This window comes from Heptranchias perlo, chromosome 33, assembly GCF_035084215.1.
Source record: "Heptranchias perlo isolate sHepPer1 chromosome 33, sHepPer1.hap1, whole genome shotgun sequence".
Lineage (NCBI taxonomy): Eukaryota > Metazoa > Chordata > Chondrichthyes > Hexanchiformes > Hexanchidae > Heptranchias > Heptranchias perlo.
Window position 1 is genome coordinate 11,812,779 of NC_090357.1, and position 121,896 is coordinate 11,934,674.

Genomic DNA, 121,896 nt, shown 5'->3' on the forward strand with positions numbered 1-121,896 from the left:
ATTCTAAAAAGAGTGAAAATTCACAATATAAGAGGCATAGATAGAGTGACAGCTTTCTAAGCTAGAAGATACTGAATGATTCAGGACAATCTGCTCCTGCAAATGATCCTAAAAAAATGTTCTCTTTATTCCTTTTCCTATGCTTTACGTTAGAGCAATATTGCTGCTAATAACAGGAGTTGCCTCTCTTCAGTTTTCCAACACTATCTTGGCACCAATCCCCACCTGAATAAACAGATCTATGAGTTGTTAAATGACCCTGTTTCGTGTGTATTTTAACATCCCTCTTCAACAAAAGGCAATAAAATACAAGTAGTTATTGAGTTTGCCCTTTCTCCATTATTAACCCTAAACAGAAAGGACCTTTATAGCTTTCAACATTAGAATGATAAAACAGCAGCTGAACTAAATATTTTCTGTCAATTCCTGATACAGTATTAGCAAAAGTACATAACAATAAATAATTTCCTAATAGGCATCATTTTGAAATCTACCGAAACAAAATAATATTCATTTCTGATATGAGAGTAGTTTTTCAAGGGTCATTTTCAGAATTAGATAATGTGCAATCACATCTTTACCCATTATTGTTTCCAATAGAAAGCTGCATTTTGAAATGAAACTGAGGATAGCTTCATGTAAAAATAACCCTAGGAATGGCGAGTAAACAGATCCAGATGCCAATGACTAATATCAACAAAGGCTGGGAGAAACTCTGCAAGATCAAAAGGAGCCTTTCCAAAAATGTCACAAATTACAAGTGAATGATGATGGACAATGATGTGTACAGTACCAGGGAATTGAAAATTGACGGAGAACTTGCTTGATGGTCCTGTCCTTCAGTCAACCCCCTACCTGCAATTCCCCAATCCAATCATTATTGCTTAAAAATGTTATTCCAGTTCACATACTTTGAGCAATTATGGAATGAAAAATGGAACTTGCACTTAACATCCCATTTAAAGATTATGATGAGTGCACAATGAAATATGAACCCTCAACACAATGCATAAGCAATTTATTCTCTGTTCCCATTGGGTGATGTGCATAATGGTTATTTTTTTCCTGTGCTCTCTCAAACACAACTTGTGACAGTAATTAATAATTTTAAGTTGCAAGTAATTGCTGTTTGGATGCTTTGCATCAGCCCCTTGGAGAGTTGACAGATTTGCTGTTATGTTGGCAATCGAAGCATTTCATTAGAATGGGAATCATTTATTCTAATAATGCTAATTGATGCTATGATTAGCAGCACTTGGGATTTGGAGAAACACATAAAAAAGCATGAATACATTTTAAAACATGACCATAAAATTGAATTAAAGTTATAGTATCTTTTTATAGTTATGTTATGGAAGGTAGATTAGTCCCCTGACTGAAATTCTATGCTTATTTTGTTCTAAAATGTTCTTCATTTAAAAAATGATTTAGTTCACATTGCAATAATCCATTTATAAATGTTTCCAATTACCAACTCAGCTGAGGGGACAGAAATTACTTGATCGATGAATTGTAATATATAAAATTGACATAAAAACAACACTATATTACTGGTGAAAAGAACACTGAAGGAAAGCATTTGGAAGGTATTTTCTCAAACTGAATATCTATTCAGTAGCATTCTGTTAAATAATGTATGTTCTGTACAAAGTAGTAAACCGCAATTGCAATAACGGGGACATGTTGCAGTATTAACGGGGGCATCAAGCATTGAAGCACTCTTAGATGGGGATCCTTACTGTAGTCCAATGAGCTTTGGCTGTCTCAGGGTGCCCCTGGACAGCGACAATACCATTACAGAACACGCAGTCTCTCACTCAAAGCAAGAACCTTATAACATTTTTCTCCCAATCACATGATCAAGAACATTATGTTACTTCACAAGAACTCAAGGCAGCTCAACTAAAACAGACCAGACTTTGAGATTTTACTGAATAGACACACCAGTTTAATCTCCAGGGAGTTGAAGAGGGATATAAACATTTTACTATTGTTGAAAATCAGGTTAAGCGGGTGGGCTGAGGAAGGTCCCCTGCATTCTTTGCAAAGTGTCAGGGCAAGGGGACAATTTTACTTTTCTAGAAATCAGCTGAAACGATAGTCAGCAAGGTCTGAATGGTCATCTTTATGGAGGGAATGACAATTGATTGATGAGTTGTAACCAAGGCACTGTAGCATCCCACACATACTCCTGGGAACACCATTAAAATATCAATTACTCTGCAGTGTCTGATCCCTTACTTTGAATATCATTGTCACTAGAAATTTGTGGTGCCAAGAATACAAAATTTAAAAATCCACATATTATTAAAACTGGTAAATAGTTAGGGGGTTGGTCAAGGTGACAACACAGTCTAGTGGTTAACAGCTCCGTCAATTTATTTTTGCCATCCTAGGCTATTCCTGAGATCTGGGCCCAGTGAAGTTTCCATCTTACATCGGTAAAGACTCTTCCTCCTGGGTTGTTACTGCATGTAACGTAGATCTTATCGATTGTCACTTTACATTTGGCTCTTTCTAGAATAGTGTCTTTGGGAGATTGGCAAAACATGGTGTCATAAAGAGGATATATTATATGGTTTCTTGATTAGTGTAGTCAAAAAGAATTTATATCTGAGTTTGTGGATGTTGAGTCCAAATAAATACATTTTTGATCCAAGCATAAAATTCCATAGTCAAAATTCCATTATGACTATTGCACAAAATTACAAATCCAAGTGTAACTTTGCACCTGAAATGTTATATTGTTTATTTTGTTGTTATGAGTAGTCGGAGGTGGTTGAATCTGTTTTTACTTATGTGCAGCTGAACACTAAATTAAGCACAGCAGAAAGAGGATTATCTTAAAAGAAAGGAAATCCTGAAGGAAGCAGTCGTTATTTCAGTATGGAGAGGAACTTTGGACAAAAAGTCTTGAAGTTAAGCATGTTACATAAATAGGAGATCTTTGGTAACACCAAGCACTGCTGCAGAAATGTTTGGTGAAGAAGGAATGATGCAAATTAATTTAATCTTTTTGTTTCACTATAAAAAACACTGTCTCATCAAATGAAACAGTACGATTATTTAACTAAAGGTTATCTCCCTTTCCGCTAAGTTGTAAAATGCATTATAATTAGTATTAATTTTATACCTCTAGCCTTGCCATAAATGACTATAAAAGTTTATTTAATATCTGTAACTTTTGGTTTTCTGGGGAATCGTCTAATTTGTAACAGTCTGCTTATTCAATATCAGCAGTGTTTGTCTGACCTCACTCAAAACACTTCCGTGATGAGTGAAAGTTGTTTTTAACTACAATCAGCTAATTCACATATCTGATAAAAAGAGATACTTTTGACATCCAGCAGCAGTACTGTGGAGCTCTATCATCAGGGGGAAGCCCCAGGGTCATAAAACACTGAGATAGAGAGAGGTCGGGAGAGATAAAGATAGAGAGACCAGTGTACTATAAAAGGTAATAACATAGCTGAAAAAGCGCGATGAGCTTATTGCATGGCAACAGCCGGTGGCACAGAGAAAAACAAAAGTGCCTTCTCCCTTTCCGTGACACAAGCAGACCATTCAAGAATAACATTTCCTCCAATTACCCAGTTATTAATGGGCCGGACTCTAATTATACTCAATCCACAGCCGAATTTCACCTTATGTCAACTATACATTTTAAGCCCAATCACAGTTATGCAAAATGCATACTTATCTGTCTTGCTGTTTTTGTTCAAATTCAATTATTGAATGGGTAATTAAATGGTATACATTGAAAAATATATTTTCATCCGCGGCATAAATTTTCCCATCACGTTATGTGTTTACAGGATCTGATGTGTACCAGAGGACATTACAACGTGTGTTACCGTGTGTGCATCGTACACTGAGATTGGAATAACCAGAGCTGTTAGTAAGGTCACCTGACGAAGGAGAAAGCCTCCGAAAGCTTGTGATTTTCAAATAAAACTGTTGGACTATAACCTGGTGTTGTAAGATTCCGTACATTTGTTGGTAAGAGGGACAGACCAGCTCTGAATCTGCTTGCCTCAGGGATTTCGCAGGTGTTTGCTGAGATGTAAAAACATGTTTTATTTATCGGTGTTTAATGAAAATAAAGTGTTAAGTGTTACAAATGCTTCTCTTCTGAAGAAAAACTTCTGAATAAAACTGGAAAAGGCAAACTTCAAGAGTTTTTACAAAAACATGTTTAGTGGTAAAATGCTTTGGAATAACGGAGAGGTTGATCTCAGGGAAGCCACATATGTTGTTGATCACTGCCCAGGATTATTTTTTTATTATTATTTGCTTTTTTTTTTAAGAAAATCCTACGTGGATTATCTATTCATCGAGGAAAGAAATAGCAGCATGGAGGAATAGAACATTAACAGCACCAATCTGTACAGGACAGAAATAAAAACAACATTAACACATATTAGCATACAGCTGCAAAATAAAGCTTTCCCTACCAAGCCCCATCACTATGTCTTAACCCCCAACCTCAGAAGAATACCACTTAGCACACCACTGTGGCAATGACATTTCCATTCCGACAGTACCTCCCTCCCGTGACCTCTACCACCAAAAAGCAGCAAGACCATGGGGATACCATCACCTCCATGTCCCCATCCAAGTCACACACTATTTTGACTTGGACATGTGTCAGCGTTCCTTCATCATTGCTGGGTCAATATCCTGGAATTCCCTACTTAACGCCACTGTGGTAGCACCATCACCACAAAGTGTGCAACGGATCAAGGACAAGGCCCACCACCGCCTTTTTTTTTTATTCGTTCATGGGATGTGGGCGTCGCTGGTGAGGCCGGCATTTATTGTCCATCCCTAATTGCCCTTGAGAAGGTGGTGGTGAGCCGCCTTCTTGAACCGTTGCAGTCCGTGTGGTGACGGTTCTCCCACAGTGCTGTTAGGAAGGGAGTTCCAGGATTTTGACCCAGCGACGATGAAGGAACGGCGATATATTTCCAAGTCGAGATGGTGTGTGACTTGGGTGGTGTGTGCCTTCTCACAGCAACTAGGGATGGGCAATAAATGCAGCCTCGCCAGCATAACCCTGAGAACAAATACGTAAAAAAAAAATTATTGTGTGAAACTGCCAATTCAATGCCAAATTAGAAGCAATTATTTTCTGTAGGTCCATGCGTCTCAGTAATTGGATTGAGACTACCCAGTCCTGTAGAACCCTTATAGCATGCACAGGAAGAAACCCTTATCCCATCAGCGTGGTTTGAATTTGAACCTACATTTAATTTGAATATCATGCTGACCTGCTGTTCCAGCCAGCTGAGTGGGGGGTTATGATGGTGAGGGGAGGATCTTTCATTGCACTAAGACTCCTTAATATCTCTGTAAATATCTTTCTTTCCTGCTTGCTAAATGGGATCAATTTAAGGGTTGCACTGCAAGTAATGTGGATTTTTCTAACATTTACTCTAAATTCAAAATAGTGATTTTTGAAGTGAGTCAATAAAATAATCCGTAATTACAGCTTGTTGACACATGTTGACATACCACAGTCACCATTTCTTTCTAGATGGCAGACCTGATGCACAAATAATAGTTGTAATTGTTGTCTCAGTCTGTCAACAGTGGCTGAGCAATTATCATGGGAATGAAATCTGTGGGAGAAACATACAAGTCTGTGGATGTGAGCATTTGCATTAAAATGTGAGGATCTCACTCACATTGTGATTGTTCCCTTGCATCAAACTACCCACTTAAGGATGCTAGATATTTCATCAATTCCCAGAACTTAGGCCTTAACAGTTAATGTTTCTATTCGCAGGAGTGAGAGTGAAGTTAAAGGAATAAAGGATGGTATGCCTTTTACTTTCTTGGACTATTTTCCTTATGACGCTATTAGATCTCTGAATGTAATCACAGTATGATGGTATCCATAACGTGTTGATACCAATAAAGGTAATGGATCTAAACCACACTGAACAGAATGGGGTAGATTTTCATCTTTTCCACCTGGGTGGTACTCTGACAGATGGCAGTGCCCACCCAATATAGAAGCCATCTCATTTTCATTGAAATCAATGGAATGAAAAATCGAGCAGCTTCTAGAACAGGCAGACTCCACCAGATTACCACCCAGGCAAAGAAGACAAAAATCTACATTGACAATGGTGGCGGGCTGGCAGCCGGGGGGGTAAAGGTGCACGTGGCAAACTCGCATGAACAAAACTTAGCATTTCCGACACGATCGCACGTTGATTGATAGTGATTAACGTCCTCTCCGGGTTTCGCGCCCGGCAGCCAGCCTGATTGACAGGCTGGCTGTTGTCAGGAGCTGCAACGCCGGGGGTGGGGGGTGGGGGCAGAGAGAGAGAGAGTGAGACGTCATCCAGCGCCGGAATGGAAGACCGGGGATGGGGGGGTGTCTGGGAGAGTGGAAGATCCAGCGGAGTGGAAGATGAGGGCGGGGTGGGGGGGGAGGGCGAGGAGGGGAAGATTGGAGGGGGAGAGAGGAAGAACGGGAGGACATCGGGGGAAGATCGGGGAGGTGAAGAGGGGGACATCAGAAAGGGAGACATCGGACATCAGAGCAGGCTCATTTAGTGTTTTGACTTCCTTCCATGATTCACCAGGCGTGAATCAGAAGCAGTGGGCAAGCCGCCCAGGTAAGTTAAAAATCTTTCTAAGTATGTAATCTGTCACAGGTAAAGTGCGTTAAATACTTCAATGAGGTACATTTGGCACTTTAACTGTCAGCGGGACTTCTGTTTTCGGGTCGCCCACGCGTAAACAGGTGGGTCCCTGGGAAACTCAGAAGTTGGCAGGTTGGAGCCAGCTTCCGAACCCAAACGGGATTTCTGGAGCCCCCGCCCCCAAAATTGCCTCCTAAAATCATGTCTCAATATAACTTGTAATAAGTGACCTAATCTCAACCGGGACAAAAATTCAGGCAAACGATAAAATAAAAGTAAGCCAGAGTTTCTACTGTAGGCTGTTATCCAGTACCCCCTAATGGAAAGTATGCATTGTTTGTGGACATGAGGCAAAAAAAAAATCGGGGTGGGGGGGGTGAAAAGGTAAATGGATGTGGCAGCAGGGTGCAGGTTGGCCACCTTGCCCAACTTTGGCCATGTTGGCATATGCAGATGCAGTTAAAAAAAATTAATCGGCAGTTAATTTACAACAAATTAACTGCTAGCTTTCAGCCAACACATTACTGTAACTGTTATGGTAATAAAATTATAATGATGTCAAATTCACCACTTTAAAAATCCAAAGGAAAAGGGGCTACAAGAGAAAACAATGGATCTGCCATATCTATTCAGGGTTATTTTATTCTTGATTTTGCAATACTTTATACAGAACACACCATGCACGTAAACAAACTAACTGCACGCAGTGTGAAGCTAAATTGTTGCTGGGTGCTCCGTTTCATGAAGTCATTATAATTTTACAAAGTAAAAGTTGTAAAATTTTGAACCATATAATGAAGTCTTCCTAATGACACACTATTCAAAAAAAGTCTTGCAAGAGCCGTCACTGGGTTTCAGAACTCCTACAATGCGGAAAGACACCAGCTGTTCAGTCGAGCAGTTGACAAAAGCTGACAGACAGGGAATCAGGTGGAGGGATGTGCTCTTAAGTCTGGATTTATGAGGGTCACCGAGCATGCACCTGTACCTCACATCAAGTTACAACACACAATAGATTTATTGGGAGCACTTCGTCACCACAGCTTCTGACAGTTTATTAACTAATGGAGCTCATTCTGCCCTGACGTGCCAATGAGCTAACAGACCCTGTTGCCCTCTATAAACAGTCCTTTCTTAGTGTGGGTGTCTGAATGGACGCTGGTGCATTAAGCTCAAACCAACATAACCTTTTATCTTAATTAGAGAATTACTGACGAGCCGATCACACACAAAAAATCTAATTATTATGTGAAGTCTAATTGCTGTCCCCTCCATAAATAATGTGGACTGTTGCCTTATTACATTTGCTGTGAAAGCCGGGTTTAATCACTCGCTGACAGAAGTGAAAAGCATTTGGCAAATAAGGGGGTGCTGCTCAATTAACTGAACATTGTGATAGATCAATATGTTCGAATCTGGAAGTGTATTGTGCATCATATTAAAAAATATGAGGTTTGGCTAATTACAATTTGAAAAGAAGCAAGAATTAATCTCTTTGTAGATGAACTAGAATAGCGGGTACTTGAAGCATTGAGATGGATTTATTCAACTTCTTTCTTTTCAGTAAAAATAATTGACACGTCTTAACCCTTTCACTAGCATTAACCTCGATTTGAACTATTCCACAGATGACATTCACCTTTTTTTGAGGGGGTGGTGAATACTTTTTTTTTAAATGCTATTTTCTTCCTTTCAACTTCCTTGGTTACCCCATTCTGCACATAACTGCAACCAAGCAGGTGAGTTGGCAATCCTGCTCCCAGGCTTCTGCCAACATCACTGCAAAACCAGCCACCAGGAGTTACATGAGAGCAGCTTGCATGACTGTCTCTCTCAATTTCTCTTCCCACTCTCCCTCTCTATGGGCTAGCAGGGAGACCCCAAGTTACCCTACTGGCTCCTGCATTTATCATCTCAAATTGATGCTTTTAAACCAGGAGTTTAATGATTGGTATAACATCATAAGTCACGTAAAATCATTTCAACCTTTCCACCTTTTCAGCTTGCAATTTCAATTACGTTTCATTAGATAGTCCCACTTTTAACTGTTTTGGTTAGGACAGAATTAATAAAAGTGGTATCTTAAAAGGTGTGTGAGTGACAGACTATTTATACCACGAGTTGGCAGAAAGCCTGAAATCAATGGTTTTTTACACAGTTAATAGAATGAATGAGTTGCAATTGCAGGAAGCAGAGGAGCAAAAAGTACCTCAGCCATAGTTGGTGGCTCAAATCAGCAGATAAAATATACTTGTGCCATGAACTAGAAGACAATGCAGTTCATGGAGTTACATAACAAATGTTATAAAAATGAATAATGTTCAAACATTTTTTAATTAAACCAGAATCCGACTAGATCAGGTTTGCCTGTAAAGGCTAAATTAGCGGTCACTGTAATATTTTAGTTTAATGGAAACACTGATCATGAGCAGAAACACTGGAGAGACTCTGACTCTCGAGAAAATCAAAAACCATTGTCCTCCACCCCCATTCTGCATTTCATTGCTGTTCCCAACAGCAGGGCTTAGAGGGTTAAATTATGAGAACAGGTTGCATTAACTTGGCTTGTATTCCCTTGAGTATAGAAGGTTGAGGAGTGATCTGACTGAGGTGTTTAAAATGTTAAAAGGATTCGATAGGGTAGATGCAGAGAAATTATTACCTCTGGTGGGGGAATCAAGAACGAGGGGACATAATCTTAAAATTAGAGTTAGGCCATTCAGGAGCGAAATCAGGAAGTACTTTTACACATGAAGTGTCGTAGAAATCTGGAATTCTCTTCCCCCAAAAGGCTGTGGATGCTGGGACAATTGGAGCTTTCAGGACTGAGATCGATAGATTTTTGTTAGGTTAAGCTATCATGGGATGTGGAGCAAAGGCGGGTAAATGGAGTTAAGGTACAGATCAGCCATGATCTAATTGAATGGAGGAGCAAGCTCGAGGGGCTGAATGGCCTACTCCTGTTCCTGTGTTCCGTCTCTGCTGCTGCTTTGTTTGGGGAACAAGCTTAAGCACCATGACTGTGTACAAGCACAGTGTCATAGCCAGGATCTCTGGCAAACAATTTTGAATTTAAAAACCATTTAACAGTTAGCTTTAGCAACATAGAGTACCCATACATATTCCCAGTAACCTGTAATTTCTCGACTAGAAATGAGGAAAATCCCTGTAGATTTTCCAGATGATGGTGAGCAAATCTTGGGAGGGCCGATGTTAACTCCTTCCATCGGATGTAAACAGGGCAATAATGGCCTGAAAATAATGTGGGGTCCTTTTCCGCCCTGTTTACGCTGCTGATACGGCCACTGCCATCTTGGGTAGGGTCCAGGATGCTGCTTGTAAGATGCTCACCATGCCCAACCCCCACCCATCCATTCTCCGCCTGTAGTTAAAATTGGCCCTGGAGTGTAATTATTCTTTCACATTCGAATCACTCTGAAATGTTTCAGGTTCATAATATAGTAAAATTACGTGTACATGTGGATGCCTCAGTCTGGCAAGTTTTATCAATTCTCAATGACTAAAGCTAAAGTCAAGTTGTGGTGAGACATATCATTTCAAGGCAGGGGTTGTGGAGATGGGGACAACTGCCATTTCCCATCTTGCCCTGCTCGAGTCACGCGACCAAGTGTATTCATGACAGACATCAAAACCTCAGCTTGCCCCACCCTCCCAGATGGACAAGGATGAGCAATGACCTAGAGGCCCTTGAAAAGGGAAGGGAAAACATGGGTGAAATTATGAATTGTGTGCCTTTTTTTCCCCCCCAAAATAAAAAAAAAGAGAAATATATAAAAATGTAATGACACAGTAACAGTCAGCATATCTAAATGGTTAATTCAGAAATACTGTAACCATTTTTTTTCATTGGGGTAATTTTAACCATCCTTAGCCACTTCCATACAAGTGCTCTGCAACATCTGGAATGTATTGCAGTACCATAATTCATCACCGTCAGTTCATTCATCATCATTTGAAGGAGCAATTTCTGCATCACAGGATTGGCCCCTGTGAGAGGATGACAACAATGAGCTCTCAATGCAGGCCTGCCGATTCAGTATTCTTCAGTATCTGCTGTTTTCCTGCAAAATTCGTACTTTGTTATGGTATCCAAAGGCTGACTAAGTTAAATGTTGCGTTACACGAATACATTGACCAGACTTTCCAACTGGGAAAATTATGAACAGCAGCACAAAGCAAACCTTTGGGTGGAGGGAGGGGGGAAAATATCACATTTCTTCCCCCCGCCCCACCCCCCCCCCCCCAATAATTTTTGCCTGAAGGCATCAACTCTTGCTGGGGTGAGGTTCCACAGGCACCGACAGCCTGCCGGTACCTTGCTATTAAACTGAGAAAGATTGTAATTCATGGAGTCAATGTAGGTCATTGAGTTATGTAACATAAAAATCATAGAAGTAAACATTCTTTTTAATTTAAGTGGATTTTGATTTGTACATAAAGGATAAGTGAAGTGTACTGTTTCTCTTTAGTGACCATTCTTCACGTGTCAGCCTGGTCAGCGAGTGTTAGCAGCCTAGTCAGCTGAGGTGGACATGAGCAAAACATGATTCTGTTCTCCCCTAAAGTTCACACACACTCATTCCAGCAGGGGTCACAAGATTAAAAATAGGGGGTAGATTTTGATCTGGGCCTGTTTGCGGCCAGCATGTGCCCGAACTGAGGATCAGTGGAAATTGTTCCTCAGGCCTCATCAGCATAGTTGGCTACCTGCACTGGTTGTGCCTCCACAGGCAGCTTGCTCGAGCAATGAGATCAATATCAGGCCGATGGCCTCGCCAGCAGTGGCCCTCAGGTAAGTCCCGGGAGGACTTATATCTGGAATGTGTTGCGGTACCATTATTCATCACTGTCAGTTCATTCATCATCATCATCCGAAGGAGCAATTTTTGCATCACAGGAGAGGGTGACAACAATGAGTGCTCCAAGCAGACCGGCCTATTTAGTATTCACCTTCACCTCCTGGCTCCAAAGGAAAGTTTCTTTAAAAAATAATTTTACGTACCTTTTATTGACGTCTGCGGGGGCCACTGAAGAATCCTGAGTGGGATAGGCCCGACACCTGCTCTGCTTATCGCCAACAAATTACTTGATGGGGTCCTTCAAAAAGTGTTAGGCCCCTAATTTACATATTTAAGGGGCCTAACACCTGTTTTAGGCATCCACCTGGGATACCTAAAAAAAAGGGCCCCACGAATTTAGCAATGGGACCAATGCCTGTGTAGATTGGGCGCAGCCATCCCACTGCTAAATTGGTATGCTTTGTGCTCATTTTACGTAAAATGGGTGCATTACATATCAATTTCTACCCCAGGGAATTCTGGCTTATTTTTCCACTCCCTAGCCCAGGGCTGCTTAAGTTGGTCAAGGCCCTTTTATTGCAATTTCAGACACCTAGAAATGCTAATCCTAAAATCGCAATGGTTCACTTTTACTTGAAGGCAAATCATGGCTAATTGCACACATGAGAGTCGGCACATTTTTACACAGCAGATGGCTCACCCTTTGTAATATCTCGAATGTCACTGAAGCGAGGCAAATGAAATGAGTGGTGCATAAAACACCAAATGCCACTAATAATTACCAACCGGATGCAAATAGTGGCTACCTATTTACGTCACCTGTGGTTCATCTTTCAATTTATACACAGTTAAATGCACTGCCTCAACCTCCTTATAGTGCGGAATTGCAGGAATCAGGCATTAACATTGGATAATTAATTGTTAGATTGCTCTCGTCATTCTTCTCATTAATGTTACTGTTTAAATGTTCTGTGGCTCTCAGTTCTCCTCGTCCCTATAAATTTTATAAATGCACACCCGAGCACCCCCATTAATTTTACAAAACAGAACAGAACATCATATGGCAGGGGGGAGGGGAGGAAGTCCTGCACATAAATTCCATGATATTTGCTCCCAATGAGGCTCCACATCAAGAGCACACGTTCATAGAAAATTTACCCATTTTTGTAAGCTTAAAGTGCCAACATCTTTTTTTATAACCTTAGGATACAGTTCAACTGTAACCACTGATTTCAGACTGGTAGCTATGGTATCCACTTTCACCCAGCAATGCCTTGGTTATAAAATTGACTACAATTTGGAACATCTAATCCAGGTGAGAGCTCTGCCCCTATGTGCTGACATACATATACTAGCCTCCACTTCAGGCCAGTGAATTTTAAAAGTATTTTAAGGTTCTGGGTTTTAGCTCATGCCAATACTCAAACTTTTCAATAATTTTTCTTCTTCAAAAATGCATTCCTACCAATTTTCTCCTCTTTCAAAAAGAGGCACATCTCTGCAAAAGAGTCATCAATTAATTTAAGTGATTAATTGAAGGCAGAATAAGAGATAAAGGTCAGTCTCTTTCTTTACTTAATTGCTTGAGTAAATCAAACTGGTCTAAAGCTCCAACAGAGATTAACCCTTGAATTTTTGTTCATCAAAGTAAAGTCAATGATTTTGATATAAGGCCAAATGGGCTCAATACAAATCAATCCGCAGAGTAATTAGGGAGTAGATTTTTTAGGCATATTATCAAGGAGACACTGGAAACTGCAAACTGTTGAAGTACCATTAGATTGGAAATAGGCTAATATAGTGCCCATATTCAAAAGAAAGGGTGACAAAATTGATGCAGGTAACCCATTAGTTTTGCTTCCATTCTTGTGCAAAACAACAAAATCAATTATTAGGAGTAAACTTGAGAATTATCTGAATAATAATAATAATCTAGTAAACAGCAGTCAACATGAATTCAGTGGAGAAAGGTCCTGTCTGACTAACTTCCTTGAATTCTTTGAGGAAGTGGTAACCCAATTGGACTGTAGTAAGCCCTCTGACTTAGTATACCTAGCCTTAAAAAGGCATTGGATAAACTTTCACATGAAAGGCTATTAGTTAAGCTCAAAGCTGCAGGATTCAAGGTAAACTCTGGGAATGGGTAAGAAATTGGCTGAAGGTAAAAATAAACACACATACTAGTGAGAGGAATTATGTCATTAAAGGTGGGGGGGAGTGCAGAGTGGAGTTCCTCTGAGCTTGGTATTAGACCACTATTGTCTTTAACTTGCATAAATGACTTGAATTTAGAAACTCAATGCAAAGTGGTCAAATTTGGAGATGATACTAAATTAGATGGAACAATGGAATTGGAGAAGAAAACATAGAAATTACAAAATGAGCTTGATAAAATATGCAAAGTAGTTCCAAAATTTACTGAAATTTCATTATGATGTGCAATATAATCACTGCAAACTTGAACCTTAAGCCACTGTTCAACCCTGAAATCTGTATCAGTATATAAAATTTTACAACTATTGGGTCTTTCACACTTGCACTGACTTTCTGAAAGAGATATCCTCTTTTGTCCTTTTCCCTTGTCCTTTTATCTTTTTCTTTTTCAAATATTTATCCATTTCCTTTTAAAAGTTACAATGTTGCAAATACACTTTTACAGGTTCAGAATAGATTTTCAGATTCAAAAACAGAATGAGCACAAGTTCTGAAACTGGGGCACTCTGTATAATCGAGGATCGAGCAAATGGGGATGGAGTATAAAAGCAGGGAAGTCATGCCAAAACTGTACAGGGTGCTGGTGAGACCACACCTGGAGTGCTGCATACAATTCTGGTGCCCTTATTTAAGGAAGGACATACTTGCATTGGAGGCAGTTCAGAGAAGGTTCACCAGGTTGATTCCGGGTATGGAAGGTTTGTCTTATGAGGAAAGATTGAACAGGTGGGGTCTATACTCATTGGAGTTTAGAAGAATGAGAGGAGATCTTATTGAAACATACAAGATTCTGAGGGGACTCGATGGGGTCGATGCTGAGAGGATGTTACCCCTCATGGGGGAATCTAAAACTAGGGGGCATAGTTTCAGAATAAGGGGTCGCCCTTACTTAAGATGGAAACGAGGAGGAATTTCTTCTCCCAGAAGGTCATGAATCTTTGAAATTCTTTACCCTAAAAAGCTGTGGAGGCTGAGTCATTGAATAAATTCAAGGCTGAGTTAAACAAATTTTTGATCAGCAAGGGAGTCAAAGGATATGGGGAAAGGGCGGGAAAGTGGAGTTGAGGTAAAAATCAGATCAGCCATGATCTCATTAAATGGCGGAGCAGGCTCGAAGGGCCGAATGGCCTACTCCTGCTCCTATCTCTTGTGGTCTTATGGTCAAGCAAGTTGCAGTGCTCTAATGAGTTATAATATAATATTGAGTAAAACACAAATGTATTCCTTCTAATAATACTGATTTTTGAGATATACATTTCGCTTCATTTGACCATGCAAAGAAAGCTGCATATCCATTGTCAGCCTCAAATTAATATCCACGCATTGATTTACATTTAAAACTAGAGAATAGCTGATGCTAATCAGACCAGACTGAAGTATCTTCCAATGGGAATGGTGTTATCAACATGTAAACACTAGAGGGCAAAAGAGATTGATTTTCAGATCTATTCAGAGAGCATAATTTTGAATACAACAGGGTAACCAAGGCTCTGGTAACTTTGCAGAATATACAGAGTCTGAAAATCTTGGAAGGTATTTTGCATCTGTCATCTTTGTCATTAGAAATGTCCTGATAGCCTCATTGGAGTGTTCCTTGTAATTGACATGAAAAATAGCTGATATATAAATATCGGACAGAAAACCTTATAATCATTTCTGCCAAAACATTAAACAATGACGCATTTATATTGCATCTTATTAATCTCTCAGAAATATCTTAAAGCACTTCACATATATTGTCACTGTTATGTAGGTAAATGTGGTGACCAAGATGTGCACAGCAAATTCCAACAAACATCAATGAGATAAGTGACAAGTTAACATCCACCTGAACCACTGGAACAGGCAGACAGGGCCTCATTTTAAATTTCATCCAAATAATGCAGCACTTACTGCACTGGAGCGTCAACTTAAATTATACGGTGAATTCAGTAACCCAGTCCTCCCAGTGGGGAGCCACACCCAAAGGAAGCACGAGTCACAGCTAAGGATCAAACACTGTAGCGCCATCTCCAACCCACAGTCTCTTTAATACAACTCCCCGCTGAGAGCTCAGTATTGCTGAATTTACGCTTACGTACTCAAGTCCCGAGATGCCTGTCTTCCTTCTTTTAGAAGTGTTTTAGAAGCTGTTTGATCTCTTGTTTGTTTTTGTTTCAAAAGCAAGTAATCAACCCAAAATGAGAGAGGGAAATACGGGAAAAATTATGTAATCTTCCCAGGATCTGAAAATTGTGTTGTATATTTAGTTTCTTTCATTTTATCTACCATTTGATTGTTCCCACATTATTTCTTGATCTGTTCGTATTTGTGCATATACACAGGAAGAGATTATCTGATTATGATTAGGTCAGTAATCCAGTATTTAAAGCAAATGTCACTTGGGCATTTTATATGAATCATTGAAATCAGCATTAACAGAACAAGTCAAGTTGAATAAAACATTAATTTATGATAATTACTAATATGAATATGCCAGGCTGGTGTTGTCCCACTTTTTTTTGGGTGCCAAAAATATGCTAAGTTTGATTGGAAATTGGGTTAAATACTATATTTAATAAGTATTGATCATTCCTCACATTCATCCCAAATTTAGTTTTTCTAGTGTGAAACCATCATTGTATCCCATGCTTGTTGAGGCTTGGTGAGCCTGGTATTTCCATTTGCATCCAGTTTCGCTTGTCCGTTTGCACGTGGCAAACTAATAGCGCACTGCTGATAACTATGGGCAAAACACAATTTGATGAAACTACAGTGAAATTGGAAGCTTTTTCTTCCTATTCAGGATGGAGAAACATGATGGGGAGGAATGTGATATGACTCTTGTGTAGGTGTATTAGCCCTGAACAAGTCAAGAACTGTTTGAAAATAGCCAAAATTCTTGACACATTTGGTTTTTGGGCCCACATGTTTTAAACTGATAGGTCTGCAAAAGAGTTATAATCCCATTTTGGCCACTCACCCACTGTTGCATTATGATGGACAATTGGCTGGGTCACTCAAAACCATGTGAATCCAGGTGCAGCCTTTCCACCGTGTGAAACCTGCTGTAGCCTCTTGTCCGTGTGAGCCCAGGTGCAGTAGTCTTTCCCAAGGATTTCTAACTGTCTCAGCACTGTTTTTCCAAGTCAGTTGTTTTGATAACTGAAGTTGTTTTGTTTTGAGAACCAAAGGCCTGTTCGAAGCTTCTGTACGTTGTTGCTTTCGTTCTTATCAGTTGTTGCTGAAAACTAAGGCTTCTTGAAGTTTCCCGCACATAGATGACTTTGCATTTTAAACTTACAATATCCAATGGGGCAAAGTTAACCCCTTCCTTCATCTTTTTCACAATTCCTTATCCTGAATACATCACAGCTAAGGACAAGTTTCCACTTTCACTGACGTTTAATGCAATATTATCGCTGTGTGTGTGTTTTACATACATTTAAGTCATGGGTTTATCAGTCTTCACAAAATGGGAATCGAGAATTGTGCTAGATATGCAAAGTCACTGCCCATATCCTTAAATTCCTTTGCTGTGTAGTGTAAAAAATACAATTTCTAGGCCAAATCATAGTCATCTATCCCATTCTGCAAAGTTTTAGGTGCTTGGCTAAAAAGCGAAATGCAGGCCTTGGGTCTGTGAGAATACAAAGGGTGCCAACATTCCACAGGAAATGAAATGCCCGACATTAGGCCATCAGGCAAAGTGGGAATATTGCAGAGACAATAGAGGTGTGAAACAGTAACATTGAAGACCAATTGTCAGAAACAGATAACAAAATGTCCCAAGGCATTATCAAAGACTCAGGAACTGGACACAGACTAATCCTGATATGTTAATTGCAGGAGCTTTGTTCATTAATTAGGTAACCTTCGTGATTGGCATATACAGGATGATGTGAGGATGCCGGTGATGGACTGGGGTTGACAATTGTAAACAATTTTACAACACCAAGTTATAGTCCAGCAATTTTATTTTAAATTCACAAGCTTTCGGAGGCTTCCTCCTTCCTCAGGTGAATGTTGTGGAAATGAAATCCTCGAAATGAAATCGCATTTATAAATCACAGAACAATGCTTGGTGATTACAGACAGTTTTTTCAACTGCCCGTTGCCAAGGCAATCAGTGTGCAGACAGACAGGTGTTACCTACAAGGTCTCCGAATATACAAATCACCAAAAAAAACCCACAGAGATAGAGAGGTAGAAACATAGAAAAGACAGCAACTGACCCGTTATATTAAAAACAGATAACATTTGTTCGCTGGTGGGGTAACGTGTAGCGTGACATGAACCCAAGATCCCGGTTGAGGTCGTCCTCATGGGTGCGGAATTTGGCTATCAATTTCTGCTCGACGATTTTGCGTTGTCGTGTATCTCGAAGGCCGCCTTGGAGTACGCTTACCCGAAGGTCGGTGGCTGAATGTCCTTGACTGCTGAAGTGTTCCCCGACTGGGAGGGAACCCTCCTGTTTGGTGATTGGTGCACGGTGTCCGTTCATCCGTTGTCGCAGTGTCTGCATGGTCTCGCCAATGTACCATGCTCTGGGGATCCTTTCCTGCAACGTATGAGGTAGACAACGTTGGCCGAGTCACAGGAGTATGAACCATGCACCTGGTGGGTGGTGTCCTCTCGTGTGATGGTGGTATCTGTGTCGATGATCTGGTATGTCTTGCAGAGGTTACCGTGGCAGGGTTGTGTGGTGTCGTGGACGCTGTTCTCCTGAAAGCTAGCTAATTTGCTGCGAACGATGGTCTGTTTGAGGTTGGGTGGCTGTTTAAAGGCGAGTAGTGGAGGTGTGGGGATGGCCATAGCGAGGTGTTCGTCGTCATTGATGACATGTTGAAGGCTGCGGAGAACATGGCGTAGTTTCTCCGCTCCGGGGAAGTACTGGACGACAAAGGGTACTCTGTTGGTTGCGTCCCGTGTTAGTCTCCTGAGGAGGTCTATGCGATTTTTTGCTGTGGCCCGTCGGAACTGTCGATCGATGAGTCGAGCGTCATATCCCGTTCTTACTAGGGCGTCTTTCAGCGTCTGTAGGTGTCCATCGCGTTCCTCCTCGTCTGAGCAGACCCTGTGTATTCGCAGGGCCTGTCCATAGGGGATGGCCTCTTTGACGTGGTTAGGATGGAAGCTGGAAAAGTGGAGCATCGTGAGGTTGTCCGTGGGCTTGCGGTAGAGTGAGGTGCTGAGGTGCCCGTCTTTGATGGAGATTCGTGTGTCCAAGAAAGAAACTGATTCTGAGGAGTAGTCCATGGTGAGCTTGATGGTGGGATGGAACTTGTTGATGTTATCGTGTAGTCTCTTTAGTGATTCCTCGCCGTGGGTCCATAGAAAGAAAATGTCGTCGATGTATCTGGTGTATAGCGTTGGTTGGAGGTCCTGTGCAGTGAAGAAGTCGTGCTCGAACTTGTGCATGAAAATGTTGGCGTATTGGGGTGCGAATTTGGTCCCCATGGCTGTTCCGTGTGTTTGGGTAAAGAACTGGTTATCGAAGGTGAAGTCATTGTGATCCAGGATGAAGCGGATGAGTTGTAGGATGGCGTCTGGAGATTGGCTGTTGTTGGTGTTGAGTACTGAGGCTGTTGCAGCGATGCCGTCATCGTGGGGGATACTGGTGTAGAGTGCCGAGACATCCATCGTGGTGAGAAGTGTTCCTGGTTCAACTGGTCTGTGGGTACTGAGTTTTTGTAGGAAGTCTGTAGTGTCGCGACAGAAGCTGGGGGTTCCCTGTACGATGGGTTTCAGGATGCCCTCGATGTATCCAGAGAGGTTCTCACACAGGGTTCCGTTGCCTGATATGATAGGACGTCCGGGTGTGTTGGCTTTGTGTATCTTTGGGAGGCAGTAGAAGTCTCCCACGCGGGGAGTACGTGGGATGAGAGTACGTAGGATGCTTTGAAGGTCTGGATCGAAGGTCTTGATCAGTTTGTTGAGCTGGTGGGTGTGTTCTTTGGTCGGATCTGCGGGTAACCGTCTGTAGTGTTCCTGGTTGTCCAGTTGTCGGTGTGCTTCTTTGCAATAGTCCGTTCTGTTCTGTATGACGATGGCTCCTCCTTTGTCTGCTGGTTTGATGACGATGTTGCAGTTGGTCTTGAGAGCGTTGATGGCGTTGCGTTGTGCTCGGGTGACATTCTGGACTGTCTTGTGAGTGCGGCTGATGAATCTGGCATTGACGCATTTCCTGACAGCTTGAGCATACATGTCAAGCTGAGGGCAGCGACCCTCCGGAGGAGTCCAGTGTGATTCTTTCCTCTTCGGTTGCTGTACCGCGGATCCCTCTGTCTGCTGTTCCGGATCGTTGATTGTCTCATTGGGTTCGCTGCTGAAATCTTGGGATTTGTGGAAGTATTCCCGGACCCTCATTCTCCTGATGAATTCCTCTGTGTCCGCCGCGAGACTAGTGGGGTCCATTTTGGTATTGGGGCAGAAATTGAGCCCTCGGCTGAGAACTTCGATTTTGTCTGGTTGAAGGGTGTGGTTGGACAAATTGACGATAGACTTCCCTGTGGTTGCAACCGTGGTACCAGGGGAAGCTTGGTCGATGCTGGTGGTGATGCCGAGTTTCTCAAGCTTCCTGCTCTTGGTTTTCATGTAGGCAGCGTAGTTCCGTTGCCTCGTCTGTCTGGCGGTATCTCGTAGCTGGTCATCGACACAGATACCACCATCACACGAGAGGACACCACCCACCAGGTGCATGGTTCATACTCCTGTGTCTCGGCCAACGTTGTCTACCTCATACGTTGCAGGAAAGGATGCCCCAGAGCATGGTACATTGGCGAGACCATGCAGACGCTGCGACAACGGATGAACGGACTCTGCGCAACAATCACCAAACAGGAGGGTTCCCTCCAAGTCGGGGAACACTTCAGCAGTCAAGAACATTCAGCCACCGACCTTCGGGTAAACGTACTCCAAGGCGGCCTTCGAGATACACGACAACGCAAAATCGTCGAGCAGAAATTGATCGCCAAGTTCCGCCCCCATGAGGACGGCCTCAACCGGGATCTTGGGTTCATGTCACGCTACACGTTACCCCACCAGCGAACAAATGTTATCTGTTTTTAATATGACGGGTCAGTTGCTGTCTTTTCTATGTTTCTACCTCTCTATCTCTGTGTTTTATTTTGGTGATTTGTATATTCGGAGACCTTGTAGGTAACACCTGTCTGTCTGCACACTGATTGCCTTGGCAACGGGCAGTTGAAAAAACTGTCTGTAATCACCAAGCATTGTTCTGTGATTTATAAATGCGATTTCATTTCGAGGATTTCATTTCCACAACATTCACCTGAGGAAGGAGGAAGCCTCCGAAAGCTTGTGAATTTAAAATAAAATTGCTGGACTATAACTTGGTGTTGTAAAATTGTTTACAATATACAGGATGAGACATCTTAAATGTCTGCATCCGAACAATCAAAACACACAGAAAGATAAGAGCATGTCCCTTCCCCATAAGATGGCTCGACATAAAGTTGTCTGGAACTATGGGCACCCTGCGGGGGGGGGATGGAGATGTCCAGGACAGATGACATCATCAGACTAATGTCGTCAAGCTTCCAGAAGCAAATATGCTTCAGAAGGATATATAAACTGAGGCACTGTCACTGTCCCACTACAGTTAGAAGCAGCTTCCCGGACGGTGGAGGTCCACACACCCTACGATACCAGGCCTGATCAGCTTGAAACGTCCTAGGGACAGATTGTATCATCCTTGTTTATTTGATATAACTGTATTAGAACGTTGTTATATCAATACTTGTTGTTTGGTATAACCACATTTGAACATTGCTCTTGTGTCTATAATAAAGCTTGCATGTTCGGTCACACTCGGGCCTGAATCATTGTGGAAGTTATTATTAAGAAGGATTAACAACCCTTGGTAGCATTAATAAGAGCATATTTCCAACATGAAGAAACCAGTGTTCTGTTAATTTCGATATGTACAAATGCACATTATCAAAACTGCTACAACACAAGTATTTGCATAATAGCAAATTTTCACTTGCAAGCAAAGACTGTGTAACACAAGACTCTAAGGCAAAATGCAACACCTGGACTACAATTATCATGATGACAGCAAAGAGCAAATTATACTCACAATATATATTTTCTCTCAAAACTATCTGCCTAAATGCAGGGAAATGTTTATTTTGTTGTCTACATTTAAATTGTAATCCAGAAAGCCATGTTTGGACCCCTAGAGAGTGGTAATTATATGTAAATATTGGCTGGTCTAGTAATGTATAAATTGAGACTGCCTGTCTTAACCCTTTATATTTTCAAACTTTGCATTGTTCACTGTGCATACCTTGTCTTTTGGTAAATGTATAGTTTGGCTAGCCTCAGGAAGTGGAGTGTCATTCCTATTCTAATGAGTTATCGTGTTGTGGTTTCCTGTTTGCAATCTGATGATTTAAAAGGCTTGTCATCTGATAAGCAATCTCTCACTCACCTCGAGCATCCAACTACTGGCACACACTTTTCCCACTCCCTGCATCCTCATTGAATTTCAGTCATGACTTAATTAATCGATCTCAAGGGGATCAATCATTTCAGAATACAGGCTCTGGTTTCTCTGTGGGGAAAGAAGAATGTTTTTGATTCCACTCTTTGGCCCATTAAGGACTGCTCACCCCAAATATTAAAACGCCCTCATGCAGGGGTTTGGAATGGGGATTGCGCCTTTCTCAACTCACTACACTTTCGTAAACAATTTTACAACACCAAGTTATAGTCCAACAAATTTATTTTTAATTCCACAAGCTTTCGGAGGCTTCCTCCTTCGTCAGGTGAACGGAATGGAATGAGATCCCCCCAAAATTAATATTTTTTGAAAATGACAAAATTAATATTTTGTGATACAAAGCTATTAACTTCTACACTTTCAGCATCTGAGCAAGATCTCAGCAATTTTGGCCCCTTGTTGTACAACCAAAAGTATCAGTGGCAAATTGGTGAATAATAATTGACTAAAATTTGGCCCATCTGTAGTGGGCCTAAAGGGACTTTCATGAGGGATGGAGCTATGAAAAGATTTTTAACTTTTTTTGGTACTAGCTTTTATATTAGTTTTTGTTGGCAATTTTATGAAAAATGTTCACCTAGTTTCTTTGTTAATTTTTTTGATAAATGTTGAACAAACAAGGAGACAATGACACAGGAGAGTCAATTTTAAGTAGGGGTGCATCAGGGCAGAAGGCGGGAGGAAAACCCCCATGGAGAGTTGAATGTGAGGCCGAGGCCATTTTAACTCCCAGGCCTCATTAGAATGTGGTACAGTGATTAGGAGGGGAACGTGAGGACACTGGGTACCCAAGGGAATGGTCTATGACATGAAGTTAATGCTGGGGGGTGGGGTTTGACAGGAGATGCTGCTTTTGAGATAGAGGCAAGGCTGGGGCTGGGGAGGCCCAAGGACTCTTTGCGGGCCCTGGGAAAGCACTCCTCAGAAAAGGTAAATAAAGGGAAATCATGGCCTCTTCCGGTCACTCAGCTGACTGCCGCCAGGACCTCCTGTCGGGTTTGGCCCCGTGCGGGCCTCCCAAATTTTTGAGTTAAAATGATGTCACAGAACCAATGACATCATCAGGCTGCGACTTTTGAACGTAAAGTAAGCCCTCGTCTGCCTGAGACGGGTGATCCTTCGTGCCTGCTTTGTGGTGAGTTAAGATTGGGAGGGGGGGGTGCGGGGCAGGAATGTGCCGGCAACATGGCATAAACCACCCTCCTCCTCCACCCCCCCCCCCACCGCCACTATTTTAACTATGTGTTTGCACCAGGTTGGCTGGGTTAAAATCTACTCCAGAGCATTAGAACACTGTCCCTTTTATCTCTATAACCTGGTTCGAGTCCAGTCCTAACTAATGGGATGGAAATCTACTTTCCTTGTAGGCTGTAAGAGTTTTAAGTGAAATGAATTGCTACTGGGCATTAATCCACCAATAGGTATGGATTGTATGAGAAATGGAACATTCATAGTGCAGAAGGAGGAACCTCTATAAGGTTGGGGGTCCTTTGCCTAGTGCAGTGTCTATCACCTTGGTGAGAAGTTAATAGCTTTGTATCACAAAATAATAATTTTGTCATTTTCAACAAATATTAATTTTGGGGGGGATCTCATTATGAATGAAGAATCACACATTCTGCTACATCAGCTATTTCCTTCAGCTAGATTCAGTTTTAGACTCCCTCCCCACATGCTCACACCACCTAATTATAACTTCTTCCTTATAGAAACTAAATATTGTCCAAGCGGGGATTTCCAAAGAAGCACTGAAAATCCTCAGAATTCAGTATAATAAAATTCCAGCTCTGACGGTTTAACATTAGAACTTAATGATTTTGATGTGGTACATCAGAACTTTCATAAGAGAGCGTGTGCAAGCCCAAAAGTGTGGTAAGAATGCTAGTTTCTCATTGTGTACAATCAACAACAACTTGCATTTATATAGCGCCTTTAATGTAGTAAAATGTCCCACAGTGTTATCAGATAAAATGTGACACCGAGCCATATAAGAAGATATTAGGACAGGTGACCAAAAACTTGGTCAAAGAGGTAGGTTTTAAGGGGCATCTTAAAGGAGGCGAGAGAGGTAGAGAAGTGGAGAGGTTTAAGGAGGGAATTCCAGAGCTTTGGGCCAAAACAGCTGAAGTCACAGCCACCAATGGCGGGGCGAAGGAAGTCACTTCCTCCTGCGCTTTCCTGTAACCGCTCCTCAGCGCTTACCTTGTTATCAGTGACTGTTCTTTTGGTGCCAACTGGCGGCCTCCAGCCACCCAAAATTCTACTCCCACCCACTGAGTAGCTGCGCCTCCCACCCATTTAGGCTGGCAGCTGAACGGCAGCGTGCAGATGAGGCCCAGGTGTTAAAATCGCCCGGGCCTCACATTGCCAAGGTCAGAGGGTTTGGCATTGACTTCGCCATCCCCCCCACTCCCGCTCCCCTGGTTAAAATCGGGCTCAAGTCTTTTAAAGTGTTGAAGACTTACTTCCTGATTAATAAAATGGAGTTAACTGCGGGGATCGCAGCCCCACTGCACCAGCCGACTGGAATTTAGTTCATAATTTGAAAAAAAACGCCTGGAGAGACTTTCCTTGTTAGCCCATCAAGCTGTAATGCAGAAGTATTTACACCTTTTACTGAAGAAGACATCTGGATGAGAATTTTAACTGCCCCCATTCAGCGGACACTGGCAGTTAAAACGGAGTGGGTGAAATATCCACTCAGTTCGTGCTTGGCTGCAATTTTAAATGGCTGATTTTTCAGGCGTATGAGGTGCCCATCTGAGACAGGCGGGAGTCACATACATTTATGCAAATGGGGTCAATAGGTCCCTGATGCAATCTTGGCCCAGAAGAAAGCAGAGTGTCCGCAGTGACAGCTCTGACAGCTGAAACCCTGGTCAGCCGACCAAAGAGGCCTTTCTAGGTAAGTTTTAAACTTTCCTTTGTATGCAGCTCAGCATAGAAATTCCCAACCTAAAAATTAAGACTAAAACAGTAACTGAAAGCAATACAGTTTTGGAGTAAAACTATTTATTTCACTTCAGAAATAGAAAAACCCATAAAAAATTTCATGCACTTTTACACATTATGCAAGTCAAATTGTGGATTTTTTTTTTAATTGCTCTGTCAGTACTTAGGACCATGGGTATCACAGCATGGAACAAGTCTATTCAGTTCACTGTGTCAGTGAAGATGCCCATTCTTCAACTGAAGCTACCTACTCTAATACTATTTCCATACCCTTTCCATGTATCCTTTCTTTTATACATCTTAATTTCCCTTTTAAATTATGTTATGGTCTCTGCCTCAATAGCCACTTGTGGTAAAGCATTCTATGTCCCAATAACTCTCGGTGAGAAAAAAACTGCTAACTTCCCCCCCTTCGTTCTTCTGGTGATAATCCTAAATCTATGCCTCTTGTTACTGATTTGCCAACCAGTGGAATCAATCTTTCACTATTTACCCTTTCAAAACCTTTCATTCTTTTGAAAACCTCTTTTAAAACTCTTCTTCACTTTCACTGTTCCAATGAAAAGCCAAATTTTTTGATTCTTTCTTCATAAGTATAACTTCTAATCGCTGGTATTCTAATTCTTAGTAAGAATTGCTTTTATGAATTAATGGTTTGTAATATTTGGAAAAGGAGCAGTGTAATTCATTGGCTCAGATTAAATCCTCAATTTGTTCTACAGGTGTAAATGATAATTTCCCTCTCTAGCACCCTGATAGTTAACTCTGCAGTTTATCAGTCACATTCCAGAATACTTTTCAAAATCAAAATCCATCCATTGGATAAAGAAACCAGTTAAATAATTTTTAAACACCACACATATACTTATTTCTCATTAGCTACATACTAATCTTTAAACTTCCCCTTTCTGTGTTTCTAATTGAATTCCACATCACAAGGCTGGTTTATTCCCCCAAAATATACATCCATGTCACATAAGGTTAACTTAACAGACTTTCCCCAACCCTACTGAGTTTTCCCAAGTTTACGCTGTTAGTGACACAACGTGACTGAAATTCTCAACAGTTGCACAGATACTATTCATTCTCACAATGATAGCTGCAGAGATTTTTTTTATTCTTAAGAGAGCTTTTGCTCTTCATTGAGTTATATTTTATCACCCATTAAGAACAGACTTGGGTTATTCTCTGTGGGTATTCAATGGAGGCCGTGAAAGTAACAGAGAAGAAACAGAATCCCTGTGTGACTACCTCAAAAAGATATAGGGATGTAGGGTAGAACAGTGGCAGGTATTCAAAAAAGAATTTAGCTTCATACAGGACCAGTATATACCCCTGAGGGGCAAGAGCTCTATTTACCAAATAAAACAGCCATGGTTGACAAAAAAGGTGAGAGATAACATAAAACTAAAGGAAAGAGCGTACAAAAATGCAAAGAATAGTGTCGATTCAAGGGACCGGGAGAGATATAAGGAACAGCCAAGGAAGATGCAAAAGATGGTAAGAGCTGCAAAAAGGGAATACGAAAAGAAACTTGCGAGGATATCAAGATTATCACAAAAAGTTTTTACAATTATATTAAGAGAAAAAGGGTGGTCAAGGGTAATGTGGGCCCTTTTAAAACAGAAGTGGGTAATGTTGTAAATGAAAATAAGGAAATGGCAGCCTTGTTGAATAATTACTTTGTTTCAGTCTTCATAGTAGAGGAAGAGGATAATATACCTGACATTCCAGGTACACTAATAATGAATCAAGAACTGGAACTCACTAAAGTTAATGTAAGCAAGAAAACAGTATTCGAAAAAATAATGGCACTCAAGATAAATCCCCAGGACCTGATGGTCCCCACCCTCGAGTTTTAAAGGAAGTAGGTGAGAAAATTGCAGATGCTTTAGCCATAATCTTCCAAAGCTGTCTCAATTCAGGAATTGTACCTTTAGATTGGAATTGATGACAAATTATTCAGTTGGTTAGGAGATTAGTTAGGCAATAAAAGACAGCAAGTAGGGATAATGGGTATGCACTCAAATAAAGGAAGTGGCTGGTGGTGTCCTGCAGGGATCTGTGCTGGGGCCTCAACTATTCACTATATTTATTAATGATTCAGATAACACAATAGAAAGCCATATACCCAAGTTCGCCGATAACACAAAGATTGGTGACATAGTAAGTAGTGTAGACGGGAGCATAAAACTGCAAAGAGACATTGATCGATTAAGTGAGTGGGCAAAACTGTAGCAGATGGATTTCAACACAGGTAAGTGTGAGGTCATCCATTCTGGGCCAAAAAAGGAAAAGATCTGAGTATTTTTTAAATGGTGAAAAGCCAGGAACAGTGGAGGTCCAAAGAGATTATGGGGTCCATGTTCACAGATCCCTAAAATGTAGTTGTCAGGTGCAAAAAATAATCAAAACAATCAAAACAGCTAGAAGAATGTTTCCTTTATATCTAGAGGGCTAGAATATAGAGGGGTAGAAGTTTTGCTACAGCTATACTAAGCCCTGGTTGAACCGTATCTGGAGTACTGTGTACAGTTCTGGGCACTGCACCGTGGAAAGGATATATTGGCTTTGGAAGGAGTGCAGTGCAGATTGACCAGAATGTTATCAGGGCTCCAAGAGTTAGATTATGAGGAGGGATTACATAAACTAGGCTTGTATTCCCTGGAATATAGGAGGTTAAGGGATGATTTGATTGAGGTTTTTAGGATTTTGAAAGGAATTGATAGGGTAGATAGGAAGAAACATTTTCCACTGGTGAGGGAGTCTCGGACGAGGGGACATAATCTTAAAATCAGAGCCAGGCCATTCAGGAGAGAAGTTAGGATACAAAGGGTGATAGAAGTGTGGAACTCTCTCCCACAAAAAGCAGCAGATGCTAGCTCAATTAATAATTTTCTAGCCAAGGGTATTAAGAGATATGGAACCAAGTTGAGTGGGTGGAGTTAGGATACAGATCAGCCATGATCTCGTTGAATGGTGGAACATGCTGGAGGGGCTGAATGGCCGACCACTGTTCCGATGTTCCGCTATTGCGACCAGTAGCCATTGGGAAGTTTTATTCCCAGAATGTATTTCCAGACCTGTGCTTGACCATTTACGTTACAAGTCTTGTACAGAGAACATGTGTGAGATTGGTAGTTTTCATTGAGTACAGTCCTGTTCAATTCTTAATGCCAAAATACTGTAAAGAAAGAAAGACATAACTATGACTCAAAATTAAGGTTGATACATTCAGGGCTGAATTTTATGTTTTTATAGCATTGGGACACTATAGGGTAGAAATTGTACCTCGACCCATTTTATGGGCATAAAATGGGCGCAACAAGGGCCACTTTCAGGGACCAATGCCTTGTGCCCCAATGCCCTGTGCCCGACATTGATTTTTATGAAATGGGCGAGCTGCCTTTGGAGGGGCGGCAGGATCCGGCAGCTCAGTCAAATAATGCTAATGAGGTTCAAGACCCAATTTCAGGCCAGCCGCGGACCTCCTGGTTGGGGTGCACGCTCTGTGCCCATTTCAGGCCTGAAAACAAGCCTAAGGAAACTTCCACACCTGTATCTCACCTCCCAAACCTCTTTTTTAACTAGAGGTTTTTCTAACTGTTCTTCCTGCAGTGTTTCTTTCTTTCCTTGGCTCTTTTCCCTACATCCTTTTTCCTGTTGCCTTTTCCTGGTGCATATCTTTATCTTTCCCTTTTCCTTCTGAATTATCTTGCTGTCTATGTACTGTTCATTGCCTCCTCTTTTAACTTTTCTTCTCCCTTTATGTTCTCTCTCTGTATCCCACTTCCTGTCCCTTAGCACTCCTTTCCCTTTTCCTTTTGTCTTTTCCACAGTCGCTGTACCTCATTTCTCCTTTCTTTTAATTTTTCCACTGTCCTTTTTTTTTAATGTCTTTTAATTTCTCCTGCTGGCTCATTGCTTTGTGTTGTGTATAATTTCCCTTGACGTCTCTTATCAGAGTTACCAGATTTTCATAGTAAACCTGTGAAAAATTAACATCTTAGTAATGACCAACCTGACAATTTTGAACAAAAACTCTGATTAAATGTGGACATAGAGAAAGATAAACAGCACAATCATGTCACATACAACGGATTAAAACATAGACAAAAGTTGCTTACAACCATGCTTAGATCAAACATTACTTACATCCAGTCAAAGCAAATACCATTATTTTTTGGAAAGTATTCATGATGCACATTTTTTTAAACAAAACAGGTAGATTTTATGCGGCATAATCAAACTGTAGAACAGGAAGCAATCTGCTATGGAGAGGTTACCCCCACTCGTGAGTAACCCTGTGGCTATTTATTTGTGTCTTTTTTCCTTGTGGGTTAGAAGATCTTACAGTGAGAAGCAGTGGGGGGGCGTGAAGCTTTCTTCCGCTCTTGATTTAAACTATAGCAACTCAACTCTGACTCCATTGCTTGTATGCACAGCGTAAGGTCACTGGTGGACATTGGTTCCCACCGCCAACACTTACATCAGTTTCAAAATCATTCTGCATGAGCTGTCGCCTTTTCTGTTTTTTCCAGACCACAGCCATGATCTAAGCACGTTGTGGGCATTTCACTTAAGTCCAGTTTCCATGTAACATATGGGAAATTCAGCAAACAGCAGATACGCATATTGAGTAGCCTCTAATTTTATTTAGCCCTAAAAGTTATATTCTTTCTTTCTTTCTTTTGAATACTGGAAGTCAAAACCTAATGCCGTTACACTAGCAGGATCCATTACATCACCAGTGAACCAAGCACATAGACTTGGAATGACATCCTTAGAAAGGAGACTACCATGGAGGCAGCTTGCTGATCGGGTGGGGCGGGAATTCCTGTGGCTCCTGCGCAGAGCCGGGGTTGAAGGAGGGGAGGCACTCTCCGAGGAGGGGAATGAAAGGACTGGCAGTGGGCCCGAAGATTTTTGCAGGGCTAGGAGGAGCATTCCTTTCCAGGCATTTGTGAGTGGCTTGCAGCAGTCCCTTTAAGGAGCGCTGGTTAGGCTGCTCTGCACCGAGTACCAATGGGTGGAACATGCGCGGTGCACCTTTCACCCACTGGTACCTGAAAATTGCATCAGGGTCCTATGTATGTCAGTAAAATGGCAGTAGGCGAATCAGGAACGGGCTGTAAATTCAGCAACGCGATTTTCAGAGCGTGACGAACTGCCTTGCTCCCACCCGGCATGGGCAGTAAAAATTGGCCTAGAGTTTCCTGTAATGTCGTAATCGGCAAGTGATGCCAAAATTTACGGCAACCTTGAGAATCTAATTAGCATACACCGGAACATAAAATCTGGCGTGCAAAAGATCCAGGAATGTTGGGCATTGCGTAAAAACAGGCGTAATTCACTTACGCCTGAATTTCCTCAATCTTTAAGCTGTTCCTTTATGCTTTACTTGTGCCATCCTTGCTCCAAAACAAGGAAATTTCTGGCCATTCTTTCTAACATTTTGGCAATAAAGATTGTTGCTCACTTTTGGAAACAAAATACGTTTGAAACAATGTAATGTTTACTCAGACTGATGTCTGCACTATTCATAGATTTAAAACTGGGTGGAAAGTCCAATACCACATATGGCTTTGTGACATCATGGTAACCCACGTCATTTCTAGTACTGGAGGTATTTTACTAAATACAGTAGTAGAGGAAGAGACCAGACAGTGTACGGTTTGTGAAAGGATACCATGGCTGTTGGTTCAGTGCTGTATTTTCTTGCCTTTTTAACGCTGCAAGGTAAATCAAAAGGCTTTACTTTACTTCTCGAAAAGTTAAACTGAAATAATTTTATTTTTAACTATGCTGGAAAACCACAGAATAATGCGTGCAATGAGGCTGAAGTGCAAAAGTACTTAGCTCGCATCCTGTTTGTAGAACTTTTACAATAAGCTTTTTGTAATGCAAACTAATATTTGATTTTGAATACAGAAAGAGGTTTCTGAGCTGGAGGAGCTTTTCTGTGAAAGTCCTATGTGGTTAATGTTGATATTTTATTAGTTGCATATTCATGTCAATTATATTTATTGATAGTAAGATTAAAAGTGTTGATTCACTGTGGTCAATTTTCATCAAACTATCTGTGCAACATCCTATGTTGAGAAAATCCTCCTCAGAGGAATAAGTATGAATTATTTATAAAATCTCACACAGACAGCACGATGAGTATATACAGTAACCCATATGCACCAGGAGTTCCCAAGTTCAATCTTTAAGTTGCACTGAGTTAGTTTATATCAGCTGGAGCAGCAGTAAGAGTGCTGTAATTGATGTATGTGCCCGAGCAAGGACAGAGAAAAATCAGCCAGGGTTCGAGTTCCCAATTGCTAGTGTATAAACCTTCCGGCAAGTGTGCATTGGTGAGGACAGGATCAGGCTCAGCTGTGATGCTCCCATGGGAAAATATCCCACTGACATTCACTGTCAGGGCTCACACATGAATAAGTGCTCCCTGAGTGAGGTTCTCAAACTGCGTCCCAGGCAGAATGAACGCCTTCAGGAAAGGACCAGAGAAACTTTTGAATGTAAAACCCTTATCCAGTGTTGGTGTGTTCCTACTTTTCTTTAACAAGCATGGAAGACCCTCAACCTGTGGGCATTGTTCTTAACTACATTGACAGTCTTTCCATCTGGTATTTTCAAAAAACAAATTTTGTTTGCCTTCAGCGATGAGAATTTACCTGCAATATGCACCGTGTGTGTTGTGGAAATATTTTTAACATTGCTTTTAGTACCAAACGTTTCAGAAAGCTGAAAGGGTTAGGGAGAATCATTGAGTACATTATGATTTTTTTTAAATTATGGTTGTGTTTCTTATTTCACTTCAATTATTTTAATTGCTGTGTTTTTAAAATTATAGTAAAAATAATCTATATTAAAAGTCTTGCATATAGCGGGCACTTCCTGCACGTGTCACACTTACTTCCTGTCGTACCTTTCTCATCGCACTTTCCCCAGCACGCTCTTCCAACTGTCCATGAGCAGGACTTCTGCCAGTATATTTAAAAAGTTGAAACAGGTGACTCTCATGATGCCTCAATGCGTTTCTCCAGTGCATAGTTGGGTTCCTGCTAATTGGGGAGATGGCACTGACTAGATGGGCCGAATGGCCTCCTTCTGTGCTGTAAATTTCTATGATTCTATGATTCTATGTCAGGTTCAGTCCCTTGTCTGCTAAATTAGCTTATCTCCGCTGTAGCAGTGTTTAGAGTACTATAATTGGCCTCAACACTCTTGGGTTGGTAAGAGGGAAATCAAATGGATTTCTTATTCTTGATTACTGTTCAGCAATGCCTAAAGAAAGTTTGCATGTATGAATGATGTTATATTTTCAGGCTGCATTTTACTGATGGTGTTCTATATGGCTAAAATGCTACGGGGGTGAAATTTAACTTCAACAGGGGAGCAAAACGGGTGGTAGCAGATGGGGGGAAAAAATTGGACGGGCTACATAATGGGCGTCCAATTCACCACCTCCTGTTTTGCACACTGTCGAAGTTGAATTTCACCCCTCAGTGCCTTTTATGGAAGTGACTAATATGGATCAGGTATTAACACATCTGCCGAAGATACATGAATTTATAAGAAGCAGGACTCTAAAATGCATAAAGAATAATTACAAAGTTGCAGTGTAATATTGGGTTTACTTGCACATTTTTTTTTAAATAGTGCAATTTATCGGAATAAATATTATTACAATCACTAAAGAAATGAACTGAAGATGCTATTGAATCAACCCTGGTTTCTTTAATTAAAACCACTCACCTGGACATAGAAACAAATCTGATTTTATTTAATATACTATGAAGCTGCACTAGATGAACTTGTATTGAAGTACATGTAAATATGATGTAAGTACTTCTTATTAGTGACATTATCACTCTGCCATTTCGAAATATGTTTAGTACAAAATTGTGTGTTTCAAATTGTAAAGGTAAATAAACAGAGAAGGCACCTAATATGGAGCAGTGGCATTGTCCAGTTTATTCTACTAACAAGAAAGTTGTCATTATTATGCATGAGTGACAAAGGTCTTCCTCACAAGGACTGCATTGTTTCTCATTATTTATATAATAGGCAGAAGACAATTCCATTCACATTAAAATAATTATGTAAAGTTTATTGATTTTTTTTGTTTAATTGTAAAATGGATTATCATGATAAAAAAATTGCTAAATTTGCTATGAACAAAAAAAAAGCTGCAAAATTAAAACTGTACAGGTTACAGGTTACAATTGCCATGCTGTTCACAGATGGCTCAGTTAATAGTGTCCAAAGTGAAACGGAGGTATAGACAGACTAAATGTCCCACCTTTGATCTTTGCCACCTAGATAGCTAATCTGGCTTGGCTGTGGAGCCCCCAAGGTCAAAAAAGCTTTTTAACACTTATTCTTTTTCCCTTTCAATTTACTTGGTAAAATATAGTTGGTATGTGTGAAATGAAATTGGAGATTCTGTCAAAACTACTATAGGCTGTAAATCAATAAGAGTTTTACTTCAGTTCAAAAACTGGCCAAGTTTTGCTGTCATCGTGTATGACATCATCACAGCTCCTCCACCCTTTAAATTCCTGCACAACCCCACATAACTACATTGGGGAAAGATTTCCTCTGTATGTTAGGTGTAATGAAATCATAAACCTGTCCTTTATAAACATGATTAGAATTTCACGATGTCTAGCAGAGGAAATCATCATAGACAAGCATGGGAAACAGGCACAGATACTTCCCAAAACTCTAACCTGCTGCATATCATCACTGAGGTTTCAGTTAGGTTTTACTTTTATCAGACGGGCCTTGTATAAATGTTTGGAACATTTAGATTGTGGTTAATTTTAAAGAAATCAATGTAACAAATTTTAGCTGCTTTAGAACTACATGTTCTTCATTATATTATCACATTTCAAACTTTTACTATAAATAATGGGCAGAGGAGTTAACATAATTTCACATCATTTTTGAATATTATTACATAGTTTATGCAGTAGTCCAGAATTATTCATAACACAACTTATGTATGAGAGATGGACGAGTTCAGATTTTTCTCTCCCCTACTCCTGTTTGGATTATATTTCTACTAAGGGTTCATCTTGTGGCCGGGACAGTAATTGACAAGAGTTCATCCTAATTGGGGCAGACATACATGAGTGACAAGTTATTCAAAAAATTCATCCAGCAGCCAATTAGAAATATTGGGATTATATTCCTTTAGTCACTGGTTAATGACATTGTAAATGTGTTAGTGAAGATTTCCTCTGTTTAGTATTTCCAGCAAAATCATGAACTTATTGTAAATGATCACACGTACAATCTCACTGGAAATACCTCAGGAAATCAGCATGAACACATTTTATGATATTGCTACAATATTGTAGCCCTATTTCCGATTCATGTGCCCTTCGCACATGGGAACGAAGGATTAGTGAATTTATCCTACTGGGATCTGAGGAACTCTTAAATTTGTATCATTAACACTGTTGCTAAATGCTATGGTTTTTAAATAAGAACAACTTATAACACAAATATTCACTACAGCACATTATTTCTATGCCAGTGGTTTACTGATTACAAATTAATTATAGTCATAGTGTGCCATGAACCTTTTAACATCATCAAAGAGTTTAGATGCTGACATCTACTGAAATAATAATTTATAAAGTCATTTAAATCCCAGGAATCTACTACAGCTTTGTACCAAACTGTGACAAATGATCTATTCTGAATTATAATAAAACACTGCATTCAAATTTGTTTTGTTGTAGGGGTTTCTCATGTTTTGATTTTGATTCATATCTTGTGATGATCCATGTCTTACTATGCCTGTTCACATTAATACAGCATTGCATGACAGGAAGAGAGGCTACAGCAGACAGTTATTTTTACTTCTATTCATGTAACAGGAAAAGAATGTCAACCTCACCCTTTAACTTGCTCACTTTCACCTATTCTACTATCAATCCTGCAAGATCCCCTTTATACTCTTACTAAACTTCCACATTGTAAGAATATTATAATAGCATTTGTCACCAAATTCAAATACTACTGTCAACATTTTAATCCAATCATTTATTAATGGCTGTAGGATCAAAGTAATCTTTGAGTATGGAATAAATCACTATTCAGGAAGCCCATATTAAGCTTGAGGGCAATCCAGTCAGATTCTGAGAAGACAACTTGGTTGGTTTTGTGATGATAAGGCTCGCATTTATATCGAGCCCTCTCACATCCCTCAGAAACGTTTCAAGCCTTTCCCAATTAATAAATTGTTTTGAAATGTAGTGTCTGTTAAGGCAACCATTTTGTACACAGCAAATTCCCACAAGCAGAAAGAGATGAATAACCAGTTAATCTGTTTTTGGTGGTGTTAGTTTTAAATCTGGTTTAAAAACATGTTAGAGTTATACCTTGTACAGTATCAAAATCAAGCAGTGTAAGATGGCCTTCCAGAGGGGGCCTCTTACCCATTTCCAGTGACACCAAAGTGGAAATATAACTACACATTGAAAATCAGTACAATTGCTTTTGACTAATAGAAAAATCCAACAGCTATAATTTTATTTGCATCAATTGTCCCAGTAAATGGACCTCAACTCTAACTTACAAATACCAAATTTGTAATGCAAAACAGGTATGTGCTATAGTTGGATAAAATTGTGCTGAGACAGGATTTACAATGAATTTATAACAGGTTTGGTATCCAAAAAGTCAAGCAAACAATTTGCCCCATTTAACAAATTTTGTTTTTTCCCTTCCCACATGTTGCCTATTATATATGTACATGAGGGACAAGGCTTTTGGCAATCTTCAGTTCCTCAGCAGAAAAGGCATCTGACTTCAATCCAAAACCATTTATGTCCTCTTCATAATTTCAAAGTCATGATAAATCTTAAATGCTTAACAGACATTTGAGTAAAAGTCTTGATTCTTTTTCTGTGCAGTTGAATCTTTGACCATGTCCAGAAAATGTGGGCAAATCTGACAACTCCTCCACAGACCCTCCAGCATGCGTCTGGTATGGAGGATTCGAGCAATGAAGCTGTGTCGAGAAGCGATATGTGATTTTGAACTAGTTGGTGGCAAGTAATTATTGCCTCCCATTTCTCATCTGTTGAGGCTGTTCTCAAGGTCATTTTTGTGATTAATTTAGGGATATCGGTTGAACCTCCGAAGGGACAACGGTCATGTCCTCTTCCAGTGATATTAACAGTCAGTTGTCTTATGCCACGTACTCTCTCTAAGGGCAAGTGGAGTATTTGAAGTCAGTGGTAAATGTTTCCACCTTCCAGATGGAATTGTATCAGGATTTCATAGGATCTAATTGTTCAATTTTCTGACATTTGAGGAAGCCAATAAAGGTTCTTATTTCACCAGCTGAGCAGGACACAATCCTCTCTGGCAGAACCATTGCTTGGGATGTCCCATATGGTTAACTGATATTACCACTAATGTATTTAAAAAGCAACAAATACAGCTTCAGTGGAATTTTTTGGAATTGGTAACTTGAGTATGAAAGATCTTTGCTCTTATCAAAGACTCCACAGGTTAGCTAAGTGAAGTTACAGTATAGCTTGTGGTTTAAACTGAGTCATTGACATATTCGTCTTGTTTTAGACGTTTAGCTGGGGTTGAATCATTGCAAAATGAAAGTAGTCTGCCCCCTAATGTGTTTAAAATAGAAATGTGAATAATACAAGGTTATAGCCTACATAGCTTTCACAAACATATAGACAAACACCTAAATAATTTTCCAGAGGGGGCTTTTCAAGAGTTAACAATGAATCATATCCTCTTGTAGTTGCCTTCGCACCAGAAAGACCACCGTGGTCACTGAGTCTGAAGTATGGGGAGGTGAGGTGGGGCAAGGGGAGGGAAGGTTACAATACAGCAACCTTTTTTAAAAATATATCAAATCATCAAACGTTGCAATCGTTGAATTATTTTCCCTTTCCTTCTCCTTTTCACATTTTGTCACAACGATTAGAATCTTACACACTAACATTCTTCTTAAATGCCTTTTTCTTTAGGTTCTGCAGACAAGATGACTGTTGGAAAGTCAGTTTGCACACTGTTATGTTACCAACTTTCCACACATGTGATCGCCCCTCAATGCTGTACTACCATAACCAGTCTGCTTTTTCTCTCACTTCCTCTCATCATGTTGCAGTTTGTATTTTAGTTGTCAAATTGGAATTTCTGTGATTTTTTCTAAATTTGCAGAACTTTGGTACTCCATATAAACTTGGGAAAGCACATTTTGGGAATTCCCATTTTACCCAAGAAGAGTCTTGATTCATATGGCTTATCTTAATGGTATCACAACCACATATCACTGCTAGAAATAGAAATAGATTGTATATAGATATATCTTATTTAAATTCATCAAGCATATTGATTTTTTTTGAAAATGTGCAACCAGTTTCTTTCCTGAGAACTGTGCAGATACAGCAGTCGTACTACTTTCCCAATGGTTCAATTGTTAATGTAATTGCTCAAGGTGGAACTGAGATACATATAGAGGAGGAAGGGTCCCAGGATTCAATTCCCTGTGTGTACTGAACTAATTGGTGAGGTTCAGCTATGAAACCCACAAGGTCAAATACCTGTTGACAGTCACTGTCTCGTGTCACACATGGCCAACTGGGGGACACGTGGCATCTGTGGAACTGTACCCAGCAGGAATCAGTGGGTTCAGGAGAAGAGAGGAAAACATTTTGGGGCATTTGCAAAGGTTGAAAAACCACAGTCATGCAAACGCAGTGTGTACATGTCATCCTGCATCCCCTCATGGCACAGGGTTACTGAAGAGCCTGTCTTGAAACCTTAACCTAAGGGGGAGCCCATTTCTGGACAGCCATAGTTACCCCGATTGCAAAGTGCCTCCATTTTTCACTTCCAGTAACACCAACAGTGAAACATGTCTATCAGGATCTCTTTGGTGATTGACTTTAAGGAGTCAAATGACTATAGGTGATTGACACTAGTAACTGGTAACTAACCAATATTAAGAACTACCTCAGATCTGCAAGGAATGAAATGGTGAATCCCTTTTACAATTCTTCATGATGCAACGAATTGCCGAATATTGATAGCAGTTGCCTTGGGGAGGAGGTTCAAGGAAAAAACATGTACATTTACCATCTTGTGTATGTATTATAAAATCAAAAATGTTCTGTTCTTTCACAATTGGGACTATTGTTAAAGGGAAATTACTATCAGGAACTTCTGATTTGTAAGCCAGAAATTCTTGGAATCATGATGACTTCAAACATAGTAGCTGAGTGAGTCTATGATTAGCACAGAGGAGGTCATTTTAACTTTTGACAGTAGTGTAAAACCCATGGTATTGAATCAGCCGCCCATTATACACCTCTTATGATTTTCATTTCTATTAACTTCAATGGGGGTACGGTAGCATAGTGGTTATGTTACTGGGCGAATAATCCAGAGACCTGGACTAAAATCCAGAGTCATGAGTTCAAATCCCGCCACGGCAGCTGGCGAATTTAAATTCAATTAATTAATTAAATTCAATTAATTAAATTAAAAAATCTGGAATTAAAATACTAGTATCAGTAATGATGGCCATGAAACTACCGGATTGTCATAAAAACCCATCATGTTATAGACAGAGCTAAGCGATTCCACAACCAACGGATCAGATCAAAGCTCTGCAGTCCTGCCACATCCAGTCGTGAATGGTGGTGGACAATTAAACAACTAACGGGAGGAGGAGGCTCTGCAAACATCCCCATTCTCAATGATGGCGGAGTCCAGCACGTGAGTGCAAAAGACAAGGCTGAAGCGTTTGCAACCATCTTCAGCCAGAAGTGCCGAGTGGATAATCCATCTCAGCCTCCTCCCGATATCCCCACCATCACGGAAGCCAGTCTTCGGCCAATTCGATTCACTTCATGTGATATCAAGAAACGGCTGAGTGCACTTGATACAGCAAAGGCTATGGGCCCTGACAACATCCCAGCTGTAGTGCTGAAGACTTGTGCTCCAGAACTAGCTGCGCCTCTAGCCAAGCTGTTCCAGTACAGCTACAACACTGGCATCCACCCGACAATGTGGAAAATTGCTCAGGTATGTCCTGTCCACAAAAAGCAGGACAAATCCAATCCGGCCAATTACCGCCCCATCAGTCTACTCTCAATCATCAGCAAAGTGATGGAAGGTGTCGTCGACAGTGCTATCAAGCGGCACTTACTCACCAATAACCTGCTCACCGATGCTCAGTTTGGGTTCCGCCAGGACCACTCAGCTCCAGACCTCATTACAGCCTTGGTCCAAACATGGACAAAAGAGCTGAATTCCAGAGGTGAGGTGAGAGTGACTGCCCTTGACATCAAGGCAGCATTTGACCGAGTGTGGCACCAAGGAGCCCTAGTAAAATTGAAGTCCATGGGAATCAGGGGGAAAACTCTCCAGTGGCTGGAGTCATACCTAGCACAAAGGAAGATGGTAGTGGTTGTTGGAGGCCAATCATCTCAGCCCCAGGGCATTGCTGCAGGAGTTCCTCAGGGCAGTGTCCTAGGCCCAACCATCTTCAGCTGCTTCATCAATGACCTTCCCTCCATCATAAGGTCAGAAATGGGGATGTTCGCTGATGACTGCACAGTGTTCAGTTCCATTCGCAACCCCTCAGATAATGAAGCAGTCCGAGCCTGCATGCAGCAAGACCTGGACAACATCCAGGCTTGGGCTCATAAGTGGCAAGTAACATTCGCGCCAGATAAGTGCCAGGCAATGACCATCTCCAACAAGAGAGAGTCTAACCACCTCCCCTTGACATTCAACGGCATTACCATCGCCGAATCCCCCACCATCAACATCCTGGGGGTCACCATTGACCAGAAACTTAACTGGACCAGCCATATAAATACTGTGGCTACGAGAGCAGGTCAGAGGCTGGGTATTCTGCGGCGAGTGACTCACCTCCTGACTCCCCAAAGCCTTTCCACCATCTACAAGGCACAAGTCAGGAGTGTGATGGAATACTCTCCACTTGCCTGGATGAGTGCAGCTCCAACAACACTCAAGAAGCTCGACACCATCCAAGATAAAGCAGCCCGCTTGATTGGCACCCCATCCACCACCCTAAACATTCACTCCCTTCACAACCGGCGCACTGTGGCTGCAGTGTGCACCATCCACAGGATGCACTGCAGCAACTCGCCAAGGCTTCTTCGACAGCACCTCCCAAACCCGCGACCTCTACCACCTAGAAGGACAAGGGCAGCAGGCGCATGGGAACAACACCACCTGCACGTTCCCCTCCAAGTCACACACCATCCCGACTTGGAAATATATCGCCGTTCCTTCATTGTCGCTGGGTCAAAATCCTGGAACTCCCTTCCTAACAGCACTGTGGGAGAACCGTCACCACACGGACTGCAGCGGTTCAAGAAGGCAGCTCACCACCACCTTCTCGAGGGCAATTAGGGATGGGCAATAAATGCCGGCCTTGCCAGCGACGCCCACATCCCGTGAACAAATAAAAAAAAATTTTTAAATGGAAAATTAGGAGGTATATAACAGGTGGCCGATTTGATATTGCCCATTTTACACTATTGCCAAAAGTTAAATTTACCCCCAATACTTTTGAAAAGCTTCAGAGAACAATGATCCAGGTTGTTTGCACACTGACAATTACAATCCTTTATGTTTAGCCCTTGAATAAATGTCTGGCTCACAAGCCTTTTTAATGGACCTTAGAATAATCATTTGAGTGTCTGATTTGTCAAAGAGATTGTTTCTTCAGACAGACTGTAGGTTTGTAAGGAGTCACAGTTCCTTTGAAATGCATGTAAACCAAGTGCTGGTTTGATAAAGATCTTCACATACCTTTTCTACTTTCAGCAAGCTCACACATCCTGCAGAGAGAGAACATCACGGTGCTCGAGGGGGAATCAGTAGTTCTCAATTGTATGATGGATATAAGTGAGAAGTCATTTATTGAGTGGACAAATCCACAGCGGCATGTTATATACTTCAACGATATCCAAGGTAAGCATCAGCATTATTGTTCACAGGAACAGGAGTAGGCTATTCAGCCCCTCAAGCCACTTCTGCTGTTCAATCATATCATGATGTGGAGATGCCGGTGATGGACTGGGGTTGACAATTGTAAACAATTTTACAACACCAAGTTATAGTCCAGCAATTTTATTTTAAATTCAAAATGAATTGTGAATTTAAAATAAAATTGCTGGACTATAACTTGGTGTTGTAAAATTGTTTACAATCATATCATAGCTGATCAGTACCTCAACTCCATTTACCCGCCTTTGATCCATATCCCTTGATACCCTTACCTAACAAAAATCTATTGATCTCAGTCTTGAAAATTTCAATGGATCCAACAACCATAGCCTTTTGGGGAGAAATTCCACAAGATTCTATCTTGCTGAGTAACCTCTCATGAGGTACCTTATCAAACTCTAACTCCAACGCAGTCCAGGTAGACAATCTCTACTGATTTATTCTCATCCACTTACCTAGTGAATTCTTCAAAACATTCGATCAAATTAATACGACAAAAACTTCTTTTCCAAAAGCCATGTTGAGTGGCCCTGATGACTCCTTCTTTGTCTCGGTGATCTAGGTTGCATCTCTTATGATCCCTTCAAGCAATTTAAATATTACTGAAGTCAAACTCGTGGGATTTACTAAGATTTACTAATATGACACTAGGAATGAGGTGCTTTATTTATGAGAAGAAACTAATGAAACTGGGGCTCTTTTCATTAGAACAGGGATTGAAGTGTTAAAAATTATTAGGGGTTTTGATGAGGTAAATAAGGAAAAATTATTTCCACCGGTCAGTGAGTTGGCAACTAGAGGACAAATTTAAAATCACCAACAAAACAATGAAGGGAGCAGTTAGGAGAATTTTCTTTCTCACAGAAGATTATTAGGACATGACTTTAACTTCCAGAAACAGTCTTGGGACTGAAATATATGGAGAGTAAGCAATTCGCAGGTTCAGTCCTCTGTCTGTGCTGAGATGATTAATGAGACCACCACAACAACAACTTGCATTTATATCATGCCTTGAACGCAGTGAAATGTCCCAAGGTACTTCACAGGCGCGTTTTCAAACAAAATTTGACACCAAGCCACATCAGGAGATATTAGCTTGGTCAAAGTTATGCGGAAATGTTTCTCAAGCTACATTAGATATTTTTTGTTGTAATGTTGTGGCCAGGGCTTTAGCTTGCAGACTTTATATGTGGATAGTGAATGCAGTGTCTGCATGTTTAAGCTCTTCCTGTCCTACAGCATGTGAAACCTATGTCGGCATTGTACAGACTTTGCTGTGGTCTGACACAACCTAGCTTGTTCTAGATATAGTTGCAAAATAATGATCTGCTTTATCTTTTACACCGTATTCAACATTTCTTCTCCATTTGTTATTAGTATCTTCTCCTCTTCTAATTCCTTTGGGCCACAGCAGACATACTAATAGCAAGAAAATGGTAGCAATGAAAGTTATGTTTAGCAAGAGACATAAATATAAGCCCGATATAAAGATATATTTATTTTTAAAAGTTCCACACATCAAAGTAAGTCATTTTTTAAATCAGCAAGAGTTTGAAAGTGATACACAGCTGTTCTGTTCACATACCATTTCAGGCATCCTGTTTGCAGGCCCGTATTCTGTAGCCAGCTGTACCTCGATCCACAAGACCCACACAGTTGTCTTGCTCTCTGAATTTCTTCTCTCTCCATGTGGCCAGGTTTCTTTGTCTATATCAATGATGATCCAGTGAAATAAAGCTCTCACTGTGTGGGGACTTGAGTTCACATTGCTACCCCACAAAAAAATTACCCCACTAATTCAGTTCTATTTAAAAGTCAGTTTCTTATTAATCTGACAGGTACTGTACAACCTGCTATAGAGGTTTATTCATGAAAGCACTTTATGGAAATGTATATCATACTTGATGGTGTTACTTCTATTTGAATGGCTTTTTCTTTGAAATGTTGCTCGATAATGTTTGAAGTGCGGACATTCTAAACCCATCTCCATATCGATTGCAACAAAAACAGAAAATGCTGGAAACACTCAACAGGTCAGACAACATCTGTGGAGAGAACAGACAAGTTTATATTTCACGTGTGGACCCTTCATCACTCTGATAGTCAAGATCTGAAATGTCACAACTTATCTTTTCTCTCCACAGATGCTGACTGACCTGCTCAGCGTTGCCAGTATTTTCTGTTTTTGTTTCAGATTTCCAGCATCTGCAGTATTTTGCTTTTTGTTTCCACGATGATTGCACTTCAACTACACAGGAACCAATCCGTAAAAAGAATATAATTTGCCTGTTTACCAATTCAACTTCATTTAATTCGTCACTTTTTTATATATATAATGTAAATAAAGCTCATTCTGAAGACCAATAGTATACAACTTATATCCTGCTATTTTTTTGCTGTTTCTCATGAGTTTGAAGGTAAACCCAAGTCTGGCACCAGTCATAAGTTAACCATAAGTTAAGACATAGCACGCTGGAATAACTTAGTAACATATCTGATCTTGAAGTGGGAGTAGACCACGGCGGGGGGGGGGTTGCAGCAATGCAATATAGCTACACTTCTACAAAAACAGACTACCGCCATATTCTTAATCTGGATCATGTTGCCATCACGTAAACCAGCCACCATTTTTCAACTCTCACTTTTCACTTCTATTGGTGCCCTCTTGTGGATAAAGGAGCTGGGATAAAGGATAAGAGGAACAAATATCAGACAAAATCAAGAAAATATTCTGTGGAAAAAAATTCCACTACTTTAGAATGTTCAAATCCATCTTTCAGTAGAGACATGTCATTCTTATTCTCACATATCTGTACGATTGTTTGGATATTAATAATAAAGATTATGATTAAGAAATTATTTTTTCAACAGGGCTAAAAGACAGAAGATACAAATTAGTGCACTACTCAAATTCAACGTTAATTGTCACCCTGCTCAAGACCACAGTGGAAGATGACGGCATGTATACCTGCTTATATTATGGCCACCAAATAATAACCAAGCAAGTGTACCTCACTGTTTTAGGTATGTATACTGGAAGGATAAGGAAGTGATAACAATATTTAATCATTTGATTGAAGGTAGTGAGAAGCAGTGTTGAGCGAAACACAAATTATTTTTTCAGGCCTTTATAATTTTATGACATTTAGTTTACACTGAAGCTTTACAAAGCAATTGTGCACTTTTTTCTTATCTCCCCAGCACCACCATCTCCTCCCGTGCTCAACGTCACCAAACATTTGCTGAAGGGAAGAGAGGAGACGGTGATCAGTTGTATCACCACTGGAAGCAAGCCAAAGCCCCAAATAACCTGGCTCCTGAACAACAGACTGGAGCTGCATGGTAAGGAACTTCTTAATGGCGACTGGGATTTGAATCCCTTTTATTATTTATTCTTTCCATGTTCTCCATTTTTTTCAATCCCATCATGTTTGCACACATCATCCTTCCATTAGCAGTGTGGTGGCAAACTCCATCACAGCTGTATGTTCCGTGTCTTACCCATAATGGGACTTTTTTTGCCAGTTATCCAAATTCCATGAACTAAGTAAAATAAAAACTGAAAATGCTGGAAATCTGAAATAAAAACAGAAAAAACTGGACATACACTTTGTCAACATCTGTACAGAGACTCACCCACAAGTGGAAACAGTTTCTCCACTTCCACCCTATCAAACCCCTTCATAATATGAAGACCTCAAACACGTCTCCTCTCAGTCTTCTCTTTTCCAGAGAAAAGAGCTCCAGCCTGCTTAATCTCTCCAGATAGTTGCAAGCTCCCAATTCTGGTAACATCCTTGTAAATCTTTTCTGCACTTATATGTCCTCAATCTTTTGCAAGCCAAGTAACCAAGAGATACTTTAGAGAATTAAAGACGACAGCAACATTTGAGTCAGAAGAAAGAGAAAGTACTTGCATTTATATAGCACCTTTCACGACATCCCAAAGCACTTTACAGCCAATGAAGTAATTTTGAAGTGTAATCACTGTTGTAATGTAGGGAAATGCGGCAGCCAATTTATGCAGAGCAAGGTCCCACAAGCAGCAATGTGATAATAACCAGATTTTTTTTCGTGATATTGGTTGAGGGGTAAATATTGGCCAGGACACTGGGATGACACCACAGCTCTTCTTCAAATAGTGCCATGAAATCTTTTACATCCACCTGAGAGGGCAGATGAGGCCTCGGTTTAGCGTCTCAGCCGAAATACGGCACCTCCAACAGTGTAGCACTCCCTCAGTATTGTACTGAAGTGCCAGCCTAGATTATGTGGAGTGGGGCTTGAACCCACCACCTTCTGACTCAGAGAAAAGAGTGCTGCCACTGAGCCAAGTCTGGCATCTCAACCTCAATTGTTAGAATAAAGATGTTTTTAAATAGTTTCCAAAGGTATCATCTTTGTGCAGGGACTTTTTTTGACTACTCAAAAACATGTGCACATACTTGAAAAGTTGCTGTTGATTTATATGCCTACTGGCAGCTTTCATTTTCCAACTGATGTAAGCCACAAATTCCTGTAAACAACATAAAGAATATAAAGAACATTACACTATTGTAAACAATTTTACAACACCAAGTTATAGTCCAGCAATTTTATTTTAAATTCACAAGCTTTCGGAGACTTCCTCCTTCCTCAGGTAAATGTTCAGGATCTCCTTGAAGCCTACGCATTTATACATATAGAACAATACGCATTTATACATATAGAACCATGTATTGTTCGATATGTATAAATGCGTAGGCTTCAAGGAGATCCTGAACATTTACCTGAGGAAGGAGGAAGTCTCCGAAAGCTTGTGAATTTAAAATAAAATTGCTGGACTATAACTTGGTGTTGTAAAATTGTTTACAATTGTCAACCCCAGTCCATCACCGGCATCTCCACAACATTACACTAGGGGGTGCTATAGGTCCAGCACAAGTGCTGCTGATGAATAGAGACAAAGTGCAGAATGTAATGGTTAACCACCATCTCAATATGGGAACTTCTCAGTAATCTGTACTTTCATGAAACCTCTTCCAAAAAATCCTTTTTTTTTAAACGCAGGACACACAGAACATAAACCTGAAAACAAAGCGGCAAAGTTTACAACAATCAGCATGTTGAAAATCAAAGCACATGACCAGGAATCCAGAGTTGACTGTTTGGTTCGACATGAAAGTCTAATGAACAAGACTCTTAGAGCAACCTTCAGATTTGATAACGACTGTGAGTAAAATCTTCATAATCATCATCGTATTAACAGTGCTCAGAGATTTATATTTATATACATAAAAATACAGGTAATTTTACCAATTGATGCAGAGTAATTGCAGCACTTAGTGAGGAACCAGATATACTTTGTGTGCTGTTTCAGGCCACACAATCATGTTGATATCTCACAGCAACAAATACGGCAACACCAGAACTGAGTACAATTATCAAAAGCACTGTGAGATTTCAGAAAATCTTTTCAAATGCCAATGAGACCAACACCAATGAAAACATCAGTTCTGTCACTTGTGGCTTAAGTATTTACCAAATATACAATAACATTTTTTATCAGGCATTTTTATCTCTACAGCCTGTATATAATCAATATTTTGTTTGTAGCAGACAGTCCCCTTGGACCAGCCGAATCGTACACTCAAACTGAAAATGGTGAGTTTATGTTTCAAGTTGAAAGATTAGCATACCAAGACTTTAACACGATGACTCTTTCCTTCCCCGTTAAGGTGACTGAGCTGTGCACATCCTCCTTCCCCTGTGGTAATGTGGGTGCAGGTTGAAGATGTATGACTGCACACCCTCTTTACAACATCTATGCCACTCTGGGCTCAGTTGCTCAGAGGTGCAGGCTGCAAGAGTGATGCAGGGGAAATGTCAAGTAAGACAATCCACTCCTATGAGGCAATCCTTGCAAAACCCCGCATAAACTTTACAAAGACTCCCCACATTCACTGAAGGGTGCAGAAGAAAATAAGGCTTGATTTTTTTTCAAATACTAGATGATCTCCTGTGGCATTCCATTCGGGAAGTTAAGACCAAGTGCAGTTCAACTCAAGCAGAGTTAGAAGATGGATACTAACTGGACTCAGATGGGGGAGAAGGAAAGAGATTGGAGGAGGAGGTATGGGGAGAGGGGAGAATGGAGAGGGAGAGAGGTGGGGAGTTCGAGAGGAAAGCAGAGAGAAGGGGGAGAGAGAGAGAAGAGCACGGGGAGATCAGGAGAGAGGGAAAAAAGGGGGATGGGGAGGTGGACGGGAGAGGTTTTTGATAAGGTAAATAGGGAAAAGCTACTTTCATTGATCAGTGAGTCAGTGGGCTCAATTTTAAAACCAAGCCGGGAAGGGGGCGGGAGGATCAAATTGAGGTCGAGAAACCCGTTAGGACGGGCTTCCCGGACGTCTTTACAATTTTGGCGTAAGGACGTCTTTTATTTTTTTTGTCAGTTTCCCGTCTCAGTCGGATGGGAGACCAGCAGACCAGCCAGGGAGTGTTCAGGTAAGTCTTTGCTGAAATGGATGGGGGGGCATGGGTGGGCACAGGAGCATGAGTGGGTACAGGGCATGGGTGAGCAGAGGCTGGAACAGGGGTCATGAGTCATGGGGGATGGGATCGGGAGTCAGTCACGGTGGGGGGAGGGGGGGTGTCGGGATCGGGGGTCATCGGGGGATTCTGTGATTGTTGAGGGGGAGGATCGGGGGTTGGAGGATCGTGGTCGGGGGGGGGAGGATCGAGGTCGGAGGATCGGAGTGGGGGGAGGATCGGGGCCGGGGGGATCCGCGACCGGGGGTCGGTTGCCTGCGATCATTGGGGGGTCGGTGAAGGTAGGCTTGTTAGGCCTTGGAGAAGCACCCCTGCTCCTCCAGGCCCACAAGCTGTGCCTTTCTAGGCACCTACCTGTTAGCCTCTTAGTTAGAGGTGCAAAACAGAAGGCCTGGGAATCCCAGGGCTGAATTCGGGAAGTCCAGAAAAATGGAGGCCCTAAGCCTCCTTGAAAGGTTTTAAGGCCTGACCCACCTCCTGGGAGGGGGTTGGTCGCCCCAGTGAAAACCGGAAATGGGCGGGTTGGGGGTAGGTCTGAAATGGTGGCAATTTTCAATGCTCCTCCGCCCCCCAACCCATCTGTTCTTCACTTTGAAAATTGAGCCCAGTAAGTAGAAAGCATAAATTTAAGACTATAAGCAAAACAACAAAAGGAGAGGTTAGGAGAATTTCTTGAATGCAGTACTGGCAGGGCAGGGAAGCAGAATCCATAATAGCTTTTAAAAAGAAGCTTTGATAACCATTTTGCAAAGCAAAAATTTAAAGCGGAACGAGGAAAGGAATCAAACTAAATAAGTAGCTCTTTCAGAGAATGATGGGCTGAATGGCCTCTTTTCCTGCTGTAAAATTCTGATTGTATAAACACCCACGAGGACAATTATAGATCTTACGGCAGAAATTCTGATCGCAAGGCAGACGGGCACAATTTGCAGCAAAACCAGGATTCTCCACATTTCCCCCCTCAGAATTTACGCCTCAAATTGCACTCCAGGGCATGTAGGCACTTCTTAAGCCCGTCCCCATTACATCGCACTGATAGCTCTAGGTTCTGGGGGATGTTCCCAGGCTATTCTAGAAATTACACGTAGCTTGCCCAGTTAGGCCCACCAGGACCTTTTTATCCAATTTGTTCTTGGGATGTGGACAGCACTGGCAAGGCAGCATTTATTGTCCATCCCTAGTCCCCCTTAGGGGATTGAGTCACCACATAATGTAAGGGAGTGTAGCAGTCCCGCCTCTGAGTCAGAAGCTTATGGGTTCAAGAACCATTCCAGACAGCGCAGTGAACGGAGATGAGAGTTCCGATCACTGAATACTGGGTTGACATCCAGTGGTGTACTCGCGTAAAATAGGAGAAGGGTGGCGACAACCCCCATCGCAGCTAGCTAGTTCTCTTGGTTAGGAAGTTATGAGTCAGGCTAACAACCTGTCCACACAACAAGGGACTTTGATAAGGAAATAACCTAAAGCACAATCTGTTAGATATAAAGCAACAAAAGGTTGCTCCATGTGCCACTAGGCGTGGAAGAGAAGAAGACGACGACGATGTAGTGTTGAACCAAAGTCACATGTAGGTCAGCCCAGTTAAGGATGGTGGTTTCTCTTTCCTGAAGGACATTAGTGAACCAGTGGGTTTTATGACAATCCAGCAGTCTTCATGGTCATTTTTCCTGGCGCCTGCCCCATAAGTTATTGAATTCAGTTTCATAATTTGCCGAGGTGGAACTTGAACTTGCAATCTATGGATTGCTAGTCCAGTACCATAATTTAGAAGAGAGCAGGTATAGGTCCTGTTGTGGGCTTTATGAATGAAGAAAATAAAGGTAATCAATCCCAAAGGATAGTTTATGTCGTGCCTCTCCATTTCCCGAGAGGTAATCACCTCTGCTGTCCTTCTACAGGCGTGGACACCCACCCTGAATATTTAAGTAATCCCATCCCATTGGATGGGGACAGCGGCAGGCCAAAGTCCCAACTTGCTGCACTTCAAAAGGTTCAACAGAATTTCTAGGTTCATGTCTTTCCAAACTTAGGTTGTGTCTGGAGAACTCATTTTGAGCTACCGAACACAGGGTGAAACAATGATGATTACAGAGCTGTCACTGGTGGTGACAGTGGCGGGAGCAATGTAAGATGACAACCTAAGACTATCACACAAGAGACATATGATTGACTTAAACATAATTGGTGCCAGTAAACTAGCAACAATGTACTATATTTAAAAACGCCCAAAGTGAACTGTGTTGGCCCCTAGGCAGCGATTATTTGTATAGTTAAAATAAACTTAAGCCAAATCTAAGCAAAATATATTTTCTGCTTGAATTTTAAAAAAATGTAATCACATAATCACTTGTTATTTGCACTTTCCTTGTTTACTGCATTTCCAGTGATGAAATTGCAATAAGTGTTGCCAAAATGTTTCATGAAGAATAGAATGTGTTCTATCATTCCAGCAGTTTAACAATTGTTTTTGAAACAGTTGAGTTATAGCATTGGGTTATTATGTTTGTGCGTTTTGCTTCCACAGGCATTATTTCCTGTTCTTACCTAATTTTAGTGTTGGGCAACTAAACATTAATTTCTTCTTCTCCCGTTGTTTTTTTATGATCAGAAATGAACACAACCTCCATTCCAGAATCAGCAACCGACAGTGAATTATCTGAATCAGTCACTCAGGAGAACAGCACACAAAATACTCCCACAGCCAACTGTAAGTTTACAGTCTTGTAAAAGCAAAATGAGTTTGGATAGTTTCACTTTGGTTCCTAGTGGATGTTGGGCCCGCAGCACAAACTACCCCTTATTTGGCATTAGCTGGCACTCAATTGGCAATCTTGCTCAGAGAGGTTTACTTCCATTTAACTTCGAGACCTGTCCTCAAAATGCTTGAAACTGATATAGCAATACCAAATGGAAAATGTCCCGTTCCCCAGTACTAACATCACTTAACTTTGAGCATAAAATTGACAAAAGTAGGAAAACAAAAAGAGGTGAAAGTGATTTTTTGTTTAAATGTCAATGGTAATTAATTCTGTTTCATTTGAAACTATTGGTAGTGAATGTACACTGACACTCTTCTCAGTACTATTCCAAAACAGAAAGTGTAGGTGCAGTAACTAGGAATCTGAAGCCCAGTTATCTGGAAATACAATTTAATCCATTCTCACCAAAGCAAATATCAGAAATAGTGCAGAAAACAATACATTATCTCGTTTTTCAAAAATGTTCCATAATGGCAGCAACCTGTTGATCATCCTTCCTTTAACTCAGATGATGGGAGAATGGGATGTGGAGTCTACTCTGATTTTTAGCACCCATAAGATTGCATGCTCAGCTGCTTTGGGCCATCATTGCTGCATTTTCATGAGTTGAGATATTCGTCTCAGATTCTCCACCTAATGGCTGAGGAAAGAGAAATTCTGTACCGATTGATGCTCAATAAAAGCTGCAGTGAGAGGTCAGATTCCATCTGTTTCAATATGTAATTTGATATTGTCACCTCTTCTCTCACAGCAGCAAATATTTCTACAACATCCCCAGAAATGATTGAGGTGGATGAAAACATCACCTCTGTCACTTGTGAGCTAAATATGTTTATCAAATATCATTAAAAAAATGTTGGCTCTGCGACCTGTATATAATGTTATGTTTGGTGCAAACAATTCCCTTGGATCAAATGAATTATGAAAATGACTTTTTTAAACACAACATTTTACAGTTCTGTCAAGATGGCTGAATTGCAATTATCCTCATCCACCTGTGTTAATGTGGGTGCAGACTTAATATACCTTGTACACCCACTTCTATAGCACTAGTCCTACTCTGGGCTGATTACTGGCTGCAAGGGTAACGCAAGCGAAATATCAAATGAGATGCTCCACTCCCATGGTCTACAAATTTTCCATGGGCGACAAGATTTTGTCCTCAGCCCATATGAGCTGCATGTACTGCAATTTCCTGAGCTGAGTCCATCGTTTCTCCGAAGATGCTCCACCTAGTGGCTGAAGATAGAGTTAATCAACCTCATCATGCTTGCAACAGGAAGGAACAACCTGCATTTTCTGCCCATTTTAACTAAACAAACTATAATTTCCAGGATTTATACTAATGTTTTCATTTTCTATAACAATTTTAGCCTATTTTGTGTCTTCCTTTACCATAAAACCTGGAGATCCTCCGATCATTTCTTGATAGAGAGCGACGATCTATGAAAGGCCTCTGCCTATCCTTGTTGGGAACTGCCTTCATTCCACTTGGCTCATCCCCCAAAATCAGACTGTGGAATTGCAGGAATCAAACTCCAGTCTATTTCTGCATGGCAGTGTACTCGTTCACTAACTCACTGCTGCAGCTTTTTAAACAACCTATGAATGATGTTGCTTTATCCTTGTTCAGATTTCCTCACCTTTGAATCCATTTTTTATGATTAGATATTGCCACAATCTTCATCCCAGAACCAACAGCTGTCACTGAGCAACCTGAAACAGTTACAGAGGAGGATAGCACCCAAGATACTCCTAAAACTAATTGTGAGTGTTTTTTTTTATAAAAAAAAGAAAGTTATACTGTCCCCACCACTTACGCCATCCACGCTTTGCATCATATAACACCTATATCGGGCAAATGCGCTAATCATTTTGCATTACCATAGGAGTCAATTACAAAGGTGCTGCTTCTAATGTGGGGGAGTCCAAAACTAGGGGCCACAAATATAAGATAGTCACTAATAAAACCAATAAAGAATTCAGGAGAAACTTCTTTACTCAGAGAGTGCTGAGAATGTAGAACTCGCCACCACATGGAGTGGCTGAGGCGAACAGCATAGATGCATTAAGGGGAGCGTGTACATGAGGGAGAAAGGAATAGAAGGATACATTGATAGGATGGGATGAAGTAAGGTGGGAGGAGGCAGGTGTGGAGCAAAAACACCGGCATAGACCTTTTGGGCCGAACGGCCTGTATCTGTGCTGTGTAATTCTATGTATTAAGCGCGCTGACTGGTTTCGACAGTTAAATAAGTACCTACCCTGTACTTACCAATTTAAAAAGCTCTTCTGATTTCAGGCAAAGTCAGATCTTCAAGCAGTTTCAATGAGCTGTTTGCACCTCATTAAAGTGTGATTACCTTAGTAATGAGATTCTGGATGCGCCTACTAACAATTAGGAGAGGCAGTTGCTAAATGGAGATTGTCTTTTTAAAAAATATGTTGGTCACTTCGCTTTTTGGTTTTACCGTCCATCGCGTATAGCGGGCAAATCGCGTTACCACCAACGCGCCCGCTATAAGCGGTGGGGACTGTATATATAAATAAAGAGGGCATTAGTGTATGTATATGTTCTGGTGTGCAGGAGAGTTCAAGAATTCTGGCCTCAATTCACAATATCAAATTTGGTCCACTATAAAGATTGACCCTTGTCACACTAGGGCTGCTAATGGTAGTAATACTGCAGACTTGGACAAGCCAAATTTATTGATGGCAATTAGTTGATGACAGAGTGATACTCAGAGCTGCTAGAATATCAGCAAGAATGTAATCCAAAGAGGAGACATCCATGAATAAATTTGAAAAATATATATTTCTGCAAACTGCTTGTAAAAAGAAATGTAATGTATGCAATGTGTCTAACTTGTAGGTTTTTCCTACTAAATTTCTATTTCTATTTAAATTTTGTAGGAAAAATTTGTAATTTATTCATTTTCCTTCTGATTTAACAGATGATTTCCTCACATCAACAGAAGATTCTACACTGCTTACAAATGGTAATTAATTTTGATTAAATTAAAGCAGTTGGCAGTAATTATGTATAGAGCAATTTTTAAAGGATTCCCATACAAGAAGTATCGAAGAAAATGACTTTCCACACTGAAGGGAAAGTTAACCCATTTAGCCTGAGATCCAAACCAGAAGAAACAGCACTGCAAAATGTCACTTGTCAGAAACCATCTGTATCCAAAGCAAAATACTGCAAATGCTGAAAGTCTGAAATAAATATATCCAATAAGGTTTCTAAAATCACTAGAAATTCCTTTCAATTTTTGGTGATCATTTACTCTTTCTGAATTTGGTATAATTTATACCGATTGACTTATAGTCTAAAGTGAGTATTTAGCCCAAAACATCTAATGTAATTAAACAAAAAGATCTGTACCAAAAATGGAGTTCATTTTTTTAAAAAAACATTTTTATTACATTGGTTTAATCCCATAAGTTCTGTAAAATAATTTTACGGTCTAATATCATAAAATAGGATTTGAATTGCTCCTGGAAAAATGGTACTTTGTTAAACCCCATTACTATAAAGGGATTTTTTTAAAGTCAGTTCATCTTGCAGACATTTGACTGCCTCTTTTCACTTTATTGCAGCTATATGAAAAACTGTTAAATGATTATATACAATAATTGCATTTATATAGAGCATCATCATGTCAAAATGACTCAAACTACTGCACAAAACTAATTACTTTTTGTAAGTACAGTGTAGTACAGTGACTGTTGCTATATTGGCAAACAAGGCAGCTATTCTGCACCTGCAATGTCCCACAAACAGACAATGAGATGAACGTCAGTTAATCTGGGGTTCTTTGGCAGTTTAGATTAAGGGAGGAATATTGGCTGGTTGAAATCCCTAATTGAGGGAGGAATGTTGGCTGGTTGAAATCCCTGCTATTCTTCAAACAGTGCAATGGGATATTTAGCATCCATTTGAACTAACGGGCAAGATCGTCACTTAATATTTCATTTGAAGATTAGCACCTCTAACAATGAAGCATTCTCTTAGTCCTGCACTGTAGTGTTAGGCTAGATTATGAGCTCCAATCTATAACTCTCAGATCCAGTAGCAAGAGTACTACCAAGCCAAGCCAAGCCAATAAATATATAAGTTTATACTCAACAGAAAGTGAGACAAAATCCAGTCCAAACTCAACGTCCAGAGCAGAATTACTTGCAACAAAGACAGGGCAGAGCACTTTCCAGAGTAAAGTAGAGTCATCCACCTGTAAGTTAAAATATTTTATTTAGAAAAAAATGTAATTGTCTTATTGTTCTGACATCTCCTTAACCTGATTTTTTATCTTTCAGCAGATAACAGCAAACTCCACAATTTGACTGAAGATACCAGAGAGTCAGATGGTATGTAATTGTTCTATTCTTCATGTTAACCAAATGTGTTTTCTCAATATTTATAAATGCAAAGAATTTTGTGAAAAAGCAGCCGAATAGTAAAGGAAATTATAAGTAACATGTTGTATAACTTAACACATGGGTGACAGTGAACTTAATTGTTTCTTTAATATCTACTTATTCACTCTCCTCCACTTAAATGTGTACCTGTTAGATGTATTATTTATAGAAGCCATCATAATGCTCACCCATTTCTATTGAGCTCCATTTTACTGCGTGTACTCATCTGAAACCATTACCTTTTTTCAAGCACTGCCGGGCTGACAGACCAAAAATTGTTTTTATTTTGCCTAATTGTTTCCTTCTTATCTGGAGAAAGTGACCTCCACGTGTTGCACTCTCCCTTTTATTTTGAAAAGATAGATTTTGGTTATGCTGGACTCTTCTGTGGAATGCAGGAACCCAGTTTCTGTATCAGTGGAGATGCAGGGGACCAGCAAGCTCAAACTGATGACACATCCGTAGACCCACGTGTCCATGGGCTGACAATACTGTCAGTTTACCAAATGTGGGGGGGGCCTCTATATTATGAAGTGCAACCTGCACATCTCCCATCAACTGCACTCCTTTAATATAAAAGTGCCTCTCACTGAACTACCAGGGAAAACCATGCTCTAATACTCCCTATGGAAACAATAAGACATGCGCGTTCATATGAAAGTGATCCTGCCCAGGGCAAGTTGTATTTTTTTCCACCTTCTCAATAGTAGGTGTTACTCAGTAGTAGTGGGTGTGGAGATATACCATTAATGTATTTGCATTAATGTGGAACACACATGCACATCTCATGCTGGCTTTGCGAAGCAGCTACTATGACAGTAATTTGAACTGTAAATAGCCTGCACCAAATACCCTATTAGTTTTCCATTTCCCGCTCCCCCACAATATGGAACATGCCAATTTTAATTGAACCAGTAGAGGTGGCACTGGAAACTTCATTGTCACTGGACAGAAATCAGTACTGCAAGTGCTCTTTTTAGGACAGCACCACCAAAAATAATCTAACTGACAGAACATGTGTTGGACGACAACTGTATTCAGTTTGAGGCCTGTTCTGCTGAAGGTAAAAGCTATTATTTCAACAGGATACAAGACAATGGTTAGATCCAAACTGAATTGACTCATTCCCGTAAATAATTCCTGTTTTCAGTCAAAGCTACAAGCAGCTGTACAGAGAACTTTACCCCAATATCCTGCTATCAGCTGGTCCAAAACTACTGATCAATGTTTAATTAAATATTTGCTTCTATATCCTGTAGCAGTATTTTTTATGAACAAAAAAACCCTATAATTTGATTATATATCATTCATAGCAAATCCATGAAAAGATTCCCAAAATAGTTATTTTGATTATGTCTTCAAAACATCTCCCAGGATCATCTTTATCATCAAACTCATTAATCCCTTGACAGTTGATGAAATGTGATACAGAAATCAGAAGTGTCAAGTATACAGAGTTAAAATAGAGTAGATGAAAGTTTCACAATCGATGTTACTTTAGAGTTTTAAAAAAATTATCAAATCATAGAATCAAAAAGCAGTCGGGGCCATTTGGCCCATCGTGTCTGTGCCAGCTCTTTGACAGAGCTATCCAATTAGTCCCATTCCCCTGTTCTTTCCACATACCCCTGCAAATTTCTCCTTTTCAAGTATATATCCAATTCCTTTTTGAAAGTTACTATTGAAGCTGCTTCCCCCACCCTTTCAGGCAATGCATTTCAGATTGTAACAACTCGCTGCGTAAAAAAAATTCTCCTAATTTCCCGCCTGGATTTTTTGCCAATTATCTTAAATCTGTGTCCTTTGGTTACCAACCCTCCTGCCAGTAGGAACAACTTATCCCTAACTACTCTATCAAAACCCCTCATAATTTTGAACACCACTATTAAATTTCCCCTTAACCTTCTCTGCTCTAAGGAGAACAATCCCAGTGTGTCTCGTCTCTCCACATAACTGAAGTTCCTCATCCCTGGTACCATTCTGGTAAATCTCCTCTGCAGAATTGAACACAATATTCTAGCTGTGGCCTAACCAGTGATTTATAAGATTTGGTGTAACTTCCTTGCTTTTGTACTCCATGCCTTTATTTATAAAGCCAAGGACCCTGTATGCTTTTTTAACAGCCTAATCAACTTGTTCTGCAACCTCCAAAGATTTGTGTATGTGAACCCCCAACCAGGTCTATGTTCCTGAACCCTCTTTAAATTTGTACCATTTAATTTATATTGCCTCTCCTCATTTTTCCCTTTCAAAATCACTTCACACTTCACTGCATTAATTTTCATCTGCCCTGTGTCTGCCCATTTCACCAGTCTGTCTACGTCCTCCTGAAGACTCCTTCTCACTGTTTACTACATTTCCCAGCTTTGTGTCCTCTACAAACTTTGAAATTATGCCCTGTATACCCAAGTCCAGATCATTAATATATATCAAAAAGAGCCTGTGGTCCTAATAACGACCCCTAGAGGACATCACTGTATACTTCCCTCCAGTCTGATAAACAACCGTTCACCACTACTCTCTACTTTCTGTCTCTTAGCTAATTTTATATCCATGCTGTCACTGTCCCTTTAATCCCACAGGCTTCAGTTATTTTGTATTTTTTTCTCCCATTCCTCGGTCTGTCTTAATGTGCCACCCGTCATTCGCTGGGTGTGACAGGCAACCTGTTCCCAGGCTTCTGTATACGTTACTCTGTAACTGGCCACCAGGTAGTGCATGAGACAACCCTGGTGGTTCACCCTCTGATTTTTCTTCCTCTTCCTGTGGAACAGTGACGGTTCTCCACACTGCACCTCCTTCCTGACAGCAAGCCACTTACCATGTGAAAAATAACAGGGATGACTCAATGGCACTGCAAAATAGAACTCCAATGCAATTTGCTATCTCACCATTTTAACCTTATGATAATTTTAAGACAAACAGTTCTGTTAATCTGAAATTGTATCCTCACCTCTCATTAATGATGAAGGATATGTGGATTGAATTATACTTACAGTGGAAAGTTCACTTAAAGTGATACTGCTATCAGATGATCCTGACTGGTTTATAAACTAAACTGAAACAAGAAAATGAGGGCATCAATCAAATAGACATCAGACATCCCAACTTTCCAAATACTACTGCAGTGAATATACCAGAGGTGTCATTCCATCCCGTGTGTAAAACAACGCAAACAAGCACAAGCTTTGTTTGTGTAGAGTATTTTTCATTCAGGTTGGCTTGAATCTGAAACAAAAATGTTTTTACATATAAATGTTTTCTTTTTAAATTATAGTTGGCTTCAGTCAGGAACAAACTCTACTCTAGGATGTAGAACAAATAAAGACATCTGAAATGCTGTTTTATAGAATACCGCATATAATTGTATATAGTTATCATGTTTTTGTTCATGTCTGAATGCAGCCTTCATATCTAAGCTGGAGTTCTCCTGAGCCGGAGGAGGAAAAAAAATCACATATGAATTAAAAATAGCTATTTTTGCATTATCTGCAACACTCATGTCAAGCAATGCTCAAATTACAATGACCTAAATATAAATATAAAATAAGGAGTGAAATTACTCTTTTAATGTAGAACAGCAGAATTCCTGTTTCTCGCTATAATTAATGGTCCAAAAAAGAAATTGCACTTTTTAAGAACATACATTCGTGCGATTATGTTAGGGGGCTGTTATTTACTGAGAAAAACAGGGATTCTCCTATTCTCTGTTTAAAAAAGAATCCTCCTATTTTTCACTAAAACATCAATTTACCTCCTCGGTAAATATTTTTGATTGAAGTTAGAAAAAGGTTGTGCAGTTGTTCAGTTCTTATGTGATCGTCCAATTTTGTGCTTAGTTGTAGCTGTAATGCAGTATTGTATTTAGATCTTCAATGTACTTTCTCTTCTGACTATCAGGGTAATGAAATATTGATGAAGTGTTGCAGTTAGCAGTATTAGAGCTGTAGCTGAAACCAGAGGAAAAACAGTTTCATAGTATTAAACAATAATACTTTCATTTCTGCACAAACATCTCAAAGCACTTCCCAAAAAGCACTTCTCAAAACCTTTTGAAATGCATTGACTATTGTTATGTAGGCATACAAGACAGCCATTCTGCATAAGGATGATTCATGAATATTAATGAGATATTCTCATTAATATTCTTAAAGCAGAATACCGTGGATGCTGGAAGTCTGAAATAAAAAGTTCTTTTGCTGGAATTGATTGAGGGATGAATCGGGGTGTATGCTGAAAAAACTCTGCTCCACCTTGAATAAGCCAAGGAGATCTTTAACACTCACCTGAACTTCCAGAACAGGCAGATATCCCATCCAAAGTATGACAGCTCTAACAGCACAGCAGTCCCATAGTATTGCATTAAAGTAGCAGCATAAATTATAGCAAGAAATGCTTGTATTTATATTGCACCTTACGCATCCAATGGACATCCCAAAGCACTTCACAGCCAACAAATTACTTTTTGAAATGTAGTTGCTGTTGTTTTGTAGACAAATAGGCAGCCAGTTTGTGCATAGCAAGGTCCCACAAGCAAAATGAAATGAATGACGAGTTAATCTGTTTTTAGTGGTGTTGGCTGAGGGATGAATGTTGGCTAGGACAGCAGGAGAACTCCCTACTCTTCTTCGAAAAAGTGCAATAGGACCTCTTGAGTCCACCTGAATGGGCAGCTGGGACTTCAGTTTAACATCTCATCTGAAAGAGGGCACATTTGACAATACAGTACTCCCTATGCACAACACTGAAGTGTGAGCCAAGATTATGAGCTAAAACCTGGTATTGGGCATGAACCCACAACCTTTAATCCCAGAACAAAAGTGCTACCAACTGAGCCAAACTAACATTTATATAAGCTTGTTACAAGTAGAAATTATTAGTTTAAAAGCAACATTTGCCACCTCTTTTTGGATTGACTTTTAAAAATGACATTTTTTCCCACCAGCAGTAAGTGAGACAACATCTAGCCTTAACTCCACGCCCAGCACAGAGTTACCCATCACAGAGATTCAACAAAGTACCTTCCAGAATAATGCAGACTCATCCACCTGTGAGTTAGCTGTTTGTAAAACAAAAATCTTTTCTTTTGAAAAGTATAATTTTTAACAGCCATGATATTTTTTAAACTGGATTTTCTCATTTTTCAGCAAGTAACAGCAATCCCATCAATTCCACTGAAAACAACACTGAGACAAATGGTATGCAATTGTTACATTCTTTGTTATTAAAATATGTTTCCTCCATATTTATAAATATGAATGATAAGTAACATGCTCTGTAATTTTCAACACATAGGTGACCGTAAAATTAATTGTTTCTTTAACATCTACTTATACGCTCTAATCCATAGGAGTAACCAGTGGGGCAGGGGGATGAGAACGATGTGTCTCCCTCCTAAATATTTTTTGTATGGACTACATCCCCCTCTTCAAATCTTAATATTGTCCCTGATGTCCCTCCACTTCTGCTCTTCTCCATTTAAATGTGTATCTGTAACATATATTGGCCCTGAAATTCAACGGCGTTCTCCCAATTTTCCTCCATAACTTCAATGGAAAATCGGTAGAAACTCTGGAGAAATGGCATAGACGGATATTTTTACCCATTGACACCATTTCTCCGGGGCTTCCGCCAATTTTCCACCAGTGAAACCCTCTAAAATTCCAAACAATTATTTATAGAAGACAATGGGGTAGAAATTGGATAGCGCTGGTCTGCCAGCACGAACTGGACACAGGGAACAATCCCTGCACTTAAACAGGTAGGCCCAAAGCCTGATTGAAATTGGGCCTTGGCCTCATTTAAGTTAGACCGGCGAGCTGCAGATCCCTGCTGCGCAGGCCCATACAGCTCACCGGTGAAGCAAACATCAATTTCAGGCTGCTACAACTCAGTTAGAGGCCCTCAGTAGGTTCCGGCCGGGGCTGGGGGTGGGGGAGAGGGGCAGGAGGCCAGCAACGGTCTTTGGGACTGCTATGGAGCCTGGAAAAGGATTACTCCTTGCTCCACGATCAGCTAATAATTTTTCGTAGTAAGCCACATGTAGACCTGGTTACCAGCCCAATTTCAGGAAAATGTGCTAAAACAGTTGTTAGCCCCTTAATTAACATATGCAAGAGACTTAATGCCCATTTTAGGAAGCTACCAGAGAGGCCTGAAAAATACCCCAACCCAATATGGGGCCAGATGTATTTCAGGAGTCTTTAGGGTGTGGGGCATAACCCTGCAAAATTGTCCCTTTTTGTGCCCATTTTCCACCTGGAACAAGGTCCGATTTCTGGGCCAACATATCCCTCAACCATCCTGCTGTACTAGAATGTTGTTATATTCATATCCTCCATCACAAAGACCACCTACTTCCACCTCTGTAATATCGCCCACCTCTGCCATATGCCACTAAAACCCTCATCCATGCCTTTGTCACCTCCAGACTCAATAATCCAATGCTTTCCTGGCAGACCTCCCATTCTCCACCCTCTAAACTTCAGCTCATTCAAAACTCTGCTGCCTGTATCTTATCCCAGTCCCATTCACTCATCACCCCTGTCCTTGCTGACCTACATTGGCTACCAGTCCCCAACATCTCAAATTTAAAATTCTCATTTTCATGTTTAGATCCCATCATGCCCTTGCACCTCCCTATTTCTTTAACTTGTCACCCCTCCAAATTTCCATTCCTCTGACTGGACTTTTATGCATTCCTCCCTTCTTTCACCCCACCATTGTCAGCCACGTCTTCAGCCATCTAGGCCTTACGCTTTGGAATTCCTTCCCTAAATTTCTCCGCCTCTCTACCTCCCTCTCCTTTTTTTAAGAACTTGTTTAAAACTCACCTCTTTGACCAAGATTTTGGTCACCCCTCCTAAAACCTCCTTTGTCTCTGCATCCATGGGACTTGGTGTGGGATAAGATACAGGTAGCAGAGTTTTGAATGAACTGAAGTTTAGAGGGTGGAGAATGGGAGGTCGGCCAGAAAAGCATTGGATTAGTCGTCTGATTACACCTCTGTGAAATGCCTTGGGATGTTTTTCTATGTTAAAGGTGCTATATAAGTGCTGCTTGGTTGTTGTTGTTGTTTGTTGCTGTTTGTTTGTTGTTGTTGTGTTGCATCTACTGGTCTGAGATTGGGACCTTTTCTGCAATTATAGTACTATTTTCCTTTGGGTAGCTGACATTGTCTTTCAGAAATTAGGACCTGTGGTCTTTAGGAGTGTGTCAATATTTTCAAGGGGTTCCACACACAGAAAAGTTTGCAAAATCATTACATAACATACAGTAGGATGTACTTGCGTATATACTGCGTCTTCTAACTATCAGAGTAATCAAATATTTGAGAGTTACAGTTAACATTATCAACAGTTGTTAACAGTTTCAGAAAACTGTTCAACTTTAAATGCTGAATGTAGAATTTACTCATGGTTAACTATATCTGTAGCGATAAGTCACAGTTCCAATATTCTTGTAAAAACGTCATCACCTATCATAAAGTCAACCACTCATAACACGTTAAATAAAGTTTACTCCTCTATTTTGAAGCTTCTTAATTCAAAATATCTGGTATTTAAATTGAAATTGTGCAAAAAAAGCCTTGTGTGCTGTGTTATGAAATGCTTAAATCAGACTACCGGATAATTTAAATTTTTTCAAGCAAAAATGACTTCAAATTAATAGGAGTAGACTGTAACCACACACACACACACACACAATTAAAACTGTACATCTTATGAATAACAGATTCCATGGGGTGATGTAGTTTAACCTTGCTTTTCGGATCATGTTAAAAATTTCATGCTTTGTTCTCATGATTCAGCATAACCTGAACTCTGCTTAGATGGAACAATATCTTTATACTTACTCTAAGTATCTATTAATCAATAATTATTTTACTTTGTTGTGTGCAATAATGCAAAGTACAATTCTGCATTTATTTTTCTGAAGGGACCATATTTAATTCTACAACTGCCTGGAGAATAACAAACAGTTCATCACTGGAACTTGATAATACAACTTCCACAGCAAAGTGTGAAAACAATCAAATCAGTAAGTCAGTCTGCAAAATAATTATTGTGTTATTATCAAATCCACAGTCATAGGAGTGATGATAGACAAAAAGAAACTGGGAGAAAGATTATATTTAAGAAAGGACTATTAATTGTAATGAGTGATACCTGGAGCAACTCAGTCTCTGTCAACAGAGTGTAATTCCTTTTCAGAGAATTTACAGTTTCAATATCGCCCTCAAGTGACACTGGGAGTGAAATTGGCTTTGGTCGGTAGCTCAAAACGGGCACTAGTGAATCGGCCGTCTGTTTCACACCCAACTTAATTTTCTTTTCTGTTGACTTCAATGAAATTGGGCAGGGTATAAACAAGTTGTTGATTTGCTAACACCCAGACCAATTTCATCCCCTTTCAGTCTTGACTACCCTGAGTGGGTGAGTTTCAGCACTGCTCACGAAGGCTGCCAGGCAAAGCCTTGACAAGATTCACAAAATCACTGGATAAATGTGAACAGGGAAAGCCATTTGGCCCATCCTAACTTACCCGTCAGAACAAATCTAAGGTTCCCTCCTCTTCCCATGACAGAATTCAACTGTTTCTTAAGCTGCTCTTCTATTGGGTTTAGTGGAGTGCGAGGAATGCCAGTCCCAACACATGTGGTTGATGTAACTAGTGGCAACCCATTTCCAACCATCGGCAGTAGTGAATCTATCCCACTAAACCCAATATAAAAGCAGCTTTATTTTTTGCCTCTCCTACCTTGTCTGGAATTACATTCCATACGTTGATTGCACTTTACGTGAACAAGAATTTCTTGCCTTTCACAATGGAGAACGCCCTAAAATAAACTAAAAAGGTGGGCATGATGTGGAGATGCCGGTGATGGACTGGGGTTGACAATTGTAAACAATTTTACAACACCAAGTTATAGTCCAACGATTTTTATTTGAAATCTACAAGCTTTCGGAGGCTTCCTCCTTCCTCAGGTAAATTTATTTCTCATTTACCTGAGGAAGGAGGAAGCCTCCGAAAGCTTGTAGATTTCAAATAAAAATCGTTGGACTATAACTTGGTGTTGTAAAATTGTTTAAAAAGGTGGGAGGAGGGGTCAGGTGAGGGGAAATTTAGAAATCTAATGAGAAAAGTCAAGGCAACAAAGCAGTGTGGTGATTTGGGTAAAGATAAGCAGTGTGGCAGGAAGGGACAGACAGTTTACCAATAATAGTGCATCAGCAAATAAGGTCAAAGCAGGAAAAAATGGTAAAAAGTTAAAATTAAAGGCTCTTTATCTGAATGCAAAGAGCATTCGTAACAAGATTGATGAATTAGTTGCACAAATAGAGATAAATAGGTTTGATCTAATAGCCATTACAGAGACATGGTTGCAAAGTGACCAAGGTTGGGAACTAAATATTCCAGGGTACATGATGTTTAGAAAAGACAGGCAGAATGGAAAAGGAGGGGGTGTAGCCCGAATAATAAAGGATGACATAAGGACAGTGGTGAGAATGGATCTTGGCTCGGAAGATCAGGAAGTAGAATCTATATGGGTGGAAATAAGAAATAACAAGGGGCAGAAAACTCTGGTGGGAGTAGGTTATCGGCCCCCTAATAGTAGCTATACCGTCGAAGAGCATATTATTCATGAAATAATAAGAGCTTGTAACAAATGTAATGCAGTAATGGTGGGGGACTTTAATCTTCATATAGACTGGGCAAATCAAATTGGCAAAGGTAATCTGGAGGACGAGTTCATGGAATACATTCGAGATGGTTTTCTAGAATAATACGTCATGGAACCAACCAGGGAACAGGTGATTTTAGATCTTGTATTGTGTAATGAGATAGGGTTAATTAGTAATCTCGCAGTAAAGCATCCTCTAGAGAAGAGTGATCATAATATGATTGACTTTCATAATGAGTTTGAGAGTGACATACTTACGTCAGAAACTAGAGTCTGAAACTAGAGTCTTCAACTTAAATAAAGCCAAATTACATAGGTATGAGGGGCGAGTTGGCTAAGGTAGATTGGGAAATTAGATTAAAGGATATGATGGTTGATAAACAATGGCAAACATTTAAAGAAATATTTCAATATTCTCAACAAATACACATTCCATTGAGAAGTAAAAACTCCACAGTAAAAGTGATCTATCCGTGGCTAACTAAAGAAGTTAAGGATAGTATTAGATAAAAAGAAGAGGCCAATAATGTTGCCAAGAAGAGTAGTAAGCCTGAGGATTGGGAGAGTTTTAGAAACCAGCAAAGGATGACCAAAAAATTGATTAAAAGGGAGAAAGTAGAATATGAAAGTAAACTAGCAAGAAATATAAAAACAGATTATAAGAGCTTCTACAAGTATATAAAAAGCAAGAGAGTAGCAAAAGTAAACATTGGTCCCTTAGAGGCTGAGACAGGAGAAATTATAATGGCAAATCAAGAAATGGCAGATGCATTAAACAAATATTTTGTACCTGTCTTCACAGTAGAAGACACAAAAAGCATACCAGAAATAGTGGGGAACCAAGGGGCTAATTAGAGTGAGGAACTTAAAGTAATTAATATCAATAGAGAAAAAGTACTTGAGAAACTAATGGGACGAAAAGCCGATAAATCCCCTGGACCTGATGGCCTGTATCCGAGGGATCTAAAAGAGGTGGCTGCAGGAAGAGTGGATGCATTGGTTATGATCTTCCAAAATTCCCTAGATTCTAGAACGGCCCCAGCAGATTGGAAGGTAGCAAATGTAACCCCACTATTCAAGAAAGGAGGGAGAGAGAAAAAGAACTGAATATTGGCTGTGTGGTATAACGGCTGTCAAAAGCGATTCTGCCTGTTTTGCGTCCCCGGCTAAGTCCAATTTCACCTCCCAACTGTCTTTCCCTCCAAGGTGAAGGAGATCAGTAGTCATAACGAGGTGATAAAAGAATTAAAACTGATCTTACAGAATAGGGATAACCATACAAAACATGAAACAAAAATAGAAAATGCTGGAAATACACAGCAGGCCTGTCATCACTGGTAAGGAGAAAAACACAGGTTAACGTTTCAGGTATAACCCTTCATCAGAACTGAAAAGTGAAAGATAAGCAATTTCCTAGTAGAGTTAGAAAAAAAAAGGGTGAATGCTGATGGACCAGCTGTGTATTTCTGCATTTTCTTCAACACTTGCAGATTTTTTTACATCTGTATTATATAAAAATATGTTTACAACTATTTGGCAAATTAATCAACCAAGGTTCTAAATAAAAACAAGTGCAAATAAAATGTTAAGACGATATATTTCAAAATATATTAATCAAGCTCACAAATCTGTTTCTTGGAAAATGTGCAGCGATCTGAATATTAGAAAATCATTTCATACAGACCCAGAAGTGGTGGCTGAATGCAAATACAATGTTTTTATGCAGATGGAGAGATAAAAGAATTCTGTGTTGAATTATTTACTGTAACTGTCAATAATATAAAGACCAGGCAAAAAAGGATTTCTCTGTCTGATTTACTTCTAGGCAGTCATTATTAATCCTGCTTGTATCCTTTACAGTAGAAAATAAAGGAAAGCATGAGAAACAACAAATGAAGCAGAGTGGTGCCCTATTACTGATACTTGTAGCTTTCCTGATCTGTGCTTTACTCATTGTGTTCCAATTATTCGTGCTAAAACTAAGGAAGGAGCATTTAAAGTGGAGAAAACGTAAGTCTATTTTTTATTACAATTTTTAACTTTTTTTCAAAAAAGTTTGTGCTGTCCCCCACCCTCACTGATAAGTACTAACTTCTTTGCTGAAATACAGTTCCACTTGCAGTTGCCCTCCGATATGTCACCTAGGTGGCCATTATATACGTGTGAGCCTTGATGGTGAGGGTTGGCAGCCTATTCAACTGTGGAGAACGTCACAGCCAAGCTCAATACCATCAATACGAGTAGATTCGCAGATCCTGCACTGCCAATGGGGAGCCTCGCTCAAAGGGTCTGAGATTCGGTACGAGCGTAGCTTTATCTCCCACCTCGGCATTTTTCAAATGAGGCTCCCCCCTGAGAGCACAGGATCGATCAATTTACTCCATAGGGACTAATGCAGGGTAGAACTAAAACAACCCTGAAGACTTTGTCACTGCACTTATATATACATTGTATTTACAATTTACTTTCACTTATTCCAGAAAAAGATGACTCTGATTTAACGGTGGAAAGTAACAGATCAAACAAGTCAAGTAATGAAGAAAATGTTCGACCAGAAAGCAATAATCGAGGTAAGCTTGGAAAGATTATCTCCTCTGGACTTTGGTAGCATTTCAAATATAACGACATTAGAGCTTAGTCCATGAATGCTTTCAATTGACTGTCCTGCTCCATTTGATCAATTCTACTTTACTTTAGTGTCTTAGTCTTTGAAAATCTTCACAAAAATAGTATTAAAAAAGAAATGAGATACATATATTAAGTTTGAAAATATTCACACTTAGTTCTTTTTAAATTGAGGAATCAGGAGAAGAACTAAGGCCTATAGTATGAGTCATCACCAAGGCTGAAGGGAGTTATAAAGCGAAGACAAAGCAAAGAAAGGAGTCGTGACTTGGTGATGACAAGCTTGGGTTTCAAAAGCCTATAGATTATTGAAGGAAAGAATGGGCCTGAATTTGCTGAAAACTTAATAGTAATGATGTATTAATGGCGTGCACCATAGTTAATACGTCGAAGTTCCAGGAAATAATGGAGTAAGCGACTTACGCCATGAGTTGCGTTGCCTCATAGTTTGCTGGCACATTTGCGGCGACGATAAAAGGCCTTGCTCGCCACTCAGTCCTCCATTGTAGTCAATGGTGATCGTCAATTTGCTGGATTTAAACCATTATTCGCACCGTAGTCAGTTCGACTGAAAAATAATGGCGTGGGAGACCTGCTAATAACATGATTTATGGCCAACACATGACTCTCAGCCTGGGAGGCCAACAAAAGGACCATTAAAGCTGTGAAGCTTCACCCCAGAAGTCTGGAAATTGTTCTAAGAGTTTTTTTCCTAATCTCCCATTTTTGACAGTTTATTTTTTTCAAGCTTTGCCATCCAGACTGCTGTTCGTGTCTGAAAGCAATTACTTTCAGTGTCCCCACCTATTTCTACATGTAAGGAAGGTGAAAGCATTGTAATAGCCTATCCACTTAGCATTCCCCAGTTCCTGATCATCATGGACAAGGTGGAGGAGGAGCAGAGGGAGCAGGTGCGTTGCTTGAAGCCCAATGGCCAGAGACTGAACCAATCATGCTGCTACCCCCCACAGAGAGTGTGCAGGGAACAGTTGTCATTTGAGGCACTGTCGGAGGAGCTCTGCGTGCCCAGACTGTGCTTCAGCAAGGAAGTGATTGGCCACCTATGTGAGATACTCCATGAAGACCCAAATCCACAGTACAGCTCCCGCAGGGCCTTGTCTGTAGCAATGAAGGTGACGATACCGGTTCCTTCCAGTCAGGCACTAGAGACCTCTGTAACATCAGCCAAGTTGCTGTGAGGACCTGCATTCAACTTCATTAAATATGACATGTTTCCTGCACAGCAATGAGTCAGATCCATCAACTTCCATAGGATTGCTGGCTTCCTCAGGGTGCAGGGGGCTATCGATGGGACCCACGTACCACTAAAGACTCCACTTGAGGAACCTGTCACTTTTATCAACAGGAAGGGTTATGACTCATTAAATGTGCTATTTGTCTGCAATGCCCAACTGAAGATTCTACGTGTAAACTCAGAGCATCGGGGAAGTGCAGACACTAGAAATTACTTTTTACAGCCTTTTAGATCATTTTTTTTTAACTGTAATTACCATCTTAAAGTTGAGTTAGGTTGATTTCAGAAGTTGAAGCACAATTACCTCCCAGTGCCACACCTCAATCTGACTTATGACATCTGTTCCCAGCTACTTAGAGTGCCATGTGGTTGGTCTGCGGGGTAAGTCATTGGCTGTGTCGTCCGCGAGTTGCCTGATTCGCCATTGTCATTGCCACGTCGTAGATGGATCTACGTTCTAGCAAATTACGGCGTAAATATCGATGAACAGGAAGATGAAAAGTCCAAATAACGTCATGCGCTGCCAAACAAGCCATTCCAGCAAATTCAGGCCCATTGAGAGGGAAGAAGTTCTATAGTTTTGAGCTCCTGGAGAAAATTAGGTCAAGTAGGAGGCTGCAAAGAGTTTTGATTTCTGAACAATGAGCATGTAGAGGGGAGGAACAGCGTGTAGGATTGCAAATTTAGACCTTGGAAGGAACAAGAAATGAAAATTCAGAGAAGCACTGACCTAATTGACTTTATTGTCTATTGTAATATTGATACAATAGACAATAAAGGAAGATAGAAAAAAAAGGGAAGGAAAGCATTGAAGGCTATTTATAAGAGATTGCCTCTCGTAAGACCAGCTTTTCATTTTCAATTGGTTTTGAAGAGACCTGGTACAGTGCATGTCTGTTAGCATGTATGACACTAAGATTACAACATTCCCTTGTACTTGAGAAAAATCCTTTCCATAGGCCTTAAACTCTGAAAGAAAACTAAATCGGTTTTAATTTTGTGAAATAAGATTAAAATAAATCAGTTTTAAAAATTGTTAGGCAATGAAAGTCGTAAATTATATTGGTACTTTGGTATTCACAGTACTTTCATCGAACAACAGACAATTTCAAAAGTACTACTTTTCATCTCTACAAATTATTTTTACAAGAGTGATCATAACTCTGGTATACCTTTTATAGTGTAATTGAATTGGTTACTATAGTCAGTGTCCTGGACAAAAACAATTATTCCTTTGTTCATACTCCAGTACTTATCTATATCACCAGCTCAGCTCTTTTCAACTTGCAGAAATTGTCCTTGCTATTTTTCTAAGTACAATTTCCTGTTTCAGCACCTTTTTCTGAAAGTTCTTTAAATGTTAGGACTTCAGGTCGCCTGTTCTCACAACAATGCACCTCACTTTGAATTATCTAAACTATTGATTAGCATCCTATTTCCCTATTCTGCACAAAAGCCCAACAGTGTTTCATTAAAGTTTCATTGAAGCTTAATGGCAGGTTTGTGAAAAATACTGGTACTGCAGTTATAAACTTGGCATGTTTCTGGAGAGAGCATCTTGAACTGCTGTATAACACTGAGGTGATTACAGACCCACCAATGGGACCAATTTGAGGTGATAAATTAGAAGTATCATAAGAACAGTAACACAACACAGGCATGTAGGCCTAAATGAGGCTTTTGCCAGTTTACTGGTGCTAATGTTCTTTATAAGCCTAGTGATAACACTGCACTAACATTACTAAATAATCGCAATTGTATAATTGTAAATGCTTCATAAGTGATGAGTGCTGGAATTGTCATTATTGTTAAATCTGAATTATGTTTGAAGTAATAACTATTTCTTTGTTTATACTCCTTTACAGAACACAATTTTGGCATGCATTGCGCAATTCAAATAAATTCAGAGGAACAAATGAAGCAATATTCTAACTATATCTCTGAAGATGACATGAATACATTGGAAAAGGAGAGCACGGTATAAGTTGTTTTGTTATAATGCAAAACTTGTGTCTATTTTGTAATATTAGCATTTTTGCAAATAGTTGTCTTCTTTGCACTTATTTCAACATATATTTTGGGAAAAATTGTAAATTATAAAAAAATACTGCAACAGCTGACTGAATGTGAATCAGAAATGCATCTTCTTTAAAATTTTGTTTACAAACTGTGAAATGTATATGTTTAAATATTTTTGTTGTACATAAGAGTTGCAACTATAATTATTGCTATTTGCACATTAAATACAAGAACAAGTTTTTTCTTCTTTAGAATACATTTATTTTGAATGAATTTTTGTCCTCATTTAAGTGATTGATGTCAGCGCTGGGGAATGTAAGACTTTTCCACTTTTATGACACTTTGGGGTAACTTTTTGGACTCAGGAGTGGAGTCTTGCTTGATGGGAGTATGGATTGGAGAGTTGGACATGAACATCACCACACCCAATTCTTGGTGGCACCCTTCCCGCCCTAGTTAATGCTGGCACTCTCCCTCCCCATTACATCTCAGTTAATGCCAGCACTCTCCTTCTTCCTCTCCCACCCCCAAAGTGCCGCTCACAGCTTTTCCGGCATTCCACCCCCCCATAGCACCACTGCCAGCTTCTGCCTCCTTCCCTCGCCATTGCTGTGCAGTTCCGTCCCTTTCCCTCTACTCTTCAATGCCATCCATTTTCTCTCCCTTTTCGATCATTCTGCCCTTACTGCTTGCACTAATGGATGGTGATACTGCTGCTGGAAGCTACCGCTGCCTCTGCAATGGTGACTCCTGTTCTTGCAAGAGTTCCATTAGTGGCAGCCGTGGGGGTCAGGACTGAGGCAAGGGGAGTCATACAATTGGCAGCAGCAGCACTCAGGAGTGGTGCTAGGGGAAAAGAATATCCCTCCACTTTCAGAGACTGCAAAGTGAATACATGCTTCTTCCGTAAAATTAAAAGTAGGTATACATCATGGCCTAGAAATTAGGGCATGCCCATTTTTGAATGGGTGGAGGCGCAGGTAACAATCCTTGCCCCTCAATGGTGAGGCCTCATTTCCATCGAGCCGGCATCCTGCAGAGTGCAGCAGGCAGCTCGCCAGTAAAACAGGATTGAAGATCGGGCCGCTGCTGGCATTGCAACAGCACTCAGAAGGGCGACCAGGAAGGGGGAAGATCGGGTTAGCGACTGCCAGGGGGGTAATAGCGGCGATCGGGCAGTAGCGGCGGCAATGGGGGGGTGCAGGGGCATGGTGTCCGGCAGTGGCCTGCGTTCTTTGAATGTGAGATCAGGAGGAACACTCATGCTCCTGTCAAAACTTTTGTTAGCCGTGGTTCAGTGGTAGCATTCTCACCTCAGTCAGAAGGTTGTGGGTTCAAGTCCCAATCCAGACACTTGAGCATAAAATCTAGTCTAACACTCCAGTGCAGTACTGAAGGAGCGCTGCACTGTCGGAGGTGCTGTCTCTCGGATGATATGTTAAACCGAGGCCCCGTTTGACCTCTCAGGTGGACCTAAAAGATCCCACGGCACTATTTTGATGACGAGCAGGGGCATTCTCCTGGTCAATATTTATCCCTCGACCAACACCACTAAAACGGATTATCTGGTTATCTGGTCTGTTTCCCTTCTCGTGTTTGATCAAGTATCTACTGAAACTCGCTTTCACAGCCACAACTCTTTCCTCAGCAACTGTCTGCGGCTCCAACTTATTCCACGTGGATACCAACTTATATTCCACCCTTCATGTTTTCGGATCCACCCATGATCACGATATCTTCATGATATTCAGCGTTCCTCGAACCACTACTCTCGCCACTTCTTGAGATCCATGCTTAATGCCATGCGCCGCCATATGCACACTCTCGACCTCTCTCTGCGGCAGCACCTACTCGCTCTATTTCAGAGCTGTCCTGGCATGCAGTTTCATTTCATCCTTCGCCTCATCCAGCGCTTTAACAAAAAACGTTTTTTCTTCCTTTCAGGTGTCAAGAACCGCAAGCTTCAATAACTCTTAGGTACCAACGCCCCTCCTGATCCTTCTTCCCCTTCACTTTCCTCTGACCCTATCCCTCCTTCCAATCTCTCCCGTTGTCACATTTTCACTATCTCCTCTGACCTTCCCCTCTCTGACTCCAAACATTCAGTCCTCAACAACGACCTCAGCTTCATCCCCTTACACTCTCACGTCAGTGAATTTCGTGCTCAACACGATGCTGAGTAGTTCTTCCATTGCCTTCGCCTCCGCGCCCACTTCTTAGGCCAGGAATCATCCCCCTGTCATCAGAATTCTCGTTCCACTTGGACCCTTCCCTCTGGCCTCATACCCTCTCTTGATCTTTTCATTGGGATCTGCCAATGTGACATCGGCCGCCTCAATTTATCTACTCCCCTCACTCACTCTAACCTACAGCACTCCGTTCTCTCAGGTCCAACCATGACTGTCATTGAACCTGCTGACAAGGGCGGCCCTGTTGTTGTTTGGTGAACAGGCGAAGGCTGAACACCAACTCTCCGGCAGCTCCTCCTACTTCCCCCTGAACCATGACCCCACCGCCGAACATCAAGCCATCGCTTCCCAGACCGTCACTGACCTTATCTCCTCTGGAGATCTTCCCTCCACAGCCTCCAACCTCATAGACCCCGAACCCCGCTTTTACCTCCTTCCTAAGATCAACAAACAGGACTGCCCTGGTAGACCCATCGTTTCAGCCTGTTCTTGCTCCACGGAACCTATTTCTTCCTATCTCAGCTCTATTTTTTCCTCCCCCGTCCAGTCTCTTTCAACCTACATCCGCAACTCTTCCAACGCCCTCTGCCACTTTAACAGTTTCCAGTTTCCTGGCCCTAACCGTCTCCTTTTCACCACAGATGTCCAGACCTTCTACACCTCCATCCCCCACCAGGAGAGCCTGCAGGCCATCCGCTTCTTCCTTGAACGGAGGTCCAACCAGTTCCCATCCATCACCACCCTCCTCCGCCTGGCTGAACTTGTTACATTGAACAACTTCTCCTTTGACCACTCACTTCCTCCAAATAAAAGGTGTCACTACGGGAACCTGTGTGGGTCCTAGCTCTGCTTTCCTTTTTGTGGGATATGAGGAACAATCTTTGTTCCAATTCTACTCAGGTCCCCTCCCTCACCCCTTTTTCTGGTACAATGATGACTGTGTTGGTGCCGCTTCCTGCCCCCCCCACCCCCCCGCCACACTGGAAAATGTCATCAACTTGGCTTCCAATTTCTACCCCTCCCTCACCTTCACATGGTCCATCTCTGACTCTTCCCTTCCTCGACTTCTCTATCTCTATTTCTGGGGATAGGCAGTCAACCAATATCTGCTTTATGCCCAACGACGCCGACAGCTACCTTGATTACACTTCCTCCCACCCCATTTCCTGTAAGGAATCTATTCTATACTCCCAGGACAGGAGGCAGCTGTATCATTGAGACAGGCTGCATCTGATCTGGGCTGGGACCAAGGTCCTAGCGGAAAGGATAAATAGGGTAGTAAAAAGGACTTTAAACTAATAAATGGGGCGGGGGTGGGGGGAAGAGAGCTGTCAGAAACAATAGTAAAAATGATTGTTTGAAGATTTTTTAAAAAGGGATAAGAGCAGAGTTCAGGTCACAAACAGTAATATCGATACTCCAGGTGAAGGGAATACCAAAATAACTGAAGTAGTTACAGCAGGAGTGACAAATAAGAAACGAGTTAAGTTAAATGGTGTGAGAAAGACCGCATCAGGGCAGAAGGACAGGATAGGGTCTCTTGTCCAAATAAGAGTTTCATATACTCGCGCAGGGAGTATAAGAAATAAATTGAGTGAATTGGAGGCTCAAATACAGCTTAGAGGGAATGACATGGTGGCCATTACTGAGACATGGCTGCAAGCTGGTCATGATTGGGAGTTAAATATTCCAGGTTATAAGGTATTTAGAAAGCATTGGGAAACTGGAAGAGGAGGAGTGGTAGCCTTATTGATTAAAGATACCATCACAACATTAGTAAGAGAGGATATAGGTAAGGGAAAGCAATCAGTGGAGATTCTACGGTTAGAATTGAGGAATAAGAGAGGACTTAAAACTGTAATGGGAGTTGTCAACAGGCCTCCTGATAGCAGCAATGAAGTGGCACAATGTATTAATTCAGAAATTAGAGAGGCTTGCAGCAAAGGCAGAGTTGTTCCATTTCCATTTAGATTGGGAAGAGCAGAGTAGCTCAAGTCAGAAAGGTAGTGAATTTCTTGAGTGCATTCAAGATAGTTTTCTTGAGCAATATATTCTAGAACCATCAAGAGGGCAGGCTCGACTAGATTTAGTAATGAGTAATGAGCCAGACTTAGATAAATGTTCCCTTACTGTTAGATTATTAACTAACAGTGATCACAAAATGATCAAATTCAATGTTAGGCTCGAAAAGGAGAAACTTAACACAGTTACTAAGATTCTAGATTTTGGTGAGGCTAACTTTAACGGGATGAGACAGAGATTGACGACAGCAAACTGGTCAAAACTGTTATCGGGTAATACTACAGATGAACAGTAGGAGGTGTTCAAAAAAGAATGAGCTTAACACAGGACCAGTATATTCCCCAAAGGGGCAAGAGCTCCACTTACCAAATAAAACAGCCATGGTTGACAAAAGAGATGACAGAAAACATAAAACTAAAGGAAAGAGCATACAAAAATGCAAAGAATAGTGCAGATCCAGGGGACCCTGGGAGAGATATAAATAACAGCAAAGGAAGACAAAAAACATAGTAAGAGCTGAAAAAAGGGAATAGGAAAAGAAACTTGTGAGGGATATCAAGATACCAAGATATCAAAAGGGTGGTCAAGAGTAAAGTGGGCCCTTTACAAACAGACGTGGGTAATATTGCAAATGAAAATAAGGAAATGGCATACTTGTTGAATAATTACTTTGTGTCGGTCTTCACAATGGAGGAAGAGGATAATATATCTGACATTCCAGGTACACTGATACTGAATCAAGGTCTGGAACTCATTAAAGTTAACGTAAGCAAGAAAACAGTAAAAAATAATGGCACTAAAGACAAATTCCCAAGATCTGTTGGTTTCCACCCCAGGGTTTTAAAGGAAGTAGGTGAGGTAATTGCAGATGCTTTAGCCATAATCTTCCAAAGCTCTCTTGATTCAGGAATTGTCCCTTTAGATTGGAAAATTGCAAATGTAGTTCCATTATTTAAGAAAGGTGAGAGAGAAAAACCAGGAAATTGTAGACCTGTTAGTCTAACATCTGTTGTGGTCATGTCTAATGAATCTAATTGAAATTTTTTGAGGAAGTAACTATAGTGGACAGGGGAATATCTATGGATGTAGTTTATATGGACTTCCAGAAGACATTCGATTAGGTTCCACATAAGAGACTGTTGGTTAAAATTAAAGCTCATGGAATTGAAGGCAAATTATTGACCTGGTTAGGAGATTGGTTAGGCAGGAGATTGGTTAGGCGCAAGAAGAGAGAGAGTAGGGATAATGGGAATGTACTCGAATTGGAAGGAAGTGACTAATGGTGTCCCACAAGGATCTGTGCTGGGGCTTAAACTATTGACTATATTTATTGATGACCTTTATAACACAATAGAGAGCCATATATCCAAGTTTGCTGATGACACAAGGATTCGTGTCATAGAAAGTAGTGTAGACAGGAGCATAAAATTACAAAGAGACATTGCTAGATTAAGTGAGTGGGTAAAACTGTGGCAGATAGATTTCAATCCAGTTAAGTGTGAGGTCATCCATTTTGGAACAAAAAAGGATAGATCCAAGTATTTTTTAAATGGTGAAAAACTGGGACCCAAAGAGATTTAGGGGTCCACGTACACAGATCACTAAAATATACTTGTCAGATACAAAAAATAATCAAAAAGGTTAATGGAATGTTAATCTTTAACTAGAAGGGGAGGAAGTTTTGCTACAGCTATACGAAGCCCTGGTCAGACCACGTCTGGAGTACTGTGTAGAGATCTGGGCAACGCACCTTAGAAAGGATATATTGGCCTTGTTCTGAACCTCTCCCTGGACTGGACTCCAGAGGGAACCTGATGCCTATGGACCCTGTACCACAGAGTATCGACATCTGTTCAAACATTCCTGCATCTCGATTTTTATTTTTGTGCAGCGTAGATTCACCAGAATGTTACTTGGGCTCCAAAGATTAGATTATGAGAGATTACATAAACTAGACCTGTATTCCCTGGAATATAGAAGGCTAAGGGGTCATTTGATTGAAGTTTTAGGATTTTGAAAGGAATTGATAGGGTAGAGGGAAACTTTTTCCATTGGCAGGGGAGTCTAGGACAAGGGGAAGCAGAGCCACGCCATTCAGGAAAGTAGTTATACAATCATAGAATGGTTACAGCACAGAAGGAGGCCATTCAGCCTGTGCCGGCTCTTTGTTATAGCAATCCAGTTAGTCCCATTCCCCCACTGTTTCCTTGAAACACTTCACGCAAAGGGTGGTAAAAGTATGGAAAACTTTCCCACAAAAAAGCAGTAGATGCTAGCTCAATCAGAGATCAATAGATTTTTGCTAGCCAAGGGTATTAAGGGATATGGAGCCAAAGCAGTTGCATGGAGTTAGGATACAGATCAGCCGTGATCTCATTGAATGGCAGAACAGGTTCAAGGGGCTGAATGGCCTACTCCTATTCCTGTTCCTACGTTCCTCCCAGTTGCTCCATCTCCGTCGCATCTGTTCTGACAATGCCACCTTCCACACCAGTGCTTCCAATACGTCTTCCTTCTTCCTCAGCCGAGGATTCCCCTCCACTGTGGTTGATAAGGCTCTCGACCGTGTCCGTCCTATTTCCTGCACTTCTGCCTCCACGTTCAATGGATTATCCTCCACCATTTCCACCACTTGCAGCGCGATTCCACCACCAAACACATCATCCTCTCCCCTCCCCTTTCAGCAATTCAAAGAGACCGTTCCCTCTGCGACACCCTGGTCCACTCTTCCATCACCCCCAACACATGCTCACCTTCCCATGCAAGCGCAGGAGATACAACACCCATCCTTTCACTTCCGCCCTTCCCACCGTCCAGGGCCTCAAACAGCGAAACAGCGATTTACTTGTACTTCTTTCAACTTAGTATATTGCATTCGCTGCTCACGATGCAGTCTCCTCTACATTGGGGAGACCAAATGCAGATTGGGTGATGGCTTTGCTGAACACCTCTGTTCAGTCCGCAAGCATGACCCTGAGCTTCCGGTCGCTTGTCATTTTAATTCTCTGTCCCACTCCCACTCTGACCTCAGCCTCCTACACTGTTCCAATGAAGCTCAACAGCAGCTCGGAGAACAGCAACTCACCTTTCGATTGAGCACTTTACAACCTTGGACTCAACATTGAGTTCAACAACTTTAGATCATAACCACTGCTCCCATTTTTTCAATTGTAAACAATTTTACAACACCAAGTTATAGTCCAACAATTTTATTTTAAAATCCACAAGCTTTCGGAGGCTTCCTCCTTCCTCAGGTGAATGTGGAAATGAAATCCTCGAACCTATCGCATTTATAAATCACAGAGTGCCCATTTTTTCAGGCAGCAGGTGCTGGTAATGGTTCTGCTGTTGCCATTTTGCAGCTCCTCTAGACCCATCTTTTGTTTCTTTACTTGTTCTATTACCACCCTCCTTGCCTTGTACCATCATTGAATGCAGGAGTTGGGATGTCTTGTTGAAGTTGTACAGGGCATTGGTGAGGCCACACTTGGAGTACTGTGTACAGTTCTGGTCACCCTATTATAGAAAGGATATTATTAAACTAGAAAGAGTGCAGAAAAGATTTACTAGGATGCTACCGGGACTTGATGGTTTGACTTACAGGGAGAGGTTAGACAGACTGGGACTTTATTCCCTGGAGAGTAGGAGGTTAAGGGGTGATCTTATAGAAGTCTATAAAATAATGAGGGGCATAGATAAGGTCGATAGTCAAAATCTTTTCCCAAAGGTAGGGGAGTCTATAACGAGGGGGCACAGATTTAAGGTGAGAGGGGAGAGATACAAAAGGATCCAGAGGGGCAATTTTTTCACTCAAAGGGTGGTGAGTGTCTGGAACGAGCTGCCAGAGGCAGTAGTAGAGGCGGGTACAATTTTGTCTTTTAAAAAGCATTTGGACAGTTACATGGGTAAGATGGGTATCGAGGGATATGGGCCAAGTGCAGGCAATTGGGACTAGCTTAGTGGTATAAACTGGGCGACATGGACATGTTGGGCCGAAGGGCCTGTTTCCATGTTGTAACTTCTATGATTCTATGATTCTATCCCTTTTGTCATTTAATCACTCCTGCCCTCCACCCTATCACAGACCTTCCCTTTTGTTCTTTCCTCCCCTCCCCACTGCCCTTTTTTTCCCCTGGCTCTGTACTTGCTTATAAACTGTTAAATCTCTAACTTCTTACTGCCCTGTTTCTTATATTACGACAGTGATTACACTTCAAAAAGTACTTCATTGGATGTAAAGCGCTTTGTGACATCCTGAGGTCATGAAAGGCGCTATATAGATAGATCTTTTTTTTTTCTTTTTCCTCCTGGCTCCACATTCAGGCAAGTATATTTTAAAAGCTAACCTTTTTAGTTGTGGCCTAACAGTAACAAGTACCACCTGTTAGGCCATATGTAGGCCTGGCTTTTCTGAGTGCAGCTGGTGGAAACCACTCCCCCCGCCCCCCACCACCCGACTATGTTTCTAAACGTATGGTATTCACACAAATTAAACTAAAAAAGGCTCTAAGACAATAGGTGGTTAACATGCTAATGAGATAGCTTTCTGTTGATGAGCAAAGGGGGTGGAGGTACGATTTAACTGAATGGCAGAACAGGCTCGAGGGGCTGCATGGCCGACTCCTGATCCTATGTTCTCCATAGACTGTAAATAATAAGTAATTTATTCACCTTTCTTGGCAATTAGAAAACACTTCATTCCAAAAGTGTTGGAAAGCCTTTGATCCCTTTCCAGCTGTGAACAGAGGGAGATAAAAAAAGAGACAGGAGCACAAGAAGTCAGTCTGAAGAGAAAGGTGCAAGCGCTTTCACTGAAACTAGGAGATTAGAATTGCTGGAGAACAATTAAAGACAACCCATTGATGTGTGGAATCATGGCATATTATTTATTTTGTAGTATTATACAAAAATATGATGTATTGATTGAATTAAGAGATTCTGTTGTTCGGCATGTTCACTTTTCTGTGAAATAAAGGAGTTGACCTATTCCTGCCTGGTCTCCTCTCACCAAGTGATTCCTTAAAGGTCAGATAGATTCAAGAAGCACATATTCAAAAGACATCAATGTCCGCAACAGGTATTATTTTTACAGATCTGAGTTACATTATTTTACAAGTGGATAGAGGGCAGTGTGAGTCAACTCCCATAAAAGTAGGATGTTCGGACTGCTTAAGGGAGTGACTGATGCCACTGAACCCAAGAAGGTATCTATAGCAGACCCGAATTTGTAACAACAACATAATAGTACATAATAAACTTGTTAGCAAAATTGAAGTCCAAAGGAGCAGTTGCTGCATGGATACAAAATTGGCTAAGTGACAGCAAGCAGGAGTAATGGTAGACAGTTATTTTTCAGACTGGAGGGAAGTGTGCAGTGGTGTCCCTCAGGGTTTGGTGTTGGGACCAATGCTCTTTTTGATATGTATTAATAACCTGGACTTGGGTATACAGGGCATAATTTCAAAGTTTGAAGATGACACGAAACTCAGAAATGTAGTAAACAGTGAGAAGGATAGCAATAGACTTCAGGAGGACATAGACAGGCAGGTGACATGAGCAGGCATGTGGCAGATGAATTTAACGTAGAGAAGTCTGAAGTGACTCATTTTGGTAGAATAAATGAGGAGAGGCGACATAAACTAAATGGTACAATTTTAAAGGGACAGAGAGGCCTGGGGGCGTACGTACACAAGTCTTTGAAGGTGGCAGGACAAGTTGAGAAGGCTGTTAAAATGGCAAACAGGATTCTTGGCTTTATAAATAGAGGAATGGAGTACAAAAGCAAGGAAGTTATGCTAAACCTTTATAAAACACTGGTTAGGCCCCAGCTGGAGTATTGTGTCCAATTCTGGGCACCACACTTTAGGAACAAGGCCTTAGAGAGGGTGTAGAGGAGATTTACTAGAATGGTATCAGGGATGAAAGACTTCAGTTACATGGAGAGACTAGAGAATGTGGGGTTGTTCTCCTTAGAGCAGAGAAGGTTAAAGGGAGATTTGATAGATGTGTTCAAAATTATGAAATTTTTTTATGCGAGTTGTTATAATGTGGAATGCACAGCCTGAAAGGGTGGTTGAAGCAGATTTCAAAAGGAATGGATAAATACTTGAAGGGGAAAAATTTGCAGGGCTATGGGACTAATTGGAGAGCTCTTTCATACAGCTGGCACAGGCACGATGGGCTGAATGACCTCCTTCTATGCTGTATCAATCTATGATTCTATGAGCAAGGAAAGGTGAGAAAAACTCAAAACTTTTCAGCCTTAAAAGGATGTGAAAAAGAGGAGACATTATAAAAGTGGATGAAATACTAAGTGGAATAGAAGAAGAAAGCAACAGCATGCGTAGACATTGAGTGAGAACTGCATTGGGCTTAACTGTAATCTGCCGCATATTTGAATAGCCGGTCTCACTCAAAGTAAAGAGTGAACCACAAACTGTGGCCACCAGGGAGAGCTGCCGATGGAACTGTATCCCCGCCATAAGACAGCAGCTTCTAGAGATAAAAGAACTTGAAAGAAGCAAAAAAAGAAATACTTGAGAATAACGCTGTTGTAGAGCCTTGTGTTGGAGCATTATATTCTGCTTACTGGCATTTGCGAGTCCATATTGTGAATACAGCTAGAGGCAAGTAGCAGCTGCCTGTCTCAGAATCAGACAAATAAAATGTAAATGTTTTTAGTCCTAGTGGCCTGACGGATGGTGAACTGCTGCCTGCTGAAGGGACATCTATTTTCTCCGTCCAATGTCAGTTTGCTGATTGATCTAGAAGTGGTGCCTGCATCCATTCCATCTCTGTGCAGACAAAGCAATGTATTCTATTCTCGATACTGAAATGAAGGATCTGTTTGTGTTTGCTCGTGGACTAGAATAGTTTGTATGCTGGATCGGATCTTGGGCTTCACATATAATCACGTTTCACAGGCTCTGAAACTGCAACCCAAAAATAATCTCAGCATTCATCCCATTAATGACATTATCCACTCAGGAATAACGTCATCACCTTGAACTGTCGTCTACCTCTGTTCTGGCTTGGAAGCAACAAAATCGATATAGACACTTTAAGGTGGTGTAATACAACTGCAAACTCTAAACAAAGGCCAAGTGATTTACATCATCAATTGAAAGAGGAAAAAACAAGAATGCTCTCATTTTGAAATAAAAGCTGAAACTGCAGGAAATGCACAGCTGGCCTGCAGGCATTTGCAGTATTCATTTGTTTTATTTGACAATTTTAGGTTTGTTTATTCGATAATAAATCTTTCTAGCACAAAAGATGAACGCTGGATTTTTAACTGCGAAAATGAGAAACCAAACCATGGTGAAGAAAAAGTGGGTCTAATTTGTATCAGTTAAGAAATCTTTTCTTCAGGTTTGCCTAAAACACTCACTCTTTCCTTCAGCTAAACCCCTACGCACAGCCGCTCACATCCAGTTGACCGTAACCTAGAAACACCGAACTCCTTCCAGATGGTTCCACCGACCGACCGACCGCCCCCCCCCCAACCGGAAACGGCAGGTGGAGCGAGGGGGGTGCATGACGTAATTTCAGAAAACGCGCTTCTCATTGGTTAGAAGGTTCTAGTTCTTTCCAGAAGCTTCCGAGGTGATTGGGACGAACCGGTTTATAGCGGTGGGAGCTGCTCGAGGAGAGGCATTGGATTGGGGATTTTTTTTTAAGAGCCTGTCGTCCGTTACGACTCTTAAAAGTAAGTATTGTTTATACTTGCTTATATACAACAATGCGCATTTATGCTGCAGCTCTATAACAATACGCATTTATACTGCAGCTCTGGTTCAAATAATTATTATTCAAGTAATAATGGAAGCCTGATCACATTGTCATTTTCTGCACCTTTCCTTTTAAATTGGCAAGTTATTGATGGTTGAGAAAGCGGATTTATTTATGTTTTCATTTATTGCGGACATACGAAGGTGAGTAGGTGACATTCCTTTGACGAAATCCCGATCTCAGCGCCTTCCATCCTTTTTTTAAAAACATATCTTCCCCGCCCGCTCATTAAACCGGGGTTTTATTTTCTCAGCAAGGGGCTGGTGTTATGTGAAATAGAAATAGACTTGGAGTTTTCAGGGGTTTTTTCTGTGCATGTTTTAGAAACCAGTTTAAAGAAAACTGATATCTGACCGGTTGGATAATAGTTTTTTTATTCCAACGGAATATGTTTTATTACATCTTGGTACACTACTCACTCAAATAATTTTAATTCAGGGATTTAGACAGGCATAGTAGGTGGTGCTACATTAAAACTGCTGCTTGTAGTTCATTAATGTTATTTCTAAACTTAAATGAATGGAATAAAAATTGTATTTGAAGCCCCAATGATTACCATTTCACTCATTGTTTTATTGGATAATGAATAGTGTTGCAGATGCCTCAAGCTTGGTGTGGTAAAACTGCCTGATTTTCTCTTGCCTTCTCCACATCCTCCTTCCACCCCCCCCCCCAAAAAAAGTTGCTATTTTTGAAGAATGTCTGTTAAAAGAATTATTTATTTGAACATTATTATTTTCTACATGGTTGGACTGAAGATGATGATTTTTATATTGTTACATTGCTAACTTATCAGCAGGCATATAGTGTCTGGATTGGAGGTGGTATATTTGCAAATCAGGGTAGATTTAAAGAATTACAATCCCATAGAGATGACTGCAATTAAACACCTTTCACAAAAAAATTGCAGTATATTAAAATTTATTCTATTCTTTATATAGGATCCTCTAGTTCAGTGTTGTCCAATAGAAATTGCTGACTAACTGCATGCACTCATTTTAATACAAATGCCTTGTATACACTGATGTACAGGTAAATTGATAGGTAAATATACATCACCATTCAATAACCAAGGAAGTAAAGCACTTGTGTGTTCTGCTTTTTGTCTTGCCATTTAACCAACAAATGCACAAAAAGGTTGCAGTACAGATGCATTTGCAGTGTGAATGATCACATACCTGATGACTGTCTCTTTTTTTAAAATTGACTATATCAAATGCAATTTTTCCACATCTAGATTCTTAATTAGCTACATGTGGCTAATGTATTGGACAACACTGCCTAATTAGAGGCCAATCAACATCAATTGGTTTGTTCACTCCCAGTAATTCCTTTTGGCTAGGTAATAACTATTGGAGGAGGTGCCTGACAGTGCTGACATGTTTAAGACTTAAATTTTTTTTAAAAACTGGGGGAAGGAAGGGGTTGAGGTAACTGTATCCTAATTCTAAGTTATATGGAATTATAAAAAAGCCATTTTAATATGAAGATTAGAAATGCAAATGTTAATTTGGTTGATTTCAAGTACCTGACCCAAATATCCATTCTTCAAGTGTGAGCTAAATAGTGTGAACAGACTACTTGTGGGTGGGTGACAAGGAAGAACAGGAAAGAAGTTGGATACATGTTATTCTCCAGTAGGATCACTAGATGGTGATGTGCAGCAGGAACTCTGCCTGATTTTTCCACCCTGCACTTTCAGGGATGCTCAAGCCAATTGTGGAGCTCCTTACTACTATTCCAGCTGAGGGTTAATTCAGCACAGACCAGGAATTAAACCTGGGACCTTTTTTATGGTCTGAATGGCAGTGGAAAATGTATTGCTTGTAATATCACCATCTTTTTAACCATGTAACTTTTGTAATTGTAACAATGGCATCAAAATAAGTGCATGTTAACCCTCAATACTACTCTAGTGGCAAAGATTCTTTATTGGAAATGAATACAACTTCTTAAATTGTATAAGATCCAACCTTTTTGTTAGTCAATAGGTACAAAGTACCACAATTTTGAAGTGTTCAACCACTTTTTTTCTTTTGCAGGCAAAATGTCTAAGGGACCAGCAGTTGGTATTGATCTTGGGACAACCTACTCCTGTGTAGGTGTCTTCCAGCATGGAAAAGTTGAAATTATTGCCAATGACCAAGGTAACCGCACCACTCCAAGTTATGTTGCCTTCACTGATACAGAAAGGCTCATTGGTGATGCAGCGAAGAATCAGGTGGCAATGAATCCAACCAACACAGTCTTTGGTGAGTTACATAAAGTTCTTCTATGTAGATAAGTTCAGATGATGCCATAAAGGAAATGTTTTCTTGTACTCTTGCTCACTCTGGCATTTTAGTACATACTTCTGGTTTTGCAACATACGGTATACTAGTTCCTCCTGCTTTTATATTTAATCCAAAATTGAGGGTTGAAGAGTGCTTTTATTTTTTGGTACTTTTAAGATAACAGCTGGGGTGAACTTAACTAGGTTAGCAGGCCTTCATGTACTTTAACACCACAGCTTATTGGGTAAATATATTAAGCCATACAGATGGGGTAATTCCACTCACCTTTTGCTTCCTTGTCTGAACTAAGTTGACTGCAGCTGGTGGATGAACACACTTGGCATCTAGTGTCCCAAGGGTTGGTTGTGGGGGAAGGGAGCAGAAAGAATCAATTGGCATTCCTTCTTGTTTGGGCATTGATTGAGGACAGGATCGCAGTTGGCTGTGATTTATTTTTTTTCCCCATATCCCACAATGATTGGCTTGCTGGCACAGACCACTGTTCAGGTTCATATGGGGAAAATTGGTACTGGAACACTGCTATAGCCTGTAGAACCATATGAGTACAAGGTGTATCTTGTGGCAGGACATCATTTTTGTTTTCTGTATATGTTAACTACTTTTTGTTTAGTTGGGTTAAAGCTTGTTTTGAATTTTGCAGATGCCAAGCGCCTGATTGGCCGCAGATTTGAAGATACTGTGGTTCAGGCTGACATGAAGCACTGGCCTTTCGATGTCGTAAATGATGGCGGTCGTCCCAAGGTTCAGGTGGAATACAAAGGGGAAAGCAAGTCTTTTTACCCTGAAGAAATTTCTTCAATGGTGCTCACAAAAATGAAGGAGATTGCAGAAGCCTACCTTGGAAAGGTATGTGACACTTAATCTGTGATGAGCCCATACTCTCGGTAATGCTTTTGATATCCTTAGTGAGCCTTTGCCTCATATCTGCAAGATCCTGGATTTTTAAGTGTTTACTTTTGTATTTCATATGATAGTGCATAGATCAAACAGTTAGGAACAGGAGTGGACCATTCAGCCCCTTGAGCCTGTTCCGCCATTCAATTAGCTTGTGGCTAACCTGTATCTTAACTGCATCTACCCGGTTTGGTTCCGTAACCCTTAATACCCTTGCTGAACAACAAAAATCTATTAATCTCAATTTTGAAGTTTTCAATTGACCTAGCTGTAACAGCTTTTTGGGGGAGAGAGTTCTAGATTTCCACCTTGTGTGGAGTGCTTTCTGACATCACCCCTGAATGGCCGAGCTCTAATTTTTAAGGTTATGCAGCCTTGTTCTGGACTCTCCCAGAAGAAACTGTTTCTCTCTATCTACCCTATCAAATCCTTTAATCATCTTAAACACTTCAATTAGATCACCCCTTAATCTTGTACATTCAAGAGAATACAAGCCTAATGTATGCAACCAGTCTTCATAATTAACTTTTTTAGCCCCAGTATCATTCTGGTAAATCTGCATTGCACTCCCTCAAAGGCCAATATATCCTTGCAGAGGTGTGGTACCCTAGAACTGAATGCAGTACTCCAGATGGGGTCTAACCAGAACGCTGTGTACATCTGAAGCATCACTTCCACCCCTTTGTATTCCAGCCCCCTTGAGATAAAGGCCAGCATTCCATTAACCTTTAAAAAATGTTGTACCTATCCACTAGCTTTGTGGTTTCTGTACTTAAACCCCCAAATCTCCCTGCTCAGCCACAGTTCCTAGCTTCTTGCCATTTAGAAAATACTTAAGGTCCAAAGTAGATGACTTCACTCTTCTACATTGAACTCCATCTGCCACAGTTGTGCCCATTTACTTAATCTAAAATTATAGGTGTTAGCCTGTTGCATTTACTCTTGAAGCCAAATGGCTAGGCACCAAAGTAAATGTTCCCCTCCCTTTCTCCTCCCCCACTACTGAACCAAATTTTGATCACAAATAAAATAGCCACATTTCCAGTCTTCTAATCATGAAATAAATGTTTCTGTAGTTGGCAGTAATCTTTAAATTAAGACTCAAACATTTGAGCCTTTTGTGGAGTATATTGCTTTTTAAGTTTGGAATGGAGGAAGAAGTGTTAACATGAGTTCTAAAATACTTCAAAATCAAACTTGCTTTACAAAGGGATAATGCTAGAATTAAGTAAACACTGAGACTTGTTTGCTTTTAATATATTAAATCTTATATGCAAACATTTCCTGTTTACTTTGTATCCACATCTAAAATGGAAATGGCCTATGTAAACCTGTATAATTACACCCCCTGCCCCACCCTTCCCAAACTGGAGATGCAGTGCCACCACTGGCAGGATGATAATACTCCCAGCATGACAAGTTTACACACAGTTTCCATAATAGATGTGGACATGAGAATTTATAATATAAAATAGACAATGCGTGACTTTGAAGTGGGGATTGAATTACATCTGAGTGTCCTGATCCTATTATCCCTTAGCTTCAACCACAATTCACCTGAAGATATTTTTGTTTTGACTCTGCAATACTATAGTAGGTCAACCTGTATTGCAGTTAAGTATTGCAGGCAAGTTTGTTTAGGCTTTGCATAAACTTTTTTTCTAATGCCATCTGTTGGTATCAAAGCATTATTATAGTTGAGATGGAAGCTGGACAGAAAAAATTTGGAAGGGGAATGATTGGAAATCTGGCCACTGAACTGGAAAATAGCATATTGGAGGAATTAGCATAGTGCTAATTGAGGATGCAGGGATTGATGTCCTTGTTGAGGGTTATGGAGTCAGAATGAGGAAAGGGAGCCACTGACTGAGCATTAGGTTGGTAGGCGAACAATGCTGTACGAAGTGGGTCTTATGTGGGATAAGGGTGTGAAGGTAGATTTCAGAGAAGCAACAGACTTGATTTAGGGGATCTGAGGAGCTGGCTGGTCATGGAGAAAAGAAGTCTGAGCTGTTTTTATCTACCAGGATAATCCCTGAAAGTAGGATTACTTAAGGTGAACCAACCAGATCTGGCACTAAATGACCAGACCAGTTGTGTGGTTGTTGCACTCAAGATTTAAATGATGGCAAGTTGGCAATTGTACTGCGTGAACTGTGGGTTTGCAAAAGAATGAGGGACTGTTGTAGGCAGAGCTGTTGAGCAGGTCTGCAGTTGCAGCAGGGTTAAGGTGGATTGAGGGTCAGCAGAAACTGGGAGCTTGAGAGCTAAGGGTAGTTTCCAGGGATCATGGATAATGAAGGGATTGGAGTTAGGCAGAGAGGAACAAAAAATTTGTCAGCGACAAACCCCAGGTGGCATAACCTCATGATGCTTGGGTCAATGGGGGACTTGATGAGGGTAATGTTGTGATGCCAGGAGTGCTGAGAAATTGGAGGATAGAGATCTCCAACAAAATTGGTGCATTTACATTGAGCAACTCTTCAGGGAGGAGAGTGGTCAAGTTTGGAGAATGGCAAATAACTTTTGAAGCTAGATGGTATAGGAGGAGGGGTTACATCAAAACAGGACATGAGAACCAAGCTGCTGTCATGGCTGCTAGGAAAGGGTATATAATGTAGCTTGATGGGGCAGCCCCACTGACCGGAAAGGAGTTGTCAGCTGAATGTTGAAGCCTAGGATATTGATGGATTTGCCAAATGAGATAATGGAGGAATTTCTTCATGCAGTGACCAACACATGGAGTGTACTTTGGGGAACAGTATTGGAGCCAAACACCGAAATTATTTCAAACAGTTATATGTTGCAGTAATGTGGAGACTGTAGGGTCTTTCTGGATGGATGAAGTAGGTCGTCATCCACAAGTGCGATAAACTTATTTGCAAAGCAGCAGACGTTTTGCAGGGTGATATGGATATTAGGAAACCTGCAAAGATGATACGGGAGCAGTGGGAACCTAAGAGGATATTTGCTCCGAAAAGGAGATAGATGATTTTGCATCAGCACAAACCATGAATGCAGTGGAGGATGCCTAGGCTAGAATAGAGGTAAGCTGTTGGACTCAATCCTGGGTTGAGTCCAACAGAGGTTAGAGGAGAAATAGTAGCAGCCAGCAGGTTGGACAGTTAGTGTTGAGAGGTGATTAACAGAGATCAAGGGGTGGGGCTGGGTGCAGAAGGTAGTTGACAGCCAAGTGGAGACAGGAGGGGTGAGTCAGGGCAGCAGTGAAAATAGAGATAGCTAAAGTGGTTTTGGATTACATGTACAAACCAGCTGCCTTGTGCATGACTCTACTTGAGCATTAGTTTAACAAAGCATACTGCATTGTTGGATTTAAATATTCTGTATCTTACAGACTGTTACAAATGCTGTTGTTACGGTACCTGCTTACTTTAATGACTCTCAACGCCAAGCAACTAAGGATGCTGGAACAATTTCTGGCCTCAATGTGCTCCGTATTATAAATGAACCAACGGCTGCTGCTATTGCTTATGGCTTGGATAAAAAGGTATGTCAAAGCAGAATGTGTTCTAATTGATAAAATAGCAGTATTTACACTTTATGTAATGCATAGGTTTTCAAAATGGGGTTCTTTACCATAGGGGTTATGAGTGACTAATCTTATAGCAAATTTCAATCAGTTGTCTCCTGAATTTTTGACTTATTTCTATTAAGAACATAGGAACATAAGAAATAGGAGCAAGAGTAGGCCAATCGGCCCCTCGAGCCTGCTCTGCCATTCAATAAGATCATGGCTGATCTGATCCTAACCTCAAATCTAAATTCATGTCCAATTTCCTGCCCACTCCCCGTAACCCCTAATTCCCTTTACTTCTAAAACTGTCTATTTCTGTTTTAAATTTATTTAATGATGTAGCTTCCTGGGGCAGCAAATTCCACAGACCAACTACCCTCTGAGTGAAGAAGTTTCTCCTCATTTATTGCTGAATAAACATTCTGCAGTAGTTTTACATTGAGTATCCAACCTGACTTTCAGAAGTTGGTGCATTAGGTTCTGGGAATGTCCATATTTGCAAGGTATCTCCCACAGAAAAACTTGAAGACCACCTAAATAGTGTATTTACATTTCAGTGTTATTGCTTGAGTGAGAAGGCTGTGTTTAATCCCTACTGCAGGATTAAGTGCACAATCTAGATTGACTACTCCAGTGAGGAAATGCTGCGGTATTGGAATTGCCATCCTTAAAATGAGATGAAACCAACAACCAATCTATTACAGAAAGTGGAGAAAAGATGAGAAATAAAAGGAACAGAAGTGATATGTACTTAAACAGTGGAGAAGCAAAGCGAATTTTGAAGAGTAGAGCTGGGGCAGCTGAAGGGTTTTTTCCCCCTCCACTGTGTGGTGATGCATAAAAGGCCAGAGTCAGAGACTGAAATAGATTGGGGGGGGGGGGGGGGGGGGATACAAGGCTGGAGGATATGCCTCTTGGGATAGGATATCTGAGTATAAAGAAGACAAAATATATATAGAAAACTGTTTCAAAAGCAGGCAATGTTGAAGTGTAAATGGACAGGATGTGAGATTTGAAGTGTAGCCTGACTCCTTGAGGAGTGAGGTGGTATCCATGGTAAGGAAGTGGAGGGGGGTAGATGTTCATCCATGGTACTTTTTCTGCCTAACCAACATTTGTTCCCCTTATCAATACCACCAAGAACAGATTAAATGGTCATTTATCTCATGCAATTTGTGGGTTTTTGCTGTATGCTAAATAGCTGCAGAATTTGCCAATATAAGGCACTGCATTTCAAAGGAATTCATTGGATGTTTGAGATAAAGCATCATAAAAGCAAGCTTGTCTTTTTGCAGGTTGGTGCTGAAAGAAATGTACTTATTTTTGACCTGGGTGGTGGCACTTTTGACGTCTCCATCTTAACCATTGAAGATGGTATTTTTGAAGTCAAATCTACAGCTGGTGACACTCACCTTGGTGGTGAGGACTTTGACAACCGCATGGTCAACCACTTTGTTGCTGAATTCAAACGAAAATACAAGAAAGACATTATTGATAATAAAAGAGCTGTTCGTCGTCTCCGCACCGCATGTGAACGTGCAAAGCGCACACTGTCATCCAGTACGCAAGCTAGCATTGAAATAGACTCTTTGTACGAGGGTATCGATTTCTATACCTCAATCACTAGGGCAAGATTTGAAGAGCTCAATGCTGATCTCTTCCGTGGCACACTTGACCCTGTAGAGAAATCCTTGCGAGATGCCAAGCTTGACAAGGCTCAAATCCATGACATTGTACTGGTTGGTGGATCCACCCGCATTCCCAAAATCCAGAAGTTGCTGCAGGATTTCTTCAATGGCAAAGAATTGAACAAGAGCATCAACCCTGATGAGGCTGTTGCATATGGTGCAGGTAACTAAATTTATTTTTGTAGTGGGAGAAATGATTGGTTCCTTGAAGCAAAATCTCATGATGCTATTACTTCTCTTTTAAATAAGATATTTGCATAGATTTTTAGACTGTGCCAATCTGAGAATGTATTGAAACTAGTATGAATGGAAAATTTAGTTTCATACACTAGTTTCTTTGGAACAGCAGGTACCAGGAAATAGTCACTCCTTTTCTCCATTCTCTTGATGCTTAAATATAATGGTCGAGGTCCAGCAATGGGCATCTCTTTTTTGGCTAGAGAATGGTATGGGATTTTTTTTCTTTGATCATGAAATTGGAAAATGTTGCTCTTGTGCTGTTCTTAAAGCATTTACTTTTCAAGTCTTTGGCTGTTATTGATCTGGTAATGGCAACATAAGGTATTTATAGACAACATTGTCTTCAGCTGTGCAGGCCGCTATCTTGGCTGGTGACAAGTCAGAGAATGTACAAGACCTGCTATTATTGGACGTCACTCCTCTATCCCTGGGCATTGAAACAGCTGGTGGTGTAATGACTGTCCTGATCAAACGTAACACCACCATTCCAACAAAGCAAACACAGACCTTCACCACCTACTCTGACAACCAGCCTGGCGTGCTCATCCAGGTGAGAACCTAATTTTTGTGTTGCATTTAAGCTGGGTGTGACTAAATTTTGGAGAAACGTTAATATGATTGAGCACATAAAAGATGTGCAGGATATTAACCACAGTAACATGCATTTATATAGTGTCTTTACGGAGAAAAACATCCGAAGGCACTGCAGAGGCATAAGGGAAATGATGAACACTGAGCCAGATATTGGGAGGAGTGACCAAAAGCTTGGTTGAAGAGGTGGGTTTTAAGGAACTGCTTAAAGGAAGAAGTAAGTGGCGAAGCAGAGGGGTTTAGGGAGGGAAATCCATGCCACAAGACAATCTGAGGAATAGGGAGGAGGTGTTGTAGGACTACTACAAGCAGTTACAGATAAAGTGTCTTGAGAATTTTAAATTTAAGGTGTTGGGACCAAAATCTAATGTAATTTGGCATGGAACATGCTGATGGGAGAGCAGGATTTGGTGCTGGATAGGATATGAACAGCAGAGTTTTGGATGAGTTGAAGTTTACTAAGGGTGGAGGATAGGTGGTTGGCCAGGAGAACATTTAAGTAGTTCTTTCTGTGGGTGACACAGGCATGGCTCAGGGTTTTAGTGGCAGATGCATAGAGGCTGTTGATGCTACAGAAATGAAAATGTTTTTTTTTGTGATGGTGAGGATATGGGGTCAGAACCTGAGCTTGGCCTCATGTTAAAATGGAATGCTGTAGTTGTCATGATTTTAGACAGTACATTTCTTTGTGACCAATAAGTTTAATTTTCTCCCTACCTTCTGATGGTTGATGTTGTACTACATGGAGTGCTAGTCTTCTCATTGTTTGCCAATGTAGCTCTTTTTCATGCCACTCTTCTATGGGCTGTGACTATTGGACTGGCTAGTTAGAATACTAGCATTGCAGCTGAGTTGGAGCTCTCCTTGCCCAATATTCACCATTGCAATTTCCAGGAGGAGCCATACATCAAAGTTTGATTATGATAAAGATTGGTGGCACAGTAAGTAGGGTAGACAGGAACATATAATTACAAAGATAGATGAAATGAGTAGGCAAAACTGGCAGGTGGATTTCAAAGCAGGTAAGTGAGGTCATCCATTTTGAACCAAAAAAGATGGATCTAAGTTTTTTTAAATGGCGAAAAATCAGGAATCGTGGAGGTCCAAGAGATTTAGGGTCCATGTACACAATAAAATGTACTTGTTGGGTACAAAAAAAATCAAAGGCTAATGGAATGTTAGCCTTTATATCTAGAGGGCTGGAATATAATGGGGAGGAAGTTTTGCTACCACTATTCAAAGCCTCAGTTCGACCACATCTGGACTACTGGGCATCGCAACTTAGAAATGATATATTGGCCTTGGAAGGAGTGCAGTGCAGATTCACTAGAATGTTACCTGGGCTCCGAGTTAGATTGAGGAGAGATTACACAAAGTAGGCTTATATTACCTGGAATATGGAAGGTTAAGGGGTGATTTGATTGAGGTTTTTAGGATTTTGAAAGGAATTGATAGGGTAGATGGAGAAACTTTTTCTGCTGGTGGGGGAGTCTAGGACAAGAGAGCATAACCTTAAAATCAGAGCCAGGCTATTCAGAGAAGTTAGGAAACACTTCATGCAAAAAGGGTGGTAGAAGTTTGGAACACTCAAAGCAGTAGCTGCTAACTCAATTTTTAAATCTGAGATTGATTGTTTTGTTTTTTGCAAGCCAAGGGTATTGAGCCAAGGTGGGTGAATGGAGTTAGGATACAAACCAACCATGATCTCCAGAGCGGAACGGGCTGAATGGCTTTCTCCTATACCAGTGTCTCCATTGCATCTGTTGTGATTATGCCACCTTCCACACTAGTGTTTCTGATATATCTTTCCTCAACTGAGGTTTCCCCTCACTTTGATGGGGCCTACTCCTGTTTGTGTTCCTAAATATCAATCAAGAGCAGGAAGTCTGGTTTCCCTCTCCCCTCCTGAGTTTAAAGGTGGAGCCAGGTTTAACATCTGTTGCAGCCTGGCTGCAAGCAGATGCAACAGACTGGGGAGTGAACCTGGGAGTTTGTTTTGCATGGCTTATCAAGTTGCCAGAGGGTGCCTTTACAGTGGGCCAGGAGAGGTTCACCCATGTGTGGGACAAATTTGTCAAGAATGAAGTGAAAATATTCACACCACTGACTTTAACAGTGGGCTATTTTTTTTACTTAGTCTTCCTTGCAATTGCATTAAATAATTGAGTCCTTTGGTCTTGAGCCAAGTGACAATTGCACACCTTTTTTATAATTTAGCTGTTGAACCAACTTAAGGAAGCATTTGTATACATGTTAAATGTATATGCAGTATCTGGAAGTTGAATGAAGCCACTGATTTCATCCCCCTGTATGATGCATGTGTCTATAAACTTTCAATTAATGCACTTGTTTTAATATAGGTATACGAGGGTGAACGAGCCATGACTAAGGATAACAACTTGCTGGGCAAGTTTGAGCTGACTGGAATTCCACCTGCTCCACGGGGTGTGCCTCAAATTGAGGTGACATTTGATATTGATGCCAATGGTATCTTGAATGTGTCTGCAGTGGATAAGAGCACTGGAAAGGAAAACAAGATTACCATCACAAATGACAAAGGTGAATCACTGCTTTGCCATTTTTACTTTCAGTTAATGCAAATTGTTTAAAGTGCCTTCCCTAGTGTTGATCAAAACTTTTGATATTTGTTCCCTCTCCAAATCTGCTGTTGTCCCTGTTTTCCCCCCCAAAAAAAAAACCTTGAATGGTCTGTCAAGTCCTTGAACATGTTACTACCTATCTTTCCTCCAAATCCCATGTTTGAACCTCATGTTTCTGCCCCTGCCACAGTACTGAAATGGCCCTGATCAAAGTCACAAATTACATCTTGTCACTGTGGTGCACTATCCATTCTTGACCTGTCTGTAGCCTTTTGGTTTGATTGACCATCATCCTCCAATGCCTCTCCTGTTGAACTGAATGGCACTGCGCTTGCCTGATTCCACTTTTGCCTATCCAATCATAGCCAGAGAATCTCTGCAATGGTTTCTCTTCCTGCACATTTACCCCTGGAGTCCCCAAGGATCTATCCTTGGCACATTCCTATTTCTCATCTATATGCTGATGCTGCCTAGCTCTAGTTCACTATCTCCTCTCTTGACCCTGTCCCTGTGTTGTCAAACTGCTTGTCTGACATCCAGTCCTGGATGAGCTGAAATTTCCTGCAAGCTGTTGTCTTTGGTCCCTGCCACAAACTTTCTCCAAGCCACTGATTTCATCCCCCTGTATGACAATTTGCTTTTGCTAATCACCTTCAAATGCCCCTGTCATGCTGTAACAAACTTGCAGCCAAAAACTGTTTTGGTCTATAAATGGACTAAATACATTGTGCCAATCCAAATCAAACATGCCAAAAGCAGTCTGATTTGAAACTAGTGTGAAGTGCCACTGACAGCATGATATAGCACAGGATTAGGCCTGTGCTACTCTGAGGAATGTTGACTAATGGCCACATGCTTCCTTGAAGCACTGATCACCCCAAGCTATTTCAGTTCTTTCTGGAAACATTGGTTGAGGCCTTGCAGATTTTCAAATCATTCCTGTGCTGTTTGACATCACTAGCTGGACATAAACAGGGATTAAGTGTAGCTCAGCATTTATAGAAAGAATGATGTAAATGGCATTTGGATTAAATCAACAGGTCGTTTGAGCAAAGAAGACATTGAACGTATGGTCCAGGAAGCTGAGAAGTACAAATCAGAAGATGAACAGCAGCGGGACAAAGTCTCATCGAAGAATTCTCTGGAGTCCTATGCTTTCAACATGAAGGCTACCATTGAGGATGAGAAACTACAGGGCAAAATAAGTGATGATGACAAGCAGAAAGTTTTAGAGAAATGTAATGAAGTTATCAGCTGGCTGGATAAGAACCAGGTAAATCGCTAGACTTAAAATTAGTCAAGGTTATTCTGTTATAGGATAATTCTTCACGTCACATGGAACACTTGATGGCATTTTTTTAAAAACTTGAACACGAAAATATATCTGCCTATGTGGATGAATAAATTGTTTCAAGTGTGGAGAATGGATCAGAAGTTCCATTGGTTCTCTCATATTACTCAAGCTGTTTGTCCCCATTTTTGTTTTTTGGTTTCATGCTGGAAAATATTTCCATTGGTGCCAGGAGCTCTCCTGTTGCTTGCCCAGCTCATGAGGTTAGTGTTGACAAGTTATTCCCTTTCTGTGGGAAGAGAGTAAAGCACATTTGAGGCTTGTTGGTCTCCTCAATTAGGTGTACATGTATCCTTCTAAGCAGGAGTCAACTGATGGAAATCTTGACTGAAAACCCTGGCTTCCCCTCCTATTCCACCCAAGGATGTTGAGACCAATTAATTGTAGTGCACAAGTTAATTTGACAGACATAGGCTCAAACCTGGAACCTCTTGGTGTTTAAGCTCAGTACCACACCAGATGGTGCAATTGCCTACTTTACTAGTTACGAAGAAAATTTTCTTTGTTTCCCTCAGGAAGAATTAAGTAAGTGAGGAATAAAGAATGCAACTTACAAAGTTAACTCTGAGGAGCAAAGGGATTTGGGTGTCTGTGTACATATCACTAAAAGCTAGTGCAAATGTAAGAAAAAGTACTCAAAATGCTAATGAAACGTTGGCCTTTATGTTATGGGTGTTGGAATTCAAAAGTGAGGAAGTGATGCTTCAGTTGGACAGAGGATTGGTCAAACCCCATTGAGTACTGCATTAGTTTTGGGAACCAAACTTCAGGAAGGACATAGTGACCTTGGAGGTGTATGGTGCATGATCACCAGAATGATACCAGGGCTTAGAGGGTTAAATTGAGGACAGGCTGTATATAAATTTGGCTTTTATTCCCTTGAAATAAAGTATTTTCTTGAGTTTGCAAGATTGAGGTGATCTAATTGAGGTGTTTAAAATTAAAAGGATTTGATAGGGTAGGTACAGAACTATATTCTCTAGTGGAGGAATTCAGAACGAGATCATAATAGTGCTAGGCCATTTAGGAGTGAAGAGGAAGATTTTTTTCTTTTTAAAAGGGGTGGTTGAGATTTGGCACTCCCTAACCTAGAATGCTACAGATGCTAGGTCAATTAAATTTTTAAGAAGGGTATCAAAGGTGGATAAATGGAGTTGAGGTACAGATCAGCCTTGATCTGATTGGTGCAACAGGCTCGAGGGGCTGAATGGCCTATTCCTATATAACAGCCTTGAGTACAAGATATTAAATTGAGCGACAGCAACCATAAGCTGGGTCTTTATCAATCAGGCACTGAGTCTTGGCTTCAGCTTGGTTTAGTGACCTTGTCAGAAATGACTTCGTGAAAGGTGGGGAAAAGGAAGAAGGATTTTAATGAAGGAAGGACCAGAGCAGACTGGTAATCCATTGATTCTGTGAATAGACATGCTTGTGATATTTTTCTAGTGCCCAGGGGGTGAGATCTTCATTTTGGAGTCACGGGCTTGACAGATCCTTTAAAGGAAGACCGCTATTAAGAATAAAGTTAAACAGTTCCAAGTCTTTGTGCTTTTACTTTATTACACTAACTAATGGTGTGTTTGTATACCTACGGTATGGGCTGACTTGCCAAATTTTTTTTAGACTGCAGAAAAGGATGAATATGAACATCAACTGAAAGAAATTGAGAAGATCTGCAATCCAATCATTACCAAGTTGTATCAGAGTGCTGGTGGTATGCCCGGTGGCATGCCAGAAGGCTTTCCTGGTGCTGCTCCTGGAGGAGGATCTTCTGGACCAACCATTGAAGAAGTTGACTAAATATTAATGTAAATGCATCAGTAATAGAAAACTGGGTATTTATCTGTGTACTGTAACTTAGGAATGCAAAATGTACTATTGCCCTGTAACAATGTGGTGTGAAGTTTAATGAGATTGAAAAGCATCTTGTTAAATAAATTCCAGTTGAAAACTTTTCCTCGTCTTCTAATAAGAGTGATACACAAGTTGTTTGCGTAGAAATTTACAGCACTGAAGGAGGCTATTTAGCCCATTGCGTCTGTGCTGGCCGAAAGAGCTGTTTTGAAGTTGGTGGCTTGAATCATGTCGCAACATGATCCCAAGGCACCAGTGGCCCTCCAGTAGCTTCTGGCCATTCTTCATATTTGTGCTTAGACAGTGAACAACTGGCTATTTGACTAAGACTACAGAAGAACCCAATCCTGTACACTTCTGGCAGAATTTACAGAATCCCAATCAAGAATGGGAGCTCTGGACATAGTCTTCCTTTCTACCTGTAACCTGTGGATATTCAGGGCAGTTTTAATCCCAATAAAATAGAATAATTACTACATCCCACAAATCCAACTTAGAAACTTTTAGATGTATTGTCATACACCACCCTTTTAAAGCATTTTAGAATGAATTTGCAGCTCAAACCTGAAACTAAATAGCAAGTGTCTTTTCAATGTTGGAACATGGATTTGAATCTCCTCTAGGAGGAGGGGCTTTTCTCTGAATATGAGAGCCTTAATTTCACACAGGCCATCTCTTTAAACCATTCCCTTTTTAACCCCCCACCACCCGATTCCCCCTTTTGGTGTCTTGAGTTTTTAAAAAAAACTTCCCCCAAGTCACTTAGAACTACCCTCAATTTGTTATGATACTTCAACGCATATTGATCTACCTAACCACTCCCTCTCGTCCGCCTTTTGATGCCCTTGTTACAGCAAACCCTTTACTCCAAGCCCAAGAGGTGCAGACTTAGGCATATCTAATGCACAATTGGTTTAGCCATCCATCACCAAATCCGGAAGGTCCACAGCAAGTGCTATCCAGCTTCATTCCTGTTAAAACTACCCACTACAGAATCATCTTCGAGCAAAGATTACCCTCAGCTGCTTTTCTCCACAACCAACTATTTCCTCTAACCCCTTCCACCCTTGCTTCTAGCAAGTGAGAGGAACTGATGGACTTTTATCACTAAGATTGAGACTATTTGTTCAGCTGCCTTCACTCTTCCTCTTGAAAATAACTCCCCCTTCTCCCCCCCCCCCCCCCCCCCGGTTCCCTCTACTTACACCTAAATCCACATCCCACTCTGATCTCTTTTTTTCCCCCCTCATACTCATCAAGCTTGTTTGTTAACCACTATCACTAAAACATGATCTGGTCATTAACACATTGCTGTTTGCAGGACCTTGCTGTGCACAAATTGGCTGCTGCGTTTCTCTACATTACAACAGTGACTACACTTCAAAAGTACTTCATTGGCTGTAATGCACTTTGGGACATCCTGAGATCGTGACAGGTACTATATAAATGCAAGTTCTTGTTTTGTCCGTGAGACCCATCCCCTGCGCCCTTGACCATTCCCACTTAACTACCAACCCAACATCCTTTCCTGGCCCCCATGCTAGCTGACTGTTGTAAGTGGCTCCCTCTCCTTAGGTATTATCCCCCTCCCTTTCAAAATTGCGATCATCACCCCTCAAAAAAAAACACTCGTCTCCACTGTCTTTACAAACTACTGCCCCATTTTCAACCTCAATTTCCTCTCACGAGTCCCTGTAATAGTCCTAATTTAAAATCACGAATTACGTACTCTGGAACTGTGACTGCTGTATTATCCTTTCTCGACCTCTGCAGCTTTTGACATGGTCAACCACATCGTCCTCCAACTTGGTGGGAATGACCATACTTGGTTCTGCTCTTACCTAGCTGATCATAGAGGATAGAAAATAGGAACAAGAGTGGGCCATTCAGGCCTGCTCCGCCACTGAAAATGATCATGGCTGATCGTCTAACTCAGTACCCTGATCCTGCTTTTTCCCCATATCCCTTGATCCCTTTAGCATTAAGTATATCTATTTCCTTGAATACATCTAATGACTTGGCCTCCACTGCCTTCTGTGGTAGAGAATTCCACAGGTTTACCACCCTCTTGAGTGAAGAAATTTCTCCTCATCTCTGTTCGAAATGGCATATCCTGAGACTGTGACCATTGGTTCTGGACTCCCCATCCATCGGGAGCATCCTGCATCTCGTCTGTCTGGTCCTGTTAGAATTTTATATATTTTGATGAGATCACCTCTCATTCATCTAAATTCTAGTGAATATAGGCCTAGTCGACCCAATCTCTCCTCATACGTCAGTCCTGCCATCCCAGCAATCAAAACCTTTGTTGCACTCCCTCCATAGCAAGGACATCCTCAGATAAAGAGACCAAAACTGCACACAACACTCCCGATGTGGTCTCACCAAGGCCCTGTACAACTGCAGTAAGACATCCCTACTCCTATACTCAAATCCTCTTGCAATGAAGGCCAACATACCATTCGCCAGCCTAACTGCTTGCTGCACCTGAATGCTCGCTTTCAGCGACTGGTGTACAAGGACACCCAGGTCTCGTTGCACCTCCCCTTTTCCCAATCTATCACCATTCAGAAAATAATCTGCCTTTTTATTTTTACAACCAAAGTGGATAACCTCACATTTATCCACGTTATACTGCATCTGCCATGTTCTTGCCCACTCACCCAACTTGTCTATATCACATTGGAGCCTCTTTGCATCCTTCTCACTGCTCACATTCCACCCCAGCTTTGTGTCGTCTGCAAACTTGGAAATGTTACATTTAGTTCCCTCATCAAATTATTTATAAATATTGTGAATAGCTCGGCCCAGGCATTGATCCCTGCGGTATCCCATTAGTCATGGCCTGCCACCCAGAAAAAGACCCGTTTATTCCTACTCTCTGTTTCCTGTCTATCAACCAATTCTCAATCCATGTCAGTATATTCCCCCCAATCCCATGTGCTTTAATTTTGCACACTAACCTCTTGTGTGGGAGGATCTGCAGTAATGGCTTCTCTTCCTGCTTGTGCACTGTTATCTTGATCCCCCAACGATCTATCCTTGGTCCCCTCCTTTTCATCTACATTTTGCTACTTGGCAACATCATCCACACATTCGGTCAGCTTCCACTTGTATACTGACACCACTTCTCTGCACCCCTTTTTACTGCCTCTGTTGTCAGACGTGTGCTATCCAGTCATGAAGTAGCCACAATTTACTCTGGTTAAACATTGAGAGGATCAAAACCAGTGTCTTTGTCCCTTGCTACAAACTCCATACCCTCCCAATCTCGGCATCCTATTCAATCCCGAGCTGAGCTTCTAACCCTATATCCTCTCCGTCGCAAAGACTACTCACTGCCACTCATAATATCACCTACCTCAACCACTGCCTCAGCCCAATTGCTGCTGAAACCTTCATTTGTGTCTTTGTCACCTCCAGTTTCGACTTCTCTATCAGATCCATGAAAATTCACGACAATACAACAGTGAGTACACTTCAAAAAGTACCTAATTGGCTGTAAAGCATTTTGGTCGTGAAAGGTGCTATATGAATGCAAGTTCTTTCTTGATTCTCTTTTTCTATTCTGTAATGTTATTACCTTAGCTTTTCCTTTTTATTTCATGTTTCTAGTTTTTCCAGCCTAATCTTTGCTGCTTTCAGTTTTAAAAAATTGTCCACATCTAAAACCCAATACTACACTATACTTGTTACTTCCCTATAACATTCAGTAAAATATAAAAAACACATATTTTTGCAGGACAAGTTATGAGTCCAGTACTGTTTTACCACTTGCCAGGTTCCTGCTTCACCAGTGGTTTATCACAGAGTTCCACATCTTAACCACTCTGCAAATATTATTTCTAATGTCTCCTTTGATTCTTTATGATTATCTGCATCTTCTCACCAACCAACGGAAATATATTTAATCCTCATGGTCTTAAAAAAATTCTAATAGGTTTCTCCTCAACCCTTCTCTGCTTAAGTGGAGGAAAAAATCCTAACTTTGTAACTAATCCCTCACCCTTGGTAACATCCCAGTTAATCTATGCTGCACCTTTCCCATTGCATTTATATCATTTCTATAATGGGCTACTTAAAACTGCATAATACTGCAACTGCAATCTAACGTAAGACATTCTATAAGTTCAACATCACCTCTCTGCGTTTGGATTCTGTGTCTCTCATTGCAAAACGATTGATTTAGTTCAACTGTTCTCTGGCGTTATTCGTTTGTGCTGCCACCTTTAATGACCTATGTGTCAGCATGCCAAGGCCCCTCTGCTCCTGTACTCCATTTTAAATCTGAGCAAATCTTACTTCCAAAATGTATTACTTTCTATTCCATGCAATGAACTGCATTCGCCACGTAACTGCCCATCCTTCTAGCTTACTTCTGCCCTCAAGAGTTTTTCACTGGAAAACCTCCCAATCATGCCTCCCAATTTTGTGTCAGCAGCAATTTTTTGATATTGATCCCTTAATTCTCAAGTATAGATCATTTAAGAAATAACAGATTTAAAGAGGCCACATGTGTTGAATATTCGAACAAGCTGTAATCTTTATTCATAGAATCTTACAGCACAGAAGGAGGCCATTCCGCCCATCATGACTGACGGCTCTTTGAAAGACCGGTCCAATTTAGTCCCACAGCTTTTTCACCCTAACCCTGCAAATACATGTCCAATTTTGAAAGTTCCTATGGAATCTGCTTCCACCACCCTTTCAGGTAGTGTGTTTGAGTTCTTAACAACCCTCTGTGTGAAAACGTTTCTCCTCAATTCCCCTCTGGTTCTTTTGCCAATCATTTTAAATCTGTGACCCAACTTGCCAGAGGAAACAGTTTCTCCCTACTTGCTCTATCAAACCCCTTCATAATTTTGAATACCTCGATTAGGCCTCCCCTTAACTTACTCTGCTCTGAAGAGAACAATCCCAGCTTCTCCAATCTCTCCACATAACTGAAGTCCTTTATTCATGTTATCATCCTGGTAAACTTGAATACTCCAATTGAGTACACAATACTCCAGCTGAGGCCTAACCAGTGATTTGTAAAGATTTAGCATGACTTCCTTGTTTTTGTTTTCAATGCCCCTATTTACAAAGCCAAGTATCCTCATACGCTTTTTTAACAGCCTTATCAACTTGCCCTGCCACCTTCAAAGATTTGCGAATATGCACCCCCAGGTCCCCCTGCTCTTCCACCCCCTTCAAAATAGTACCATATAGATTACACTGGCTCTCCATGTTGTTCCTCCCAAAGTGCATCACTTCACAATTATCCACATTAAATTGCATCTGTCTTGTGACTGCCCATTTCACCAGTCTATCTACGTCCTGAAGTCTGCTACTATCCTCTTCACTATTTACTACATTGCCAAGTTTTGTATCATCCGCAAACTTCAAAATTGTACTCCCTATACCCAAGTTCAGGTCATTTACATATAGCAAGAAAAGCAATGGTCCTAATACCAACCCCTGGGGGATCCCACTGCATACTTCTCTCCAGTCAGAAAAACATCAGTTCACCACTACTCCCTGCCTATCCCTTAGCCAATTACATAACTAAGTTATCACTGTCCCTTTAATCCCATGTGTTTCTATTTTCTGAATAATTCTGTTATGTGATACTTTGAAAAATGTCTTTTGAAATTCCATATATACATCTACTGCACTACCTTCATCAACCCTCTCTTCATCAAAGAACTCAATCATGTTTGTCAGACACAATTTGCCTTTAACAAATCCGTGCTAGCTCCTTATTAACCTTCTCCAAGTGAGAATTAATTTTGTCCTTGACAATGGTCTCTAGTAGTTTTCCCACCACTGACATTAGATTGACTGGCCTGTAGCTACCAGATTTATCCCTCTTCCCTTTTTTGAATAAGTGTGTAACATTTGCAATCCTCCAGTCCTCTGGCACCACTCACATATCCAAGGAGGATTAAAGACTGTGGTCTCAGTATTCTGTGATCTCAGTGAATAATTGTCTCTGTTCTATTGTCTACTGACATGACGACCACTGTTCACCAATCTCAACTATAAGAGAAAGAGGAAATACCCATTGAGGTCAGTCTCCATTAGATATTAATGTCTATTGACACAATACTGATCCCTGTTTCCATTAGTGAACAACTAGGAGTGCCAAGGCAGATATTATGGCAACAACTGTATGTAATCTGCTTTCTCCCCATATAGTCAGATGTGGTACTCAATTTATCCACCTCAGAAGTATGAGGCGGAGTGAATCCTGCCAGCAGTCAATTGTAGTCTATTTTGTTACACACAATGGCAAAATGATGTGTAGTTTTTCAGTGTAGTATCTTTGTGCATACCGTCACAATTGTATGAAATTTTCTCCATGTTTCTGATACCGGGTAATATATTGCAAACTTCTCCAAAATAAAAATGAGGGGTACGGTAGTTTAGACTGTCCTTAACAGGCCTGGCCTATGTGTGACTCCAGTCCCACACCAAAGTGGGCTACTCTTTACTGCCCTCTGAAATGGCCTAGCAAGCTACTCAGAGGTTCAAGAAGGCCCACCATCACCTTCGCAAGGAAATCAGGGATGGACATTAAATGCCAGCCTTGTCAGCAACACACACATCCTGAGAATGAAGTAAAAAAACACTGGGCCGGGTAAGATAATGAGGTACGTTCCCTGGCATGGCATAGATGGAAACTACTGATACCTATCTGTTGAAATATTAATTATATTCATAAAATAGATGGAAAACGCAAGAAAAGAATATACATGGTTGAACAAGGTTATTTGGCCCATTTTATTTCCTCCACCTAGAAAAACCTGCATAGCATCCAACTATCTTAAATAATTCCAAGGTTTTTGCATTCACTACCCTACCCGGAAGTCTGTTCCAAGTGTTAATCACTCTGTGTGTAAAAGCACTTTCTGATATCAGTCCAAAATTTGTCTTCAGCTAGTCCGAATCTGTGCCCACTTGTCCCTCCTGTTTTGTGCAGCCCAGTGCAAAGCCCATCCCACCAAAACATCTACAAGAGGGTGCTGCTATTAAAGTGAAATGAGCAGTCTATGCAAACTAAAATCAATAATGGGTGATTCAGATTATAATCAAATTTGGATTGATAATGCACGTAATTCTGTGATGTGTTCTGCATACTAAAATTCTGAGCACAGGTAACCAGTCTTCTCCTACTGTCAAGATTTGCTCTGAAGTAGTATATCAGGTATATCTTTTTCTATACAATTTAATATATATCCAATACATTCTCAGTCACGTTTTAAGCTTGAAGAGCTCACTTTTCTCCAGTCTTTTCTCATTGTCATAACTCATCCAGAGAAGATGTGTCAAAGGGCTTGAATGTTTCTTTTGTGTCTCAGTGAGAAAAACTGATCACAGTACACACTGAACAGTCTAACCAGAGCCCTGTGTAATTTCAGCATAAGAGTCTCTGACTTGCACTCTACTGAATTAGCAATAAAGCATCCTATTTGTTGCAGTGACTGACCATGTTACGTGCTGAGTCTACAAAAGCCCCTAAATTTCTTCTAACTTCACTCTTAGTTTGATGCCATTCATAGAGATGTCTGCCACCTATTTATTTTTCCAATGTGCAATATTACTTTACACCTGTCAGTTGGTAGCACGTTCGTCTCTAAGTCAGAAGATTGTGGTTTCAGGTCCCACACCAGAGACTTGAGCACAAAATCCAGGCTGACACTCCAGTGCGGTACTTAGGAAATGCTGCACTGTCAGAGGTGCCGTTTCATGGATGAGACGTTAAACAGAGGCCCTTTCTGCCCTCTCAGGTGGACGAAAAACATCCCATGGCACTATTTTGAAGAGCAGTGGAGTTCCCCAGCAACCTGACCAATATTTATCTCTCAACCAACATCACTAAGATTATCACATTGCTGCTTGTGGGACCTTGCCGTGTGCTAATTGACTACTGTGTTTCCTACATTACAACAGTGACTACACTTCAAAAAGTACTTCATTTGCTGTAAAGCGCTCTGGGACGCCCTGAGGTCGTGAAACGTGCTATATAAATGCAAGTCTTTCTTTTTCTTTTCTATCCATATTGAATTTTTTGTCATTGTTCTTCCTACTTACAGATTTTGTATGTCCAAAGATGGTGCTGAATCATTTTCAGGTAAATTCTTCAGACATCTCAAGTACACTTAAATAACATCTATATAAAATCATGAGTAAATGGCATGATATTTGTGAGATGTGAGGAAACATTTAGATACTGAAAATTCAATACATGAGAAAAAAAGGTTTGGCAAACATCAGTGCATAAAAGGATCCTTTTAAATTACTGCACACCTGTAACAATGACCTGCAATGTGGCTTTTTATTTTATACATGAAAAGTTTAGAATAATTTCCTCACTTTAAATAAATGTATTAGCTTATTGTGTCATAAATACTGTAACGTGTACTATCCCTTACCACTTACTTCCTCTTCATTTGGACTGATCACTGAGAACGAGTGTTATGAATAATTAGCATAAAGTATGCTTTAATTTTGCTGCGTGCTTAGACTTAAGTAATGGCCCACGAGATCGAAAGGTAACACTAAATCAAAAGCAAAATACGACGGATGCTGGAAATATGAAATAAAAACAAAAAAGTGCTGGAGAAGCTCAGCAAGTCAGGCAGCATCTGTGGAGAAAGAAACAGAGTTCACGTTTCAGGTCGAAGACCTTTCGTCAGAAGTCTTGTTTCTTTCTCCACAGATGCTGCCTCACTTGCTGAGCTTCTCCAGCATTTTCTGATTTTCTTATCGAAAGGTTGACAATTAGCTTTCTTCCAGAATTTCTATGTTTATATATCTTGCTGCATTGGCCCGCATACCTGAGGTATCTCAAGTGTTCGCTTGAAAATTATGCAGCCAAAATATTTGCCAAACCATACACAATGGTTTAATGGAAATGGATTCAAAATCCAAACACTACATTTTTTTTCCCCCAATTCTTTTTTTTTTCATTGTGTGCTGATCAAAAGATGGAAGAAAATACTCTGGATAATAAACAGTGAAGGTTTGCTCACAAGTTGCTCGTGGATAATAACTACTATTTCTCCTGATCCAGGTAATTCCAGGAAGCTAAAGGGCTCCACCATCTCCCATCCCCCACCAGCAACCAACCGAAGAAAAATCCCCCTTTGAACCTTTGCCAGGAAGCAGCTCTCGGTTCCCGCCACCCGCCCGTGACGCGTCCAATTGAAAAGGCAGATGACGTAACACGCTTTCTAGAACTTTCTGCCGAGGTATAAAAGCTCCGGGCGGGCGCGGCCCGGCCTCATTGCGGCGCTGCGGACATCGCCAACAGCTCTCTGTGTGGAACAGAATCCTCCAGACTGACGCATTAATCACAGGGTAAAGTATCAACTCAACAATTTGGTCCATTGCGCAGCACGGAGTTTTTAAAAAAAATTTCCTTGCCATCCTTTTTTTTCCCTCCTATTTCGTTGCCTCTTTTCAGAGTAAATTTGAGGCCTTGCTTCGGGTGCTGAAGTGGATTTTTTTTTTTTGCGTTTTTTCCTCCAACGGCCGTGTTCATTTGGAAGTTTGCCGCTGTTTATTCGGGTATTTTGTCTCTTTATCCGCCGCAGGTCGATGTGCGAGTGCTGGTAATTTCTCGTTGACCGAGCGATTTTTTTTTGTTCTCTTTCCCCCCCCCCCCCCGCCTCGAACTTTCGCTGGAAATGGCTCCTATTATCTGCAAAGTGGAGGTTCCGGCTTGCGTGCCGATCCCATGCGGGTGGACAGAACCCTGATTCAGATCGATTGACCTTCTGAAATGTTCGTTAAAACTATTTCACACGAGGAATAGCCCGTACTTTTCGAAGTCCTTCTTAAGGGAAGGAGAGGGTGGGGTGATGCAGGAAGCTTAAAGGCCTTGATTTCCTGCAAGTAGGACCAGGTCTCCTCGAAACTGAAACCCAACCGCCTGGTCGGCAAAAGCTGACTTCTCAGCAAAATTACTGCAGTTCATTCGGACTTTTTTTTTTGTTCCAAATGTGACTCCGTACCGTTTGATCCCTTGGTACAAGTGATCACGTGTTGCCTTCAGCCACGTGTTTGTGGGGTGAAGAGAAAGTTGAACGTCCAAGGTGACTAAAGTCTGAACTTTCTCGACTGCGAAAGCAACTTCATTTTATTTTTCCAATTTTTGATCCTAATGGATTATTTATAGCAAAAGTGCCTTCAGATTTAAAACTGCATGACTTAAGTAGCAGTTTAAACCAATAATGTAAACGCTAGAGGAAACTTAGAGGTGTAGCTGCTGATTTATCTATTCTTGTTGCAACATGAATTACTAACTTGTGAAATAATTACTCAATGGATGTATTGTGCAATCCTGATCATACAGCTGAATTTAGAGAACTAAGTCATTTTGGTGAAAACACTTATCAATTTGGATGGTGATTAGTGACTTTATGGACAATTATACATTAATTATCATTGGTTCTGAAACATTTTATAAAGAATTAAACAAAGTTTTATTTCTTACAGGTAACATGTCCAAGGGACCAGCAATTGGTATTGATCTTGGGACAACCTACTCTTGTGTAGGTGTCTTCCAGCATGGAAAAGTTGAAATTATTGCCAATGACCAGGGCAACCGAACCACTCCAAGTTATGTTGCTTTCACTGATACAGAAAGACTGATTGGTGATGCAGCCAAGAATCAGGTGGCCATGAACCCATGCAATACAGTTTTTGGTGAGTTTACATAGAATTTGAAGTAATACTGGCTCTTGCTGATGTTTGTTTGCAGTCTGATTTGGCACTTCAAGTGTGTATCTGGAGGGGGAACTTTTAGAACAAATACAGAAGTGTAGCTTTATTTGACCAGCTGATCTTTGAACCCATTCAGTAACTTGGGTTTATTGACCATATTAACAAATGCAACATTTGCTGTAATTCTGGTGGATGCAGTTGGAATATTGGTTATTTGAAAATTCATTTGGTTTACCCATAGCAGTTGCTTTTGTGGGGGGGGGGGGGGGGAGAGGGTGCAAAAGAGGAATAGATTTAAGTTGTGTGGAAGAAAAAGTAGAATTTATGCTGTCAGTTGCAGTAAGTATTCATGTGGCTGCTCGTTGATGGTATTATACTTGTATTTATGGACTAAACACTTAATGTTCCCCAGTGTGCATTGAGTGTCTCTGAATAGATGACTCATTTTGATCTAACTTTTTCAATGCAGATGCAAAACGCCTTATTGGCCGCAGGTTTGAAGATTCCGTTGTTCAGTCTGATATGAAACACTGGCCATTCACTGTTATCAATGATAGTGGCCGCCCCAAGGTCGAAGTTGAGTACAAAGCTGAAAAGAAGTCCTTTTACCCAGAAGAAGTATCATCCATGGTGTTAACTAAAATGAAGGAGATTGCTGAGGCCTATCTTGGGAAGGTATAATAGTTTGTCACTGAATTAAATGTTTGAATATTTTTTAAATTGGTGTTATCTAAATGCAGTTTTCTCTCCATAATCTAGACCATTACAAATGCAGTTGTCACAGTACCAGCTTACTTCAATGATTCTCAACGGCAAGCTACAAAAGATGCTGGTACTATTTCTGGCCTCAATGTGCTGCGTATAATCAACGAACCAACTGCAGCTGCTATTGCTTATGGCTTGGACAAGAAGGTATGTGGTGCCGTAACGTTTATTGTATGCAGGCAACTGCTATGTCTTCTGGTTATATTGAATATAGAAAGTACATTTGAATGTTTTGAGAATTCTCCTGCCTCTGCACAACTAGACCACCACTTAATCCTATTTCTCCCCCCTCCCCCTCACTTTTTTGGAATATTTCTGCTTCCTTTTTGGTAGGACATCCCTCTACATATATAACTTGTGCCATCTAATCACTAACCAGTGAAAATGGTATCATTTAACATTATCAAATGCCTAGTTATTTCTAACTGATATCTCGCTGCCTTAACCTCCTGTGCAGAATTGTGGCTTCTTTTGTAATTGGGGACTTTTCAACCTTGGTGGCAACTTTGTAAATCTCTGCACACTTGTGACAGTGTCTAGCCACAATCAGTGGGAACTTGTTGAGCCTTACCTGAGGCCAGTGATGTTTGCCTTCAAATGATCACTTGCCCCATTGACAGCTGTGTTTTGTCTCAGCCCATGCTCTGGAATTCCTCCCTAAACCCCTCTGCCTCCACCTTGCATCTTTTTGGACCAAGTATTTTCTCCCAATACCTCCTTGGCCTGGTGTACTCTTAAAGGTGCTGTATGAATGCTTGTTCAGCAATGAAGCCTCATTTAAATTTAGTGTAATTCAATATTCAGTCTGAAAAGTTTCAATTTATCACAGCTGCTAAAATTTGACAGCCAAGATAATGTTTAGCTGGAATACTGATCTAAAACCTTTCCAGATCCCCTAATAGTTTTTGTCCCATGTTCAATTATCAGTAGCTTCAGAGCATCATAACTTTTGATTACTGGTTGCCATTCTTCTGCAGGTTGGTGCTGAAAGAAATGTACTTATTTTTGACCTGGGTGGTGGCACTTTTGACGTCTCCATCTTAACCATTGAAGATGGTATTTTTGAAGTCAAATCTACAGCTGGTGACACCCATCTTGGTGGTGAGGACTTTGACAACCGCATGGTCAACCACTTTGTTGCTGAATTCAAACGAAAATACAAAAAAGACATTACTGACAACAAGAGAGCTGTTCGCCGTCTCCGCACCGCATGTGAACGTGCCAAGCGTACACTGTCATCCAGCACGCAAGCTAGCATTGAAATAGACTCTCTGTACGAGGGTGTCGATTTCTATACCTCAATCACTAGGGCAAGATTTGAAGAGCTCAATGCTGATCTCTTCCGTGGCACACTTGACCCTGTAGAGAAATCCTTGCGAGATGCCAAGCTTGACAAGGCTCAAATCCATGACATTGTACTGGTTGGTGGATCCACCCGCATTCCCAAAATCCAGAAGTTGCTGCAGGATTTCTTCAATGGCAAAGAATTGAACAAGAGCATCAACCCTGATGAGGCTGTTGCATATGGTGCAGGTAGTTATGAGTTCACTAATTGGGGAAATTCATTTAGCTACCTTAATCTCACTTTAAAATTGACTTCCTTATTTTTCAAAGTTCAATTTTTCCACTTCAAGTATATATCCAGTTCCCTGTTACCATTAAATCTGTTTTCACCACCCTTTCAGGCAATGCATTTGTTATTGTGGCTATTAGCTGCACTGAATTTCTCACCCAAGTAGAAATAACATTATTTTAATGTGCTGTTTTAGCTGTGCAGGCTGCCATCTTGGCTGGTGACAAGTCTGAAGCTGTGCAAGATCTGCTGCTGTTGGATGTTACTCCTCTATCCCTGGGCATTGAGACTGCTGGCGGTGTGATGACTACATTAATCAAGCGCAACACCACCATTCCAACAAAGCAAACACAGACCTTCACAACCTACTCTGACAACCAGCCTGGTGTGTTGATCCAGGTAAGATGTAGCTTTGGCTTTCCAGAAAACTGAGACCCATTTGGCTTGCTCAGTGTAAGTAAACTGTTTTTGCATGGCTAAGATGTACAGAGCATAGGCTATTCATATTAAATGTTAATGTTTCTTTAATATAGGTATACGAGGGTGAACGAGCCATGACTAAGGATAACAACTTGCTGGGCAAGTTTGAGCTGACTGGAATTCCACCTGCTCCACGGGGTGTGCCTCAAATTGAGGTGACATTTGATATTGATGCCAATGGTATCTTGAATGTGTCTGCAGTGGATAAGAGCACTGGAAAGGAAAACAAGATTACCATCACAAATGACAAAGGTAGAGGTCTTGTTGAAGGTTTAATTAGAATCAGTTGTTCCATAAAATGTACCCCTGCTGTGATGATAGATTCCAAAAGTCATTCGTAGTTTCCACCAGAAGTCTTGAGACCCATGTTGGCTAAAACACTTCCTTGGATGTCTGAGCGAGTTCCCAAACAAGAAACTTACTTTCTCATTTATATGCTGTACTAATAGTAATTTTCTTCAACAGGTCGCTTGAGCAAGGAAGAGATTGAACGTATGGTCCAGGAAGCTGAGAAGTACAAATCTGAAGATGACCAGCAACGTGAAAAAGTCTCTGCAAAAAATGCTTTGGAGTCTTATGCTTTCAACATGAAGGCCACAATTGAGGATGAAAAGCTAAAAGGCAAAGTTGGAGATGAGGACAAGCAGAAAATTTTAGACAAATGTAATGAAGTTATCAGCTGGCTAGACAAGAACCAGGTAAATTGCCATAGCAGATGAACTGTACCATTACCTCTCCATACTATACTTCAAGTTTCTAACTTGAAAATAGCAATCCCACAATTCATTCGCTATGATGAAGTAGTAACCAATAACCATTCGTAGTTTCCACCAGAATCCTGTCGAGGATTATGATGGCAAATCTTCCTTGGATGTCTGAGCGACTTTCATTTTTTTAAAATGTGTTGAAACTGGTTATTCAGTGTGTGTGATTGGCCTATTTTGTTTTTTCAGACTGCTGAAAAGGATGAATATGAACACCAACAGAAGGAACTGGAGAAAATCTGCAATCCCATCATCACAAAATTGTATCAGGGGGCTGGTGGGCCACCAGGTGGTTTTCCTGGTGCTGGTAGTGCTCCTTCTGGTGCAGGTGCAACATCTGGACCAACAATTGAGGAGGTTGATTGAAGTGCACAGCATGTCTATTGGTCATGAGGGAGTGGTTGGCTAGGATTGGCTAATAAGTGCACTTAAAATCTGTCCAATAAACTGAAATAAGATCTAAGGAACTGACTTTGGTAAAGTTTTGGATGATGCACTTGAGTATTCATTCTATTGATGTTCATGTCAGTCTCTATGAATAAAACCTATGACCAGAACTTGCCATGTTTGTGCCTTTCTTGCATAAAAAATTTGAGTTTGAATTAATTCAGCTAACTTGGCTAGATGCAGATGGTTGATCCTGTTCCCTGCTTAAACTGGTCATACAAAAACAAGTGTCTACAACATCACATCAGTTGAAAGTGTACATAGACTTGGTGTTTCAGTCAACAAGCAGCAAATAGTAAAACCACTTAATGAATAACCAACTTTTTAAATCACCTTTCTCATCTAGTCAACAGTACTTGACATGCAAACAAAATAAACTGCAAGGTGTTGGAAATCTGAGAAGGATTAGAAATGGGTTAGTGTTAAATCTTCAGGATGTTGACCTGAAATGTTAAGTTTCACTCAGTCAGCTGTGGCTCAGCAGTAAGTAGCATTCTTGAATCAGATTGTAGGTTCACTTGAGCACATAATCTAGGCTGCCCACTACTGTGTTGTCTCAAGTGAGATGAGAAACCACTAATCTTCCCTCTAGTGGATGTAAAAGATGGCACTATTCAGGAGTTCTCCCTGGTCTTTACTAATATTTATCCCTCAACAAACATCACCTAAATTATCACATTGCTGTTTGTGGGACCATACTGATTGCAAATTGGCTGATGTATTTCCTATGTAGACTATACTTGAGTACTTAATTGGTTATTGACTGGGCCTTCCTGAAGTGAAATATGAATTTTTTTGTTTCACTCCTTGGGATTTAAAGGAATAGGTTATGCTGATAGGGTTAGATGAAAAGCAGTGGGAGGAGATTAGAACATAACACCAAATTGCATAGATCAGTTGGAACAAATGGCTTGTTTCTATGCAGTACATTCTATGTAAAGTAAGATACTGTAACCATGGTTCAAATGCCATTGGATGTTCTCCCTTTGATTTTACTTAACATGACAATAAGCTGTTTGGCCCAAGTAGGCTCTGATTATCCATGCATGATGGCCTAATCGTATATATCCACCCTGTTCTCCCTTACAGGCTCCTATCTAACCCAGTACTTAATAGTGACAGTCTGCTTCGATCATAACTTTAGTAGTGCACTCAACTTCCGAATCCTCTTAAGTTGTTGCTCCTACACATTTCTACGTTAACATTTAATCTAGATATGACCCCTTACCACTGGAAATCTGTTTCTATCTACTCTGGCCCTTGGGTTTTTTTAAACGCTTGAATCGAATCACCTCTGGTTTTCATTACAACAATCAAGTCTTTTTCCGTGCTGCGCTCCAATCTGCCTCCTATTGCCACCATGGATGCAGTCTGTGTGCAGCTGGGGATCTGCAGATTTCAAAGCAGCTGTCCACTTAAAAAAAAATCATTCTCAGGATAAGGGTGTTGCTGGCAAGGCCAGCATTTACTGCTCATCCCCAGTTGCCTTCGAAGGTGGTGGTGAGACTTTTCATTGGAGCTCTGTCCTGGGTGGTGTCGAGCTTCTTAAGTGGCGCAGTTGCACCCATCTAGGCAAGTGGTGAGTATTCCATCACACTCTTGACTTGTGCCATGTAGTTAATAGAGAGGCTTTAGGGAGTCAGGAGGTGAATCATTTGCTGCAGAATGCCCTGCTGTAGTAACCATCGCATTTATGTAGCTGGTCCTGTTGAGTTTCTGATCAATGGCAACCCCCAGGATGTTGATGGTGGGTGAGTAGGCAATGGTGCTGCTATTGAATGTCAAACAGAGGTGGTTGGACTACCTTGTTCGAGATAGTCATTGTGTGGCATAAATGTTACTTGTAAGCAATCTTACAACACCAAGTTATAGTCCCAACAGTTTTATTTGAAAATCACAAGCTTTTGGAGCTTACCTCCTTCGTCAGGTGAGTGAGGTTCTAAAATCGCACAGCATATATTGGGCTGGGAGACAGTCACAGCAATCAAAGGTGCCATTGGTGTTCAGACAGGTTAGCCACGGAAAACATTATATCCCAGTATACTGAATACACAATGGCTCAGATTACACAGACAAAGAGAAAGAGAATGTCCAGTTGTATTAAAAACAGATAACCCCACCAGTGGGGAAAAAAAAGTTATCTGTTTTTAATACAACTGGACATTCTCTCTGCCTTTCGGGTCTCTTTTTTTCTCTCTTTGTCTGTGTAATCTGACCCATTGTGTATTCAGTATACTGGGATGTAATGTTTTCCGTGGCGAACCTGTCTGAACACCAATGGCACCTTTGATTGCTGTGACCGTCTCCCAGCCTAATATATGCTGTGCGATTTTAGAACCTCACTCACCTGACGAAGGAGGTAAGCTTCAAAAGCTTGTGATTTTCAAATAAAACTGTTGCACTATAATTATTTTAATTAAATTCAATTAATTAAAATAAAAATCTGGAATTAAAATACTAGTATCAGTAATGATGGCCATGAAACTACCGGATTGTCGTAAAAACCCATCTGGTTCACTAATGTCCTTTAGGGAAGGAAGCCTGTCGCCCTTACCCGGTCTGGCCTATATGTGACTTCAGACCCACAGCAATGTGGTTGATTCTTAATTGCCCTCTGAAATGGCCTAGCAAGCCACTCAGTTGTAAAATCTCGCTACGAAAAGTCATAAGAATAAAACCGGACGGACCACAAGGCACCGGACACGACAACGGCAAAACACCAAGCCCAGTCGACCCTCCAAGGTCCTCCTTACTAACATCTGGGGACTTGTGCCAAAATTGGGAGAGCTGTCCCACAGACTAGTCAAGCAACAGCCTGACATAGCCATACTCACAGAATCATATCTTTCAGCCAACGTCCCAGACTCTTCCATCACCATCCCTGGGTATGTCCTGTCCCACCGGCAGGACAGACCCACCAGAGGTGGCGGTACAGTGATATACAGTCAGGAGGGAGTGGCCCTGGGAGTCCTCAACATTGACTCTGGACCCCATGAAGTCTCATGGCATCAGGTCAAACATGGGCAAGGAAACCTCCTGCTGATTACCACCTACCGTCCTCCCTCAGCTGATGAATCAGTCCTCCTCCATGTTGAACACCACTTGGAGGAAGCACTGAGGGTAGCAAGGGCACAAAATGTACTCTGGGTGGGGGACTTCAATGTCCATCACCAAGAGTGGCTCGGTAGCACCACTACTGACCGAGCTGGCCGAGTCCTGAAGGACATAGCTGCTAGACTGGGTCTGCGGCAGGTGGTGAGCGAACCAACACGAGGGAAAAACTTACTTGACCTCATCCTCACCAATCTACCTGTCGCAAATGCATCTGTCCATGACAGTATTGGTAGGTGTGACCACCGCACAGTCCTCGTGGAGATGAAATCCCGTCTTCGCACTGAGGACACCATCCAACGTGTTGTGTGGCACTACCACCGTGCTAAATGGGATAGATTCAGAACAGATCTAGCAGCTCAAAACTGGGCATCCATGAGGCGCTGTGGGCCATCAGCAGCAGCAGAATTGTATTCCAGCACAATCTGTAACCTCATGGCCCGGCATATTCCTCACTCTACCATTACCAACAAGCCAGGGGATCAACCCTGGTTCAATGAGGAGTGTAGAAGAGCATGCCAGGAGCAGCACCAGGCGTACCTAAAAATGAGGTGCCAACTTGGTGAAGCTACAACTCAGGACTACATGCATGCTAAACAGCGGAAGCAACATGCAATAGACAGAGCTAAGCGATTCCACAACTAACGGATCAGATCAAAGCTCTGCAGTCCTGCCACATCCAGTCGTGAATGGTGGTGGACAATTAAACAACTAACGGGAGGAGGAGGCTCTGCAAACATCCCCATTCTCAATGATGGCGGAGTCCAGCACGTGAGTGCAAAAGACAAGGCTGAAGCGTTTGCAACCATCTTCAGCCAGAAGTGCCGAGTGGATAATCCATCTCAGCCTCCTCCCGATATCCCCACCATCACGGAAGCCAGTCTTCGGCCAATTCGATTCACTCCACGTGATATCAAGAAACGGCTGAGTGCACTGGATACAGCAAAGGCTATGGGTCCCGACAACATCCCAGCTGTAGTGCTGAAGACTTGTGCTCCAGAACTAGCTGCGCCTCTAGCCAAGCTGTTCCAGTACAGCTACAACACTGGCATCCACCCGACAATGTCGAAAATTGCCCAGGTATGTCCTGTCCACAAAAAAAAGCAGGACAAATCCAATCCGGCCAATTACCGCCCCATCAGTCTACTCTCAATCATCAGCAAAGTGATGGAAGGTGTTGTCGACAGTGCTATCAAGCAGCACTTACTCACCAATAAACTGCTCACCGATGCTCAGTTTGGGTTCCGCCAGGACCACTCGGCTCCAGACCTCATTACAGCCTTGGTCCAAACATGGACAAAAGAGATGAATTCCAGAGGTGAGGTGAGAGTGACTGCCCTTGACATCAAGGCAGCATTTGACCGAGTGTGGCACCAAGGAGCCCAAGTAAAATTGAAGTCAATGGGAATCAGGGGGAAAACTCTCCAGTGGCTGGAGTCAAACCTGGCACAAAGGAAGATGGTAGTGGTTGTTGGAGGCCAGTCATCTCAGCCCCAGGGCATTGCTGCAGGAGTTCCTCAGGGCAGTGTCCTTGGCCCAAACATCTTCAGCTGCTTCATCAATGACCTTCCCTCCATCATAAGGTCAGAAATGGGGATGTTCGCTGATGACTGCACAGTGTTCAGTTCCATTCGCAACCCCTCAGATAATGAAGCAGTCCGAGCCTGCATGCAGCAAGACCTGGACAACATCCAGGCTTGGGCTCATAAGTGGCAAGTAACATTCGTGCCAGATAAGTGCCAGGCAATGACCATCTCCAACAAGAGAGAGTCTAACCACCTCCCCTTGACATTCAACGGCATTACCATCGCCGAATCCCCCACCATCAACATCCTGGGGGTCACCATTGACCAGAAACTTATCTGGACCAGCCATATAAATACTGTGGCTACGAGAGCAGGTCAGAGGCTGGGTATTCTGCGGCGAGTGACTCACCTCCTGACTCACCAAAGCCTTTCCACCATCTACAAGGCACAAGTCAGGAGTGTGATGGAATACTCTCCACTTGCCTGGATGAGTGCAGCTCCAACAACACTCAAGAAGCTCGACACCATCCAAGATAAAGCAGCCCGCTTGATTGGCACCCCATCCACCACTGTGGCTGCAGTGTGCACCATCCACAGGATGCACTGCAGCAACTCGCCAAGGCTTCTTCGACAGCACCTCCCAAACCCGCGACCTCTACCACCTAGAAGGACAAGGGCAGCAGGCGCATGGGAACAACACCACCTGCACGTTCCCCTCCAAGTCACACACCATCCCGACTTGGAAATATATCGCCGTTCCTTCATTGTCGCTGGGTCAAAATCCTGGAACTCCCTTCCTAACAGCATTGTGGGAGAATCGTCACCACACGGACTGCAGCGGTTCAAGAAGGCGGCTCACCACCACCTTCTCGAGGGCAATTAGGGATGGGCAATAAATGCCGGCCTTGCCAGCGACGCCCACATCCCGGGAACGAATAAAAAAAAAACATTTATCCACTCCAGTCCATCACCGGCATCTCCACATCATAAATATTACTTGTCACTTAACCGCCCAAGCGTGAATGTTGTCAATGTCTTGCTGCATGTGGGTATGGACTACTTCATTATCAGGAATTGCGAATGGAGCTGAACACTGCAATCATCAGCAAACAGCCCCACTTCTGATTTAATGATGGCAGAAAGGTCATTGATGAAGCATCTGAGAGATAGTTGGGCCTTGGACGTTGCCATGAGGAACTCCTGCAGCGATGTCCTGGGACTGAGATAACATGCTGGATTGTTGCCAGCAAGCAAGTTAAGCTTCCATAATGTCACAAAGGATAGCTAAAGACTTGACAGACACACCTGTCAGTTGCAGCATACCCTGGGAGACAGTTTGCACATAGGTATAATGTTCTTCAAACAACCTTTTATCAGGATGAGTCACCCTGATTTCTGGGGCCCACTCCAAAGCCGTAAGTAGCCTCCTCTTAGAAGAAGGCACATCTTCGCGCACTACCCACGACTCCAGGTGAATCATCCAGTGCTAATAATTCACTACCAGTATCTAATTTGTGCCCTGGGGAAAATATCTCAGCTGGTATTTGGGAGAGAGGAAGCAAGTGCTGCAGGTGATAAGTTGGTGCAGGTTGGGGCAGAGGAAGACGGGCTAGGATGAAGCAGCTTGAAATGGTGAGCGAGCTGGCCCTCATCTTCTGCCTTATCATCATACGATACGAGGAATAATAAACTCCTCAGGTCCCCTTGAACACCATTTTCCTTCAGCTGTGCCTCCTGTTGCTGTGGTGGATTTGCAAGAAAGGATGGCAGACGGTAAGAATGGGTGAGCATTGTCCCCTTAGTATTAGAGAAAGGTGATGGAATGTTGTGCGTCTATAGTGCGTCACAAGGTTGCTTGGTCCATAGTGTGGATGTTCAACTGCTAACCTGGTACCAGCAAGATGCCAGTAACCTCACCATCTGCCACGGCAATGGCCGAGTCATTGCCAATGAGCTGCATGGCGTTATCCTCGAAGGGGGGAAGAGTTTAAAGGTGACGATGCCCCCACTAGTGGCCTGCCTTTGGCTGGCATTGTGTGCCAATTTCTCCTGCAAACGTAAGTAAATGTCGCTAAAGTTCGCAGGTGCCAAGTGGCATGGGAGGTGAACTAAGAGATGTGGGGTATGAGTGTTAAACTGGGGGAAGGGGGTTTTTGGTTATGCAAGGGGAGCCTGTAGTCATAGTGCAGGATAGGGAGTTAGAGCCGCCCTTAACCTAAGTGCACTGTGAAGGCTAAGATGTGCATGTGTTGTTTTAGAGGATAAAGAGTGTGATGGTGCTCAAAATGTGCAAGGAAGAAAGGGGAGAGCAGGTTAATTTTTGGGCCCTTGACTGGTCAGGTCATTGAACATTGTGCAGCACAGAACTACAGTGCCCGTACCACCTCCCTCCAGGCAGCATAAGTGGCAGTTCTAGCAGGCTTGGTGGAAGGCAAACCCAGTAGTCTGTGCCTCCTGTATTGTTCTGGATGTAGCCCTGCCCTGCTGCCTCCTAGAGTGGTCATAATTCTGTGCAATAATTTGAGAGAAATAGAAGAGTGAAGAACTGTTGCTGTCTTAACTGCTGGTCTCGTTTGCACCCCCCTAGAATGCTGCTGAAGAGTGCAGGCTGACCAGTGTCTTTAAAGGCTGTGCAAAAATTTCCTTGTGGTTCAGCTGCTCACACCTGTTTTACACGGGTTTTACACCAAATGTAAGCCTCTACTTCTGAATGTCCAATCGTTTTAATTTTAAAATTTTGAACCCTACTGTGCTTCATTCCCGGACCCTCAATCCAACATTGTTCTCCACTCCTCGGCTCCCTCTGCTGTGCTCTATTCCATGTCATTTATTCCCCCTTATATTGCTTCCTACCTCCCTCCACTCTGCTTTGCTGCCCACTCCCCACTGTGCTCTGCATCTGTTTCCTTTTATGCTAGGCATCCTGCTCCTCTTGGGTTCACACGAAGGTAAATTAAAAAGAAAAAACGTACCCTTTTGTTCATGGCCTCCAGCGGTCCCTTTAAGGACCACTGGTTAGGCCGCAGCAAGAAAGACCTGAGCAGAACATGCCTGCCTCATGCTCCACTCAGCGCTGACCAATTTCTGAGAGTGATCCTTAAACAAACATTGGGCCCTTCATTCGCAGATGCAAGAGACCTAGCGCTTGTATAAGGGAGGAGAGCATAATTTCACAAGTAAAGAAAAACTATATACATTTATTTAGCACATTTCATATCTTCAAAATGTATCATATGAATTACATTTTGAAGTGTAGTTACTGTTGTTATGTCAGCAAAGGCAGCAGCCAATTTCCATACAGCAAGGTCCCACAAACACCAAATGAGATGAATGACCAGTTAATCTGTTTTGGCGGTGTTTGTTGTTGCCAGTATTTGGGAGATAAAATTATTTTACAACAGGTACTGCCAGGATATGGGCATGGAGTTATTTTACAAAAAATATGGCGCTTCCTGGATACTGGGACAGAACAAGTACTGCCAAGTTATGGGGATAGTATTCATAGGTACAAGATGACTTGGGAGGAGTATTGCTGTTTCACAATAGGAATTGCCATGGTGATTTGGGGCTATTGCTTCACAACAAATATACTGCAACATAATAAGTAAAAAGGTTTGTGAATAGTCTTTCATTGACTGTGATATTTTAATATTTTGCAATGCCATTTTCTGTTTTCTTGGCAGAGTTGTAGGTAATCACCATTTTCCTGTTGTACTACAGGGAGTGTTAGTCAGGTCTCATGAGAAAAATTTGTATTTTCTCAGCAGAAGAATTTAGGTTAGGATAATTGCGATAAACTGATACAAAAGTCAACTTAAATTTCAATACAATGGATAATCAGCGAATGTAAACAATAATAATAACCTGTTATTACACCCATGCTTCAGGACCTGTACATCGCTAATGTGAATTGTAGATGACAAGACTTCTTTAATATTAACTGCTTTTCTATCACTGGTATAGAATTTATGTTACATTGTTGCATATCAATTTCTCCATGAGCTCCACTCAATAGGAGCTAAGTGGCTAAATTCCCCACTTGGTGTGATACTGAGCCATACAAACTTGGAAGGTCCTAGTTTGATCCTTAGTCTGTGCTGAATTATCAACCTAAGGTGGCAGTAAGGATGCTACAGTTAACCTCTGGATCCATGGCCTGGGGCAAAATAAAGGTTCCTACTCCTGATGACTAAGAAGTAACTCATCTTGTAAAGTATGAGTGTGCTGATATTGGATGAATGTAGGATCAAGCTCAGGAGTAATGGCCCACAAAGTCAAATAGCCAGCTAACACTAGGCCTAATTTTTCTGATCAAGCAGAAATCCTGTTGGTGCCAGGTGAAAAGAAAAAATGATTTTTTTTTAGAAGTTTCCTGCTTTGCCTGGAGCAATCGATCACAGACGATTTAATGTTTAAACACGTCTTCTTGCTGCAGCCAGGAATACAAAGGTATCCCTGAGTGTTGTTACGGAGTTAATCATGTTGGATGATGTATTCCTGTCGTTAACATCTTATTTGAGTACTCAGGGTCTGACATCACTTCTGGTGGAAAATCCTGGAAGTGGTGGCAAAACAGCTCTCCACTGCAATTCCTGCATCGGCCCACCCAGAAACTACCAAAAAAACAGATGGTAGATATGTGGAAAATCCAAAACTCACTGTCGAGCCTCACATATGAGAATGGCCACTTGGCTGAAATATTGGACACTTACCAGTACCTGTGGAATTATAACCAAACAAGATTCAAAGCCTCCAGGAGAGGAGGACAAAGGAAGGAATTCGATAAATAAAAGGGACCTTCCTGGCCTGCATGACTCAGTATGACACTGATGCATTTACTCACTGCACTACTAGGGAAGACGTTGCTCATGTGAATGCTTCATTTAAGGCTGCAGATCGTCCTCGTATGGATTTTAGCTCGGAGGTTGCAAAGATCAGTGCCTACTTCTCAAGCATCAGCTTGCCGGAATTCAA

General features: G+C 41.2%; 3 protein-coding genes across 12 annotated transcripts; all 3 read left to right on the plus strand.

Annotated features, from left to right (window-relative positions):
• The first annotated feature begins 30,804 nt into the window (after nt 1-30,804).
• Nucleotides 30,805-79,639, plus strand: LOC137301304 (cytotoxic and regulatory T-cell molecule-like). Of its 10 annotated transcripts, none has more exons than XM_067970764.1 (17): nt 30,805-30,890; nt 41,013-41,159; nt 44,067-44,219; nt 44,397-44,537; nt 46,245-46,406; nt 46,791-46,838; nt 50,338-50,436; nt 52,157-52,255; nt 53,443-53,487; nt 54,809-54,859; nt 59,856-59,960; nt 60,058-60,108; nt 62,849-62,950; nt 66,459-66,605; nt 67,076-67,165; nt 70,341-70,453; nt 79,393-79,637. In XM_067970764.1, the coding sequence occupies exons 1-17, from the start codon at nt 30,842-30,844 to the stop codon at nt 79,444-79,446; spliced, it is 1,656 nt and encodes a 551-aa protein (XP_067826865.1). In that variant the 5' UTR covers nt 30,805-30,841; the 3' UTR covers nt 79,447-79,637. The 10 variants fall into 10 exon arrangements, with proteins under 10 accessions (XP_067826865.1, XP_067826864.1, XP_067826863.1 ...); XM_067970763.1 differs by having other exon boundaries at nt 59,859-59,960; nt 66,456-66,605; nt 79,393-79,634; XM_067970762.1 differs by having other exon boundaries at nt 54,812-54,859; nt 66,456-66,605; nt 79,393-79,634.
• A 2,669-nt stretch (nt 79,640-82,308) lies between these two features.
• On the plus strand, nt 82,309-97,643 carry LOC137301476 (heat shock cognate 71 kDa protein). Its single transcript, XM_067970986.1, has 9 exons — nt 82,309-82,413; nt 84,539-84,748; nt 85,431-85,636; nt 89,040-89,192; nt 90,515-91,070; nt 91,495-91,697; nt 94,099-94,297; nt 95,379-95,611; nt 97,313-97,643. Exons 2-9 carry the CDS (start codon nt 84,544-84,546, stop codon nt 97,487-97,489), a joined length of 1,932 nt encoding a protein of 643 aa, XP_067827087.1. The 5' UTR covers nt 82,309-82,413; nt 84,539-84,543; the 3' UTR covers nt 97,490-97,643.
• Nucleotides 97,644-106,783: 9,140 nt separating this feature from the next.
• On the plus strand, nt 106,784-112,395 carry hspa8b (heat shock protein family A (Hsp70) member 8b). The gene is made up of 9 exons (XM_067970987.1): nt 106,784-106,888; nt 108,029-108,238; nt 108,726-108,931; nt 109,016-109,168; nt 109,999-110,554; nt 110,791-110,993; nt 111,128-111,326; nt 111,540-111,772; nt 112,028-112,395. The coding sequence occupies exons 2-9, from the start codon at nt 108,034-108,036 to the stop codon at nt 112,202-112,204; spliced, it is 1,932 nt and encodes a 643-aa protein (XP_067827088.1). The 5' UTR covers nt 106,784-106,888; nt 108,029-108,033; the 3' UTR covers nt 112,205-112,395.
• Nucleotides 112,396-121,896: the final 9,501 nt, after the last annotated feature.

What these genes read in the sequence shown, in the direction of transcription:
- LOC137301304 (XM_067970769.1), top strand. Translation starts at nt 30,842, where the DNA reads ATGGCTGTTGGTTCAGTGCTGTATTTTCTTGCCTTTTTAACGCTGCAA. An exon ending in CAACAGACTGGAGCTGCATG is followed by an intron (nt 44,538 to 46,244) that starts GTAAGGAACTTC and finishes TTTTAAACGCAG; the next exon opens with GACACACAGAACATAAACCT. An exon ending in GTGTGAAAACAATCAAATCA is followed by an intron (nt 62,951 to 66,455) that starts GTAAGTCAGTCT and finishes TATCCTTTACAG; the next exon opens with TAGAAAATAAAGGAAAGCAT.
- LOC137301476 (XM_067970986.1), top strand. Translation starts at nt 84,544, where the DNA reads ATGTCTAAGGGACCAGCAGTTGGTATTGATCTTGGGACAACCTACTCC. An exon ending in TCCAACCAACACAGTCTTTG is followed by an intron (nt 84,749 to 85,430) that starts GTGAGTTACATA and finishes TGAATTTTGCAG; the next exon opens with ATGCCAAGCGCCTGATTGGC. An exon ending in CAGAAGCCTACCTTGGAAAG is followed by an intron (nt 85,637 to 89,039) that starts GTATGTGACACT and finishes TGTATCTTACAG; the next exon opens with ACTGTTACAAATGCTGTTGT.
- hspa8b (XM_067970987.1), top strand. Translation starts at nt 108,034, where the DNA reads ATGTCCAAGGGACCAGCAATTGGTATTGATCTTGGGACAACCTACTCT. An exon ending in CCCATGCAATACAGTTTTTG is followed by an intron (nt 108,239 to 108,725) that starts GTGAGTTTACAT and finishes TTTTCAATGCAG; the next exon opens with ATGCAAAACGCCTTATTGGC. An exon ending in CTGAGGCCTATCTTGGGAAG is followed by an intron (nt 108,932 to 109,015) that starts GTATAATAGTTT and finishes TCCATAATCTAG; the next exon opens with ACCATTACAAATGCAGTTGT.